This window comes from Coregonus clupeaformis, unplaced genomic scaffold (genome assembly GCF_020615455.1).
Source record: "Coregonus clupeaformis isolate EN_2021a unplaced genomic scaffold, ASM2061545v1 scaf0398, whole genome shotgun sequence".
Classification (NCBI taxonomy): Eukaryota; Metazoa; Chordata; class Actinopteri; order Salmoniformes; family Salmonidae; genus Coregonus; species Coregonus clupeaformis.
Genome location: NW_025533853.1, coordinates 138,718 through 259,101, shown reverse-complemented (window position 1 = coordinate 259,101; position 120,384 = coordinate 138,718). Strand labels below are relative to the sequence as shown.

Below are 120,384 nucleotides of genomic sequence, written 5' to 3'. Positions count from 1 at the left end.
AATAAAAGGACATAACTTGATGTAGTGTAGAAACGGGTCAGTCTAGATGCAGTGTAGAAACGGGTCAGTCTAGATGTAGTGTAGAAACGGGTCAGTCTAGATGTAGTGTAGAAACGGGTCAGTCTAGATGTAGTGTAGAAACGGGTCAGTCTAGATGTGGTGTAGAAACGGGTCAGTCTAGATGTGGTGTAGAAACGGGTCAGTCTAGATGTAGTCCAGAAACGGGTCAGTCTAGATGTAGTGTAGAAACGGGTCAGTCTAGATGTAGTCCAGAAACGGGTCAGTCTAGATGTAGTGTAGAAACGGGTCAGTCTAGATGTAGTGTAGAAACGGGTCAGTCTAGATGCAGTGTAGAAACGGGTCAGTCTAGATGTAGTGTAGATACGGGTCAGTCTAGATGCAGAGTAGAAACGGGTCAGTCTAGATGCAGAGTAGAAACGGGTCAGTCTAGATGTAGTGTAGATACGGGTCAGTCTAGATGCAGAGTAGAAACGGGTCAGTCTAGATGTAGTGTAGATACGGGTCAGTCTAGATGCAGAGTAGAAACGGGTCAGTCTAGATGTAGTGTAGATACGGGTCAGTCTAGATGTAGTCCAGAAACGGGTCAGTCTTGATGTAGTGTAGAAACGGGTCAGTCTAGATGTAGTCCAGAAACGGGTCAGTCTTGATGTAGTGTAGAAACGGGTCAGTCTAGATGTAGTCCAGAAACGGGTCAGTCCAGATGTAGTCCAGAAACGGGTCAGTCTCGATGTAGTCCAGAAACGGGTCAGTCCAGATGTAGTCCAGAAACGGGTCAGTCTAGATGTAGTGTAGAAACGGGTCAGTCTAGATGTAGTCCAGAAACGGGTCAGTCTAGATGTAGTCCAGAAACGGGTCAGTCTAGATGTAGTCCAGAAACGGGTCAGTCTAGATGTAGTGTAGAAACGGGTCAGTCTAGATGTAGTCCAGAAACGGGTCAGTCTAGATGTAGTCCAGAAACGGGTCAGTCTAGATGTAGTCCAGAAACGGGTCAGTCCAGATGTAGTCCAGAAACGGGTCAGTCTAGATGTAGTGTAGAAACGGGTCAGTCTAGATGTAGTCCAGAAACGGGTCAGTCTAGATGTAGTCCAGAAACGGGTCAGTCTAGATGTAGTCCAGAAACGGGTCAGTCCAGATGTAGTCCAGAAACGGGTCAGTCTAGATGGTAAAAATATTATATATAACACAGAAGAGTAGCTCTGGTCCAGGGCGTTACAGCATGCTCCTCTACTAGGGGACTGAGTACCAACACCCTGGACCAAACCTAGACAAAGATTACATTTCCACACCAATATAACAGTGTACAGTTAAAACACGTCTTTGCAAAATAAATATATTTGTCAAGGTCCATGAGGTCTACGTAATTCATATAAACTCAGCAAAAAAAAAAAGAAACGTCTTCTCACTGTCAACTGCATTTATTTTCAGCAAACATAACGTGTAAATATTTGTATGAACATAAGATTCAACAACAGACATAAACTGAACAAGTTCCACAGACATGACTAACAGAAATTGAATAATGTGTCCCTGAACAAAGGGGGGGGTCAAAATCAAAAGTAACAGTCAGTATCTGGAGTGGCCACCAGCTGCATTAAGTACTGCTGTGCATCTCCTCCTCATGGACTGCACCAGATTTGCCAGATCTTGCTGTGAGATGTTACCCTACTCTTCCACCAAGGCAACTGCAAGTTCCCGGGACATTTCTGGGGGGAATGGCCCTAGCCCTCACTCTCCGATCCAACAGGTCCCAGACGTGCTCAATGGGATTGAGATCCGGGCTCTTCGCTGGCCATGGCAGACGGTGACATTCCTGTCTTGCAGGAAATCACACACAGAACGAGCAGTATGGCTGCTGGCATTGTCATGCTGGAGGATCATGTCAGGATGAGCCTGCAGGAAGGGTACCACATGAGGGAGGAGGATGTCTTCCCTGTAACGCACAGCGTTGAGATTGCCTGCAATGACAACAAGCTCAGTCCGATGATGCTGTGACACACCGCCCCAGACCATGACGGACCCTCCACCTCCAAATCGATCCCGCTCCAGAGTACAGGCCTCGGTGTAACGCTCATTCCTTCGACGATAAACACGAATCTGACCATCACCCCTGGTGAGACAAAACCGCGACTCGTCAGTGAAGAGCACTTTTTGCCAATCCTGTCTGGTCCAGCGACTGTGGGTTTGTGCCCATAGGCGACGTTGTTGCCGGTGATGTCTGGTGAGGACCTGCCTTACAAGCCCTCAGTCCAGCCTCTCTCAGCCTATTGCGGACAGTCTGAGCACTGATGGAGGGATTGTGCGTTCCTGGTGTAACTCGAGCAGTTGTTGTTGCCATCCTGTACCTGTCCCGCAGGTGGGATGTTCGGATGTACCGATCCTGTGCAGGTGTTGTTACACGTGGTCTGCCACTGCGAGGACGATCAGCTGTCCGTCCTGTCTCCCTGTAGTGCTGTCTTAGGCGTCTCACAGTACAGACATTGCAACATATTGCCCTGGCCACATCTGCAGTCCTCATGTCTCCTTGCAGCATGCCTAAGGCACGTTCACGCAGATGAGCAGGGACCCTGGGCATCTTTCTTTTGGTGTTTTTCAGAGTCAGTAGAAAGGCCTCTTTAGTGTCCTTAGTTTTCATAACTGTGATCTTAGTGTCTTAACGACCGTTCCACTGGTGCATGTTCATTCATTGTTCATGGTTCATTGAACCAGCATGGGAAACAGTGTTTAAACCCTTTACAATGAAGATCTGTGAAGTTATTTGGATATTTATGAATGATCTTTGAAAGACAGGGTCTTGAAAAAGGGACGTTTCTTTTTTTTGCTGAGTTTATATGGTCCTTGATAGCAAGCAATTCATTCGCTTTTATAGCTCGCTCCCAGAATACAAAGTGAATTTCCCTCATTAAGAAAACACATTTTTAAGTTCGCATCCCAAATGGCACCCTATTCCCCATTTAGTGCACTACTTTTGACCGGGGCCCATAGGACTCTGGTGAAAGATAGTGCACTATACAGGGGATAGACCGCCGTTTGGGACGCAAGGCCCGGAGTGTTCTACACATTCCTTTCTCTTCCGAATGGCACAAGACTAGCCTGGTGCCAGATTGGTTTGTGCTGTACAGCCAACCCCCTATGGTCACTCACAGACACTTCCGATCGCAACAGCACGGGGGGACGAGCTAGTTTTGCATAACCAAAATCGACCATTAATCCCATCTACTATCTGGCTCGGTAGCAATTGAGACCGGGGACCGAGGTTAACCAACCTTAGGAGTTGGCTAACCAGCACAAAACAGATCTGGGACCAGGCTAATATGTGACAGTACTATAATCTTATGTGCGGTAAGTAACATTGTCCACAGTAACGCTAAGCAGACTGAAAAAGAAGCAGACAAGCGTACTGCCTGATATTATGCAAGGGTACACTGTCAACAGCCCTGTGTGTGAAAATTATATACGTAATATCAAATGTATAAAGCCAGGTGGTTGAACAACGACGTACAAGTTGATGTACATCAACGAAACAGTTCCCAAAATATCATTCAAGTGTCATTATTGAAAAGCTATGTTATGAGAAGACATTTTTAAAAAAATGACTGCAGAGTACAGTGTGTGGTGAATATAAACATTAGATTGGTCAGATATTGAGATACTACAAACACATTCGTTCGAGTTAACACACATTGTTGTTCATCTTGTTGTAAAACACATCTTATACAACAAGTATGTGAGAATAAAGTCTGACTTCCAAATGCAGTGCACTCCTTTATAATGCAGTGCACTGGGATGCATTGAAAGAGTCCTTTATCAGACAGCACACCACTATAATACTGATATTAGCAGCAACAACAACAACAACAAAACATGGACTAAGAATAAAGGTGGACAGGTTTCAGCATCGAGGGAGGATGCTTTAGTCAAATTAAAAAACAGGATGAGACCAATGAAATAACTGCAATGCAAAGATATATACACACAAACACAGAGTACACCAAACAATAGGAACACCTTCCTAATATTGAGTCGCACCCCCCCCCTCCTCAGAACAGCATCAATTAGTCGGGGCGTGGACTCTACAAGGTGTCGAGAGCGTTCCACAGGGATGCTGGTCCATGTTGACTCCAATGCTTCCCATAGTTGTGTCAAGTTGGCTGGATGTCCTTTGGGTGGTGGGACCATTCTTGATAAACACGGGAAACTGTTGAGTATGAAGAAAACCCAGCGGCGTTGCAGTTTTTGACAGAAACCGGTGCGCCTGGCACCTACTACCATACCCCCCGTTCAAAAGGCACTTAAATATTTTGTCTTGCCCATTCACACTCTGAATGGCACACATCCACAATCTATGTCTCAGCTGTCTCAAGGCTTTAAAAAAATCCTTCTTTAACCCCGTCCTGTCCCAAACATCTACACTGATTGAAGTGGATTTAACAAGTGATATCGATAAGGGATCGTAGATTTCACCTGGATTCACCTGGTTAGTTTGTCATGGAAAAAGCAGGTGTTCTTAATGTTTTGTACACTCAATGTGTATATATACACACTACATGACCAAAAGTATGTGGACACCTACTGGTCCAACATCTCATTCCAAAATCATGGGCATTAATATGGAGTTGGTCCCCCCTTTGCTGCTATAACAGCCTCCACTCTTCTGGGAAGTCTTTCCACTAGATGTTGGAACATTGCTGCGGGGACTTGCTTCCATTCAGCCACAAGAGCATTAGTGAGGTGGGGCACTGATGTTGGGCGATTAGGCCTGGCTCGCCGTTGGCTTTCCAATTCATCCCAAAGGTGTTCGATGGGGTTGAGGTTAGGGCTCTGTGCAGGCCAGTCAAGTTCTTCCACACCGATCTCGACAAACCATTTCTGTATGGACCTCATTTTGTGCACGGGGGCATTGTCATGCTGAAACAGGAAAGGGCCTTCCCCAAACTGTTGCCACAAAGTTGGAAGCACAGAATCGTCTAGAATGTCATTGTATGCTGTAGCGTTAAGATTTCCCTTCACTGGAACTAAGGAACCATAAAAAAACAGCCCCAGACCATTATTCCTCCTCCACCAAACTTTACAGTTGTTTGGGGCAGGTAGCGTTCTCCTGGCATCCACCAAACCCAGATTAGTCTGTCAGACTGCCAGATGGTGAAGCGTGATTCATCACTCCAGAGAATGTGTTTCCACTGCTCCAGAGTCCAATGGCGGTGAGCTTTACACCACTCCAGCCGACGCTTGGCATTGCGCATGGTGATCTTAGGCTTGTGTGCGGCTGCTCGGCCATGGAAACCCATTTCATGAAGCTCCCGACGAACAGTTATTGTGCTGATGTTGCTTCCAGAGGCAGTTTGGAACTCGGTAGTGAGTGTTGCAACCGAGGACAGACGATTTTTACACGCTTCAGCACTCGGCGGTCCTGTTCTATGAGCTTGTGTGGCCTACCACTTCGCGGCTGAGCCGTTGTTGCTCCTAGACGTTTCCACTTCACAATAACAACACTTACAGTTGACCGAGGCAGCTCTAGCAGGGCAGAAATTTAACGAACTGACTTGTTGGAAAGGTGGCATCCTATGACGGTGCCACGTTGAAAGTCACTGAGCTGTTCAGTAAGGCCATTCTACTGCCAATGTTTGTCTATGGAGATTGCATGGCTGTGTGCTCGATTTTATACACCTGTCAGCAACGGGTGTGACTGAAATAACCAAATCCACTCATTTGAAGGGGTGTCCACATACTTGTGTGTGTATGCATACACACAAACACAAACAACCAGTCAAAAGTTTGGACACACCTACTCATTCAAAGGTTTTTCTTTATTTTTACTATTTTCTACATTGTAGAATAATAGTGAAGACATCAAAACTATGAAATAACACATATGGAATCATGTAGTAACCAAAAAAGTGTTAAACAAATCAAAATATATTTTATATTTGAGATTCTTCAAATAGCCACCCTTTGCCTTGATGACAGCTTTGCACTCTTGGCATTCTCTCAACCAGCTTCATGAGGCACCTGGAATACATTTCAATTAACAGGTGTGGCTTCTTAAAAGTTAATTTGTGGAATTTCTTTCCTTCTTAATGCATTTTAGCCAATCAGTTGTTATGTGACAAGGTGGGTGGGTATACAGAAGATAGCCCTATTTGGTAAAAGACCAAGTCCATATTATGGCAAGAACAGCTCAAATAAGCAAAGAGAAACGAAATCATTTAAGACATGAAGGTCAGCCAATTCGGAAAAAGTGCAGTCGCAAAAACCATCAAGCGCTATGATGAAACTGGCTCTCATGAGGACCGCGACAGGAGTGGAAGACCCAGAGTTACCTCTGCTGCAGAGTATAAGTTCATTAGAGTTACCAGCATCAGAAATTGCAGCCCAAATAAATTCTTCACAGATTTCAAGTCACAGACACATCTCAACATCAACTGTTCAGAGGAGACTATGTGAATCAGGCCTTCATGGTCGAATTGCTGCAAAGAAACCACTACTAAAGGACACCAATAAGAAGAAGAGACCTGCTTGGGCCAAGAAACATGAGCAATGGACATTAGACTGGTGGAAATGTGTCCTTTGGTCTGGAGTCCAAATTTGAGACTTTTGGTTCCAACCACCGTTTCTTTGTGAGACGCTGTGTGGGTGAACGGATGATCTCTGCATGTGTAGTTCCCACCGTAAAGCATGGAGGAGGTGGTGTTATGGTGTGGGGGTGCTTTGCTGTGATTTATTTAGAATTCAAGGCACACTTAACCAGCATGGCTACCACAGCATTCTGCAGCGATACGCCATCCCATCTGGTTTGGGCTTAGTGGGACTATCATTTGTTTTTCAACAGGACAATGACCCAACACACCTCCAGGCTGTGTAAGGGCTATTTGACCAAGGAGAGTGATAGAGTGCTGCGTCAGATGACCTGGCCTCCACAATCCCCCGACCTCAACCCAATTGAGATGGTTTGGGATGAGTCAGACGGCAGAGTGAAGGAAAAGCAGCCAACAAGTGCTCAGCATATGTGGGAACTCCTTCAAGACTGTTGGAAAAGCATTCCAGGTGAAGCTGGTTGAGAAAATGCCAAGAGTGGCTATTTGAAGAATCTCAAAGGGTGGCTATTTGAAGAATCTCAAATATAAAACATATTTTGATTTGTTTAACACATTTTTGGTTACTACGTGACTCCATATGTGTTATTTCATAGTTTTGATGTCTTCACTATTATTCTACAATGTAGAAAATAGTAAAAATAAAGAAAAACTCTGGAATGAGAAGGTTTTGACTGGTACTGTCTATGCACACATACATACATATAAATATCCATAAAAAGTCCATATCAATATGCATTGATTTCTCAGTCTGTGTTTAAAACAATGCTGTGTTCTTCATCGTCAACACGGTCCTATTCATTAGGACACACCGTACCCAAAGTGTTTTGCAACACATACCGGAAACAAGTGTTTATCATTGGTCACTTTTCCTGTTTGTCACTTTTCCTCTGTTTGGTTCCTAATGAATATGACTCATCTCTCTCCAGTGCCCACCCAGTCATCCTGTCTGTCTCAGGGCCCACCCAGTCATCCTCCGTCTGTCTCAGGGCCCACCCAGTCATCCTCCGTCTGTCTCAGGGCCCACCCAGACATCCTCCGTCTGTCTCAGGGCCCACCCAGTCATCCTCCGTCTGTCTCAGGGCCCACCCAGTCATCCTGTCTGTCTGTCTCAGGGTTGGGACAGTCCGCTCCACCATCGTAGTCCTGGGGGTGGTTCCTTGGTCTTGGCAGCATCTTCTCTGCTAGTGGTGGTGACGGTGGGGTCTGTATATCTCTATACAGCACGCACTTTAAAGAGAAACCAAAGAAGAGAGCTGTGATTTGGGGGTCAGGGGTCAGGTCAAAGCCCTAATAAAAGGTCAGGGGTCAGGTCAAAGCCCTAATAAAAGGTCAGGGGTCAGGTCAAAGCCCTAATAAAAGGTCAGGGGTGAGTTCAAAGCCCTACTAAAAGGTAAAGGGTCAGGTCAAAGTCCTAATAGAATTGCCTTAAGAGGACAAATAACGTTGTTTGAATTGAAGGTGGGGCTGGGGTTGGAAAACCAATCAGGTAGGAAGGAGTAGCCGGGTGGAGGGGAGGGGCTAGGATATGACATCATGAGTGTCGCTGTTAGGTCGTTGTTGACGGTTGGCCACAGGAGGGAGGGGCTTGCCGAAGAACTCTGAAAGAGAGAGAGGAGGAGGGAGAGGAAGAGGGAGACAGGACTAAATTAGCTCCATCTATGTAAGGCCGGCTACTGGTTTCTGTTACCTGAAATCAAACCAAAGCATGTCAGAAATCTGTTATGTGTACTTCCTAAACAATATTAACATGATCAACTGTACACAGCACATACATCAAGACGACTTCAACGACGTAAGATCCCTTGAATAAAGGGACACAGGTGGCAGGTAGGATGCATGTAGGAAATGGAGTCAGTGTTGTTAAACATGCTCTGTAGACATAGAGAGAGGAAATGGAGTCAGTGTTGTTAAACATGCTCTGTAGACAGAGAGAGGAAATGGAGTCAGTGTTGTTAAACATGCTCTGTAGACAGAGAGAGGAAATGGAGTCAGTGTTGTTAAACATGCTCTGTAGACAGAGAGAGGAAATGTAGTCAGTGTTGTTAAATATGCTCTGTAGACATAGAGAGAGGAAATGGAGTCAGTGTTGTTAAACATGCTCTGTAGACATAGAGAGAGGAAATGGAGTCAGTGTTGTTAAACATGCTCTGTAGACAGAGAGAGGAAATGGAGTCAGTGTTGTTAAACATGCTCTGTAGACAGAGAGAGGAAATGGAGTCAGTGTTGTTAAACATGCTCTGTAGACAGAGAGAGGAAATGGAGTCAGTGTTATTAAACATGCTCTGTAGACAGAGAGAGGAAATTGAGTCAGTGTTGTTAAACATGCTCTGTAGACAGAGAGAGGAAATGGAGTCAGTGTTGTTAAACATGCTCTGTAGACATAGAGAGAGGAAATGGAGTCAGTGTTCTTAAACATGCTCTGTAGACAGAGAGAGGAAATGGAGTCAGTGTTGTTAAACATGCTCTGTAGACAGAGAGAGGAAATGGAGTCAGTGTTGTTAAACATGCTCTGTAGACATAGAGAGAGGAAATGGAGTCAGTGTTGTTAAACATGCTCTGTAGACAGAGAGAGAGGAAATGGAGTCAGTGTTGTTAAACATGCTCTGTAGACAGAGAGAGGAAATGGAGTCAGTGTTGTTAAACATGCTCTGTAGACAGAGAGAGGAAATGGAGTCAGTGTTGTTAAACATGCTCTGTAGACAGAGAGAGAGGAAATGGAGTCAGTGTTGTTAAACATGCTCTGTAGACAGAGAGAGAGGAAATGGAGTCAGTGTTGTTAAACATGCTCTGTAGACAAAGAGAGGAAATGGAGTCAGTGTTGTTAAACATGCTCTGTAGACAGAGAGAGGAAATGGAGTCAGTGTTGTTAAACATGCTCTGTAGACAGAGAGGAAATGGAGTCAGTGTTGTTAAACATGCTCTGTAGACATAGAGAGATGAAATGGAGTCAGTGTTGTTAAACATGCTCTGTAGACAGAGAGATGAAATGGAGTCAGTGTTGTTAAACATGCTCTGTAGACAGAGAGAGGAAATGGAGTCAGTGTTGTTAAACATGCTCTGTAGACAGAGAGAGGAAATGGAGTCAGTGTTGTTAAACATGCTCTGTAGACAGAGAGAGGAAATGGAGTCAGTGTTGTTAAATATGCTCTGTAGACATAGAGAGAGGAAATTGAGTCAGTGTTGTTAAACATGCTCTGTAGACATAGAGAGAGGAAATGGAGTCAGTGTTGTTAAACATGCTCTGTAGACAGAGAGAGGAAATGGAGTCAGTGTTGTTTAACAAACTCTGTAAACAGAGGAAATGGAGTCAGTGTTGTTAAACATGCTCTGTAGACAGAGAGAGGGAATGGAGTCAGTGTTGTTAAACATGCTCTGTAGACAGAGAGAGAGGAAATGGAGTCAGTGTTGTTAAATATGCTCTGTAGACAGAGAGAGGAAATGGAGTCAGTGTTGTTAAACATGTTCTGTAGACAGAGAGATGAAATGGAGTCAGTGTTGTTAAACATGCTCTGTAGACAGAGAGAGGAAATGGAGTCAGTGTTGTTAAACATGCTCTGTAGACAGAGAGATGAAATGGAGTCAGTGTTGTTAAACATGCTCTGTAGACAGAGAGAGGAAATGGAGTCAGTGTTGTTAAACATGCTCTGTAGACAGAGAGAGGAAATGGAGTCAGTGTTGTTAAACATGCTCTGTAGACAGAGAGAGGAAATGGAGTCAGTGTTGTTAAACATGCTCTGTAGACAGAGAGAGGAAATGGAGTCAGTGTTGTTAAACATGCTCTGTAGACAGAGAGATGAAATGGAGTCAGTGTTGTTAAACATGCTCTATAGACAGAGAGAGGAAATGGAGTCAGTGTTGTTAAACATGCTCTGTAGACAGAGAGAGGAAATGGAGTCAGTGTTGTTAAACATGCTCTGTAGACAGAGAGATGAAATGGAGTCAGTGTTGTTAAACATGCTCTGTAGACAGAGAGATGAAATGGAGTCAGTGTTGTTAAACATGCTCTATAGACAGAGAGGAAATGGAGTCAGTGTTGTTAAACATGCTCTGTAGACAGAGAGAGGAAATGGAGTCAGTGTTGTTAAACATGCTCTGTAGACAGAGAGAGGAAATGGAGTCAGTGTTGTTAAACATGCTCTGTAGACAGAGAGATTAAATGGAGTCAGTGTTCTTAAACATGCTCTGTAGACAGAGAGAGGAAATGGAGTCAGTGTTGTTAAAAATGCTCTGTAGACAGAGAGAGGAAATGGAGTCAGTGTTGTTAAACATGCTCTGTAGACAGAGAGAGAGGAAATGGAGTCAGTGTTGTTAAACATGCTCTGTAGACAGAGAGAGGAAATGGAGTCAGTGTTGTTAAACATGCTCTGTAGACAGAGAGAGGAAATGGAGTCAGTGTTGTTAAACATGCTCTGTAGACAGAGAGAGGAAATGGAGTCAGGAATGGCTGAAGGATTAAGTACAGACAGATGGGTTAGTTAGTAGTTAGTTAGTGGTTAACATACAGGAGTGGAGTGGTGTTGGAGTCACTTTAAACATCATTACCAGATCGGCTCCTATCCCCAAGAGGCTCCAGCTTGGGAAGCCTAGACATTTTGGGAGTAGCCCATCCCACTAAAACAACAACAACAAAATAGATTATTAGGAGAAGCCCATCCCACTAAAACAACAACTAAATAGATTATTGGGAGAAGCCCATCCCACTAAAACAACAACAACAAAATAGATTATTAGGAGAAGCCCATCCCACTAAAACAACAACTAAATAGATTATTAGGAGAAGCCCATCCCACTAAAACAACAACTAAATAGATTATTAGGAGAAGCCCATCCCACTAAAACAACAACAACTAAATAGATTATTAGGAGAAGCCCATCCCACTAAAACAACAACTAAATAGATTATTAGGAGAAGCCCATCCCACTAAAACAACAACAACTAAATAGATTATTAGGAGAAGCCCATCCCACTAAAACAACAACAACTAAATAGATTATTAGGAGAAGCCCATCCCACTAAAACAACAACAACTAAATAGATTATTAGGAGTAGCCCATCCCACTAAAACAACAACAACAAAATAGATTATTAGGAGAAGCCCATCCCACTAAAACAACAACAACTAAATAGATTATTAGGAGAAGCCCATCCCACTAAAACAACAACAACTAAATAGATTATTAGGAGAAGCCCATCCCACTAAAACAACAACAACTAAATAGATTATTAGGAGTAGCCCATCCCACTAAAACAACAACAACAAAATAGATTATTAGGAGAAGCCCATCCCACTAAAACAACAACAACTAAATAGATTATTAGGAGAAGCCCATCCCACTAAAACAACAACAACTAAATAGATTATTAGGAGAAGCCCATCCCACTAAAACAACAACTAAATATATTATTAGGAGAAGCCCATCCCACTAAAACAACAACAAAAAAGATTATTAGGAGAAGCCCATCCCACTAAAACAACAACTAAATAGATTATTAGGAGAAGCCCATCCCACTAAAACAACAACTAAATATATTATTAGGAGAAGCCCATCCCACTAAAACAACAACTAAATAGATTATTAGGAGAAGCCCATCCCACTAAAACAACAACTAAATAGATTATTAGGAGAAGCCCATCCCACTAAAACAACAACAACAAAATAGATTATTAGGAGAAGCCCATCCCACTAAAACAACAACAACTAAATAGATTATTAGGAGAAGCCCATCCCACTAAAACAACAACAACTAAATAGATTATTAGGAGAAGCCCATCCCACTAAAACAACAACAACTAAATAGATTATTAGGAGAAGCCCATCCCACTAAAACAACAACAACTAAATAGATTATTAGGAGAAGCCCATCCCACTAAAACAACAACAACTAAATAGATTATTAGGAGAAGCCCATCCCACTAAAACAACAACAACTAAATAGATTATTAGGAGAAGCCCATCCCACTAAAACAACAACTAAATAGATTATTAGGAGAAGCCCATCCCACTAAAACAACAACAACTAAATAGATTATTAGGAGAAGCCCATCCCACTAAAACAACAACTAAATAGATTATTAGGAGAAGCCTATCCCACTAAAACAACAACAACTAAATAGATTATTAGGAGAAGCCCATCCCACTAAAACAACAACAACAACTAAATAGATTATTAGGAGAAGCCCATCCCACTAAAACAACAACAACAACTAAATAGATTATTAGGAGAAGCCCATCCCACTAAAACAACAACAACTAAATAGATTATTAGGAGAAGCCCATCCCACTAAAACAACAACAACTAAATAGATTATTAGGAGAAGCCTATCCCACTAAAACAACAACAACTAAATAGATTATTAGGAGAAGCCCATCCCACTAAAACAACAACAACTAAATAGATTATTAGGAGAAGCCCATCCCACTAAAACAACAACAACTAAATAGATTATTAGGAGAAGCCCATCCCACTAAAACAACAACAACAACTAAATAGATTATTAGGAGAAGCCCATCCAACTAAAACAACAACAACTAAATAGATTATTAGGAGAAGCCCATCCCACTAAAACAACAACAACTAAATAGATTATTAGGAGAAGCCCATCCCACTAAAACAACAACTAAATAGATTATTAGGAGAAGCCCATCCCACTAAAACAACAACTAAATAGATTATTAGGAGAAGCCCATCCCACTAAAACAACAACAACTAAATAGATTATTAGGAGAAGCCCATCCCACTAAAACAACAACAACTAAATAGATTATTAGGAGAAGCCCATCCCACTAAAACAACAACAACTAAATAGATTATTAGGAGAAGCCCATCCCACTAAAACAACAACAACTAAATAGATTATTAGGAGAAGCCCATCCCACTAAAACAACAACAACTAAATAGATTATTAGGAGAAGCCCATCCCACTAAAACAACAACAACTAAATAGATTATTAGGAGAAGCCCATCCCACTAAAACAACAACCTAAATAGATTATTAGGAGAAGCCCATCCCACTAAAACAACAACTAAATAGATTATTAGGAGAAGCCCATCCCACTAAAACAACAACAACTAAATAGATTATTAGGAGAAGCCCATCCCACTAAAACAACAACAACTAAATAGATTATTAGGAGAAGCCCATCCCACTAAAACAACAACAACTAAATAGATTATTAGGAGAAGCCCATCCCACTAAAACAACAACTAAATAGATTATTAGGAGAAGCCCATCCCACTAAAACAACAACTAAATAGATTATTAGGAGAAGCCCATCCCACTAAAACAACAACTAAATAGATTATTAGGAGAAGCCCATCCCACTAAAACAACAACAACTAAATAGATTATTAGGAGAAGCCCATCCCACTAAAACAACAACAACTAAATAGATTATTAGGAGAAGCCCATCCCACTAAAACAACAACATAAATAGATTATTAGGAGAAGCCCATCCCACTAAAACAACAACTAAATAGATTATTAGGAGAAGCCCACCCCACTAAAACAACAACAACTAAATAGATTATTAGGAGAAGCCCATCCCACTAAAACAACAACAACTAAATAGATTATTAGGAGAAGCCCATCCCACTAAAACAACAACAACTAAATAGATTATTAGGAGAAGCCCATCCCACTAAAACAACAACAACTAAATAGATTATTAGGAGAAGCCCATCCCACTAAAACAACAACTAAATAGATTATTAGGAGAAGCCCATCCCACTAAAACAACAACAACTAAATAGATTATTAGGAGAAGCCCATCCCACTAAAACAACAACAACTAAATAGATTATTAGGAGAAGCCCATCCCACTAAAACAACAACTAAATAGATTATTAGGAGAAGCCCATCCCACTAAAACAACAACAACTAAATAGATTATTAGGAGAAGCCCATCCCACTAAAACAACAACAACTAAATAGATTATTAGGAGAAGCCCATCCCACTAAAACAACAACTAAATAGATTATTAGGAGAAGCCCATCCCACTAAAACAACAACAACTAAATAGATTATTAGGAGAAGCCCATCCCACTAAAACAACAACAACTAAATAGATTATTAGGAGAAGCCCATCCCACTAAAACAACAACAACTAAATAGATTATTAGGAGAAGCCCATCCACTAAAACAACAACAACTAAATAGATTATTAGGAGAAGCCCATCCCACTAAAACAACAACTAAATAGATTATTAGGAGAAGCCCATCCCACTAAAACAACAACTAAATAGATTATTAGGAGAAGCCCATCCCACTAAAGCAACAACAACTAAATAGATTATTAGGAGAAGCCCATCCCACTAAAACAACAACAACTAAATAGATTATTAGGAGAAGCCCATCCCACTAAAACAACAACAACTAAATAGATTATTAGGAGAAGCCCATCCCACTAAAACAACAACAACTAAATAGATTATTAGGAGAAGCCCATCCCACTAAAACAACAACTAAATAGATTATTAGGAGAAGCCCATCCCACTAAAACAACAACAACTAAATAGATTATTAGGAGAAGCCCATCCCACTAAAACAACAACAACTAAATAGATTATTAGGAGAAGCCCATCCCACTAAAACAACAACAACTAAATAGATTATTAGGAGAAGCCCATCCCACTAAAACAACAACAACTAAATAGATTATTAGGAGAAGCCCATCCCACTAAAACAACAACAACTAAATAGATTATTAGGAGAAGCCCATCCCAAAAAAACAACAACTAAATAGATTATTAGGAGAAGCCCATCCCACTAAAACAACAACTAAATAGATTATTAGGAGAAGCCCATCCCACTAAAACAACAACAACTAAATAGATTATTAGGAGAAGCCCATCCCACTAAAACAACAACAACTAAATAGATTATTAGGAGAAGCCCATCCCACTAAAACAACAACAACTAAATAGATTATTAGGAGAAGCCCATCCCACTAAAACAACAACAACTAAATAGATTATTAGGAGAAGCCCATCCCACTAAAACAACAACAACTAAATAGATTATTAGGAGAAGCCCATCCCACTAAAACAACAACAACTAAATAGATTATTAGGAGAAGCCCATCCCACTAAAACAACAACAACTAAATAGATTATTAGGAGAAGCCCATCCCACTAAAACAACAACAACTAAATAGATTATTAGGAGAAGCCCATCCCACTAAAACAACAACAACTAAATAGATTATTAGGAGAAGCCCATCCCACTAAAACAACAACAACTAAATAGATTATTAGGAGAAGCCCATCCCACTAAAACAACAACAACTAAATAGATTATTAGGAGAAGCCCATCCCACTAAAACAACAACTAAATAGATTATTAGGAGAAGCCCATCCCACTAAAACAACAACTAAATAGATTATTAGGAGAAGCCCACCCCACTAAAACAACAACAACTAAATAGATTATTAGGAGAAGCCCATCCCACTAAAACAACAACAACTAAATAGATTATTAGGAGAAGCCCATCCCACTAAAACAACAACAACTAAATAGATTATTAGGAGAAGCCCATCCCACTAAAACAACAACAACTAAATAGATTATTAGGAGAAGCCCATCCCACTAAAACAACAACACTAAATAGATTATTAGGAGAAGCCCATCCCACTAAAACAACAACAACTAAATAGATTATTAGGAGAAGCCCACCCCACTAAAACAACAACAACTAAATAGATTATTAGGAGAAGCCCATCCCACTAAAACAACAACAACTAAATAGATTATTAGGAGAAGCCCATCCCACTAAAACAACAACAACTAAATAGATTATTAGGAGAAGCCCATCCCACTAAAACAACAACAACTAAATAGATTATTAGGAGAAGCCCATCCCACTAAAACAACAACACTAAATAGATTATTAGGAGAAGCCCATCCCACTAAAACAACAACAACTAAATAGATTATTAGGAGAAGCCCATCCCACTAAAACAACAACAACTAAATAGATTATTAGGAGAAGCCCATCCCACTAAAACAACAACAACTAAATAGATTATTAGGAGAAGCCCATCCCACTAAAACAACAACAACTAAATAGATTATTAGGAGAAGCCCATCCCACTAAAACAACAACAACTAAATAGATTATTAGGAGAAGCCCATCCCACTAAAACAACAACAACTAAATAGATTATTAGGAGAAGCCCATCCCACTAAAACAACAACAACTAAATAGATTATTAGGAGAAGCCCATCCCACTAAAACAACAACAACTAAATAGATTATTAGGAGAAGCCCATCCCACTAAAACAACAACAACTAAATAGATTATTAGAGAAGCCCATCCCACTAAAACAACAACAACTAAATAGATTATTAGAGAAGCCCATCCCACTAAAACAACAACAACTAAATAGATTATTAGGAGAAGCCCATCCCACTAAAACAACAACAACTAAATAGATTATTAGGAGAAGCCCATCCCACTAAAACAACAACAACTAAATAGATTATTAGGAGAAGCCCATCCCACTAAAACAACAACAACTAAATAGATTATTAGGAGAAGCCCATCCCACTAAAACAACAACAACTAAATAGATTATTAGGAGAAGCCCATCCCACTAAAACAACAACAACTAAATAGATTATTAGGAGAAGCCCATCCCACTAAAACAACAACAACTAAATAGATTATTAGGAGAAGCCCATCCCACTAAAACAACAACAACTAAATAGATTATTAGGAGAAGCCCATCCCACTAAAACAACAACAACTAAATAGATTATTAGGAGAAGCCCATCCCACTAAAACAACAACAACTAAATAGATTATTAGGAGAAGCCCATCCCACTAAAACAACAACAACTAAATAGATTATTAGGAGAAGCCCATCCCACTAAAACAACAACCTAAATAGATTATTAGGAGAAGCCCATCCCACTAAAACAACAACAACTAAATAGATTATTAGGAGAAGCCCATCCCACTAAAACAACAACAACTAAATAGATTATTAGGAGAAGCCCATCCCACTAAAACAACAACAACTAAATAGATTATTAGGAGAAGCCCATCCCACTAAAACAACAACAACTAAATAGATTATTAGGAGAAGCCCATCCCACTAAAACAACAACAACTAAATAGATTATTAGGAGAAGCCCATCCCACTAAAACAACAACAACTAAATAGATTATTAGGAGAAGCCCATCCCACTAAAACAACAACAACTAAATAGATTATTAGGAGAAGCCCATCCCACTAAAACAACAACAACTAAATAGATTATTAGGAGAAGCCCATCCCACTAAAACAACAACAACTAAATAGATTATTAGGAGAAGCCCATCCCACTAAAACAACAACAACTAAATAGATTATTAGGAGAAGCCCATCCCACTAAAACAACAACAACTAAATAGATTATTAGGAGAAGCCCATCCCACTAAAACAACAACAACTAAATAGATTATTAGGAGAAGCCCATCCCACTAAAACAACAACCTAAATAGATTATTAGGAGAAGCCCATCCCACTAAAACAACAACAACTAAATAGATTATTAGGAGAAGCCCATCCCACTAAAACAACAACCTAAATAGATTATTAGGAGAAGCCCATCCCACTAAAACAACAACAACTAAATAGATTATTAGGAGAAGCCCATCCCACTAAAACAACAACAACTAAATAGATTATTAGGAGAAGCCCATCCCACTAAAACAACAACAACTAAATAGATTATTAGGAGAAGCCCATCCCACTAAAACAACAACAACTAAATAGATTATTAGGAGAAGCCCATCCCACTAAAACAACAACAACTAAATAGATTATTAGGAGAAGCCCATCCCACTAAAACAACAACAACTAAATAGATTATTAGGAGAAGCCCATCCCACTAAAACAACAACAACTAAATAGATTATTAGGAGAAGCCCATCCCACTAAAACAACAACAACTAAATAGATTATTAGGAGAAGCCCATCCCACTAAAACAACAACAACTAAATAGATTATTAGGAGAAGCCCATCCCACTAAAACAACAACAACTAAATAGATTATTAGGAGAAGCCCATCCCACTAAAACAACAACAACTAAATAGATTATTAGGAGAAGCCCATCCCACTAAAACAACAACAACTAAATAGATTATTAGGAGAAGCCCATCCCACTAAAACAACAACAACTAAATAGATTATTAGGAGAAGCCCATCCCACTAAAACAACAACAACTAAATAGATTATTAGGAGAAGCCCATCCCACTAAAACAACAACAACTAAATAGATTATTAGGAGAAGCCCATCCCACTAAAACAACAACAACTAAATAGATTATTAGGAGAAGCCCATCCCACTAAAACAACAACAACTAAATAGATTATTAGGAGAAGCCCATCCCACTAAAACAACAACCTAAATAGATTATTAGGAGAAGCCCATCCCACTAAAACAACAACAACTAAATAGATTATTAGGAGAAGCCCATCCCACTAAAACAACAACAACTAAATAGATTATTAGGAGAAGCCCATCCCACTAAAACAACAACAACTAAATAGATTATTAGGAGAAGCCCATCCCACTAAAACAACAACAACTAAATAGATTATTAGGAGAAGCCCATCCCACTAAAACAACAACAACTAAATAGATTATTAGGAGAAGCCCATCCCACTAAAACAACAACAACTAAATAGATTATTAGGAGAAGCCCATCCCACTAAAACAACAACAACTAAATAGATTATTAGGAGAAGCCCATCCCACTAAAACAACAACAACTAAATAGATTATTAGGAGAAGCCCATCCCACTAAAACAACAACAACTAAATAGATTATTAGGAGAAGCCCATCCCACTAAAACAACAACAACTAAATAGATTATTAGGAGAAGCCCATCCCACTAAAACAACAACAACTAAATAGATTATTAGGAGAAGCCCATCCCACTAAAACAACAACAACTAAATAGATTATTAGGAGAAGCCCATCCCACTAAAACAACAACAACTAAATAGATTATTAGGAGAAGCCCATCCCACTAAAACAACAACAACTAAATAGATTATTAGGAGAAGCCCATCCCACTAAAACAACAACAACTAAATAGATTATTAGGAGAAGCCCATCCCACTAAAACAACAACAACTAAATAGATTATTAGGAGAAGCCCATCCCACTAAAACAACAACAACTAAATAGATTATTAGGAGAAGCCCATCCCACTAAAACAACAACAACTAAATAGATTATTAGGAGAAGCCCATCCCACTAAAACAACAACAACTAAATAGATTATTAGGAGAAGCCCATCCCACTAAAACAACAACAACTAAATAGATTATTAGGAGAAGCCCATCCCACTAAAACAACAACAACTAAATAGATTATTAGGAGAAGCCCATCCCACTAAAACAACAACAACTAAATAGATTATTAGGAGAAGCCCATCCCACTAAAACAACAACAACTAAATAGATTATTAGGAGAAGCCCATCCCACTAAAACAACAACAACTAAATAGATTATTAGGAGAAGCCCATCCCACTAAAACAACAACAACTAAATAGATTATTAGGAGAAGCCCATCCCACTAAAACAACAACAACTAAATAGATTATTAGGAGAAGCCCATCCCACTAAAACAACAACAACTAAATAGATTATTAGGAGAAGCCCATCCCACTAAAACAACAACAACTAAATAGATTATTAGGAGAAGCCCATCCCACTAAAACAACAACAACTAAATAGATTATTAGGAGAAGCCCATCCCACTAAAACAACAACAACTAAATAGATTATTAGGAGAAGCCCATCCCACTAAAACAACAACAACTAAATAGATTATTAGGAGAAGCCCATCCCACTAAAACAACAACAACTAAATAGATTATTAGGAGAAGCCCATCCCACTAAAACAACAACAACTAAATAGATTATTAGGAGAAGCCCATCCCACTAAAACAACAACAACTAAATAGATTATTAGGAGAAGCCCATCCCACTAAAACAACAACAACTAAATAGATTATTAGGAGAAGCCCATCCCACTAAAACAACAACAACTAAATAGATTATTAGGAGAAGCCCATCCCACTAAAACAACAACAACTAAATAGATTATTAGGAGAAGCCCATCCCACTAAAACAACAACAACTAAATAGATTATTAGGAGAAGCCCATCCCACTAAAACAACAACAACTAAATAGATTATTAGGAGAAGCCCATCCCACTAAAACAACAACAACTAAATAGATTATTAGGAGAAGCCCATCCCACTAAAACAACAACAACTAAATAGATTATTAGGAGAAGCCCATCCCACTAAAACAACAACAACTAAATAGATTATTAGGAGAAGCCCATCCCACTAAAACAACAACAACTAAATAGATTATTAGGAGAAGCCCATCCCACTAAAACAACAACAACTAAATAGATTATTAGGAGAAGCCCATCCCACTAAAACAACAACAACTAAATAGATTATTAGGAGAAGCCCATCCCACTAAAACAACAACAACTAAATAGATTATTAGGAGAAGCCCATCCCACTAAAACAACAACAACTAAATAGATTATTAGGAGAAGCCCATCCCACTAAAACAACAACAACTAAATAGATTATTAGGAGAAGCCCATCCCACTAAAACAACAACAACTAAATAGATTATTAGGAGAAGCCCATCCCACTAAAACAACAACAACTAAATAGATTATTAGGAGAAGCCCATCCCACTAAAACAACAACAACTAAATAGATTATTAGGAGAAGCCCATCCCACTAAAACAACAACAACTAAATAGATTATTAGGAGAAGCCCATCCCACTAAAACAACAACAACTAAATAGATTATTAGGAGAAGCCCATCCCACTAAAACAACAACAACTAAATAGATTATTAGGAGAAGCCCATCCCACTAAAACAACAACAACTAAATAGATTATTAGGAGAAGCCCATCCCACTAAAACAACAACAACTAAATAGATTATTAGGAGAAGCCCATCCCACTAAAACAACAACAACTAAATAGATTATTAGGAGAAGCCCATCCCACTAAAACAACAACCTAAATAGATTATTAGGAGAAGCCCATCCCACTAAAACAACAACAACTAAATAGATTATTAGGAGAAGCCCATCCCACTAAAACAACAACAACTAAATAGATTATTAGGAGAAGCCCATCCCACTAAAACAACAACAACTAAATAGATTATTAGGAGAAGCCCATCCCACTAAAACAACAACAACTAAATAGATTATTAGGAGAAGCCCATCCCACTAAAACAACAACAACTAAATAGATTATTAGGAGAAGCCCATCCCACTAAAAACAACAACTAAATAGATTATTAGGAGAAGCCCATCCCACTAAAACAACAACAACTAAATAGATTATTAGGAGAAGCCCATCCCACTAAAACAACAACAACTAAATAGATTATTAGGAGAAGCCCATCCCACTAAAACAACAACAACTAAATAGATTATTAGGAGAAGCCCATCCCACTAAAACAACAACAACTAAATAGATTATTAGGAGAAGCCCATCCCACTAAAACAACAACAACTAAATAGATTATTAGGAGAAGCCCATCCCACTAAAACAACAACAACTAAATAGATTATTAGGAGAAGCCCATCCCACTAAAACAACAACAACTAAATAGATTATTAGGAGAAGCCCATCCCACTAAAACAACAACAACTAAATAGATTATTAGGAGAAGCCCATCCCACTAAAACAACAACAACTAAATAGATTATTAGGAGAAGCCCATCCCACTAAAACAACAACAACTAAATAGATTATTAGGAGAAGCCCATCCCACTAAAACAACAACAACTAAATAGATTATTAGGAGAAGCCCATCCCACTAAAACAACAACAACTAAATAGATTATTAGGAGAAGCCCATCCCACTAAAACAACAACACTAAATAGATTATTAGGAGAAGCCCATCCCACTAAAACAACAACAACTAAATAGATTATTAGGAGAAGCCCATCCCACTAAAACAACAACAACTAAATAGATTATTAGGAGAAGCCCATCCCACTAAAACAACAACAACTAAATAGATTATTAGGAGAAGCCCATCCCACTAAAACAACAACAACTAAATAGATTATTAGGAGAAGCCCATCCCACTAAAACAACAACCTAAATAGATTATTAGGAGAAGCCCATCCCACTAAAACAACAACAACTAAATAGATTATTAGGAGAAGCCCATCCCACTAAAACAACAACAACTAAATAGATTATTAGGAGAAGCCCATCCCACTAAAACAACAACAACTAAATAGATTATTAGGAGAAGCCCATCCCACTAAAACAACAACAACTAAATAGATTATTAGGAGAAGCCCATCCCACTAAAACAACAACAACTAAATAGATTATTAGGAGAAGCCCATCCCACTAAAACAACAACAATAAATAGATTATTAGGAGAAGCCCATCCCACTAAAACAACAACAACTAAATAGATTATTAGGAGAAGCCCATCCCACTAAAACAACAACAACTAAATAGATTATTAGGAGAAGCCCATCCCACTAAAACAACAACAACTAAATAGATTATTAGGAGAAGCCCATCCCACTAAAACAACAACAACTAAATAGATTATTAGGAGAAGCCCATCCCACTAAAACAACAACAACTAAATAGATTATTAGGAGAAGCCCATCCCACTAAAACAACAACCTAAATAGATTATTAGGAGAAGCCCATCCCACTAAAACAACAACAACTAAATAGATTATTAGGAGAAGCCCATCCCACTAAAACAACAACAACTAAATAGATTATTAGGAGAAGCCCATCCCACTAAAACAACAACAACTAAATAGATTATTAGGAGAAGCCCATCCCACTAAAACAACAACAACTAAATAGATTATTAGGAGAAGCCCATCCCACTAAAACAACAACAACTAAATAGATTATTAGGAGAAGCCCATCCCACTAAAACAACAACAACTAAATAGATTATTAGGAGAAGCCCATCCCACTAAAACAACAACAACTAAATAGATTATTAGGAGAAGCCCATCCCACTAAAACAACAACAACTAAATAGATTATTAGGAGAAGCCCATCCCACTAAAACAACAACAACTAAATAGATTATTAGGAGAAGCCCATCCCACTAAAAAAACAACAACTAAATAGATTATTAGGAGAAGCCCATCCCACTAAAACAACAACAACTAAATAGATTATTAGGAGAAGCCCATCCCACTAAAACAACAACAACTAAATAGATTATTAGGAGAAGCCCATCCCACTAAAACAACAACAACTAAATAGATTATTAGGAGAAGCCCATCCCACTAAAACAACAACCTAAATAGATTATTAGGAGAAGCCCATCCCACTAAAACAACAACAACTAAATAGATTATTAGGAGAAGCCCATCCCACTAAAACAACAACAACTAAATAGATTATTAGGAGAAGCCCATCCCACTAAAACAACAACAACTAAATAGATTATTAGGAGAAGCCCATCCCACTAAAACAACAACAACTAAATAGATTATTAGGAGAAGCCCATCCCACTAAAACAACAACAACTAAATAGATTATTAGGAGAAGCCCATCCCACTAAAACAACAACAACTAAATAGATTATTAGGAGAAGCCCATCCCACTAAAACAACAACAACTAAATAGATTATTAGGAGAAGCCCATCCCACTAAAACAACAACTAAATAGATTATTAGGAGAAGCCCATCCCACTAAAACAACAACAACTAAATAGATTATTAGGAGAAGCCCATCCCACTAAAACAACAACAACTAAATAGATTATTAGGAGAAGCCCATCCCACTAAAACAACAACAACTAAATAGATTATTAGGAGAAGCCCATCCCACTAAAACAACAACAACTAAATAGATTATTAGGAGAAGCCCATCCCACTAAAACAACAACAACTAAATAGATTATTAGGAGAAGCCCATCCCACTAAAACAACAACAACTAAATAGATTATTAGGAGAAGCCCATCCCACTAAAACAACAACAACTAAATAGATTATTAGGAGAAGCCCATCCCACTAAAACAACAACAACTAAATAGATTATTAGGAGAAGCCCATCCCACTAAAACAACAACAACTAAATAGATTATTAGGAGAAGCCCATCCCACTAAAACAACAACAACTAAATAGATTATTAGGAGAAGCCCATCCCACTAAAACAACAACAACTAAATAGATTATTAGGAGAAGCCCATCCCACTAAAACAACAACAACTAAATAGATTATTAGGAGAAGCCCATCCCACTAAAACAACAACAACTAAATAGATTATTAGGAGAAGCCCATCCCACTAAAACAACAACAACTAAATAGATTATTAGGAGAAGCCCATCCCACTAAAACAACAACAACTAAATAGATTATTAGGAGAAGCCCATCCCACTAAAACAACAACAACTAAATAGATTATTAGGAGAAGCCCATCCCACTAAAACAACAACAACTAAATAGATTATTAGGAGAAGCCCATCCCACTAAAACAACAACACTAAATAGATTATTAGGAGAAGCCCATCCCACTAAAACAACAACAACTAAATAGATTATTAGGAGAAGCCCATCCCACTAAAACAACAACAACTAAATAGATTATTAGGAGAAGCCCATCCCACTAAAACAACAACAACTAAATAGATTATTAGGAGAAGCCCATCCCACTAAAACAACAACAACTAAATAGATTATTAGGAGAAGCCCATCCCACTAAAACAACAACAACTAAATAGATTATTAGGAGAAGCCCATCCCACTAAAACAACAACAACTAAATAGATTATTAGGAGAAGCCCATCCCACTAAAACAACAACAACTAAATAGATTATTAGGAGAAGCCCATCCCACTAAAACAACAACAACTAAATAGATTATTAGGAGAAGCCCATCCCACTAAAACAACAACAACTAAATAGATTATTAGGAGAAGCCCATCCCACTAAAACAACAACAACTAAATAGATTATTAGGAGAAGCCCATCCCACTAAAACAACAACAACTAAATAGATTATTAGGAGAAGCCCATCCCACTAAAACAACAACAACTAAATAGATTATTAGGAGAAGCCCATCCCACTAAAACAACAACAACTAAATAGATTATTAGGAGAAGCCCATCCCACTAAAACAACAACAACTAAATAGATTATTAGGAGAAGCCCATCCCACTAAAACAACAACAACTAAATAGATTATTAGGAGAAGCCCATCCCACTAAAACAACAACAACTAAATAGATTATTAGGAGAAGCCCATCCCACTAAAACAACAACAACTAAATAGATTATTAGGAGAAGCCCATCCCACTAAAACAACAACAACTAAATAGATTATTAGGAGAAGCCCATCCCACTAAAACAACAACAACTAAATAGATTATTAGGAGAAGCCCATCCCACTAAAACAACAACAACTAAATAGATTATTAGGAGAAGCCCATCCCACTAAAAACAACAACAACTAAATAGATTATTAGGAGAAGCCCATCCCACTAAAACAACAACAACTAAATAGATTATTAGGAGAAGCCCATCCCACTAAAACAACAACAACTAAATAGATTATTAGGAGAAGCCCATCCCACTAAAACAACAACAACTAAATAGATTATTAGGAGAAGCCCATCCCACTAAAACAACAACAACTAAATAGATTATTAGGAGAAGCCCATCCCACTAAAACAACAACAACTAAATAGATTATTAGGAGAAGCCCATCCCACTAAAACAACAACAACTAAATAGATTATTAGGAGAAGCCCATCCCACTAAAACAACAACAACTAAATAGATTATTAGGAGAAGCCCATCCCACTAAAACAACAACCTAAATAGATTATTAGGAGAAGCCCATCCCACTAAAACAACAACAACTAAATAGATTATTAGGAGAAGCCCATCCCACTAAAACAACAACAACTAAATAGATTATTAGGAGAAGCCCATCCCACTAAAACACAACAACTAAATAGATTATTAGGAGAAGCCCATCCCACTAAAACAACAACAACTAAATAGATTATTAGGAGAAGCCCATCCCACTAAAACAACAACAACTAAATAGATTATTAGGAGAAGCCCATCCCACTAAAACAACAACAACTAAATAGATTATTAGGAGAAGCCCATCCCACTAAAACAACAACAACTAAATAGATTATTAGGAGAAGCCCATCCCACTAAAACAACAACAACTAAATAGATTATTAGGAGAAGCCCATCCCACTAAAACAACAACTAAATAGATTATTAGGAGAAGCCCATCCCACTAAAACAACAACAACTAAATAGATTATTAGGAGAAGCCCATCCCACTAAAACAACAACAACTAAATAGATTATTAGGAGAAGCCCATCCCACTAAAACAACAACACTAAATAGATTATTAGGAGAAGCCCATCCCACTAAAACAACAACAACTAAATAGATTATTAGGAGAAGCCCATCCCACTAAAACAACAACAACTAAATAGATTATTAGGAGAAGCCCATCCCACTAAAAACAACAACTAAATAGATTATTAGGAGAAGCCCATCCCACTAAAACAACAACAACTAAATAGATTATTAGGAGAAGCCCATCCCACTAAAACAACAACAACTAAATAGATTATTAGGAGAAGCCCATCCCACTAAAACAACAACCTAAATAGATTATTAGGAGAAGCCCATCCCACTAAAACCCAACAACTAAATAGATTATTAGGAGAAGCCCATCCCACTAAAACAACAACAACTAAATAGATTATTAGGAGAAGCCCATCCCACTAAAACAACAACAACTAAATAGATTATTAGGAGAAGCCCATCCCACTAAAACAACAACAACTAAATAGATTATTAGGAGAAGCCCATCCCACTAAAACAACAACAACTAAATAGATTATTAGGAGAAGCCCATCCCACTAAAACAACAACAACTAAATAGATTATTAGGAGAAGCCCATCCCACTAAAACAACAACAACTAAATAGATTATTAGGAGAAGCCCATCCCACTAAAACAACAACAACTAAATAGATTATTAGGAGAAGCCCATCCCACTAAAACAACAACAACTAAATAGATTATTAGGAGAAGCCCATCCCACTAAAACAACAACAACTAAATAGATTATTAGGAGAAGCCCATCCCACTAAAACAACAACAACTAAATAGATTATTAGGAGAAGCCCATCCCACTAAAACAACAACAACTAAATAGATTATTAGGAGAAGCCCATCCCACTAAAACAACAACATAAATAGATTATTAGGAGAAGCCCATCCCACTAAAACAACAACAACTAAATAGATTATTAGGAGAAGCCCATCCCACTAAAACAACAACAACTAAATAGATTATTAGGAGAAGCCCATCCCACTAAAACAACAACAACTAAATAGATTATTAGGAGAAGCCCATCCCACTAAAACAACAACAACTAAATAGATTATTAGGAGAAGCCCATCCCACTAAAACAACAACCTAAATAGATTATTAGGAGAAGCCCATCCCACTAAAACAACAACAACTAAATAGATTATTAGGAGAAGCCCATCCCACTAAAAAACAACAACTAAATAGATTATTAGGAGAAGCCCATCCCACTAAAAACAACAACTAAATAGATTATTAGGAGAAGCCCATCCCACTAAAACAACAACAACTAAATAGATTATTAGGAGAAGCCCATCCCACTAAAACAACAACAACTAAATAGATTATTAGGAGAAGCCCATCCCACTAAAACAACAACCTAAATAGATTATTAGGAGAAGCCCATCCCACTAAAACAACAACAACTAAATAGATTATTAGGAGAAGCCCATCCCACTAAAACAACAACAACTAAATAGATTATTAGGAGAAGCCCATCCCACTAAAACAACAACAACTAAATAGATTATTAGGAGAAGCCCATCCCACTAAAACAACAACAACTAAATAGATTATTAGGAGAAGCCCATCCCACTAAAACAACAACAACTAAATAGATTATTAGGAGAAGCCCATCCCACTAAAACAACAACAACTAAATAGATTATTAGGAGAAGCCCATCCCACTAAAACAACAACAACTAAATAGATTATTAGGAGAAGCCCATCCCACTAAAACAACAACAACTAAATAGATTATTAGAGAAGCCCATCCCACTAAAACAACAACAACTAAATAGATTATTAGGAGAAGCCCATCCCACTAAAACAACAACAACTAAATAGATTATTAGGAGAAGCCCATCCCACTAAAAACAACAACTAAATAGATTATTAGGAGAAGCCCATCCCACTAAAACAACAACAACTAAATAGATTATTAGGAGAAGCCCATCCCACTAAAACAACAACAACTAAATAGATTATTAGGAGAAGCCCATCCCACTAAAACAACAACAACTAAATAGATTATTAGGAGAAGCCCATCCCACTAAAACAACAACAACTAAATAGATTATTAGGAGAAGCCCATCCCACTAAAACAACAACTAAATAGATTATTAGGAGAAGCCCATCCCACAAAAACAACAACTAAATAGATTATTAGGAGAAGCCCATCCCACTAAAACAACAACAACTAAATAGATTATTAGGAGAAGCCCATCCCACTAAAACAACAACAACTAAATAGATTATTAGGAGAAGCCCATCCCACTAAAACAACAACAACTAAATAGATTATTAGGAGAAGCCCATCCCACTAAAACAACAACAACTAAATAGATTATTAGGAGAAGCCCATCCCACTAAAACAACAACACTAAATAGATTATTAGGAGAAGCCCATCCCACTAAAACAACAACAACTAAATAGATTATTAGGAGAAGCCCATCCCACTAAAACAACAACAACTAAATAGATTATTAGGAGAAGCCCATCCCACTAAAACAACAACAACTAAATAGATTATTAGGAGAAGCCCATCCCACTAAAACAACAACAACTAAATAGATTATTAGGAGAAGCCCATCCCACTAAAACAACAACAACTAAATAGATTATTAGGAGAAGCCCATCCCACTAAAACAACAACAACTAAATAGATTATTAGGAGAAGCCCATCCCACTAAAACAACAACAACTAAATAGATTATTAGGAGAAGCCCATCCCACTAAAACAACAACAACTAAATAGATTATTAGGAGAAGCCCATCCCACTAAAACAACAACAACTAAATAGATTATTAGGAGAAGCCCATCCCACTAAAACAACAACAACTAAATAGATTATTAGGAGAAGCCCATCCCACTAAAACAACAACCTAAATAGATTATTAGGAGAAGCCCATCCCACTAAAACAACAACAACTAAATAGATTATTAGGAGAAGCCCATCCCACTAAAACAACAACAACTAAATAGATTATTAGGAGAAGCCCATCCCACTAAAACAACAACAACTAAATAGATTATTAGGAGAAGCCCATCCCACTAAAACAACAACAACTAAATAGATTATTAGGAGAAGCCCATCCCACTAAAACAACAACAACTAAATAGATTATTAGGAGAAGCCCATCCCACTAAAACAACAACAACTAAATAGATTATTAGGAGAAGCCCATCCCACTAAAACAACAACAACTAAATAGATTATTAGGAGAAGCCCATCCCACTAAAACAACAACAACTAAATAGATTATTAGGAGAAGCCCATCCCACTAAAACAACAACAACTAAATAGATTATTAGGAGAAGCCCATCCCACTAAAACAACAACAACTAAATAGATTATTAGGAGAAGCCCATCCCACTAAAACAACAACAACTAAATAGATTATTAGGAGAAGCCCATCCCACTAAAACAACAACAACTAAATAGATTATTAGGAGAAGCCCATCCCACTAAAACAACAACAACTAAATAGATTATTAGGAGAAGCCCATCCCACTAAAACAACAACAACTAAATAGATTATTAGGAGAAGCCCATCCCACTAAAACAACAACAACTAAATAGATTATTAGGAGAAGCCCATCCCACTAAAACAACAACAACTAAATAGATTATTAGGAGAAGCCCATCCCACTAAAACAACAACAACTAAATAGATTATTAGGAGAAGCCCATCCCACTAAAACAACAACAACTAAATAGATTATTAGGAGAAGCCCATCCCACTAAAACAACAACAACTAAATAGATTATTAGGAGAAGCCCATCCCACTAAAACAACAACAACTAAATAGATTATTAGGAGAAGCCCATCCCACTAAAACAACAACAACTAAATAGATTATTAGGAGAAGCCCATCCCACTAAAACAACAACAACTAAATAGATTATTAGGAGAAGCCCATCCCACTAAAACAACAACAACTAAATAGATTATTAGGAGAAGCCCATCCCACTAAAACCAACAACTAAATAGATTATTAGGAGAAGCCCATCCCACTAAAACAACAACAACTAAATAGATTATTAGGAGAAGCCCATCCCACTAAAACAACAACAACTAAATAGATTATTAGGAGAAGCCCATCCCACTAAAACAACAACAACTAAATAGATTATTAGGAGAAGCCCATCCCACTAAAACAACAACAACTAAATAGATTATTAGGAGAAGCCCATCCCACTAAAACAACAACAACTAAATAGATTATTAGGAGAAGCCCATCCCACTAAAAAACAACAACTAAATAGATTATTAGGAGAAGCCCATCCCACTAAAACAACAACAACTAAATAGATTATTAGGAGAAGCCCATCCCACTAAAACAACAACAACTAAATAGATTATTAGGAGAAGCCCATCCCACTAAAACAACAACAACTAAATAGATTATTAGGAGAAGCCCATCCCACTAAAACAACAACAACTAAATAGATTATTAGGAGAAGCCCATCCCACTAAAACAACAACAACTAAATAGATTATTAGGAGAAGCCCATCCCACTAAAACAACAACAACTAAATAGATTATTAGGAGAAGCCCATCCCACTAAAACAACAACAACTAAATAGATTATTAGGAGAAGCCCATCCCACTAAAACAACAACAACTAAATAGATTATTAGGAGAAGCCCATCCCACTAAAACAACAACAACTAAATAGATTATTAGGAGAAGCCCATCCCACTAAAACAACAACAACTAAATAGATTATTAGGAGAAGCCCATCCCACTAAAACAACAACAACTAAATAGATTATTAGGAGAAGCCCATCCCACTAAAACAACAACAACTAAATAGATTATTAGGAGAAGCCCATCCCACTAAAACAACAACAACTAAATAGATTATTAGGAGAAGCCCATCCCACTAAAACAACAACAACTAAATAGATTATTAGGAGAAGCCCATCCCACTAAAACAACAACAACTAAATAGATTATTAGGAGAAGCCCATCCCACTAAAACAACAACAACTAAATAGATTATTAGGAGAAGCCCATCCCACTAAAACAACAACAACTAAATAGATTATTAGGAGAAGCCCATCCCACTAAAACAACAACAACTAAATAGATTATTAGGAGAAGCCCATCCCACTAAAACAACAACCTAAATAGATTATTAGGAGAAGCCCATCCCACTAAAACAACAACAACTAAATAGATTATTAGGAGAAGCCCATCCCACTAAAACAACAACAACTAAATAGATTATTAGGAGAAGCCCATCCCACTAAAACAACAACTAAATAGATTATTAGGAGAAGCCCATCCCACTAAAACAACAACAACTAAATAGATTATTAGGAGAAGCCCATCCCACTAAAACAACAACAACTAAATAGATTATTAGGAGAAGCCCATCCCACTAAAACAACAACCTAAATAGATTATTAGGAGAAGCCCATCCCACTAAAACAACAACAACTAAATAGATTATTAGGAGAAGCCCATCCCACTAAAACAACAACAACTAAATAGATTATTAGGAGAAGCCCATCCCACTAAAACAACAACAACTAAATAGATTATTAGGAGAAGCCCATCCCACTAAAACAACAACAACTAAATAGATTATTAGGAGAAGCCCATCCCACTAAAACAACAACAACTAAATAGATTATTAGGAGAAGCCCATCCCACTAAAACAACAACAACTAAATAGATTATTAGGAGAAGCCCATCCCACTAAAACAACAACAACTAAATAGATTATTAGGAGAAGCCCATCCCACTAAAACAACAACAACTAAATAGATTATTAGGAGAAGCCCATCCCACTAAAACAACAACAACTAAATAGATTATTAGGAGAAGCCCATCCCACTAAAACAACAACAACTAAATAGATTATTAGGAGAAGCCCATCCCACTAAAACAACAACAACTAAATAGATTATTAGGAGAAGCCCATCCCACTAAAACAACAACAACTAAATAGATTATTAGGAGAAGCCCATCCCACTAAAACAACAACAACTAAATAGATTATTAGGAGAAGCCCATCCCACTAAAACAACAACAACTAAATAGATTATTAGGAGAAGCCCATCCCACTAAAACAACAACAACTAAATAGATTATTAGGAGAAGCCCATCCCACTAAAACAACAACAACTAAATAGATTATTAGGAGAAGCCCATCCCACTAAAACAACAACTAAATAGATTATTAGGAGAAGCCCATCCCACTAAAACAACAACAACTAAATAGATTATTAGGAGAAGCCCACCCCACTAAAACAACAACAACTAAATAGATTATTAGGAGAAGCCCATCCCACTAAAACAACAACAACTAAATAGATTATTAGGAGAAGCCCATCCCACTAAAACAACAACAACTAAATAGATTATTAGGAGAAGCCCATCCCACTAAAACAACAACAACTAAATAGATTATTAGGAGAAGCCCATCCCACTAAAACAACAACTAAATAGATTATTAGGAGAAGCCCATCCCACTAAAACAACAACAACTAAATAGATTATTAGGAGAAGCCCATCCCACTAAAACAACAACTAAATAGATTATTAGGAGAAGCCCATCCCACTAAAACAACAACAACTAAATAGATTATTAGGAGAAGCCCATCCCACTAAAACAACAACAACTAAATAGATTATTAGGAGAAGCCCATCCCACTAAAAACAACAACAACTAAATAGATTATTAGGAGAAGCCCATCCCACTAAAACAACAACAACTAAATAGATTATTAGGAGAAGCCCATCCCACTAAAACAACAACAACTAAATAGATTATTAGGAGAAGCCCATCCCACTAAAACAACAACAACTAAATAGATTATTAGGAGAAGCCCATCCCACTAAAACAACAACAACTAAATAGATTATTAGGAGAAGCCCATCCCACTAAAACAACAACAACTAAATAGATTATTAGGAGAAGCCCATCCCACTAAAACAACAACAACTAAATAGATTATTAGGAGAAGCCCATCCCACTAAAACAACAACAACTAAATAGATTATTAGGAGAAGCCCATCCCACTAAAACAACAACAACTAAATAGATTATTAGGAGAAGCCCATCCCACTAAAACAACAACAACTAAATAGATTATTAGGAGAAGCCCATCCCACTAAAACAACAACAACTAAATAGATTATTAGGAGAAGCCCATCCCACTAAAACAACAACAACTAAATAGATTATTAGGAGAAGCCCATCCCACTAAAACAACAACAACTAAATAGATTATTAGGAGAAGCCCATCCCACTAAAACAACAACAACTAAATAGATTATTAGGAGAAGCCCATCCCACTAAAACAACAACAACTAAATAGATTATTAGGAGAAGCCCATCCCACTAAAACAACAACAACTAAATAGATTATTAGGAGAAGCCCATCCCACTAAAACAACAACAACTAAATAGATTATTAGGAGAAGCCCATCCCACTAAAACACAACAACTAAATAGATTATTAGGAGAAGCCCATCCCACTAAAACAACAACAACTAAATAGATTATTAGGAGAAGCCCATCCCACTAAAACAACAACAACTAAATAGATTATTAGGAGAAGCCCATCCCACTAAAACAACAACACTAAATAGATTATTAGGAGAAGCCCATCCCACTAAAACAACAACAACTAAATAGATTATTAGGAGAAGCCCATCCCACTAAAACAACAACAACTAAATAGATTATTAGGAGAAGCCCATCCCACTAAAACAACAACAACTAAATAGATTATTAGGAGAAGCCCATCCCACTAAAACAACAACAACTAAATAGATTATTAGGAGAAGCCCATCCCACTAAAACAACAACAACTAAATAGATTATTAGGAGAAGCCCATCCCACTAAAACAACAACAACTAAATAGATTATTAGGAGAAGCCCATCCCACTAAAACAACAACAACTAAATAGATTATTAGGAGAAGCCCATCCCACTAAAACAACAACAACTAAATAGATTATTAGGAGAAGCCCATCCCACTAAAACAACAACAACTAAATAGATTATTAGGAGAAGCCCATCCCACTAAAACAACAACAACTAAATAGATTATTAGGAGAAGCCCATCCCACTAAAACAACAACAACTAAATAGATTATTAGGAGAAGCCCATCCCACTAAAACAACAACAACTAAATAGATTATTAGGAGAAGCCCATCCCACTAAAACAACAACAACTAAATAGATTATTAGGAGAAGCCCATCCCACTAAAACAACAACAACTAAATAGATTATTAGGAGAAGCCCATCCCACTAAAACAACAACAACTAAATAGATTATTAGGAGAAGCCCATCCCACTAAAACAACAACAACTAAATAGATTATTAGGAGAAGCCCATCCCACTAAAACAACAACAACTAAATAGATTATTAGGAGAAGCCCATCCCACTAAAACAACAACAACTAAATAGATTATTAGGAGAAGCCCATCCCACTAAAACAACAACAACTAAATAGATTATTAGGAGAAGCCCATCCCACTAAAACAACAACAACTAAATAGATTATTAGGAGAAGCCCATCCCACTAAAAACAACAACAACTAAATAGATTATTAGGAGAAGCCCATCCCACTAAAACAACAACAACTAAATAGATTATTAGGAGAAGCCCATCCCACTAAAACAACAACAACTAAATAGATTATTAGGAGAAGCCCATCCCACTAAAACAACAACAACTAAATAGATTATTAGGAGAAGCCCATCCCACTAAAACAACAACAACTAAATAGATTATTAGGAGAAGCCCATCCCACTAAAACAACAACAACTAAATAGATTATTAGGAGAAGCCCATCCCACTAAAACAACAACAACTAAATAGATTATTAGGAGAAGCCCATCCCACTAAAACAACAACAACTAAATAGATTATTAGGAGAAGCCCATCCCACTAAAACAACAACAACTAAATAGATTATTAGGAGAAGCCCATCCCACTAAAACAACAACAACTAAATAGATTATTAGGAGAAGCCCATCCCACTAAAACAACAACAACTAAATAGATTATTAGGAGAAGCCCATCCCACTAAAACAACAACAACTAAATAGATTATTAGGAGAAGCCCATCCCACTAAAACAACAACCTAAATAGATTATTAGGAGAAGCCCATCCCACTAAAACAACAACAACTAAATAGATTATTAGGAGAAGCCCATCCCACTAAAACAACAACAACTAAATAGATTATTAGGAGAAGCCCATCCCACTAAAACAACAACAACTAAATAGATTATTAGGAGAAGCCCATCCCACTAAAACAACAACAACTAAATAGATTATTAGGAGAAGCCCATCCCACTAAAACAACAACAACTAAATAGATTATTAGGAGAAGCCCATCCCACTAAAACAACAACAACTAAATAGATTATTAGGAGAAGCCCATCCCACTAAAACAACAACAACTAAATAGATTATTAGGAGAAGCCCATCCCACTAAAACAACAACAACTAAATAGATTATTAGGAGAAGCCCATCCCACTAAAACAACAACAACTAAATAGATTATTAGGAGAAGCCCATCCCACTAAAACAACAACACTAAATAGATTATTAGGAGAAGCCCATCCCACTAAAACAACAACAACTAAATAGATTATTAGGAGAAGCCCATCCCACTAAAACAACAACAACTAAATAGATTATTAGGAGAAGCCCATCCCACTAAAACAACAACAACTAAATAGATTATTAGGAGAAGCCCATCCCACTAAAACAACAACAACTAAATAGATTATTAGGAGAAGCCCATCCCACTAAAACAACAACAACTAAATAGATTATTAGGAGAAGCCCATCCCACTAAAACAACAACAACTAAATAGATTATTAGGAGAAGCCCATCCCACTAAAACAACAACAACTAAATAGATTATTAGGAGAAGCCCATCCCACTAAAACAACAACAACTAAATAGATTATTAGGAGAAGCCCATCCCACTAAAACAACAACAACTAAATAGATTATTAGGAGAAGCCCATCCCACTAAAACAACAACAACTAAATAGATTATTAGGAGAAGCCCATCCCACTAAAACAACAACAACTAAATAGATTATTAGGAGAAGCCCATCCCACTAAAACAACAACAACTAAATAGATTATTAGGAGAAGCCCATCCCACTAAAACAACAACAACTAAATAGATTATTAGGAGAAGCCCATCCCACTAAAAACAACAACTAAATAGATTATTAGGAGAAGCCCATCCCACTAAAACAACAACAACTAAATAGATTATTAGGAGAAGCCCATCCCACTAAAACAACAACCTAAATAGATTATTAGGAGAAGCCCATCCCACTAAAACAACAACAACTAAATAGATTATTAGGAGAAGCCCATCCCACTAAAACAACAACAACTAAATAGATTATTAGGAGAAGCCCATCCCACTAAAACAACAACAACTAAATAGATTATTAGGAGAAGCCCATCCCACTAAAACAACAACAACTAAATAGATTATTAGGAGAAGCCCATCCCACTAAAACAACAACAACTAAATAGATTATTAGGAGAAGCCCATCCCACTAAAACAACAACAACTAAATAGATTATTAGGAGAAGCCCATCCCACTAAAACAACAACAACTAAATAGATTATTAGGAGAAGCCCATCCCACTAAAACAACAACAACTAAATAGATTATTAGGAGAAGCCCATCCCACTAAAACAACAACAACTAAATAGATTATTAGGAGAAGCCCATCCCACTAAAACAACAACAACTAAATAGATTATTAGGAGAAGCCCATCCCACTAAAACAACAACAACTAAATAGATTATTAGGAGAAGCCCATCCCACTAAAACAACAACAACTAAATAGATTATTAGGAGAAGCCCATCCCACTAAAACAACAACAACTAAATAGATTATTAGGAGAAGCCCATCCCACTAAAACAACAACAACTAAATAGATTATTAGGAGAAGCCCATCCCACTAAAACAACAACAACTAAATAGATTATTAGGAGAAGCCCATCCCACTAAAACAACAACAACTAAATAGATTATTAGGAGAAGCCCATCCCACTAAAACAACAACAACTAAATAGATTATTAGGAGAAGCCCATCCCACTAAAACAACAACAACTAAATAGATTATTAGGAGAAGCCCATCCCACTAAAACAACAACAACTAAATAGATTATTAGGAGAAGCCCATCCCACTAAAACAACAACAACTAAATAGATTATTAGGAGAAGCCCATCCCACTAAAACAACAACAACTAAATAGATTATTAGGAGAAGCCCATCCCACTAAAACAACAACAACTAAATAGATTATTAGGAGAAGCCCATCCCACTAAAACAACAACAACTAAATAGATTATTAGGAGAAGCCCATCCCACTAAAACAACAACAACTAAATAGATTATTAGGAGAAGCCCATCCCACTAAAACAACAACAACTAAATAGATTATTAGGAGAAGCCCATCCCACTAAAACAACAACAACTAAATAGATTATTAGGAGAAGCCCATCCCACTAAAACAACAACAACTAAATAGATTATTAGGAGAAGCCCATCCCACTAAAACAACAACAACTAAATAGATTATTAGGAGAAGCCCATCCCACTAAAACAACAACAACTAAATAGATTATTAGGAGAAGCCCATCCCACTAAAACAACAACAACTAAATAGATTATTAGGAGAAGCCCATCCCACTAAAACAACAACACTAAATAGATTATTAGGAGAAGCCCATCCCACTAAAACAACAACTAAATAGATTATTAGGAGAAGCCCATCCCACTAAAACAACAACAACTAAATAGATTATTAGGAGAAGCCCATCCCACTAAAACAACAACTAAATAGATTATTAGGAGAAGCCCATCCCACTAAAACAACAACAACTAAATAGATTATTAGGAGAAGCCCATCCCACTAAAACAACAACAACTAAATAGATTATTAGGAGAAGCCCATCCCACTAAAACAACAACAACTAAATAGATTATTAGGAGAAGCCCATCCCACTAAAACAACAACAACTAAATAGATTATTAGGAGAAGCCCATCCCACTAAAACAACAACAACTAAATAGATTATTAGGAGAAGCCCATCCCACTAAAACAACAACAACTAAATAGATTATTAGGAGAAGCCCATCCCACTAAAACAACAACAACTAAATAGATTATTAGGAGAAGCCCATCCCACTAAAACAACAACAACTAAATAGATTATTAGGAGAAGCCCATCCCACTAAAACAACAACAACTAAATAGATTATTAGGAGAAGCCCATCCCACTAAAACAACAACACTAAATAGATTATTAGGAGAAGCCCATCCCACTAAAACAACAACAACTAAATAGATTATTAGGAGAAGCCCATCCCACTAAAACAACAACAACTAAATAGATTATTAGGAGAAGCCCATCCCACTAAAACAACAACAACTAAATAGATTATTAGGAGAAGCCCATCCCACTAAAACAACAACAACTAAATAGATTATTAGGAGAAGCCCATCCCACTAAAACAACAACAACTAAATAGATTATTAGGAGAAGCCCATCCCACTAAAACAACAACAACTAAATAGATTATTAGGAGAAGCCCATCCCACTAAAACAACAACAACTAAATAGATTATTAGGAGAAGCCCATCCCACTAAAACAACAACAACTAAATAGATTATTAGGAGAAGCCCATCCCACTAAAACAACAACAACTAAATAGATTATTAGGAGAAGCCCATCCCACTAAAACAACAACAACTAAATAGATTATTAGGAGAAGCCCATCCCACTAAAACAACAACAACTAAATAGATTATTAGGAGAAGCCCATCCCACTAAAACAACAACAACTAAATAGATTATTAGGAGAAGCCCATCCCACTAAAACAACAACAACTAAATAGATTATTAGGAGAAGCCCATCCCACTAAAACAACAACAACTAAATAGATTATTAGGAGAAGCCCATCCCACTAAAACAACAACAACTAAATAGATTATTAGGAGAAGCCCATCCCACTAAAACAACAACAACTAAATAGATTATTAGGAGAAGCCCATCCCACTAAAACAACAACAACTAAATAGATTATTAGGAGAAGCCCATCCCACTAAAACAACAACACTAAATAGATTATTAGGAGAAGCCCATCCCACTAAAACAACAACCTAAATAGATTATTAGGAGAAGCCCATCCCACTAAAACAACAACAACTAAATAGATTATTAGGAGAAGCCCATCCCACTAAAACAACAACAACTAAATAGATTATTAGGAGAAGCCCATCCCACTAAAACAACAACAACTAAATAGATTATTAGGAGAAGCCCATCCCACTAAAACAACAACAACTAAATAGATTATTAGGAGAAGCCCATCCCACTAAAACAACAACAACTAAATAGATTATTAGGAGAAGCCCAACCCACTAAAACAACAACAACTAAATAGATTATTAGGAGAAGCCCATCCCACTAAAACAACAACAACTAAATAGATTATTAGGAGAAGCCCATCCCACTAAAACAACAACAACTAAATAGATTATTAGGAGAAGCCCATCCCACTAAAACAACAACAACTAAATAGATTATTAGGAGAAGCCCATCCCACTAAAACAACAACAACTAAATAGATTATTAGGAGAAGCCCATCCCACTAAAACAACAACAACTAAATAGATTATTAGGAGAAGCCCATCCCACTAAAACAACAACTAAATAGATTATTAGGAGAAGCCCATCCCACTAAAACAACAACAACTAAATAGATTATTAGGAGAAGCCCATCCCACTAAAACAACAACAACTAAATAGATTATTAGGAGAAGCCCAACCCACTAAAACAACAACAACTAAATAGATTATTAGGAGAAGCCCATCCCACTAAAACAACAACAACTAAATAGATTATTAGGAGAAGCCTATCCCACTAAAACAAACAAACAACAACTAAATAAAGATTTTCAACATGTTCATTAATACTGATGAAACTGTGTTCCAGCCCAGTCATTGGTCTGCCACGCCTATGGAGGGCTTAAAAGGGAAAAGGTCAGGTCTCATTGAAATGCTAAAAGACAATGTGTGTGTGTGTGTGGCTGTGTGTGTGTGTGTTGTGTGTGTGGCTGTGTGTGTGTGTGGCTGTGTGTGTGTGTGGCTGTGTGTGTGTGTGTGTGTGTGTGTGTGGCTGTGTGTGTGTGTGTGTGTGTGTGTGTGTGTGTGTGTGTGTGTGTGTGTGTGTGTGTGTGTGGCTGTGTGTGTGTGTGGCTGTGTGTGTGTGTGGCTGTGTGTGTGTGTGGCTGTGTGTGTGTGTGGCTGTGTGTGTGTGTGGCTGTGTGTGTGTGTGGCTGTGTGTGTGTGTGTGGCTGTGTGTGTGTGTGTGGCTGTGTGTGTGTGTGTGGCTGTGTGTGTGTGTGTGCTGTGTGTGTGTGCTGTGTGTGCTGTGTGTGTGTGGCTGTGTGTGTGTGTGTGTGGCTGTGTGTGTGTGTGGCTGTGTGTGTGTGTGGCTATGTGTGTGTGTGTATGTGTGGCTGTGTGTGTGTGGCTGTGTGTGTGTGTGTGGCTGTGTGTGTGTGTGTATGTGTGTGGCTGTGTGTGTGTCTGTGTGGCTGTGTGTGTGTCTGTGTGGCTGTGTGTGTGTGTGTGTGTGTGTCTGTGTGTGTGTGTCTGTGTGTCTGGCTTTGTGTGTGGCTGTGTGTGTGTGTGTATGTGTGTGGCTGTGTGTGTGTCTGTGTGTGTGTCTGTGTGTGTGTCTGTGTGTGTGTGTGTGTGTGTCTGTGTGTGTGTGTGTGTGTGTCTCTCACCAGGTAGGGGTGGAGGTTTGGAGCTCTCGGGGGCTGCCGTCTCGTCCGTCCTCAGCGGGTCCACTTTGTGTTTCCTCTTTAATCTCAGTTTACCAGTCTTCTTCTTAGTCTGGTCCACTGAGGCTGACGCTGCACCGCTCTCCGGAGTCTGTCTCTCACCCTCCTCTTCCTCCTCTTCCTCCTCCTGACCTCCTTCGCCAGCATCGTTGGCAGCACCCTCCTGTCCTCCTCTCTGTGTATTCTTCAGCCGTTCTTCATTCTGCATGGATGGAACCCCCATGGTATACACACACATTAATACAGCTAGAACACACAACCCATTTACTGACCACCGTGCAGCTCAAATGGTACCCTATTCCCTAAAGGGTACACTACAACTACACAGAGCTCTGGTCAAAACTAGTGCACTATATAGGGAATAGGGTGCCATTTCAGACGCATTGGTCCGAGCTCAAACAAATCAAAATCAACAAAAAGTGATGCTGATTGGCCCAGTGTATTCCACACCTCGTTGATGACGTTGCCTATTGGCTGGAAGGGGCTGGGTATGGCGTCATCGTCTGTCTCCTCCTCCTGTAGAGTCCGGCCCTCCCTCTCCGCCTCCTCCTTCTCCTGACGGTCTCTGGGACCAGGGAGACGAGGGACATTCAGCAGTTCACTTCACAATCAAAACACTGACCCCCTATATCTCACACCCTGTGTCCTGGTGGAGATCAAACACTGACCCCCTATATCTCACACCCTGTGTCCTGGGGGAGATCAAACACTGACCCCCTATATCTTACACCCTGTGTCCTGGTGGAGATCAAACACTGACCCCCTATATCTTACACCCTGTGTCCTGGTGGAGATCAAACACTGACCCCCTATATCTTACATCCTGTGTCCTGGTGGAGATCAAACACGGAGCCCCTATATCTTACACCCTGTGTCCTGGGGGAGATCAAACACGGAGCCCCTATATCTTACACCCTGTGTCCTGGGGGAGATCAAACACGGAGCCCCTATATCTTACACCCTGTGTCCTGGGGGAGATCAAACACTGACCCCCTATATCTTACACCCTGTGTCCTGGGGGAGATCAAACACTGACCCCCTATATCTTACACCCTGTGTCCTGGGGGAGATCAAACACTGACCCCCTATATCTTACACCCTGTGTCCTGGTGGAGATCAAACACTGACCCCCTATATCTTACACCCTGTGTCCTGGGGGAGATCTCTCGAGGAGAATTGCTTTTGCTGAGACAATGACAGTAACTCCTGACCTCCAGATTTGAGTTAAAATTAGGACTGTCCAAAAAAGATTAAAATAATTAAAATCGAGTTAACGGCATTTGTTAATCGCAATTTTTGAATTTGCTCAAATGTAGCCCTGAATAAATATTTTTTCATTTAAAAAGCAGTGCATTGAGTTACAGGCATACTTTGCAAGGGAAGGAATCTCTCATTTTAGAAGGCATTGTTTTGAGTTATAATGACCCAGCCGAAGCCAGGCGAGTGGGTTGTCCGCTTCGACACCTTGCTCAACTACACCCTGTCTGCTTCTGCATTCTATCGTCACACAAAACAAATCCACACGTTGTCATTATCCACTTTTCTTTTGGAGCTCCGACGGCATCTGGTGAGTTCCTTCTCTTTCCTCCCGCTCTAGCACATGCAGCCTACCTGGGAAGAATGTTTGAGTAGCCGATTCCCTTTTCAGTTCTTCCTGTGTCATCCAAATGTGTGCATCGCCTGGTCAGTGGTCAAGTTATCATGTTGCTAGCTAGGTAACATGACTAGCTAGACAATGGCGTTTGTTAAGAAAACAAAAAACAGCGTCTCGCGAGTAGTTCAAAACGGCCAACCCGCGGCAGAAAGAGAAAACACATAGCTCCGGTAATTAGGGGGCATTTCGTTGACATGATTTTGTAGAGAGGCACACGGTCTCCAGCGATGTAAATGGTGTAAGCATTGACTTTTGCTATTTCAGTGTTGTGTTCTGCTCTTAAAAAAAGGGTCCGTGCGGAAACACGTGCGCTTAAAATGTTCCGTGCAGAAATGGAGACGTGATTAACGGCGTCAAACCTTTTTACAGCAGTAAACATGTGGAGCGTTATTCCACGTTATCTTTGACAGCCCTAGTTGGAATACATTCTCTGATTAGTGGAGCGTTATTCCACGTTATCTTTGACAGCCCTAGTTGGAATACATTCTCTGATTAGTGGAGCGTTATTACACGTTATCTTTGACAGCCCTAGTTGGAATACATTCTCTGATTAGTGGAGCGTTATTCCACGTTATCTTTGACAGCCCTAGTTGGAATACATTCTCTGATTAGTGGAGCGTTATTACACGTTATCTTTGACAGCCCTAGTTGGAATACATTCTCTGATTAGTGGAGCGTTATTACACGTTATCTTTGACAGCCCTAGTTGGAATACATTCTCTGATTAGTGGAGCGTTATTCCACGTTATCTTTGACAGCCCTAGTTGGAATACATTCTCTGATTAGTGGAGCGTTATTACACGTTATCTTTGACAGCCCTAGTTGGAATACATTCTCTGATTAGTGGAGCGTTATTCCACGTTATCTTTGACAGCCCTAGTTGGAATACATTCTCTGATTAGTGGAGCGTTATTCCACGTTATCTTTGACAGCCCTAGTTGGAATACATTCTCTGATTAGTGGAGCGTTATTCCACGTTATCTTTGACAGCCCTAGTTGGAATACATTCTCTGATTAGTGGAGCGTTATTCCACGTTATCTTTGACAGCCCTAGTTGGAATACATTCTCTGATTAGTGGAGCGTTATTACACGTTATCTTTGACAGCCCTAGTTGGAATACATTCTCTGATTAGTGGAGCGTTATTACACGTTATCTTTGACAGCCCTAGTTGGAATACATTCTCTGATTAGTGGAGCGTTATTACACGTTATCTTTGACAGCCCTAGTTGAAATACATTCTCTGATTAGTGGAGCATTATTACACGTTATCTTTGACAGCCCTAGTTGAAATACATTCTCTGATTAGTGGAGCGTTATTCCACGTTATCTTTGACAGCCCTAGTTGGAATACATTCTCTGATTAGTGGAGCATTATTCCACGTTATCTTTGACAGCCCTAGTTGGAATACATTCTCTGATTAGTGGAGCGTTATTCCACGTTATCTTTGACAGCCCTAGTTGGAATACATTCTCTGATTAGTGGAGCATTATTCCACGTTATCTTTGACAGCCCTAGTTGGAATACATTCTCTGATTAGTGGAGCGTTATTCCACGTTATCTTTGACAGCCCTAGTTGGAATACATTCTCTGATTAGTGGAGTGTTATTCCACGTTATCTTTGACAGCCCTAGTTGGAATACATTCTCTGATTAGTGGAGCGTTATTCCACGTTATCTTTGACAGCCCTAGTTGGAATACATTCTCTGATTAGTGGAGCGTTATTCCACGTTATCTTTGACAGCCCTAGTTGGAATACATTCTCTGATTAGTGGAGCATTATTCCACGTTATCTTTGACAGCCCTAGTTGGAATACATTCTCTGATTAGTGGAGCGTTATTACACGTTATCTTTGACAGCCCTAGTTGGAATACATTCTCTGATTAGTGGAGCGTTATTACACGTTATCTTTGACAGCCCTAGTTGGAATACATTCTCTGATTAGTGGAGCATTATTCCACGTTATCTTTGACAGCCCTAGTTGGAATACATTCTCTGATTAGTGGAGCGTTATTCCACGTTATCTTTGACAGCCCTAGTTGGAATACATTCTCTGATTAGTGGAGCGTTATTCCACGTTATCTTTGACAGCCCTAGTTGGAATACATCCTCTGATTAGTGGAGCGTTATTCCACGTTATCTTTGACAGCCCTAGTTGAAATACATTCTCTGATTAGTGGAGCGTTATTCCACGTTATCTTTGACAGCCCTAGTTGGAATACATTCTCTGATTAGTGGAGCGTTATTACACGTTATCTTTGACAGCCCTAGTTGAAATACATTCTCTGATTAGTGGAGCGTTATTACACGTTATCTTTGACAGCCCTAGTTGGAATACATTCTCTGATTAGTGGAGCGTTATTACACGTTATCTTTGACAGCCCTAGTTGGAATACATTCTCTGATTAGTGGAGCGTTATTACACGTTATCTTTGACAGCCCTAGTTGGAATACATTCTCTGATTAGTGGAGCGTTATTACACGTTATCTTTGACAGCCCTAGTTGAAATACATTCTCTGATTAGTGGAGCGTTATTACACGTTATCTTTGACAGCCCTAGTTGGAATACATTCTCTGATTAGTGGAGCGTTATTACACGTTATCTTTGACAGCCCTAGTTGGAATACATTCTCTGATTAGTGGAGCGTTATTACACGTTATCTTTGACAGCCCTAGTTGGAATACATTCTCTGATTAGTGGAGCGTTATTCCACGTTATCTTTGACAGCCCTAGTTGGAATACATTCTCTGATTAGTGGAGCGTTATTCCACGTTATCTTTGACAGCCCTAGTTGGAATACATTCTCTGATTAGTGGAGCGTTATTACACGTTATCTTTGACAGCCCTAGTTGGAATACATTCTCTGATTAGTGGAGCGTTATTACACGTTATCTTTGACAGCCCTAGTTGGAATACATTCTCTGATTAGTGGAGCGTTATTACACGTTATCTTTGACAGCCCTAGTTGGAATACATTCTCTGATTAGTGGAGCGTTATTCCACGTTATCTTTGACAGCCCTAGTTGGAATACATTCTCTGATTAGTGGAGCGTTATTACACGTTATCTTTGACAGCCCTAGTTGAAATACATTCTCTGATTAGTGGAGCGTTATTACACGTTATCTTTGACAGCCCTAGTTGAAATACATTCTCTGATTAGTGGAGCGTTATTCCACGTTATCTTTGACAGCCCTAGTTGGAATACATTCTCTGATTAGTGGAGCGTTATTACACGTTATCTTTGACAGCCCTAGTTGGAATACATTCTCTGATTAGTGGAGCGTTATTACACGTTATCTTTGACAGCCCTAGTTGGAATACATTCTCTGATTAGTGGAGCGTTATTACACGTTATCTTTGACAGCCCTAGTTGGAATACATTCTCTGATTAGTGGAGCGTTATTACACGTTATCTTTGACAGCCCTAGTTGGAATACATTCTCTGATTAGTGGAGCGTTATTACACGTTATCTTTGACAGCCCTAGTTGGAATACATTCTCTGATTAGTGGAGCGTTATTCCACGCTATCTTTGACAGCCCTAGTTGGAATACATTCTCTGATTAGTGGAGCGTTATTACACGTTATCTTTGACAGCCCTAGTTGAAATACATTCTCTGATTAGTGGAGCGTTATTCCACGTTATCTTTGACAGCCCTAGTTGAAATACATTCTCTGATTAGTGGAGCGTTATTCCACGTTATCTTTGACAGCCCTAGTTGGAATACATTCTCTGATTAGTGGAGCGTTATTCCACGTTATCTTTGACAGCCCTAGTTGGAATACATTCTCTGATTAGTGGAGCGTTATTCCACGTTATCTTTGACAGCCCTAGTTGGAATACATTCTCTGATTAGTGGAGCGTTATTCCACGTTATCTTTGACAGCCCTAGTTGAAATACATTCTCTGATTAGTGGAGCGTTATTCCACGTTATCTTTGACAGCCCTAGTTGGAATACATTCTCTGATTAGTGGAGCGTTATTCCACGTTATCTTTGACAGCCCTAGTTGGAATACATTCTCTGATTAGTGGAGCGTTATTACACGTTATCTTTGACAGCCCTAGTTGAAATACATTCTCTGATTAGTGTCTTAAACCTTTTGTGGTTTCTGCATATCCTCTTTACCCCCTCCCCCCTCCTCCTCCTCCTCCTCCTCCTCCCCCCTCCTCCTCCTCCTCCTCTTCCTCCCCCTCCTCCTCCTCCTCCTCCTCCTCTCTTCCCTCCAGCCTCCTCTACAGCCAGCAAGGTACTTGGACTCAGACACGCTTGAGGAGATCTTTAAGGTCAGGTCAGACCCAAGCCACCCCCTGTACCTGGACTTTGAACTACTCCCCATTGGGTATTGGGTATAGGGTATAGGGCGGGCAGCCCCCCCCCACAGGAAAATCAGGAGGAGATCATCAGCTGGTTAATGTTCCTATCACTAAGGAGTGATATCTCTCCTAATCAGCTGGTTAATGTTCCTATCACTAAGGAGTGATATCTCTCCTAATCAGCTGGTTAATGTTCCTATCACTAAGGAGTGATATCTCTCCTAATCAGCTGGTTAATGTTCCTATCACTAAGGAGTGATATCTCTCCTAATCAGCTGGTTAATGTTCCTATCACTAAGGAGTGATATCTCTCCTAATCAGCTGGTTAATGTTCCTATCACTAAGGAGTGATATCTCTCCTAATCAGCTGGTTAATGTTCCTATCACTAAGGAGTGATATCTCTCCTAATCAGCTGGTTAATGTTCCTATCACTAAGGAGTGATATCTCTCCTAATCAGCTGGTTAATGTTCCTATCACTAAGGAGGGATATATCTCCTAACCAGCTAGTTAATGTTCCTATCACTAAGGAGTGATATATCTCCTAATCAGCTGGTTAATGTTCCCATCACTAAGGAGTGATATCTCTCCTAATCAGCTGGTTAATGTTCCTATCACTAAGGAGTGATATCTCTCCTAATCAGCTAGTTAATGTTCCTATCACTAAGGAGTGATATCTCTCCTAATCAGCTGGTTAATGTTCCTATCACTAAAGAGTGATCTCTCCTAATCAGCTGGTTAATGTTCCTATCACTAAGGAGTGATATCTCTCCTAATCAGCTGGTTAATGTTCCTATCACTAAGGAGTGATATCTCTCCTAATCAGCTGGTTAATGTTCCTATCACTAAGGAGTGATATCTCTCCTAATCAGCTGGTTAATGTTCCTATCACTAAGGAGTGATATCTCTCCTAATCAGCTGGTTAATGTTCCATTGACTTTGTTCTTCAAACAAAGTCAACACAGTGGCCATTGCTAGCTGGATTAGCTACTACCAGCTTAACTGTACGGTAGTAGCTAAATACAATATACTTGTCCTAGCTAGCCAATGTCTAATCATTGCTGTGTCATGAAAGGAACTTGACACAGACACGAATGATCTGTTTAGTGTGTTATCACACTATTGGTGGTTTGTTGTGACCAAGTGTTGGTGCTATACGGTGTGTTATTGTTATTGGATGCTAGCTTGCTAGTTAGCTATGGTGTCATAGTTGAATAAAGTGGGTTGAGTCTATTCCTTTAAACATTGAACCGCTGTGGTTCACAACAATTCTGATTTCTAAAGGTGGAAGTTGGGAGAGTTTTTGTTCGGGTGGTTCAGTGAAACAATTTTAGTTTCTGAGGTAGAAGTTTTGGTGAGGGAGGTCCTGCTCTCTCCGCTCCCAGATGCTCAGCTCATTTCATTCCGATCTCCTCTGCATTTTTGTAGCCATTTGCTACAGCCTGTCAACTATGCCTCTGCCTATCCCTGTTCTCTCCTCTCTGCACAGGCTACACAAACGCACCACACCGCGTGGCTGCTGCCTCTCTAACCTGGTGGTCCCTGCACGCACCACCCACGTGGAGTTCCAGGTCGCAGGCAGCCTCTGGAACTGCCGTTCTGCTGCCAACAAAGCTGACTTCATCCCAGCCTATGCCAACCTCCAGTCCCTCGACTTCCTGGCGCTGACGGAAACATGGATCACCACTGAAAACACTGCTACTCCTACTGCTCTCTCCTCGTCTGACCATGTGTTCTCACATACCCCGAGAGCATCTGGTCAGAGGGGTGGTGGTACAGGAATCCTCATCTCTCCCAAGTGGACATTCTCAATTTTTCCCCCTAACCCATCTGTCTATCTCCTCATTTGAATTCCATGCTGTCACAGTCACTAGCCCATTTAAGCTTAATATCCTTGTCATCTATCGCCCTCCAGGTTCCCTTGGAGAGTTCATCAATGAGCTTGACGCCTTGATAAGTTCCTTCCCTGAGGATGGCTCACCCCTCACAGTTTTGGGGGATTTCAACCTCCCCTATGTCCACATTTGACTCATTTCTCTCTGCCTCCTTCTTTCCACTCCTCTCCTCTTTTGACCTCACCCTCTCACCGTCCCCCCTACTCACAAGGCAGGCAATAAGCTTGACCTCATCTTCACTAGATGCTGCTCCTCTACTAATCTCACTGCAACTCCCTCCAAGTCTCTGACCACTACTTTGTTTCCTTTTCTCTCTCGCTCTCCTCCCACACTACTCACTCTGCCCCTACACAGATGGTAATGCGCCGCCGCAACCTTCGCTCTCTCTCTCCCACTACTCTCTCCTCTTCCATCCTATCATCTCTTCCCTCTGCTCAATCCTTCTCCCTCCAATCTCCTGATTCTGCCTCCTCAACCCTCCTCTCCTCCCTTTCTGCATCCTTTGACTCTCTGTGTCCCCTATCCTCCCGGCCGGCTCGGCCCCTCCCCTCCAGCTCCGTGGCTTGATGACTCATTGCGAGCTCACAGAACAGAGCTCCGGGCAGCGGAGCGGAAATGGAAGAAAACTAAACTCCCTGCCGACCTGGCTTCTTTTCACTCCCTCCTCTCTACATTTTCTTCATCTGTTTCTGCTGCTAAGGCCACCTTCTACCACTCTAAATTCCAAGCATCTGCCTCTAACCCTAGGAAGCTCTTTGCCACATTTTCCTCCCTCCTGAATCCTCCTCCCCCCTCCTCTCTCTCTGTGGATGACTTCGTCAACCACTTTGAAAAGAAGGTTGACGACATCCGATCCTCGTTTGTTAAGTCTAATGACACTGTTGGTCCTGCTCACACTGCCCTACCCTATGCTCTGACTTCTTTCTCCCCTCTCTCTCCAGATAAAATCCTGCGACTTGTGACTGCAGGCCGCCCAACAACCTGCCCGCTTGACCCCATCCCCTCCTCTCTTCTCCAGACCATCTCCGGTGACCTTCTCCCCCTACCTCACCTCGCTGATCAACTCATCCTTGACCGCTGGTCATGTCCCTTCCGTCTTCAAGAGAGCGAGAGTTGCTCCCCTTCTCAAAAAACCAACACTCGACCCCACTGATGTCAACAACTACAGACCAGTATCCCTTCTTTCTTTTCTTTCCAAAACTATTGAGCGTGCCGTCTTTAGCCAACTCTCTTGCTATCTCTCTCAGAATGACCTTCTTGATCCAAACCAATCAGGTTTCAGGACTGGTCATTCAACTGAGACTGCTCTTCTCTGTGTCACGGAGACTCTCCGCACTGCTAAAGCTAACTCTCTCTCCTCTGCTCTTGTCCTTCTAGACCTGTCTGCTGCCTTTGATACTGTGAACCATCAGATCCTCCTCTCCACCCTCTCCGAGCTGGGCATCTCCGGCGCGGCTCACTCCTGGATTGCGTCCTACCTGACCGGTCGCTCCTACCAAGTGGCGTGGCGAGAAGCTGTCTCCGCACCACGCGCTCTCACCACTGGTGTCCCCCAGGGCTCAGTTCTAGGCCCTCTCCTTTTCTCCCTATACACCAAGTCACTTGGCTCTGTCATATCCTCACATGGCCTTTCATATCATTGCTACGCTGACGATACACAACTAATCTTCTCCTTTCCCCCTTCTGATAACCAGGTGGCGAATCGCATCTCTGCATGTCTGGCAGACATATCAGTATGGATGACGGATCACCACCTCAAGCTGAACCCTGGCAAGACGGAGCTGCTCTTCCTCCCGGGGAAGGACTGCCCGTTCCATGATCTCGCCATCACGGTTGACAACTCCGCTGTGTCCTCCTCCCAGAGTGCGAAGAGCCTAGGCGTGACCCTGGACAACACCCTGTCGTTCTCCGCCAACATCAAGGCGGTGACCCGCTCCTGCAGGTTCATGCTCTACAACATTCGGAGAGTACGACCCTGCCTTACACAAGAAGCGGCACAGGTCCTAATCCAGGCACTTGTCATCTCCCGTCTGGACTACTGCAACTCGCTGTTGGCTGGCCTCCCTGCCTGTGCCATTAAACCCCTACAACTCATCCAGAATGCCGCAGCCCGTCTGGTGTTCAACCTTCCCAAGTTCTCTCACGTCACCCCCCTCCTCCGCACACTCCACTGGCTTCCAGTTGAAGCTCGCATCCGCTACAAGACCATGGTGCTTGCCTATGGAGCAGTGAGGGGAACGGCACCTCTGTACCTTCAGGCTCTGATCAGTCCCTACACCCAAACGAGGGCATTGCGTTCATCCACCTCTGGCCTGCTGGCTCCCTTCCTCTGCGGAAGCATAGCTCCCCCTCAGCCCAGTCAAAACTGTTCGCTGCTCTGGCACCCCAATGGTGGAACAAGCTCCCTCACGACGCCAGGACAGCGGAGTCACTCACCACCTTCCGGAGACATTTGAAACCCCACCTCTTTAAGGAATACCTGGGATAGGATAAAGTAATCCTTCTAACCCCCCCCAAATTGTAAAGTGGTTATCCCACTGGCTATAGGGTGAACGTACCAATTTGTGAGTCGCTCTGGCTAAGAGCGTCTGCTAAATGACGTTAATGTGCCCTTGAGCAAGGCACTTGACCCTAATTGCTCCTGTAAGTCGCTCTGGTTAAGAGCGTCTGCTAAATGACTAAAATGTAAATGTAAAAATGAGTGATATCTCTCCTAATCAGCAGGTTAATGTTCCTATCACTAAGGAGTGATATCTCTCCTAATCAGCAGGTTAATGTTCCTATCACTAAGGAGTGATATCTCTCCTAATCAGCTGGTTAATGTTCCTATCACTAAGGAGTGATATCTCTCCTACTCAGCTGGTTAATGTTCCTATCACTAAGGAGTGATATCTCTCCTAATCAGCTGGTTAATGTTCCTATCACTAAGGAGTGATATCTCTCCTAATCAGCTGGTTAATGTTCCTATCACTAAGGAGTGATATCTCTCCTAATCAGCTGGTTAATGTTCCTATCACTAAGGAGTGATATCTCTCCTAATCAGCTGGTTAATGTTCCTATCACTAAGGAGTGATATCTCTCCTAATCAGCTGGTTAATGTTCCTATCACTAAGGAGTGATATCTCTCCTAATCAGCTGGTTAATGTTCCTATCACTAAGGAGTGATATCTCTCCTAATCAGCTGGTTAATGTTCCTATCACTAAGGAGTGATATCTCTGCTAATCAGCTGGTTAATGTTCCTATCACTAAGGAGTGATATCTCTCCTAATCAGCTGGTTAATGTTCCTATCACTAAGGAGTGATATCTCTCCTACTCAGCTGGTTAATGTTCCCATCACTAAGGAGTGATATCTCTCTTAATCAGCTGGTTAATGTTCCTATCACTAAGGAGTGATATCTCTCCTAATCAGCTAGTTAATGTTCCTATCACTAAGGAGTGATATCTCTCCTAATCAGCTGGTTAATGTTCCTATCACTAAGGAGTGATATCTCTCCTAATCAGCTGGTTAATGTTCCTATCACTAAGGAGTGATATCTCTCCTAATCAGCTGGTTAATGTTCCTATCACTAAGGAGTAATATCTCTCCTAATCAGCTGGTTAATGTTCCTATCACTAAGGAGTGATATCTCTCCTAATCAGCTGGTTAATGTTCCTATCACTAAGGAGTGATATCTCTCCTAATCAGCTGGTTAATGTTCCTATCACTAAGGAGTGATATCTCTCCTAATCAGCTGGTTAATGTTCCTATCACTAAGGAGTGATATCTCTCCTACTCAGCTGGTTAATGTTCCCATCACTAAGGAGTGATATCTCTCTTAATCAGCTGGTTAATGTTCCTATCACTAAGGTGTGATATCTCTCCTAATCAGCTGGTTAATGTTCCTATCACTAAGGAGTGATATCTCTCCTAATCAGCTGGTTAATGTTCCTATCACTAAGGAGTGATATCTCTCCTAATCAGCTGGTTAATGTTCCTATCACTAAGGAGTGATATCTCTCCTAATCAGCTGGTTAATGTTCCTATCACTAAGGAGTGATATCTCTCCTAATCAGCTGGTTAATGTTCCTATCACTAAGGAGTGATATCTCTCCTAATCAGCTGGTTAATGTTCCTATCACTAAGGAGTGATATCTCTCCTAATCAGCTGGTTAATGTTCCTATCACTAAGGAGTGATATCTCTCCTAATCAGCTGGTTAATGTTCCCTATCACTAAGGAGTGATATCTCTCCTAATCAGCTGGTTAATGTTCCTATCACTAAGGAGTGATATCTCTCCTAATCAGCAGGTTAATGTTCCTATCACTAAGGAGTGATATCTCTCCTAATCAGCTGGTTAAATGTTCCTATCACTAAGGAGTGATATCTCTCCTAATCAGCTGGTTAATGTTCCTATCACTAAGGAGTGATATCTCTCCTAATCAGCTGGTTAATGTTCCTATCACTAAGGAGTGATATCTCTCCTAATCAGCTGGTTAATGTTCCCATCACTAAGGAGTGATATCTCTCATAATCAGCTGGTTAATGTTCCTATCACTAAGGAGTGATATCTCTCCTAATCAGCTGGTTAAATGTTCCTATCACTAAGGAGTGATATCCCTCCTAATCAGCTGGTTAATGTTCCTATCACTAAGGAGTGATATCTCTCCTATTCAGCTGGTTAATGTTCCTATCACTAAGGAGTGATATCTCTCCTAATCAGCTGGTTAATGTTCCTATCACTAAGGAGTGATATCTCTCCTAATCAGCTGGTTAATGTTCCTATCACTAAGGAGTGATATCTCTCCTAATCAGCTGGTTAATGTTCCTATCACTAAGGAGTGATATCTCTCCTAATCAGCTGGTTAATGTTCCTATCACTAAGGAGTGATATATCTCCTAATCAGCTGGTTAATGTTCCTATCACTAAGGTGTGATATCTCTCATAATCAGCTGGTTAACATTCCTATCACTAAGGAGTGATATCTCTCCTAATCAGCTGGTTCACGTGCCTATCACTAAGGAGTGATATCTCTCCTAATCAGCTGGTTAATGTTAATATCACTAAGGAGTGATATCTCTCCTAATCAGCTGGTTAACGTTCCTATCACTAAGGAGTGATATCTCTCCTAATCAGCTGGTTAATGTTCCTATCACTAAGGAGTGATATCTCTCCTAATCAGCTGGTTAATGTTCCTATCACTAAGGAGTGATATCTCTCCTAATCAGCTGGTTAATGTTCCTATCACTAAGGAGTGATATCTCTCCTAATCAGCTGGTTAATGTTCCTATCACTAAGGAGTGATATCTCTCCTAATCAGCAGGTTAATGTTCCTATCACTAAGGAGTGATATCTCTCCTAATCAGCTGGTTAATGTTCCTATCACTAAGGAGTGATATCTCTCCTAATCAGCTGGTTAATGTTCCTATCACTAAGGAGTGATATCTCTCCTAATCAGCTGGTTAATGTTCCTATCACTAAGGAGTGATATCTCTCCTAATCAGCTGGTTAATGTTCCTATCACTAAGGAGGGATATCTCTCCTAATCAGCTGGTTAATGTTCCTATCACTAAGGAGTGATATCTCTCCTAATCTGCTGGTTAATGTTCCTATCACTAAGGAGTGATATCTCTCCTAATCAGCTGGTTAATGTTCCTATCACTAAGGAGTGATATCTCTCCTAATCAGCTGGTTAATGTTCCTATCACTAAGGAGTGATATCTCTCCTAATCAGCTGGTTAATGTTCCTATCACTAAGGAGGGATATCTCTCCTAATCAGCTGGTTAATGTTCCTATCACTAAGGAGTGATATCTCTCCTAATCAGCTGGTTAATGTTCCTATCACTAAGGAGTGATATCTCTCCTAATCAGCTGGTTAATGTTCCTATCACTAAGGAGTGATATCTCTCCTAATCAGCTGGTTAATGTTCCTATCACTAAGGAGTGATATCTCTCCTAATCAGCTGGTTAATGTTCCTATCACTAAGGAGTGATATCTCTCCTAATCAGCTGGTTAATGTTCCTATCACTAAGGAGTGATATCTCTCCTATTATCTACTGTATTGTTCCTGCTATGTTTCTTAACCACCATTTTAAACATGTACATAATACTGCAACAAAATGAGTCAGTAAAGTCCCTCTCTTCCTCCTCCTCCTCCTCCTCCTCACCTCTCCTCCCGTATCCTCCGTACTCTCTCCTGTCTGGCTTTCTTCTCCTGTTCCTCCTGAACCCTCTGTTCGGCCGTGTCCTTCTGGACGCGTTCAGAGATGGCTTCGTAGTCTTTAGCTATGTTGTTCAGCAGCCAGTTGAGCCCGTTCTTGATGGACTTGTCCCCCTTCTTACCATAGCCCAGGACAGCAGAACACGGCTCCTGGAAACACACAGGGAGTCAGACCGCTACAGAGACACAGAGGCCTTGAGGGTTTTATTTCTTAACTCATATTTTATAGACAGCTATTCTCACAAAAGAGAGAACAATATGGGTGTCATCTTTGAAACCAAGAAAATGTTAACTCTTTGCTACTAGAATTGACCAGCTGCAACAAGGTACAGCCTCACACCCACAGTACTGCAGGTGAAGTATGGAGAGACAAACCACAGCATCACTCACGATCTGACAGAGACACTTGTTCTCGTTCACCAGCTTCTCCAGTGACAGGTTCTCGATGATGTCTGCCTCGGCCAATGCCCCGTCCCGATCCTGCTTGTTAGCCAATCTGTGGAGCCGAAAGGGATTAGTCAGAAAGAGGTGTCAGACAGCAGGCGGTGGGGTGATGTGTGTCTGTCTGCTGGTTCTTCTATCCTTGTGGGGACCTAAAATCCCCCAAAGTCCCCATATAGTAAAACAAGGACAACTCTCCCTCGCGAGGACATTTCCCACGTCCCAATGAGGACAAAGGTTATTTTAATCTTAGAAGTTTAGGGTTACAATTGGGCTTATAATTAGGGTAAGGGGTTAGTGGTTACGGGAAAATAGAATTGAGAAGATAAATGTATTTTAGGTCCCTACGAGGATGAGGATGTGTGTGTGGTGACAGAAACATGTGGCATGGGAGGAGGATCCTTCATGATCAAATGCTGCCAGTCAGGGTTCTGCCATTCTAATTCTGTTAACATGGATTCCCTTTCCCTTTCCCAATAGGTTGTGCAGAATATAATACGCTACTTTAAAAGAAGCAGGCAGACAGGCAGTAACTCATTAGGACAGGTTTAGAGCTCAGGCAGTAACTCATTAGGCCAGGTTAGGGCTCAGACAGTGACTCACACTAGGACAGGTTTAGAGCTCAGGCAGTAACTTGGACTAGGACAGGTTTAAAGCTCAGACTAAGTCACACTAGGACAGGTTTAAAGCTCAGACTAAGTCACACTAGGACAGGTTTAAAGCTCAGACTAACTCACACTAGGACAGGTTTAGAGTTCAGACAGAGTGACTCACACTAGGACAGGTTTAAAGCTCAGACTAAGTCACACTAGGACAGGTTTAAAGCTCAGACTAACTCACACTAGGACAGGTTTAAAGCTCAGACTAACTCACACTAGGACAGGTTTAGAGTTCAGACAGAGTGACTCACACTAGGACAGGTTTAAAGCTCAGACTAAGTCACACTAGGACAGGTTTAAAGCTCAGACTAACTCACACTAGGACAGGTTTAAAGCTCAGACTAACTCACACTAGGACAGGTTTAGAGCTCAGACAGAGTGACTCACACTAGGACAGGTTTAGAGTTCAGACAGAGTGACTCACACTAGGACAGGTTTAGAGTTCAGACAGAGTGACTCACACTAGGACAGGTTTAGAGTTCAGACAGTGACTCACACTAGGACAGGTTTAGAGTTCAGACAGAGTGACTCACACTAGGACAGGTTTAAAGCTCAGACAGTGACTCACACTAGGACAGGTTTAGAGTTCAGACAGAGTGACTCACACTAGGACAGGTTTCCCAGCGATGCGAGGGTGTCGGAGGACCTCAGCCATGGTTTCCCTGGTCTCCTGGATCCTCTGGACATCACTGGAGTCCACCACGAACACCACCCCGTACGACTCACTGTAGTAGTTCTTCCAGATACCCCTGATTACATTTACATTACAGTCTTTTAGCAGACTCTTATCCAGAGACACTTACAGTCAGTGCATTACACTATGTTTAGTAGGGGGAACAACCACACATCACAGTCATTTCAAGTAGACCTTTCTTTAAAATAGACCTATCAGCAGGATCAGGGGAGAAAGATCAGGTGTGAGTGAAAGAAAGACAACAAGTTGAAAAATACCTGATCCTCTTCCCTCCGCCCAGGTCAAAGATGGTGACCTCAAACTTCCCCTGCTTCAGATCCACCTTGGAGAACCCTACCGTAGGGGCCACGTCCTCTGGGCTCTCTGTGACGCAACAGAACACACGTTCAGTGGTGAGGAGAAGGCCAACGTCATACATTTCTAAAAGGAGTATAAAAATAAACAGTGATTCAACTCACCTCCCTGGATCCCGCGTACTGTGGCAGTCTTCCCAGCGTTGTCGAGTCCTACCATCACCAGTGTCACTTTCCTAAAGCACCAAAAGAGAAGCTGGATTACTAGTAGAGATGACACTGGGATTCAAAATGAGGTGTGGTAGGAGAAAGAGATACAGAAACATTGTATGACAATATTCACATGGGGTGTACTCGAAAATATGGCATGTGACTCATGACGTGTCAACTGTATAAGGATAGAGAGCCACATTAGTAAGCAAGACGTACATCATTTTAAAGCTTGAGCCACTTCCAAAGCAAGCATTGAGCAAGCATTGACAGAGCAGCTTACCGATCACTGCACCTGTACACAGCCCATCTGAAATTAGCCCACCCAACTACCTCATCCCTATATTGTTATTTATTTTGCTAATTTGCACCCCAGTATCTCTATTTGCACATCATCTCTTGCACATCTAGCATTCCAGTGTTAATACTAATTGTAATTATTTTGCACTATGGCCTATTTATTGCCCTACCTCCATAACTTGCTACATTTGCACACACTGTATATATATTTTCTGTTTGTATTTTTGACTTTATTTTTTTTACCCCATACAGTGGGGAAAAAAAGTATTTAGTCAGCCACCAATTGTGCAAATTCTCCCACTTAAAAAGATGAGAGAGGCCTGTAATTTTCATCATAGGTACACGTCAACTATGACAGACAAATGTAGATTTTTTTTTCCAGAAAATCACATTGTAGGATTTTTAATGAATTTATTTGCAAATTATGGTGGAAAATAAGTATTTGGTCACCTACAAACAAGCAAGATTTCTGGCTCTCACAGACCTGTAACTTCCTCTTTAAGAGGCTCCTCTGTCCTCCACTGTTACCTGTATTAATGGCACCTGTTTGAACTTGTTATCAGTATAAAAGACACCTGTCCACAACCTCAAACAGTCACACTCCAAACTCCACTATGGCCAAGACCAAAGAGCTGTCAAAGGACACCAGAAACAAAATTGTAGACCTGCACCAGGCTGGGAAGACTGAATCTGCAATAGGTAAGCAGCTTGGTTTGAAGAAATCAACTGTGGGAGCAATTATTAGGAAATGGAAGACATACAAGACCACTGATAATCTCCCTCGATCTGGGGCTCCACGCAAGATCTCACACCGTGGGGTCAAAATGATCACAAGAACGGTGAGCAAAAATCCCAGAACCACACGGGGGGACCTAGTGAATGACCTGCAGAGAGCTGGGACCAAAGTAACAAAGCCTACCATCAGTAACACACTACGCCGCCAGGGACTCAAATCCTGAGCGTCCCCTGCTTAAGCCAGTACATGTCCAGGCCCGTCTGAAGTTTGCTAGAGTGCATTTGGATGATCCAGAAGAGGATTGGGAGAATGTCATATGGTCAGATGAAACCAAACTAGAACTTTTTGGTAAAAACTCAACTCGTCGTGTTTGGAGGACAAAGAATGCTGAGTTGCATCCAAAGAACACCATACCTACTGTGAAGCATGGGGGTGGAAACATCATGCTTTGGGGCTGTTTTTCTGCAAAGGGACCAGGACGACTGATCCGTGTAAAGGAAAGAATGAATGGGGCCATGTATCGTGAGATTTTGAGTGAAAACCTCCTTCCATCAGCAAGGGCATTGAAGATGAAACGTGGCTGGGTCTTTCAGCATGACAATGATCCCAAACACACCGCCCGGGCAACGAAGGAGTGGCTTCGTAAGAAGCATTTCAAGGTCCTGGAGTGGCCTAGCCAGTCTCCAGATCTCAACCCCATAGAAAATCTTTGGAGGGAGTTGAAAGTCTGTGTTGCCCAGCTACAGCCCCAAAACATCACTGCTCTAGAGGAGATCTGCATGGAGGAATGGGCCAAAATACCAGCAACAGCGTGTGAAAACCTTGTGAAGACTTACAGAAAACGTTTGACCTGTGTCATTGCCAACAAAGGGTATATAACAAAGTATTGAGAAACTTTTGTTATTGACCAAATACTTATTTTCCACCATAATTTGCAAATAAATTCATAAAAAATCCTACAATGTGATTTTCTGGATTTTTTTTCCTCATTTTGTCTGTCATAGTTGACGTGTACCTATGATGAGAATTACAGGCCTCTCTCATCTTTTTAAGTGGGAGAACATGCACAATTGGTGGCTGACTAAATACTTTTTTTCCCCACTGTATGTAACTCTGTGTTGTTGTTTTTATCGCACTGCTTTGCTTTATCTTGGCCAGGTCGCAGTTGTAAATGAGAACTTGTTCTCAACTGGCTTACCTGGTTAAATAAAGGTGAAATAAAACAAATAAATAAATTAAAAAGCATTGAACATTCAAAACGACAGTCTCCACACAGACATGACGAATCGTCTGATATTAGCCTAACGCATTGTCAGGCAGGCAGACAGGCACTGTGGGTAGGTACCACTCAAACCCCCACCTCACCCTGTCACTTCAGATGCTGCTGGTTGTGGTGTTTAGCCAGCAGGCCAGGTCACTAATGCAGCCCCCCCGTCCCCCAGTCTACCTCGGGGCTGCTCAGGGCTAACGCTACAGGGATATTACCACAGATTAGGTGAGTCAGCACTCTCTGTCCATAATCCAGTTGAGCAGCCGGGTAACTCTATGATGTACACAGACAGGGAGGGGGTGTAAACAACAGACCTATCAGCTACCAATGACATCTATCTCTGTAGCTCAGCTGGTAGAGCGCGGCGCTTGTAACGCCAAGGTAGTGGGTTCCATCCCCGGGACCACCCCATACGTAAAAATGTATGCGCACATGACTGTAAGTCGCTTTGGATAAAAGCGTCTGCTAAATGGCATCTAATTATTATTATTATTATATTATAACACCTTGAGTCATTCCTTAAGTGAGGTTGATAGTAGAACTGTCCGCCATCATTCTATCATTAATTGCCTTCCAATGAATAGGCCTAGATCCTAAATTCACCCTTTCTACTCAGAAAGAGCTTCCCTGTGTCACCTTATAAAAATAGCCAAATTGCATAAAAGTCACCCAGTCATCATTCTTAAAAAACACACCCAGCCTCTATCAAAAGTGCCTCTGCTATGGAAAACACACACACACACACACAGCCCCTATCAAAAGTGCCTCTGCTATGGAAAACACACACACAGACACAGACACAGACACACACACACACACACACACACACACACACACACACAGACACAGACACACACACACACACACACACACACACACACACACACACGCCAGCTGACCAAATAAACACAGGCCTACCCTCCACATGGAATTGACCAATGACAACAAGCTGACAGAACCAAACAAACACACACTCACACACACACACACACACCCCACATCAACGTCTATTAATACTTGCCTACGGCTCTTCCGCCGTATGGACATCAAGCGGACTATCCAGCGGACAGTCCTCTGGAGCCAGGAGGCCTTCATGTGGGAGCTGGGCTTCAACCGGACCAGACCCAGAGACCACTGGGAGCTAAGGCTTCAACCGGACCAGACCCAGAGACCACTGGGAGCTAAGGCTTCAACCGGACCAGACCCAGAGACCACTGGGAGCTGGGCTTCAACCGGACCAGACCCAGAGACCACTGGGAGCTGGGCTTCAACCGGACCAGACCCAGAGACCACTGGGAGCTGGGCTTCAACCGGACCAGACCCAGAGACCACTGGGAGCTGGGCTTCAACCGGACCAGACCCAGAGACCACTGGGAGCTGGGCTTCAACCGGACCAGACCCAGAGACCACTGGGAGCTGGGCTTCAACCAGACCAGACCCAAAGACCACTGGGAGCTGGGCTTCAACCAGACCAGACCCAGAGACCACTGGGAGCTGGGCTTCAACCGGACCAGACCCAGAGACCACTGGGAGCTAAGGCTTCAACCGGACCAGACCCAGAGACCAATGGGAGCTAAGGCTTCAACCAGACCAGACCCAGAGACCACTGGGAGCTAAGGCTTCAACCAGACCAGACCCAGAGACTACTGACCGACAGACGTGAGGGACAGTAAATAGTAGCCACACCACGTCCAGTCAATATACAGTAGGCCACTCCCCCTGACGGCAGACGTGTAACACACCCCGCCCCCACTCGACAGGCCCAGAGAGCAGCAGGATTAGCTCGGGATTTCCAATGAAGTCGTCTGAGGAACCTTAAGTCTCTCTACAGCACGTGGTCTCTCACCCTACTCTGCCTGTTTAGGGTCACTGTGTCTCTCTACAGTGGGACACGTGGTCTCTCACCCTACTCTGCCTGTTTAGGGTCACTGTGTCACTGTCTCCGCTCCCTGAGGTTCTTTCTTTAAGGGTTATTTTTCCAATTCATATTTTCCTTGATTCCTCTCATCCTCTCTCCTCTCCTCCTTCTCAAAACTTGTTGAAAGAAAAGGTCAGAGGGGAGAGGACCGGGACCTTGGATCTTTTTTTCAATGCATTTTGAGGAGACGAAGAGTCGGGACATGAGGAATGGAGGAAAGAGGAACTGGGAGAGAGCCTAGGTCTAATCATAAAAGGCCACCTCTGATACAACACCTAGAGTCCTGTCATTAAACCTGGGAGAGAGCCTAGGTCTAATCATAAAAGGCCACCTCTGATACAACACCTAGAGTCCTGTCATTAAACCTGGGAGAGAGCCTAGGTCTAATCATAAAGGCCACCTCTGATACAACACCTAGAGTCCTGTCATTAAACCTGGGAGAGAGCCTAGGTCTAATCATAAAAGGCCACCTCTGATACAACACCTAGAGTCCTGTCATTAAACCTGGGAGAGAGCCTAGGTCTAATCATAAAAGGCCACCTCTGATACAACAACTAGAGTCCTGTCATTAAACCTGGGAGAGAGCCTAGGTCTAATCATAAAGGCCACCTCTGATACAACACCTAGAGTCCTGTCATTAAACCTGGGAGAGAGCCTAGGTCTAATCATAAAGGCCACCTCTGATACAACACCTAGAGTCCTGTCATTAAACCTGGGAGAGAGCCTAGGTCTAATCATAAAGGCCACCTCTGATACAACACCTAGAGTCCTGTCATTAAACCTGGGAGAGAGCCTAGGTCTAATCATAAAGGCCACCTCTGATACAACACCTAGAGTCCTGTCATTAAACCTGGGAGAGAGCCTAGGTCTAATCATAAAGGCCACCTCTGATACAACACCTAGAGTCCTGTCATTAAACCTGGGAGAGAGCCTAGGTCTAATCATAAAGGCCACCTCTGATACAACACCTAGAGTCCTGTCATTAAACCTGGGAGAGAGCCTAGGTCTAATCATAAAGGCCACCTCTGATACAACACCTAGAGTCCTGTCATTAAACCTGGGAGAGAGCCTAGGTCTAATCATAAAGGCCACCTCTGATACAACACCTAGAGTCCTGTCATTAAACCTGGGAGAGAGCCTAGGTCTAATCATAAAGGCCACCTCTGATACAACACCTAGAGTCCTGTCACTAAACATGTCCTATACCATTTATCTCCAGGCCTGCGTCCCAAATGGCACCCTATTCCCTATATAGTGCACTACTTTAGACCAGAGCCCTATGACACCCTATTCCCTATATAGTGCACTACTTTAGACCAGAGCCCTATGACACCCTATTCCCTATATAGTTCACTACTTTAGACCAGAGCCCTATGACACCCTATTCCCTATATAGTTCACTACTTTAGACCAGGGCCCTATGACACCCTATTCCCTATATAGTGCACTACTTTAGACCAGAGCCCTATGACACCCTATTCCCTATATAGTACACTACTTTAGACCAGAGCCCTATGGCACCCTATTCCCTATATAGTGCACTACTTTAGACCAGAGCCCTATGACACCCTATTCCCTATATAGTACACTACTTTAGACCAGAGCCCTATGACACCCTATTCCCTATATAGTGCACTACTTTAGACCAGAGCCCTATGACACCCTATTCCCTATATAGTACACTACTTTAGACCAGAGCCCTATGACACCCTATTCCCTATATAGTACACTACTTTAGACCAGAGCCCTATGACACCCTATTCCCTATATAGTGCACTACTTCTGAACAGAGCCCTATGACACCCTATTCCCTATATAGTGCACTACTTCTGAACAGAGCCCTATGACACCCTATTCCCTATATAGTGCACTACTTCTGAACAGAGCCCTATGACACCCTATTCCCTATATAGTGCACTACTTCTGAACAGAGCCCTATGGCACCCTATTCCCTATATAGTGCACTACTTCTGAACAGAGCCCTATGACACCCTATTCCCTATATAGTGCACTACTTTAGACCAGAGCCCTATGACACCCTATTCCCTATATAGTACACTACTTTAGACCAGAGCCCTATGACACCCTATTCCCTATATAGTACACTACTTTAGACCAGAGCCCTATGACACCCTATTCCCTATATAGTGCACTACTTTAGACCAGAGCCCTATGACACCCTATTCCCTATATAGTGCACTACTTTAGACCAGAGCCCTATGACACCCTATTCCCTATATAGTGCACTACTTTAGACCAGAGCCCTATGACACCCTATTCCCTATATAGTACACTACTTTAGACCAGAGCCCTATGGCACCCTATTCCCTATATAGTGCACTACTTCTGAACAGAGCCCTACGGGACCAAAGTCCTGAACAGGGAATAGGGGTGCCAATTGGGACGCAAGCCTAGGCCACTGAGGCCAGGCCGACTCACAGCACTAGTCAGCAGGTGGTAACTAACAGGGAGGTACCGTACCGGCCTCTCCTTCGCCTCAACACAGTGGAGCCTGGAGATAAATGGGCCACTGAGGCCAGGCCGACTCACAGCACTAGTCAGCAGGTGGTAACTAACAGGGAAGTACCGTACCGGCCTCTCCTTCGCCTCAACACAGTGGAGCCTGGAGATGGTCCAGCCGGGAACAACATGGCTGCCGTGCCCGTGTAGCCTCCCACAAAGTCACATACTGCAGGTAAGACAAGGTGATTTAGGCCTTTCTGAGAATTAGAGGAATTCAATGTCTACTGTCTGTGTGTGTGTGTGTGTGATAGACAGACATAATACACTATATACACACACAAAAGTATGTGGACACCCCATCTATCTATCCTAAAATGTAATGTAAATATATACATACACACACACATATATATACACAGTTGAAGTCGGAAGTTTACATACACCTTAGCCAAATACATTTAAACTCAGTTTTTCACAATTCCTGACATTTAGTCCTAGTAAATATTCCCTGTCTTTGGTCAGTTAGGATCACCACTTTATTTTAAGAATGTGAAATGTCAGAATATAGTAGAGAGAATGATTTATTTCAGCTTTTATTTCTTTCATCACATTCCCAGTGGGTCAGAAGTTTACATACACTCAATTAGTATTTGGTAGCATTGCCTTTAAATTGTTTAACTTGGGTCAAACGTTTCGGGTAGCCTTCCATCTATTTTGTGAAGTGCACCAGTCCCTCCTGCAGCAAAGCACCCCCACAGCATGATGCTGCCACCCCCGGCTATATAGCCTTTACATTTTGTTTAAATATAATTTACCATCATATTAAAGCTCACTATGCTTGGTTTTCTGGCTCTATGTTAAGGGTGTCAGAAATAACTGACACCCCTTAACGTAGCGCTCCAGTCAGTTTTAGAATAAATATCTCAACAAAAAAAGCATCATTTTTGGGACAAATCACTCGCTCAACGCTAAACCTCGTTTAGATCTATTATTTAATAATGTGGCTATTGAGCAAGTTGAGGAGACTAAACTGCTGGGTGTAACCCTAGATAGCAAGCTGCCATGGTCAAAACATATAGACTCCATGGTTGCTAAAATGGGAAGAGGTCTGTCCATGATAGGACGTTGCTCTGCCTTCTTGACATCTCAGTCGACCAGACAGGTCCTATAGGCCCTAGTTTTGTCGCACCTGGACTACTTCCCAGCTGTGTGGTCGTGTGCAGCAAAGAAGGAGACAGGTAAAATGCAGTTGGTCCAGAACAAAGCAGCAAGTGTCAGTAACACGCATGTCAGTCTCTCCTGGCTCAAAGTTGAGGAGAGATTGACTGCATCACTATTGGTCTTCGTGCGAGGTATCGATGTGTTGAAGTTACCGAACTGTCTGTTCAAGCTGTTGGCACATAGTTCCGACGCTCATCGGTACAACACAAGACATGCCACCAGAGGTCTCTTCACAGTCCCCAGGTCCTGGGAAACACAAAGTATTAAATAGAGCCATGACTACATGGAACTCTGCCACCCCAATAAAACCAGTTAAAAACCAGATAAAATAACACCTTACTTCAAAGGGGACTGTGAAGAGACACAGCCATTTTATATAGTGTGTATTGTAATTTGCACTGTACTATTTATTAGACCTAGATAGTGTGTGATGTTTTACATTGACGTATTTCAGTCCTTGACTAATAAATGTTCTGTACTATGTCATGTTTAACGTGGACCCCAGGAAGAGTATCTGATGCTTTTACAGAGGCTAATGGGGATCCTAATAAATACCAACTTTAATCTTATTTTTGTTTTGTTTTTTAAATAAAATGTTTACTCAAAATCTCATTACTGTAATGATTCCAGGTAAATTTTGTAGCACTTTACATGGATTTAATTTATAAAAAAATAACTAACATATTTAATTAAAAGCAATGAAATACTGTTTAAAGTGGTACATATTCCAAAACAGTTATAATTTCTGGGTATTCACATTACAAATTAGTCATATTCTAGAAGAAAAAAAACGTGTGTCCGAGCTTGTGTTTCTCATTACCGTAGCATTTCTTCAAGTTCTTCAACAAAATACTGTTTTTTAAATAACGTTTTTTTCAACCCATAATGCATTACTAAGAAGAGAAGATCAAAGATGGCTGCAAGGTAAGCTAGTCTTTCCTCTTTTATTATGTTTAAAAATGTGATCATTTTCCTCGTACACCCCATTTACCCATTTTAAGATTATTATTACCGTAACTGTGTAATAATACTTCATGTTGTTCTGTTGAGTCAAAATGGGTTCTGTCATTGTTAGCTAAAAGGGCTTCTAATTACCGTAATGACCCATCCTCATTACCATGCCATATTGGTTGTCTGTTTACGGTAATTAGAAGTTCAGTTACGGTAATAATAAAAACGGTTTCTTATGCAGGTCCAATGCAACTCCATCACACTATGTTTACAACAGATACGCCGCTAACCAAACAGTGCTAGGTGCATGCACACTTAATTAAAGGGCGACTAGTATGAACTAGTATAGGGGCGGCAGGTAGCTTTAGTGGGTAAGAGCGTTGTGCCAGTAACCGAAAGGTCGCTGGTTCTAATCCCCGAGCCGACTAGGTGAAAAATCTGACGATGTGCCCTTGAGCAAGGCACTTAACCCTAATTGGTCCTGTAAGTCGCTCTGGATAAGAGCGTCTGCTAAAATGACTCAAATGTAAAATGTACCCTCTGGGAGTTTCCCAGACCTAAAAAAAATGGTCTCCTGATGTGGTTTAAGCATTGGTAGCACATCCAATGTAGTTGTTTTTCTTTAAGAAAAGGTGTGATTTTAAGACTAAAAACATGGAGAAAAAATCTGGACAACCACCACTCCACCCTTCCATGAACCTTTCACGTCCCACCACTGCTAATTATATATATGGGAAACACTGAGTTACCATTTATAATTTACAGGCTTTTTAAAAAGGCACATTACACTTAGAAATCTCAAGTTTGTCTGATGTTTTCAGAACTCAAAAGTGGTGTTCTGTCAACAAACGTCCCCATCCTAGACCATCTGTTGTATAGATCCAGCTGTATGCAAACAATCCTAAATGAATTAAAAGATGAGCACCAAATCATTTCCTGGTTTGTGGTGCTTATCTTTTCTGTTAAGACTAGACTCCTTGGTGTTCTATTAGATTGTGAACTGTCATGGTCAAAGCATTTTGATTCTACTGTTGTACTGACTGGGAGAGGTTTGTCTGCGATAAAAAATAGATGCTTTTTTAACATCCCATGCAACCAAACAAGTCTCGCAAGATCTGGTTGTCACATGACTATTGCCTAAGTTGTATGGTCAGGTGCGGCAAAAAAAGGACCTAGAAAAGCTGCAGCTGGCCCAGAACAGAGCAGCACGTCTGGCTCTCAAATGTACACAGCAGGCCTATGTCAATAACATTCAGGTCAGACTCTCCTGGTTCAGAGTGGAGGAGAGATTGACTGCATCACTGCTGGTCTTTGTAAGAAGTATTGAGGTGCTGAAAGTACTGAATTGTCTCTTCACAGTCCCCAAGTTCAGAACAGAGGCTGGGAGACACACAATTAGGGGTCTCCTCAGTCCCCAAGTCCAGAACAGAGGCTGGGAGACACAGTAACCAGGGGTCTCTTCACAGTCCCCAAGTCCAGCGCAGACGCTGGGAGACACAGTAAACAGGGGTCTCTTCACAGTCCCCAAGTCCAGAACAGAGGCTGGGAGACACACAATTAGGGGTCTCCTCAGTCCCCAAGTCCAGAACAGAGGCTGGGAGACACAGTAACCAGGGGTCTCTTCACAGTCCCCAAGTCCAGCGCAGACGCTGGGAGACACAGTAACCAGGGGTCTCTTCACAGTCCCCAAGTCCAGCGCAGACGCTGGGAGACACAGTAAACAGGGGTCTCTTCACAGTCCCCAAGTCCAGAACAGAGACTGGGAGACACAGTAACCAGGGGTCTCTTCACAGTCCCCAAGTCCAGAACAGAGACTGGGAGACACAGTAACCAGGGGTCTCTTCACAGTCCCCAAGTCCAGTACAGAGGCTGGGAGACACAGTAACCAGGGGTCTCTTCACAGTCCCCAAGTCCAGTACAGAGACACAGTAAACAGGGGTCTCTTCACAGTCCCCAAGTCCAGAACAGACGCTGGGAGACACACAGTACCGTAAAAGCTTCTTTTAAAAAAATAAAGTGGATTGTTTTAAATCGCAATGCCTACAGTTGGGATGAAAGGTAGGGCGCGCAATATGGGCAGATTAATGTTGAGTTGTGGCTGTCTGAAAAGTAGAGAAGAGATTCTGCAAATGCCTCCAGTCATATAAAGTGTAGTAGAATTGCATGAAATGCGTTTATAAAAACAAAAACGTAGGCTCTCTCATATAGCCTACAGCACGGATCATCAACAACATTCCTCTCATATAGCCTACAGCACGGATCATCAACAATCTCTTCTCTACTTTCCCCCTTCTGATAACCAGGTGGCGAATCGCATCTCTGCATGTCTGGCAGACATATCAGTATGGATAACGGATCACCACCTCAAGCTGAACCCTGGCAAGACGGAGCTGCTCTTCCTCCCGGGGAAGGACTGCCCGTTCCATGATCTCGCCATCACGGTTGACAACTCCGTTGTGTCCTCCTCCCAGAGTGCGAAGAGCCTTGGCATGACCCTGGACAACACCCTGTCGTTCTCCGCTAACATCAAGGCGGTGACCCGATCCTGCAGGTTCATGCTCTACAACATTCGGAGAGTACGACCCTGCCTTACACAGGAAGCGGCACAGGTCCTAATCTAGGCACTTGTCATCTCCCGTCTGGATTACTGCAACTCGCTGTTGGCTGGGCTCCCTGCCTGTGCCATTAAACCCCTACAACTCATCCAGAATGCCGCAGCCCGTCTGGTGTTCAACCTTCCCAAGTTCTCTCACGTCACCCCTCCTCCGCACACTCCACTGGCTTCCAGTTGAAGCTCGCATCCGTTACAAGACCATGGTGCTTGCCTATGGAGCAGTGAGGGGAACGGCACCTCCGTACCTTCAGGCTCTGATCAGTCCCTACACCCAAACGAGGGCATTGCGTTCATCCACCTCTGGCCTGCTGGCTCCCCTTCCTCTGCGGAAGCATAGCTCCCGCTCAGCCCAGTCAAAACTGTTCGCTGCTCTGGCACCCCAATGGTGGAACAAGCTCCCTCACGACGCCAGGACAGCGGAGTCACTCACCACCTTCCGGAGACATTTGAAACCCCACCTCTTTAAGGAATACCTGGGATAGGATAAAGTAATCCTTCTACCCCCCCCAAAAAAAATAAAATAAAAAAAATAAAAATATTGTAAAGTGGTTATCCCACTGGCTATAGGGTGAATGCACCAATTTGTAAGTCGCTCTGGATAAGAGCTTCTGCTAAATGACGCAAATGTGCCCTTGAGCAAGGCACTGTGGTCCTCTGTAGCTCAGCTGGTAGAGCACGGCGCTCGTAACGCCAAGGTAGTGGGTTCGATCCCCGGGACCACCCATACACAAAAAAAAAATGTATGCACGCATGACTGTAAGTCGCTTTGGATAAAAGCGTCTGCTAAATGGCATATAAAATAAAATAAATAATAAAATATAAATTAACCCTAATTGCTCCTGTAAGTCGCTCTGGATAAGAGCGTCTGCTAAATGACTAAAATATAAATGTAATTCCTCTCATATAGCCTACAGCACGGATCATCAACAACATTCCTCTCATATAGCCTACAGCACGGATCATCAACAACATTCCTCTCATATAGCCTACAGCACGGATCATCAACAACATTCCTCTCATATAGCCTACAGCACGGATCATCAACAACATTCAGCCGCGGGCCAATTTTTGTCTGGAGCGGATGGTCGGGGGGCTGGAACATAATTACAAATAATTTGCAGACTGCAAATTGACTGCAGGAAGCCCAAACAGATATGTTTGACTAAAACAATCATTTCAAACCTTGCTTACAATCAATTACGATCATGTGAGTCTATTATGCGTGGAAATACTTGGGAACATATTTCTTAAATAAAAATTACTTGGAGCTGATTTCCTGGTGTTTTTACAGTCTTATGTCCAACAATTAAACTTCCACAATTTTTGTTTAAAAAAAATCTCAGAACTTGGGGGGACCCACCTGCAAGCTGTCAGCTGGGGAACCCTGGACCCACCTGCAAGCTGTCAGCTGGGGAACCCTGGACCCACCTGCAAGCTGTCAGCTGGGGAACCCTGGACCCACCTGCAAGCTGTCAGCTGGGGAACCCTGGACCCACCTGCAAGCTGTCAGCTGGGGAACCCTGGACCCACCTGCAAGCTGTCAGCTGGGGAACCCTGGACCCACCTGCAAGCTGTCAGCTGGGGAACCCTGGACCCACCTGCAAGCTGTCAGCTGGGGAACCCTGGACCCACCTGCAAGCTGTCAGCTGGGGAACCCTGGCCCCACCTGCAAGCTGTCAGCTGGGGAACCCTGGCCCCACCTGCAAGCTGTCAGCTGGGGAACCCTGGCCCCACCTGCAAGCTGTCAGCTGGGGAACCCTGGCCCCACCTGCAAGCTGTCAGCTGGGGAACCCTGGACCCACCTGCAAGCTGTCAGCTGGGGAACCCTGGACCCACCTGCAAGCTGTCAGCTGGGGAACCCTGGACCCACCTGCAAGCTGTCAGCTGGGGAACCCTGGACCCACCTGCAAGCTGTCAGCTGGGGAACCCTGGACCCACCTGCAAGCTGTCAGCTGGGGAACCCTGGACCCACCTGCAAGCTGTCAGCTGGGGAACCCTGGACCCACCTGCAAGCTGTCAGCTGGGGAACCCTGGACCCACCTGCAAGCTGTCAGCTGGGGAACCCTGGACCCACCTGCAAGCTGTCAGCTGGGGAACCCTGGACCCACCTGCAAGCTGTCAGCTGGGGAACCCTGGACCCACCTGCAAGCTGTCAGCTGGGGAACCCTGGACCCACCTGCAAGCTGTCAGCTGGGGAACCCTGGACCCACCTGCAAGCTGTCAGCTAGGGAACCCTGGACCCACCTGCAAGCTGTCAGCTGGGGAACCCTGGACCCACCTGCAAGCTGTCAGCTGGGGAACCCTGGCCTATAGCCCTACTCTACGCTATACGCTGTCAGCCATGCATTGAACTTGTTTTTTTGCCAACAGTGATTGGGTTATATTATTAGCCTAAATTATGACTATAATCTACTCATTACATTAAGAATAGTAGGCTTCTCTACCATCCGTATGCAAATGAGATGATGCATGGAATGCTTTATTTTTTTTTTCAATTTAAAGTTTTATTAAGTTTTCAATCAACCAACCAAACACATTCCACATTCACAGATGTGAATAAAAAAAATAAAAAAAATAATAATAATAAAAAATTGTTTTATATATGTATATATATATATACATACATACATACATACATACACACACAAATAATAATTATAACAAAATTTAAATTATAGAACTTGCAGCAGCACTATCAAGGTTCTTATTAGCTATTTCCAGCCTTAGCTGAGATGACGAGCCAATAATTAGTTTTTAGGTTTTACAGCACCTTACACAACACGCATCTGCCCATCTCCCTGATTCCCCCATTCACTCTGTCCAATTTGAAATATAGTTGAGTAGTGGAGACCAGAGTCTATCAAACTTGGGCTGTCTCTTGTGGAGGTCATAAGTGAGCTTTTCAAGAGGGGAGAAAGTCAACAATCTGGTCAATCCACATTTTAAATGTAGGAGAAGTATTAGAGGCCCACAATAGAAGAATACATTTCTTAGCAAAGTATGTAATGGTCATGAGCAAATTTTCTCTGTCAGGATCAAGAACAAAGTCCTGCTGGGCATTAAGAAGATAGAGACACGGGGTCATATCAAACTGTACATCTAGTATTTTCTGTGCAGCAGTATGTATAGATTGCCAAAATCTGGCAATCTCTCTGCAGCTCCAAAATACATGCATATAGGTTCCACTTTCAGAGGTACATCTATTACAATTAGGAGAAATGTCTGTTTTCATTTTATGGAGTCTCAGGGGGAGTGTAATAAAATTTGTACAAAAATTTGTAATTAGATTCTTTCATTTTTACATTAGTAGAGGAGCAGTATACCCTGTCGCAAACCTCCGCCCATAACTCATCACTGATAGTCAGACCAAGGTCCTTTTCCCATATTATTTTCAAAGGAGTAAAGGAGGATCCTCCTTTCTCAGAAAGGAGTCTATAGATATAGGATATTTTGCCTTTAATGGATTGTGCTGTGACAAGAAGGGTTTCAACTTCATTCAACTGAGTTCTAAACCTCCTCTTGGAAGTAAATGAGGAGATGACATGTCTAATTTGTAGATATTTAAAAAAATGGGATCTTGGCACATTGAATTCATTGCAGAGCTCTTGAAAGGATTTCAGTGTAGTGGTCTTCTGATGAAATAGGTCTGAAAAGGTCCTGATTCCTAGAGTATGCCAAAGATTAAAGTTGGCATCTCTCAGGGCTTTGGCAAGTCTGGGTTGCCTACTATAGGCGAGTGAGAACATATTTGGGAGGAGATGCCCAAGTATTTCTTACAGTCCCTCCACGCTCGTAGGGTACTGTAAATCACAAATGTTTTGGCTATGTTGCCCACTTCACTAAAGTTATCAATGAATATAGTTGAGCTTAGTGGCAATGAACCACAAGATTGGGCTTCTATCTGGCTCCACGTTGACTCTTGTCTGTTTGTGATCCATGTTAGCATGTTGCGGATTTGGGCAGACCAGTATTACAATTGAAGGGAGGGAAGGGCAAGACCACCCTTAGATTCAGGTTTCGATAGAGTGGAAAGCTTGATCCTAGGTTTTTTATTGCCCCATATAAATTTGGTGATGCTTTGGTTAATTGTTTTGAAAAAGGAGGCTGGGAGATAGCATGGGAGCATCTGAAATAAATAGTTCAGTCTAGGGAGGATGTTCATACGGATTACATTAATTCTTCCTACTAAGCTAATTGGGAGGGAGATCCAGGTTTGGAGGTTGTTCTTGATTTGATCCAGGAGTGGAAGATAATTCTCTTTGAAAAGCCTATTCAGATCTGGTGTTATGAATATCCCAAGGTATTGAAACCCCTGTGTCTTCCATTGGAATGGGCATAGTGTCTTCATAGAACTGGTGAGTATAATATTGAGAGGGCAGACAGTGGATTTGTTAAAATTAATCTTATAACCTGAAAACGTGCCATACTGAGCAATTGTATCTAAGATGGGAGGAAGGGATTTCTCAGGGTTGGATATGTAGAGCAAGACATCATCCGCGTAAAGCGAAATCTTGTGCTGCAGGCCGCCTGCAGGAACACCCATAATACTTGGATTGCTCCTTATCAACTCTGCCAGAGGCTCCGCCCCCAACAAGTAGAGCAGGGGGACAGCGAGCACCCTTGTCTTGTGCCCCGTCCCAAAGGGAATCTGTCAGAGTTCAGTCCGTTAGTAGTCACCATGGCATTTGGATGAGAGTATAGTGATTTGATCCATTTAATAAAGTTTGGGCCCATGTTGAACTTCTCTAAGACTGAGAACAGAAAGCTCCACTCCATCCTGTCGAACGCCTTCTCAGCATCCAGTGAAGCCAGCAGGACAGGGGTCTTCTGTGCGTTTACTTGATCAATAATATCAAAAAGACGGCGAATGTTATCAGAAGAGTATCTGTCTCTAATAAATCCCCGTCTGGTCCGCTTTTATTATTTTGGGAAGAAGAGTGTTTAGTCTTTTTGGCGAGCAATTTGGTGATTATTTTGTAGTCGAGATCCAACAAGCTTATGGGCCGGAAGGAGGAGCAGGATAGGGGATCCTTGTCTTTTTTGAGCAACACTGTAATGCGAGCTGTGTGCATTGAGTCTGGGAGAACTCAGTTTTTGCAAAAATCCTCCAGCATTGGCATGAAAATAGGGCTAAGCTGGGGCCAAAAAGCTTTGTAGAACTCTCTGGGGAATCCATCTGGGCCTGGGGACTTGTTAGGTGGCATGGAGGTAATTGCCTCCAGAATCTCCTCAGGAGTGAAGGGGGAGTTGAGATCTTCTTGGTCGGTCTCTGATAGTTTAGGTAGCGAGATTCCCTCTAGGAAGGAGTGGAGTTCTGCCTCCGTGTGTTTTCTCTCAGAGGTATATAGTTTGCAGTAAAAATCATGAAAAGTTAAATTGATCTTTTTGGATCATATGTGACCTCATCCTCTGCTGTTCGGATAGCCATAATTGTACGCTCTGACTGCTCTTTTTTTTAATTGATAAGCAAGCAATCTACTAGGCCTATTGCTATACTCATGGTATTTCTGTTTAGTAAAGAAAACTTTTTTTTAATCTCCCAGTATAGTCCAAATTCAGTTTGGCTTTGGCTGCTTTAAGTTGACTCCAGGAGGTGCTGTCTGGGGATTGTTTATGTACTTTTTTCACAGCGTTCCAGCTCCCTCTCCAGATCTAGCCTGTGTGCTTCCATTGCTTTTTTCTTAGAGGAAGCATATGCAATTAGATGACCTCTTAGTGTGGCTTTAGCAGCGTCCCACATTGTGGCCGGAGAAACAGGAGAATCTTTGTTGTCTTGTGTGTAGTTGTCTATCCATGTAGTTACCAATGTATGGAATGCTTCGTTTGATAGCATGGAGGTGTTGAATTTCCAGCTCTTTGATCTCGGGATGTTTTTGCAGAGGTCAAAGCGGAGGTGGACAAAGGCGTGATCCGAAAGCGCTATGGGTCCGATTGTACACGTGGCTGAATTTATGAAACTCTTTGGGATAAAAATGTAATCTATACGGGAGTAGGTGTTATGGACATTAGAGTAGTATGTATAGTCCATAGCTGAGCTATTAGTCTCTCTCCAGATATCTATCAGTCCCATCTCTTTAGTAAGAGAGTTCAACATCTTTGCAGATCTAGGATTTGTGGTGGTGATTTGAGATGATTTGTCTAGGGTTGGGTTCAGGGTACAATTAAAATCTCCGGCCAACACTCCAAAGGAAACACAATGCTCATTGAACAGAGTTATCATTTTCGACATAAAAGCAGGAGTATCTGTGTTAGGGGCGTATATGTTTAAGATAGTAATTGGTTGCCCATACAGTGACCCAGTTATCAAGATAAATCTCCCCTCCGGATCAGATATGTTTTTGTCAATTATGAATGGAACATTCTTATGGATAAGTATTGCTGTACCTCTACTGTTGGATTTGAAAGATGAGAAATACACCTGTCCCACCCAAGCTCTGCGGAGTTTGGCATGTTCAGCATCACAGAGGTGTGTCTCTTGCAATAGCGCGATGTCTGCTTTTTCCTTTTTAGAGCACATAGTATCTTTTTCCGTTTTATTGCATGGCCTAGACCGTGGCAGTTCCATGTCAATAGATTTAAGGTACTAGTCATCGTCATCGAACAGTAATCGAACTTTAGTGCAAGTCATCTCTGGGTAAAGGTGGATCGTAGTTACAGCTGCGTTCACATAAAAGGAAAATAAATGGTTTACATAAAATAACAATCTCTGAACACCCCAGCCAAGTTCCCAAACAACTCGACATATCCCGTTGGATCTGTTACCTCCCCGCTCAGTCACAATTCTGTGTTCCAACAAAAAAAAGACCGGGAACAGTTAGCAACGCACAACGTCTCCCCCTCCCCACCAAAGAAATGCCTCATCCTCTCCGCCCGCATTGAGTAACTGACAACGTAGCCCTCGTCCAGACCACATTAAGAAAGGGAGAAAATAAAATCAATAGCCCAGCCTACATACAGTAGGCCTAAGTTATAATATGGGGCCTATCCCTCTCAGCTAAAGGAACATAAATATAGATTGGACGGCTATAATGAAATTTAGCAGGGCGGTGGGTCTTTGGATATCGGCTATATGTTGTCTTACCTCCTTTAGTAATAACAGTAATCGCATTAATCGCATTTAGTCAATTTCTCATTGACCGGGGTTGTCTTTCAAAAAACGTTTTGCCTCTTCGGGAGTTTTGAAGTGTCGCAGGGCTCCTTGGTGAAGAATCCTGAGCTCGTTTGGGTATTTGAATCCCCTAAAGATGCCTCGGTCAATGGAGCATTTCTTCACCTCGTCAAACTCTCGGCGCTTTCGGCGTATTCCAGCTGACAGGTCCTGGAGTAAGGTGAGTTTGGCGTTTCCCACTGTAATGGTGTTGGTTTTCGCCGCCTGTAGGACTCGTTCCTTGTCGGTGAATCTCAGGAAACGTATGGTGATTGGGCGCGGTGGTTGTCTGGCTGCTGGTGGGGGCCTCAGTGCTCGGTGAGCTCTCTCGAGTTCTATGGGCCTGTCGGTGGACAGGTGGAGCCACTCGGGAAGTTTGTCTTGCAGGTAGCGGATCAGTGGCATGTTTCCCTCTTCTTTTTCGCCCAGATTTAATAGAACACAATTATTCCTTCGCCCCCTGTTTTCCAGGTCCTCTGTTTTCTCTTCCAGCTGCTCTATTTTTTTTTTTAGCATATGCTATTGTTTCCATGGCGTCTGTCAATAAGTTTTCCGTGGATAGGATTCGCCCCTCTGCCTCGTCCAGGCGCCCCGCGTTTATGGTTATCTTGTTGTTTATGTCAGGCAAGGCATTTTCCAGGATTGTCACCTTGCCCCCTATCGCACTGAGCTGAGCGTTAATGGCATCTAGTTTAGTGTTGAGTTCTGTACGTTGGGATCTCAGCTCAGAAAAGATGTCTTCGACAGAGTGCGAGGTTGGCATTCGTTGGGCCTCGGGGGGGGACGGGTCCTCTTTCTCCTGGCTAATGGCGCTAGCTTTTTCTGAAGCTAGCTGCTTCTTGGAGGCTTTTTCCGTCGCAAGTACTCGAGTCCGGGTAAAAATGTCACCTGTAGTGTTGCCTTTTGAAGCCGCCATGACTTTTTGACTAAAGCTAAATGAGTTTAAACTTGAAGTGGAGGTAAGATTAGGAATTGGAAACTACTTGTGCGGAGCTCCTAGTTCATGCGGCCATCTCGTTCAAGGGTCACGTGATCTCCCATGGAATGCTTTATAATAAAGGTGCATTTTTGTAGTGAAAATAAGCTTCCCCAAACTTGAAACTCACGCACTGCCTTTATCACAGTCAACAACACACATATATTTTATACTAAGAATAGGCATATAATGGAATCAAACAGAATGAAAGAGAACATATAAAATCAAATAAAAGCCCTGGGGCTTATGACTTTTTAATCCGGCCCTGGAGAGAAGGGGCACTTCTGCAGTTTTAAGGAGTGACAGCTGCTAAAAGTGGCTGTGGTTTACTGGTTACACGGTAACCAATCAGCAGCATGTTATATACCACTCGCACACTTCTGTTGGGTGATATATAGTTAACAAGACATCCTATGAAATCACAGATGCTGGCATGGGGTGAACTGGGTGGGTGGCTGGCTGCACTGGTACCCCCCATTCACAAATCAAATGGCCAATAAATCATAATAGTGTGAATATTTAAATACATAGCTAGCTTAATTTAACTTACGTTAACTAGCTAGTGGTCAGGTATTTCATGCACTCACCTTGCGGGCTGCCTCCAGCGTTTCAACCAGTTGCAGCAATTCGCCATCAGACTAAACATTGCAGTCCAAACTCAAGATGATTGGCGGAAAAGAGTCATGTAGCAGCGATTCTGAATGGATCAAACGCCTTTATTCGGAATTTCAGCTCATTATTATCATACAGCTGTATGAGTTAGGCCTAGGGGCCAATAAAAGTGCCATTCTTAGACATCGTTGGATTGTCAAACTAAAACTACTAGCTACAGTACTGTCAGTGTACTTGTTGCTCCTCTCAAAAGAATCGTTGGCCTACTTGTAACGTTAGCTAGAACTAGCTAGTAACATTAGCAGGTAAGTTAGCTAGCTAAATTACATTAGCAAACAAATATAATTTATGTTTAGCATTTTCACAAACTGCAAAAGATAGCGGATAGCCACGGTTAACTAGCTAGCGTTAGCTAGCTAACCTAGGTAGTAAGCTAGCGTTCAGTGCAGCTAGCTAGCGTTTAGGCGCTGCTAGCGACCTTAGCTAGTTTTACGTACAGCTAGCTTTGTAGGGTACAAGTGTCAGGTAAAACCAACCCTATTCCAAAAGGAAAGCTAATATTCCTTCATGAAGATATCTTCAGTGAGAAACATCTTTCTGATATCCGTTTTTGTTTACGCTGTTGTGTTTGGCTGCTATGGCTGCAGAGCCGTTGGTTACGTCATCATCAGTGGTCGACAAATCCCTCTTTTACGGTCGTCACTAGTTACCCCAGCCACAAAGTCATACTTATGGCTAAACCCCGACTATTTCTGATTTTTAACATAACCTTACCCACAACACTAACCTTATGCCCAACCCTAACCTTAAATGGAGACTAAAAAGCACATTTTAGTTTTGATAAATTTTTACGATCTGACTTTGTGGCTGTGGTAACTAGTGACAACTTTTACCGTAAACCTCTGCGACAGCGCCTCCTGTGGATAAAGCGTCAGACTTTATTGGTTCTAATAAATATGTGAGTTGAAGTTTTTTTGATTTTGTTGAAAAATTTGCTTTCATGGAAATCCCTAAATCTATTGACGCACCCGTGTAGTCAAAATAAATAACATAAGAAAAACAACCCCATCAAAATTCGTCAGTTTAAACTAGAAATAATGTTTTTTTTGCATGGGCTGCGTCTCAATCTGCTCTGGGCCTTCCGCATCTGTGGTGGAAGATTGCCGATATACAGCAGTGTTTGTTAGACAATGAGACGTCACAAAAACGTTTGTAGCCGTCTGAACGGTTTGGCCGTCAAAAATAATATGACCAATCTATGGCAAGGGACTTGTCTGAAGGTAAACCCATACAAATGAATGGAAGTATGGAGGTAGTTTTGTGGCAACAAAAATAAGGTGTTAAATGTGTCCAAAAAAACAAAAATATTTCCTGAGCTCTTAGATCTCCTAGATTTAGGACAGACACTTCAAAACCTTATTCCTTATGATTTATTATTATTTGACTGTCTTTTTTTTTGCCATTTATGAATGTGTTATGCAATGCGTTTCTATGGGCTATAGTAGTACAGGGCAAATGCAATACTTTATCAATGTTGCACTCACACCTGCCTGCTGCCATTCCTGAGCAAGCTCTGCACTGGTGATGCCCCGATCCCGCAGCTGAATCAACTTTAGGAGACGGTCCTGGTGATTGCTGGACTTTCTTGGGCGCCCTGACGCCTTCTTCACAACAATTGAACCTCTCTCCTTGAAGTTCTTGATGAGCCGATAAATGGTTGATTTAGGTGCAATCTTACTAGCAGCAATATCCTTGCCTGTGAAGCCCTTTTTGTGCAAAGCAATGATGACGGCACGTGTTTCCTTGCAGGTAACCATGGTTAACAGAGGAAGAACACTGATTCCAAGCACCACCCTCCTTTTAAAGCTTCCAGTCTGTTATTCTAACTCAATCAGCATGACAGAGTGATCTCCAGCCTTGTCCTCGTCAACACTCTCACCTGTGTTAACGAGAGAATCACTGACATGATGTCAGCCGGTCCTTTTGTGGCAGGGCTGAAATGCAGTGGAAATGTTTTTTTGGGGGGGGATTAAGTTCATTTTCATGGCAAAAGAGGGACTTCGCAAATTAATTGCAATTCATCTGATCACTCTTCATGACATTCTGGAGTATACGCAAGTTGCCATCATCAAAACTGAGGCAGCAGACTTTTGTGAAAATTTGTATTTGTGTCATTTCTCAAAACTTTTTGATCACGACTGTACTGGTAACTCTTGACAAATAAAGACTTGGTAGACTTATACCAGTTTAACAATGTGTTTTATTATTTTACATCAACAGCCTGATATATAAACCCATTTCCAACACCCAGTTATAATAAGCCATTCAAACTCTTCACATATTTACAGGAGTAAAATAGAAAAAAAGCACATGGATAATACATTACATACTGCTGCCACTGTTCTGTTGGGTTCAGTAGAACCGTCAGTCACCACACGGTGACGCCGTCTCCCCCCCAGTGACACCACAACAATAGTTCATTCTCTTCTCTTTTCAAAAAGTGAGGACGATGTCAGAAGCTTACAGAAGAAGCGTTTAGCCTAGTCCGTGTTTTGAGCCTAGACCGTATCAACGGACTGTTGTTTTGACCAACCAGACGCAGCGTTGTCGGTTCGGGGGGGGACAGATGGGTCAATTAATACGTGTAACAAAAGTTCCTAACCTCTATAAAAATGCATCCCAAGTAGCACCCACTGGCCTATACCCTATAGCGTACCCTATGGCCTATACCCTATAGCGTACCCACTGGCCTACACCCTATAGCGTACCCTATGGGCCCAAGTAGTACACAGGGAATACGGTGCCATTTGGGACAGAGACATACTACGAACAGCAGCTGACAACATAGTTCTGGTTGTGTGGAGACTGACCGACATCACGTCAACTCATCCCAGATAGATATACAAAAAAAAAAGTGTGAAACTTTAAAAAAAAGTGCAATAAACTATTAGTATTGATTACAAGTCATGTTCATCGCACAAAAAAAATTAAAGTGAATAAAAGTACATTTAAAATATGGAATGTTGTTTATGGCTAACATGTTCAAACATGTTGTTGTTGCTGTTGTTGTTTGCATTACAGTAAATCTAATAAAGTATTATAGAATGAAAAAAGGCCCTTTTGCACATTGCAGACACTTGGACATAATTGTCTCAAATGGCAACCTATTCCCTACATACAGGGCCAGATTAATGCAGGGGCTTACCGGGGGCTGAAGCCCCTGGGCCCAGGCCCGTGGGGGGCCCAAGAGGCAAAAAGAAGAAAAAAAATTAGTTCGATCTTATACAGTATATATTAGATATATATATATATATTTTTTTTTTTACTGCAACCGCCAACCACAGGAGGATTCAGGAGCCCTCTGTCAATGAGTCTAGGCAGCCTGCTGCCGCTCTGCTAATCGTCAGAAGGAGGGAGGAGAGGAGGATAGGGGCCCACATGGGTAACTGGGTGGGGGGGGGGCCCTGCCTTGATTGGGTAACTGATCAATAAAACAAACAGCATAATAAATTAAAATGTGACATGTCAATTGTGTGAGTCAAGGGCTGGGCCCAAGCCCATTGGGGGCCCAAGAGGCACATCAAAATAATAATAATAAGTCGTCATAAAAAAAAGTACAAATATATCCAAAACACTGGAGCCCGCTCTCAATGTTCAAAATACACCAGTAGAACATACATTTCGCCAACAATAGTAAAAAAAAAACTAAAAAAAAAACAGTGGATTAAATTTGATCAAATACAGGTAACCGCCAAAATAAAGGAACCCCCCAACGTAAAGCGTCTTTAAAAAGGTGTTGTGCCACCACGAGCTGCCAGAACTGTCCCAATGAGCCTTGGCATAGATTCTACAAGTGGACCTAAACCATGCTGGGAAAACACTCCCCAACACATCACATACACTTTGTATCCCTCATTTACTCGGGTGTTTCCTTTATTTTGGCAGTTACATTTTAACATTTACATTTTATATAGTCATTTTAGCAGACGCTCTTATACAGAGCGACTTACAGGAGCAATTAGGGTTAAGTGCCTTGCTCAAGGGCACGTCGACAGATTTTCACCCACCTAGGTCGGCTCGGGGGATTAGAACCAGCGACCTTTCGGTTACTGGGCACAACGCTAAAAAAAAAAGGTTGGAAAGCAAAAATGCCTACTGCTGAAAAGAGAAGACTAATCTGGTCTGTAGCCAATAGAAACAATGTTTTCTCAACTCCCAATTTTTTTGCGAACAGCAGCAGTGTTTTTTTAAAGTAGCTCATCTTGAGATAGGTTACTGCCAAGAGGAGCACCCCAATGGTGACTCCGCCAGGACAGCGGAGTCACTCACCACCTTCCGGAGACATTTGAAACCCCACCTCTTTAAGGAATACCTGGGATAGGATAAAGTAATCCTTCTACCCCCCCCCCCCTTTTACTCCAACCCACCCACCCCAAAAAAAAGAATTTGTAAAGTGGTTATCCCACTGCCTATAAGGTGAATGCACCTATTTGTAAGTCGCTCTGGATAAGAGCGTCTGCTAAATGACGTAAATGTAAGGAGCGCGTCGGCCATCACTATGGCTTCATCGTTCAGTGTGCCACTGGAAATTGTATTTAGTAGCCTATTATTATATATATATATATATATATATATATATATATATATATATATATATACACACACACACACACACTCCTAATATTGTACAATCTGTGTGTCGCTTCATTGGCCTGGGCAATCGTTTGTTTGAATTCAATACCAGACTGATCCCAGTTTGTCAGAGTAGCCACTCGTTTCGGTCATTTGTGTGGTATTAAAAAGATTCAGCTAATATCTCCTGTCATGTAAATGACGTAGAATTGCATGAAATTAGTTTAAACAAATTAAATACTGCCAATGTTATGGCTCTATTATAAAGGGTATTTTTCTTCAGCTAATAAAAATGTACCATGCATCGAATTGCATCTTGGTGCACGGATTGGTTTACAGAAAATTATGGTGTGCCGGTAAGGGGGGTCCTATAAAAAAGAAAGAAAAAAAAAGCCCAGGGGGCTGATTTCTAAACCCGGCACTGCCTACATAGTGTACTACTTCTCCCTTTATACTACAAAAGCAGTGCACTATAAAGGGAACAGGTTGCCATTTGGGACGAATCCTCAGACGGTTCAGTGTGTCATCATCCATTGCAATGACAATCGTTTAAAAAAAAAGCCAAATGGGATCAGCAGAACATTGCAGCAGGAGGGGAAACAGGGATATCGAACTGCTGGGTTAGGGGAGAAGTGCAAAAGCAAAAAAAAAAGATGAGCTATATTTTTAGTGTGTTAAATATCTGAACATGTTGTATAGTTCACATCCCTGCATAAAAATCAGTTCTCACAGCTTCAAGAGTCATTCCTTGACGCAGCCGTAACTCTCGGCGTCCCAAATTACACCCTATTCCCTTTGTAGTGCACTACTTTAGACCAGAGTGTCCACATAGGGTAGTGCACTATAGAGGGAATAGGGTGCCATTTTGGGGATGCAGTCCATGGACCACTGACCAATAGAAGAGAAGCAGGAAGTGGCAGGTTGGGTCCAGGCACTTCTTCAGTCCAAAGTAAAATACTGTGAAAACAAATAAACTAAATAATACATTGACTGTCCGACGGCCCTACCGTTCTCATAGTGTCCACCTCACAAGGCCTCTAGGCTTTAGTTCACCCACACTTCCTGGTCCATCAACCAATCGGACAGCCCAAAAGACCCCTAAACTTTGGATTTGAGGTCGGGGTTCAAAAAGGTTATAGGTTACTCCTATGACCAAGGGAGACGGAACGTGGGAAGAATGGTCACAACCCTTAAAAATGTTCTCCCAGTCTTCCTGCTGTAGCCGTCGGCCAGCATCAGTCACAAAGGAAGGCCTGGCTGTCCCCAGGCTAGCCGGCATGTCATGTAAGAGTTAACTCTGTAAGAATCCTCTTCAATAAAAGGTAGCAGGGTTGAGAGGGGTCTTCCTGCTGTAGCCGTCGGCCAGCTTCAGTCACAAAGGAAGGCCTGGCTGTCCCCAGGCTAGCCAGCATATCATGTTAAGAGTCCTGTAACCCTGGTCATCCTCAGTAAGGTAGCAGGGTCAAAAAGGGGTTCAACAACACCCCTAGCAGGTTTTGGAGGGGTTTCAACATCCCCCCCCAGCAGCAGCACATCCAAACATGTCCTCTTGTCCATCAGCTTCAGCATTTACCTGGAACAACGGTAAAACCCAATAAGCATACAGTCTCTGGAGCTTTCAGCATAAACAATATGGAGGAAAATCACATTTAAAAAGATCATTTCTATAATCTACTACACTTTGGGGTGGTTTCCCAGACATAGACTAGTCTTTTATTTTCTTCATTCAATCAAACAACGAGAAATCGAATCCCTGAAGTAGACAAATATATGTTTAATAACAAGTCATTTTCATGGGTCCTCAGATCCTCAGAGTTCTACAGCTGCACCATCGAGAGCATCCTGACCGGTTGCATCACCGCCTGGTATGGCAACTGCTCGGCATCCGACCGTAAGGCGCTACAGAGGGTAGTGCGTACGGCCCAGTACATCACTGGGGCCAAGCTTCCTGCCATCCAGGACCTCAGTATATGTCAGAGGAAGGCCCAAAAAAATGGTCAAAGACTCCAGTCACCCAAGTCATAGACTGTTCTCTCTGCTACCGCACGGCCAAGTCTAGATCCAAAAGGCTCCTTAACAGCTTCTACCCCCAAGCCATAAGACTGCTGAACAATTAATCAAAATGGCTACCCGGACCATTAACATATATACCCCCCTTTGTTTTTACACTGCTGCTACTCACTGTTTATTATTATCTATGCATAGTCACTTTACCCCTACCTACATGTACAAATTACCTCGACTAACCTGTACCCTGCACATTGACTCGGTACCGTTTTTTTTTAACTTTATTTTGGTAAATATTTTCTTAACCAACAATGCAGTTCAAGAAATAGAGTTAAGGGTTTGTAAGTAAGCATTTCACTGTAAAATCTACACCTGTTGTATTCGGCGCATGTGACAAATACAATCTGATTTGATTTTTTTGGACAAAATCTTGTACTTACTCTCCTCGTCTGAGTCGAAGCCGAAAAGGTTTGCGCACTTCTTCAGCGAGAGGTGCGTCTGTAACTCCTCTCCACTGTCGAAGGACAAGAAACACTTGGCACAGCGCTGCCTATGGACCAACCGTGTGCCCGTCTCCCCCGCGGCCTCCACCAGGGTTGGGCAGATCGGAGAGCGATCCAGGGTCCAGGACATCTCTTTCCTGCGTTTCGGCATGGTGGTGTACCTCTCGTCTAGGTAGGCTGTGGGCGGAGGCCGAATGTACGGCCTGTTGCTAATCTTCCCAAAGAAAGTGGGGGGTTTCGCCGCTTCCTTCTTGATAGGGGTTTTGGGAGTAGTTGTAGGGGTTTTGGGAGTAGTGGGTTTATGGTTCCGTGGTTTGCATTTCTTGGATTTGGTGTCTGTGCTTGTTTTAATACTTTTCTGGTATTTTGGTGATTCTTTAGTGATCTCCTTTAAGTGTCCGTTAACCATCTTCTGGTCACAGACACTGCTAGCTGTTGAGTCTGATGTTCCCACCAATGGTTTATCATCTTCTTCCTCTGATTGACCTCCTACCACCTCTGTGTCTTCACTTCCTGGCACTTCTGTAACTTCATTAACGCGTTTCTCTGGACCAGAGGTCTTTGACTTGGCAGGCTTTTTGGAGGTCTTCTTGTGTTCTTCGCCCGCAGGCCTCTTGGGTTCTTTGACTCTTTGTTTCTTCAGAACTAGTGTCGTTTTCTTTAACTTATCCGTCACCTTGGGTAACTTCTTGGGGTCCTTTGGAGCGGCGGTGGGAGGAACAGTTGGGGTATCCTTGTCGGTGCTAACACTTGAGATCTTCCTGGGGTCTTTGTTAACGCTCTGTTTCTTTACAGGTGGTGTTCTCTTTAACTTATCAGCCACCTTTGATTTTTCTGCCACCTCTTCGTCGGTGGCTGGACCAGTTTCCTTTTCTTCGGCAACATTCGGTTTCTTAACAACCCGTATTTTCTCCGACTTATTTATAATATTTTGCTTTTTGGTAACTTCTTCAGTGGTGGTAATTGTGGTGGAGGTGAGCGGTCCGGTTGGAGTATAATTTTCTTTGCTGACGTTCTGTCTCTTCACAGCCCACGCTTTCTTTACCTTTTTATGCATCATCTTTAACTTCTTGGTCACTTGTTCAGCGGCGGTGGTGATGGGAGCCGTTGGGGCGTTCATTTTCTTACCAACACACGGTTTCCTCTTAACCTGCAATTTCTTCAACTTACTCGTTACCTTTACAGAGACGGTAGGGGGAGCAGAAGCAGGGGGATCACTGTCTTTATGAACACGCCGTTTCTTTATGACCTGTGTTTTCTTTAACGTCTTGGTGAAGTCACACTTCCTGGTTACCTTTGCTGTAGTAGTGGGATCAGCAGCTGACGCCTCCTTTTCTCCAGGAGCCCATCGTCTCTTCACACCCTTCATCTTCTTCGGCTTCTTCGTCACCTTGCACTTTTTTATCACCTTTACGGAGGCGGCGTTGGCGACAAGGGTATCAAAAACAGGCGCATCCTCCCCTTCCTCTGGGAGACGATAGTGTTCTCGTTCGTGACGGTTCAGCTCCAGAAGACAAGCCGAGCGCTCCTGACAGCCCGGGAAGCAGCACACCGCCCGGAGGGGCTGGTGGGTCTTGGCGTGGTTTCTCATTTCTGGCGCTGCACTGAACCGGGCTTTACACCCATGATGTAGACAGGGATGCCTGGGGATTCCTCTGTGCCATGCAATGTGGTGCTGGTAATGCTGCAAAGTCATCCCAGGCTTCTGGCAAATACTGCATTTTCCATTCCCGTGGCGGAATGTCGTTTCCAAGGGTTTGGCGTCGCCGCGGTGATCATCCAGAATATGTCCGAGGAGAGAACGCCGTTTTCCAATGAATATCTCTGCGCATCCCTCCACAGGGCAGCTGCTGGGAGTCTCCTTGCCCTGAACGGAGGTCTCTAGAGGGGAAACTGAAAGCCTGTCCTGTGTTACCAACACAGACTGAGATTCTGTTTTGTCCTCCATGGTCTTCGCTGAGGAGCATGGTTGCTCTTCTTCTTCCAAAGTCTTTGTCAGAGGAGAGTAAGACGTTCCCCCTTGTTCACCTGTTGATGTAGAGATCTCCACGGGTTCTTCCCTCTGTTCCAGAGCCGAGTGCTCCTCCTCTTGTCGCCTACTGATCTTCTCTTGTTCCTCTGCCCGAGTATCACCGTCACGCTCAGTTCCTTCAACCTCAACCCGTCTTCTGCCCACGTGTCCATTGACCCTCTGTATCGACTGCTTGTCTTCAGACTCTTCTGTTGTGAGTCTAGTCTCTGGGGAAGGTCGAGAGTCAGTTGAGAGCCTAGTGCTCGACCGTAGCTTAGGTTTAGACCGTAAGATCCTGCGATCCGGTGGAGTTGACTCTGTGCTATCTGTGGAGTTTACAGAGATCCTATTGCTCGTCGACCGTAGCTTCCTGTAATCCGGTGGAGCTGGCTCTGCGGTATCTGTGGAGTTTACGGAGATCCTCTTGCGCCCCCGTCTCCCCCTCTGCGTTGAGCGTTCAGGCGTGTCAGGTGTCCAGTTCTCGTGGACCTCCTCAAAATCAGCCGGTACGGTTCCTTTTTTCAACTTCTCGATGTGTTGGGATAGATGCATCATGGCGAGGAGGTCATTTTTGAACAGCATCCTACAGAACATACATTGGTCCCTGCGGAAGTGGTACATGGCGTGGGTTATGACACGTTTGCCTCTGAAAACCTTGTTGCAGAGACTACAGCGATATGCCAGTTGGCTGTCCTCATTCTCCTGTGGGGTGCCTTCTTCAGGATTTTGTGCGATATCCCCAGAGACCATTGGGGTGTCCTTAGTGATTTTTGGGGTGTCCTGTGTTTTATGTGGAGAGTCTTCAGTGACTTTGGGGTCCTGTGACGTGTTTTCAGGGACTCTTGGGGTGACCTTAGGAATGTGAGCACTTTCAGTGACTTTCAGAGTGACCAGTGAGTTGTACTGTGTGTTCTGTGGGGTAACTTCAGAGACTTTCGGGGTGTCTTCAGCGATCATTGAGAGGTCTTCAGTGACCTCCGAAGTATCAATGGTTACTTTTAGGGTGTCCTCAGAGACGATTGGGGTATCTCCGGTGACCTTTGAGGTGTCTTTGGGTTCACGTGACGCGTCTTCAGGGACTCTTGGGGTGTCCTCAGTGACCTGTTGGGTGTCCCCATTGTTATGTGTGGCGTCCCGTGTGTCCTTGGTGGGCTTTTCATCAACCATTGGGGCTTTTGGGGTGTCCTGTAGGGTGTCGGCAGTGTTTTGTATTTGTAGGTTGTCCTCAATGTGCTTGGAGGCATCTACAGTGACGCACAGGCCGTCTTCAGTGACTTTCTGGGGGGTTTCAGTGACTTTCAGGGTATCCTCAATTGCCTCCGAGCTGTCCTCCTGTGTGTTCTGTGATAGTGTGTCCACAGCCTTTGGAGTATCCACAGTGACTTCTGTGAAAGTGACTTCCGGGGTGTCCTCCGTGAGCTGTCCGATGTCCTGTGTAATCTGTGGGGGGTCTTCGGTGATCTGAGGGGTGTCACTGTCCTGCGGCGAGTCCACAGGGACCTCTGGAGTATCCACAGTGCCTTTCAGGGGTTTCTCAAGCTGTCGGGTCTCACCAGTGAGCTGTGGGAAGTTCTCAATGGCCACTGGGGTATCCTCCGGCGCCGTGTTTTGTGAAGTACCCTTAATGTCCAGTTGGGTGTCTGCAGTGTGCATTGACGTGTTCTCGTGGTACTGTGGGGTATCATGTGTATTCTGTGGGATCTCCTCTGTAAGCTGTTGGGTGTGTGGAGTGTCCATGTTTTGCAGGGTGTCTTCGGTTACTTTTGAAGTGTCCTCAGGGACCACTGGGTCTGTGATGTCCTCAGGGATGACTTTTGGGGATGTTGACAATGTCGTCTCCAAGGTTTTGTGCGAGACGTTATCTGTGGTCTGTGGTGTCACCGGCTCCTGGTTTTTCTCTACATCAGAATCCGGACCCTTGGCAAACTTTTCAAACTCTCTGGCAAACGCTTCCATTGAGCTATTAGCCAACCAGCAGAAAGGTGTAGGAGCAACAAGCTCTGGAGTTTCCTTTTCAGGGACGCTGCCAGTGTCACCCATCATTGCTTCTTCCACACCAATGTTTGCTATATCCATAGCCTCTTTCAGAATATCAGTAACTTCTGTATTCCTTGACGATTCTAAAACATCCCTGACTTCAGAAGCCATTAGCTTTTTTGGAACATTGGTAACTTCCATTGGTTCTCTTGGAAAATTAGTTACTTCTGTATTTATTGTTCTTCTTCTACCTGTATTGTTAGGAACAATGGCATTCACTGAGGGAACGGATAGAGGACATTTTTGCCCAGGATCAGTAGAGAATCCTTCCTCATTCTTGGGAATTTCAACGCGTTCAACAGCTCCACCTCGTGGTGTGAAAGTAACGTCAGTTGGAGTGACAGTTTGCGAGGAGACCTCAACTTCCATTTCCGTTGCGGACGTCTGGTAAAATAACCCTGAAGCGTCGCCCGGCACCGGCAGACAACTTTGGTTTAGGGAGGGACGGAAATCCGTCGCTTTCAACAAACAGGTCTCAGCGTTCAACGTGACACCTTCCGCATTGGGCGTCTGGGCGTAGCTGTGCAACCGCTGTATGAAGAGACTGGCGTTCCGAGTGGAAAGGATAAACTCCTCTCCGAGTCGATGCTTCACCTGATACTGTGCCTGGATCGGCGCCTTAGACTCGTCACGGTTTGGAGTCACCAGTCCTCGCCTACTGGGAGAGTCCTCAGGGAAGACCCCGATCACTTCGTTGTCAGGTAAGGAGACCTCCAGCTTCAAGTCAGAAGCAGGAGCCGCTGCCGGTAGGCGGTTGGTAGCAGGAGTCTCCTCCCGGCGTTTACCTTCCTGTTCCCTCGGCGCTGTCAGACGAGCGGCCGCAGTTTTATTTCGCGACGTCGCGGCGTCCTTTTGTCCGGCTGCGCTTTCGTTGACAGCGGCACCAGTCTTCTCCGCTGGCGTCTGCTGGGTCTTCTGCCGCGGGGGTTTCCTGCCCGGTTGGCGACCCGTCCGGGGAGCGCTGTTCTCAGCCTGGAACGTGCCTTCCAGTAGCCAACGGGGTTTCCTGCCCCGCCGTTTCGGAGGTTTCTTCTCTGAGAGTCTGGTCATGTGCCTGTGTTGTCCGTGACCGACTTGCCTGGCCAGGTTCTCCTGCGCCATGTCCAGTTGTCTGAAGGACCGTCTGACAGAGGCGGTCTCGGCTGAGGACTCCGTCGCTCTCGCAGGCGACCGCGGTCCCGGCTTCGGCCCAGGCTTCCTTCCTCTTCTTTTTAATACGGGTTGTTCCTCAACTTCAGGGGGTTCAGCCGGCTTCTCCTTCTTAGCTTTCGCCGTCACATGATTAACAGGCGGCTGCCGCGGCTCGACAGAGGTATTTTCTACGGTCTTTTCCAACCTTTGAGCTTTGACACGTTTGGCCGCCACCGGCGCCGTCGAAATGTGATTCTTCTCTTCTTTTTGGAACCGCCTTTTGGGCGCCGTTACCTGGTGAAAGGGTTTAATCTGAACGTGTTTCTGTGCTGGTTTAGCCGGTTTAATCTCTACGTGTTTAGTCTGCACGCGCTCAGACAGGTCAGCGCTCCGGCCGCGACAGGGCTCTTTGGTGGTGGTGGTGCAGTAGTTGGACACCCACCCATCCTCCTCCTCCACCATCCTTGCCAACGCCGCCTTCTTCTCGCTCATCAGCTTCAGGCAGTTGGTCCGGAGATTCAAAAGGTTCCAGAACTCCGGGTCAAAGTAGAGGCCTCTCTTCAGGGTCTGGAGGATCTCAAAGCGGATGTGGTTTCCGATGGGGCCGGCCTCGGCGTTGTACTCCTGGTCGGGGTGGGTGTAGAGGAGGAGCACAGTTTTGTAGGCCTCCACGGTGCGCTCCAGGAAGAAGACGAGGAGGGCGCAGGCCCGGCAGACCTCCAGGTCGTTGGGGAGGAGGTAGGCCACCGTCTTGTAGATGAGGGACTTGGTGGCGGAGTCGCAGGGGTTCGTCTGGAGGGCGTGGGTGCAGAGCTCCACACAGAACTGGAGACCATCCTTCCCCAGCTGGGGAGAGCAAGAGAGAAATACAACAGAAAGGGTCAATTAATTACCCCTGCTACACACACACACACAGACATATATAGATACACACAGTCAGGTCCAAAATTATTGCCACCCTTGATAAAAAAAAAGAGCAAAGAATACCATCAAACTAATACAAATACTGAGCTATATTGTATGCAACCACAAAAAAAAGTAAAATATTATTTTATACTAATACAATAATATTTTTTGGGGTCTCAAAAAGATAGGGTCCAAATGATTGGCCGGTTGTCAATACCTCACCTTGCGAGGATAACGGCACTGATCCTTTAAAAAAAATAAAAAGGTTTGATAAGATTGCAGGAACACATTGGGAAGAATCTTAGATCACTCCTCCATACAGAATCTTTCCAGATCCTTTTTCCAATGGGGGTTCAAGGTCCGGAGACTGAGATGGCCTTTGCTAAAATGTAGATTGTGGTCAATTAACCATTTCTTTGTGAATTATGGATGTGTGCTTGGGGTTATTGTCTTGCTGGAAGATCCACTTGCAGCAAAAGTTTTAGCCTCCTGGCGGAGGCAACCATATTTTGGGCTAAAATGTCCTGGTTCAAGATGCCGTTGACCTTAACAAGGGCCCCTTAGGACCAGTGGAAGGAAAACAGCCCCGTAACATCAAAAGATCCACCACCATCCTTTACAGTTATTTCCTGCTCGTGCATCCTTATTTAGACTCCAAACCCACCACTGCTGTGCCTGGCCAAAGACCTCTATTTTCATTGTCATCTGACCAAAGCACCGGTTCCAATCCAAGTGCCGTTTAGCAGGCAGTTGGTCCGGAGATTCAAAAGGTTCTTCTAGGTTCTAAAGGTCTTACGGCGTTTATATTTGTTGGATGACATGAAAATAGAGGTGCACAACAGGGGTGGGTTTGGTGTCGAAAAAAAATAAGGATGCATAAGCAGAAAATAACCCCTACATAGAAAAAGACTCAGTGCCGTTATATTATATTCGCAAGTTGAGGTATTGAAAGATAGAGAAAAAAAAAACAGGGGTGCCAATAATTTTGACCCCCCCATCTATGAGAAGAAAATAAATAGTACTTGTTAAACTCAATCTTTCCCTGAGCAATTGTATTAGTATAAAATAATATCAAAATGGTTTTGGAGCGTACAATATAGCTCAGTATTTGCATCATGTATATATATATATATCCAGTCTTTGTCGCTCATCTTTAAATCAAGGGCGTCCATTTTTTGACTGTACATAGAAAACGATCACACTAAAAAGAGGAGGCCTAATCATGATCAGGGCTGTGTCCCAAACGGAACACTATTCCCTATACACATACATGTGCACTATCTTTTACCAGGGCCCATAAATAGGGGGCCCATTTGAGACGCACCCCGGGATCATGTAAGCTGACGGTATGTTTGTCAGTTCAGCACAAAAAGAAGCCTGACTTCTATTCATCTCTAGTATGCAGTTATCAGATGAAACACAATGGAAAAAAACCATGGCTCTGACGTGTAAAAAAACAGGAAGCAAACACGTCAAATATTCTCCTCAACAAACATTTTTTAAAAACTCTGAACTAAGCCAAGCCACCTTAGCTAGCTAAAAACCCAAATCAAAGCAACTTGACATAATCCTCTACACTACAACGACTCCATTACATCTAAAAAATAAAATAAAAAATAATGTCCGCAGTAATTTGAGCAACAAATAAATAAAGCCAATCAACAGTCCCACGAGTTCCCCCGGCTCACCTCTGCAAGGATCACTCTCATGAAAGGGAATATTGATTTGATGTTGGTGGCGGACAGCATCAGCCGATGGCTCTCTTCCAGGAAGACCTGTTTGGAAGGGTTGACCCGCAGATGGAGTTTACTCCATATGAACACCAGATCCCTGTAGAGGAAGAGAAAGTGATTAAATACAATTATAAAATCACTTCATTAATAAAGTTAGTTATTACTGTGTCAAAAAGGTCGCAGTTTGTTCATTAGCCGGCTGAAATAAAAACCTGTTACTAAATCAGATCCCCATGGGGGAGAAGAAAGTGGTTAAAGATCAAATCAATCCAAGGTCGTCTATAAAGCCATTTTATGTGACCAGTTATCACAAGGTGCTGAACAGTAACCTGGTAACCCATAACCCCAAAGAACAAGCAGAATAAATAAAATATCTGCACTTCAATTGTAAAGCCTGTGTCACACGAAGCAATTTGGACGCAATTCCTGTTCAGACGCAAGCGACATCTCAAGCAACTTCGCTGACACACAAAGAAATTCAAAAAAACGCAATTGAAATTGCACGTAACATCCAATCCTGTCATCCATCAAATCATGGTTTCATGAATGCGATGAGCTAAGCTAGCTAGCGCCGTTCATGTTGAAACTGGACGGAGAAAAGGTCTGCCTTCACTTCTAAACGTGACAGACTGCCAAGACCAATGTTCCCCATGACTAGCCATGCTGCCTGCCAGACCAATGTTCCCCATGACTAGCCATGCTGCCTGCCTGCCAGACCAATGTTCCCCATGACTAGCCATGCTGCCTGCCAGACCAATGTTCCCCATGACTAGCCATGCTGCCTGCCTGCCAGACCAATGTTCCCCATGACTAGCCATGCTGCCTGCCTGCCAGACCAATGTTCCCCATGACTAGCCATGCTGCCTGCCTGCCAGACCAATGTTCCCCATGACTAGCCATGCTGCCTGCCTGCCAGACCAATGTTCCCCATGACTAGCCATGCTGCCTGCCTGCCAGACCAATGTTCCCCATGACTAGCCATGCTGCCTGCCTGCCAGACCAATGTTCCCCATGACTAGCCATGCTGCCTGCCTGCCAGACCAATGTTCCCCATGACTAGCCATGCTGCCTGCCTGCCAGACCAATGTTCCCCATGACTAGCCATGCTGCCTGCCAGACCAATGTTCCCCATGACTAGCCATGCTGCCTGCCTGCCAGACCAATGTTCCCCATGACTAGCCATGCTGCCTGCCTGCCAGACCAATGTTCCCCATGACTAGCCATGCTGCCTGCCTGCCAGACCAATGTTCCCCATGACTAGCCATGCTGCCTGCCTGCCAGACCAATGTTCCCCATGACTAGCCATGCTGCCTGCCTGCCAGACCAATGTTCCCCATGACTAGCCATGCTGCCTGCCTGCCAGACCAATGTTCCCCATGACTAGCCATGCTGCCTGCCTGCCAGACCAATGTTCCCCATGACTAGCCATGCTGCCTGCCGCCAGACCAATGTTCCCCATGACTAGCCATGCTGCCTGCCAGACCAATGTTCCCCATGACTAGCCATGCTGCCTGCCAGACCAATGTTCCCCATGACTAGCCATGCTGCCTGCCAGACCAATGTTCCCCATGACTAGCCATGCTGCCTGCCAGACCAATGTTCCCCATGACTAGCCATGCTGCCTGCCAGACCAATGTTCCCCATGACTAGCCATGCTGCCTGCCAGACCAATGTTCCCCATGACTAGCCATGCTGCCTGCCAGACCAATGTTCCCCATGACTAGCCATGCTGCCTGCCAGACCAATGTTCCCCATGACTAGCCATGCTGCCTGCCTGCCAGACCAATGTTCCCCATGACTAGCCATGCTGCCTGCCAGACCAATGTTCCCCATGACTAGCCATGCTGCCTGCCTGACCAATGTTCCCCATGACTAGCCATGCTGCCTGCCAGACCAATGTTCCCCATGACTAGCCATGCTGCCTGCCAGACCAATGTTCCCCATGACTAGCCATGCTGCCTGCCAGACCAATGTTCCCCATGACTAGCCATGCTGCCTGCCAGACCAATGTTCCCCATGACTAGCCATGCTGCCTGCCTGCCAGACCAATGTTCCCCATGACTAGCCATGCTGCCTGCCAGACCAATGTTCCCCATGACTAGCCATGCTGCCTGCCAGACCAATGTTCCCCATGACTAGCCATGCTGCCTGCCTGCCAGACCAATGTTCCCCATGACTAGCCATGCTGCCTGCCAGACCAATGTTCCCCATGACTAGCCATGCTGCCTGCCTGCCAGACCAATGTTCCCCATGACTAGCCATGCTGCCTGCCTGCCAGACCAATGTTCCCCATGACTAGCCATGCTGCCTGCCAGACCAATGTTCCCCATGACTAGCCATGCTGCCTGCCTGCCAGACCAATGTTCCCCATGACTAGCCATGCTGCCTGCCAGACCAATGTTCCCCATGACTAGCCATGCTGCCTGCCAGACCAATGTTCCCCATGACTAGCCATGCTGCCTGCCAGACCAATGTTCCCCATGACTAGCCATGCTGCCTGCCCCAGACCAATGTTCCCCATGACTAGCCATGCTGCCTGCCTGCCAGACCAATGTTCCCCATGACTAGCCATGCTGCCTGCCTGCCAGACCAATGTTCCCCATGACTAGCCATGCTGCCTGCCTGCCAGACCAATGTTCCCCATGACTAGCCATGCTGCCTGCCTGCCAGACCAATGTTCCCCATGACTAGCCATGCTGCCTGCCAGACCAATGTTCCCCATGACTAGCCATGCTGCCTGCCAGACCAATGTTCCCCATGACTAGCCATGCTGCCTGCCAGACCAATGTTCCCCATGACTAGCCATGCTGCCTGCCAGACCAATGTTCCCCATGACTAGCCATGCTGCCTGCCAGACCAATGTTCCCCATGACTAGCCATGCTGCCTGCCAGACCAATGTTCCCCATGACTAGCCATGCTGCCTGCCAGACCAATGTTCCCCATGACTAGCCATGCTGCCTGCCTGCCAGACCAATGTTCCCCATGACTAGCCATGCTGCCTGCCTGCCAGACCAATGTTCCCCATGACTAGCCATGCTGCCTGCCTGCCAGACCAATGTTCCCCATGACTAGCCATGCTGCCTGCCAGACCAATGTTCCCCATGACTAGCCATGCTGCCTGCCAGACCAATGTTCCCCATGACTAGCCATGCTGCCTGCCAGACCAATGTTCCCCATGACTAGCCATGCTGCCTGCCAGACCAATGTTCCCCATGACTAGCCATGCTGCCTGCCAGACCAATGTTCCCCATGACTAGCCATGCTGCCTGCCTGCCAGACCAATGTTCCCCATGACTAGCCATGCTGCCTGCCAGACCAATGTTCCCCATGACTAGCCATGCTGCCTGCCAGACCAATGTTCCCCATGACTAGCCATGCTGCCTGCCTGCCAGACCAATGTTCCCCATGACTAGCCATGCTGCCTGCCGCCAGACCAATGTTCCCCATGACTAGCCATGCTGCCTGCCTCCAGACCAATGTTCCCCATGACTAGCCATGCTGCCTGCCTGCCAGACCAATGTTCCCCATGACTAGCCATGCTGCCTGCCAGACCAATGTTCCCCATGACTAGCCATGCTGCCTGCCAGACCAATGTTCCCCATGACTAGCCATGCTGCCTGCCAGACCAATGTTCCCCATGACTAGCCATGCTGCCTGCCTAGACCAATGTTCCCCATGACTAGCCATGCTGCCTGCCAGACCAATGTTCCCCATGACTAGCCATGCTGCCTGCCAGACCAATGTTCCCCATGACTAGCCATGCTGCCTGCCAGACCAATGTTCCCCATGACTAGCCATGCTGCCTGCCAGACCAATGTTCCCCATGACTAGCCATGCTGCCTGCCAGACCAATGTTCCCCATGACTAGCCATGCTGCCTGCCAGACCAATGTTCCCCATGACTAGCCATGCTGCCTGCCAGACCAATGTTCCCCATGACTAGCCATGCTGCCTGCCAGACCAATGTTCCCCATGACTAGCCATGCTGCCTGCCAGACCAATGTTCCCCATGACTAGCCATGCTGCCTGCCTGCCAGACCAATGTTCCCCATGACTAGCCATGCTGCCTGCCCAGACCAATGTTCCCCATGACTAGCCATGCTGCCTGCCAGACCAATGTTCCCCATGACTAGCCATGCTGCCTGCCTGCCAGACCAATGTTCCCCATGACTAGCCATGCTGCCTGCCTGCCAGACCAATGTTCCCCATGACTAGCCATGCTGCCTGCCAGACCAATGTTCCCCATGACTAGCCATGCTGCCTGCCTGCCAGACCAATGTTCCCCATGACTAGCCATGCTGCCTGCCAGACCAATGTTCCCCATGACTAGCCATGCTGCCTGCCAGACCAATGTTCCCCATGACTAGCCATGCTGCCTGCCTGCCAGACCAATGTTCCCCATGACTAGCCATGCTGCCTGCCTCCAGACCAATGTTCCCCATGACTAGCCATGCTGCCTGCCTGCCAGACCAATGTTCCCCATGACTAGCCATGCTGCCTGCCTGCCAGACCAATGTTCCCCATGACTAGCCATGCTGCCTGCCAGACCAATGTTCCCCATGACTAGCCATGCTGCCTGCCAGACCAATGTTCCCCATGACTAGCCATGCTGCCTGCCAGACCAATGTTCCCCATGACTAGCCATGCTGCCTGCCAGACCAATGTTCCCCATGACTAGCCATGCTGCCTGCCAGACCAATGTTCCCCATGACTAGCCATGCTGCCTGCCAGACCAATGTTCCCCATGACTAGCCATGCTGCCTGCCAGACCAATGTTCCCCATGACTAGCCATGCTGCCTGCCAGACCAATGTTCCCCATGACTAGCCATGCTGCCTGCCAGACCAATGTTCCCCATGACTAGCCATGCTGCCTGCCAGACCAATGTTCCCCATGACTAGCCATGCTGCCTGCCAGACCAATGTTCCCCATGACTAGCCATGCTGCCTGCCAGACCAATGTTCCCCATGACTAGCCATGCTGCCTGCCAGACCAATGTTCCCCATGACTAGCCATGCTGCCTGCCTCCAGACCAATGTTCCCCATGACTAGCCATGCTGCCTGCCTGCCAGACCAATGTTCCCCATGACTAGCCATGCTGCCTGCCAGACCAATGTTCCCCATGACTAGCCATGCTGCCTGCCTGCCAGACCAATGTTCCCCATGACTAGCCATGCTGCCTGCCTGCCAGACCAATGTTCCCCATGACTAGCCATGCTGCCTGCCAGACCAATGTTCCCCATGACTAGCCATGCTGCCTGCCTAGACCAATGTTCCCCATGACTAGCCATGCTGCCTGCCAGACCAATGTTCCCCATGACTAGCCATGCTGCCTGCCAGACCAATGTTCCCCATGACTAGCCATGCTGCCTGCCCAGACCAATGTTCCCCATGACTAGCCATGCTGCCTGCCAGACCAATGTTCCCCATGACTAGCCATGCTGCCTGCCCAGACCAATGTTCCCCATGACTAGCCATGCTGCCTGCCAGACCAATGTTCCCCATGACTAGCCATGCTGCCTGCCAGACCAATGTTCCCCATGACTAGCCATGCTGCCTGCCAGACCAATGTTCCCCATGACTAGCCATGCTGCCTGCCAGACCAATGTTCCCCATGACTAGCCATGCTGCCTGCCTGCCAGACCAATGTTCCCCATGACTAGCCATGCTGCCTGCCTGCCAGACCAATGTTCCCCATGACTAGCCATGCTGCCTGCCAGACCAATGTTCCCCATGACTAGCCATGCTGCCTGCCAGACCAATGTTCCCCATGACTAGCCATGCTGCCTGCCAGACCAATGTTCCCCATGACTAGCCATGCTGCCTGCCAGACCAATGTTCCCCATGACTAGCCATGCTGCCTGCCTGCCAGACCAATGTTCCCCATGACTAGCCATGCTGCCTGCCAGACCAATGTTCCCCATGACTAGCCATGCTGCCTGCCTGCCAGACCAATGTTCCCCATGACTAGCCATGCTGCCTGCCAGACCAATGTTCCCCATGACTAGCCATGCTGCCTGCCCAGACCAATGTTCCCCATGACTAGCCATGCTGCCTGCCAGACCAATGTTCCCCATGACTAGCCATGCTGCCTGCCAGACCAATGTTCCCCATGACTAGCCATGCTGCCTGCCAGACCAATGTTCCCCATGACTAGCCATGCTGCCTGCCAGACCAATGTTCCCCATGACTAGCCATGCTGCCTGCCAGACCAATGTTCCCCATGACTAGCCATGCTGCCTGCCTGCCAGACCAATGTTCCCCATGACTAGCCATGCTGCCTGCCTGCCAGACCAATGTTCCCCATGACTAGCCATGCTGCCTGCCAGACCAATGTTCCCCATGACTAGCCATGCTGCCTGCCTGCCAGACCAATGTTCCCCATGACTAGCCATGCTGCCTGCCAGACCAATGTTCCCCATGACTAGCCATGCTGCCTGCCAGACCAATGTTCCCCATGACTAGCCATGCTGCCTGCCAGACCAATGTTCCCCATGACTAGCCATGCTGCCTGCCAGACCAATGTTCCCCATGACTAGCCATGCTGCCTGCCAGACCAATGTTCCCCATGACTAGCCATGCTGCCTGCCAGACCAATGTTCCCCATGACTAGCCATGCTGCCTGCCAGACCAATGTTCCCCATGACTAGCCATGCTGCCTGCCAGACCAATGTTCCCCATGACTAGCCATGCTGCCTGCCCAGACCAATGTTCCCCATGACTAGCCATGCTGCCTGCCAGACCAATGTTCCCCATGACTAGCCATGCTGCCTGCCTGCCAGACCAATGTTCCCCATGACTAGCCATGCTGCCTGCCAGACCAATGTTCCCCATGACTAGCCATGCTGCCTGCCAGACCAATGTTCCCCATGACTAGCCATGCTGCCTGCCAGACCAATGTTCCCCATGACTAGCCATGCTGCCTGCCAGACCAATGTTCCCCATGACTAGCCATGCTGCCTGCCAGACCAATGTTCCCCATGACTAGCCATGCTGCCTGCCAGACCAATGTTCCCCATGACTAGCCATGCTGCCTGCCAGACCAATGTTCCCCATGACTAGCCATGCTGCCTGCCCAGACCAATGTTCCCCATGACTAGCCATGCTGCCTGCCTGCCAGACCAATGTTCCCCATGACTAGCCATGCTGCCTGCCAGACCAATGTTCCCCATGACTAGCCATGCTGCCTGCCAGACCAATGTTCCCCATGACTAGCCATGCTGCCTGCCAGACCAATGTTCCCCATGACTAGCCATGCTGCCTGCCAGACCAATGTTCCCCATGACTAGCCATGCTGCCTGCCAGACCAATGTTCCCCATGACTAGCCATGCTGCCTGCCCAGACCAATGTTCCCCATGACTAGCCATGCTGCCTGCCAGACCAATGTTCCCCATGACTAGCCATGCTGCCTGCCTGCCAGACCAATGTTCCCCATGACTAGCCATGCTGCCTGCCTGCCAGACCAATGTTCCCCATGACTAGCCATGCTGCCTGCCAGACCAATGTTCCCCATGACTAGCCATGCTGCCTGCCGCCAGACCAATGTTCCCCATGACTAGCCATGCTGCCTGCCCAGACCAATGTTCCCCATGACTAGCCATGCTGCCTGCCAGACCAATGTTCCCCATGACTAGCCATGCTGCCTGCCAGCCAGACCAATGTTCCCCATGACTAGCCATGCTGCCTGCCAGACCAATGTTCCCCATGACTAGCCATGCTGCCTGCCTGCCAGACCAATGTTCCCCATGACTAGCCATGCTGCCTGCCAGACCAATGTTCCCCATGACTAGCCATGCTGCCTGCCAGACCAATGTTCCCCATGACTAGCCATGCTGCCTGCCTGCCAGACCAATGTTCCCCATGACTAGCCATGCTGCCTGCCTGCCAGACCAATGTTCCCCATGACTAGCCATGCTGCCTGCCGCCAGACCAATGTTCCCCATGACTAGCCATGCTGCCTGCCAGACCAATGTTCCCCATGACTAGCCATGCTGCCTGCCAGACCAATGTTCCCCATGACTAGCCATGCTGCCTGCCAGACCAATGTTCCCCATGACTAGCCATGCTGCCTGCCAGACCAATGTTCCCCATGACTAGCCATGCTGCCTGCCAGACCAATGTTCCCCATGACTAGCCATGCTGCCTGCCAGACCAATGTTCCCCATGACTAGCCATGCTGCCTGCCAGACCAATGTTCCCCATGACTAGCCATGCTGCCTGCCAGACCAATGTTCCCCATGACTAGCCATGCTGCCTGCCAGACCAATGTTCCCCATGACTAGCCATGCTGCCTGCCAGACCAATGTTCCCCATGACTAGCCATGCTGCCTGCCCAGACCAATGTTCCCCATGACTAGCCATGCTGCCTGCCTGCCAGACCAATGTTCCCCATGACTAGCCATGCTGCCTGCCAGACCAATGTTCCCCATGACTAGCCATGCTGCCTGCCTGCCAGACCAATGTTCCCCATGACTAGCCATGCTGCCTGCCCAGACCAATGTTCCCCATGACTAGCCATGCTGCCTGCCAGACCAATGTTCCCCATGACTAGCCATGCTGCCTGCCAGACCAATGTTCCCCATGACTAGCCATGCTGCCTGCCAGCCAGACCAATGTTCCCCATGACTAGCCATGCTGCCTGCCAGACCAATGTTCCCCATGACTAGCCATGCTGCCTGCCAGACCAATGTTCCCCATGACTAGCCATGCTGCCTGCCAGACCAATGTTCCCCATGACTAGCCATGCTGCCTGCCAGACCAATGTTCCCCATGACTAGCCATGCTGCCTGCCAGACCAATGTTCCCCATGACTAGCCATGCTGCCTGCCAGACCAATGTTCCCCATGACTAGCCATGCTGCCTGCCTGCCAGACCAATGTTCCCCATGACTAGCCATGCTGCCTGCCAGACCAATGTTCCCCATGACTAGCCATGCTGCCTGCCAGACCAATGTTCCCCATGACTAGCCATGCTGCCTGCCAGACCAATGTTCCCCATGACTAGCCATGCTGCCTGCCAGACCAATGTTCCCCATGACTAGCCATGCTGCCTGCCAGACCAATGTTCCCCATGACTAGCCATGCTGCCTGCCAGACCAATGTTCCCCATGACTAGCCATGCTGCCTGCCTGCCAGACCAATGTTCCCCATGACTAGCCATGCTGCCTGCCTGCCAGACCAATGTTCCCCATGACTAGCCATGCTGCCTGCCTGCCAGACCAATGTTCCCCATGACTAGCCATGCTGCCTGCCTGCCAGACCAATGTTCCCCATGACTAGCCATGCTGCCTGCCTGCCAGACCAATGTTCCCCATGACTAGCCATGCTGCCTGCCTGCCAGACCAATGTTCCCCATGACTAGCCATGCTGCCTGCCCGACCAATGTTCCCCATGACTAGCCATGCTGCCTGCCAGACCAATGTTCCCCATGACTAGCCATGCTGCCTGCCCAGACCAATGTTCCCCATGACTAGCCATGCTGCCTGCCAGACCAATGTTCCCCATGACTAGCCATGCTGCCTGCCAGACCAATGTTCCCCATGACTAGCCATGCTGCCTGCCGACCAATGTTCCCCATGACTAGCCATGCTGCCTGCCAGACCAATGTTCCCCATGACTAGCCATGCTGCCTGCCAGACCAATGTTCCCCATGACTAGCCATGCTGCCTGCCTGCCAGACCAATGTTCCCCATGACTAGCCATGCTGCCTGCCTGCCAGACCAATGTTCCCCATGACTAGCCATGCTGCCTGCCAGACCAATGTTCCCCATGACTAGCCATGCTGCCTGCCAGACCAATGTTCCCCATGACTAGCCATGCTGCCTGCCAGACCAATGTTCCCCATGACTAGCCATGCTGCCTGCCTGACCAATGTTCCCCATGACTAGCCATGCTGCCTGCCAGACCAATGTTCCCCATGACTAGCCATGCTGCCTGCCGCCAGACCAATGTTCCCCATGACTAGCCATGCTGCCTGCCAGACCAATGTTCCCCATGACTAGCCATGCTGCCTGCCAGACCAATGTTCCCCATGACTAGCCATGCTGCCTGCCAGACCAATGTTCCCCATGACTAGCCATGCTGCCTGCCAGACCAATGTTCCCCATGACTAGCCATGCTGCCTGCCTGCCAGACCAATGTTCCCCATGACTAGCCATGCTGCCTGCCTGCCAGACCAATGTTCCCCATGACTAGCCATGCTGCCTGCCCAGACCAATGTTCCCCATGACTAGCCATGCTGCCTGCCTGCCAGACCAATGTTCCCCATGACTAGCCATGCTGCCTGCCAGACCAATGTTCCCCATGACTAGCCATGCTGCCTGCCCAGACCAATGTTCCCCATGACTAGCCATGCTGCCTGCCAGACCAATGTTCCCCATGACTAGCCATGCTGCCTGCCAGACCAATGTTCCCCATGACTAGCCATGCTGCCTGCCAGACCAATGTTCCCCATGACTAGCCATGCTGCCTGCCAGACCAATGTTCCCCATGACTAGCCATGCTGCCTGCCTGCCAGACCAATGTTCCCCATGACTAGCCATGCTGCCTGCCTGCCAGACCAATGTTCCCCATGACTAGCCATGCTGCCTGCCTGCCAGACCAATGTTCCCCATGACTAGCCATGCTGCCTGCCTGCCAGACCAATGTTCCCCATGACTAGCCATGCTGCCTGCCAGACCAATGTTCCCCATGACTAGCCATGCTGCCTGCCAGACCAATGTTCCCCATGACTAGCCATGCTGCCTGCCAGACCAATGTTCCCCATGACTAGCCATGCTGCCTGCCAGACCAATGTTCCCCATGACTAGCCATGCTGCCTGCCAGACCAATGTTCCCCATGACTAGCCATGCTGCCTGCCAGACCAATGTTCCCCATGACTAGCCATGCTGCCTGCCAGACCAATGTTCCCCATGACTAGCCATGCTGCCTGCCAGACCAATGTTCCCCATGACTAGCCATGCTGCCTGCCAGACCAATGTTCCCCATGACTAGCCATGCTGCCTGCCAGACCAATGTTCCCCATGACTAGCCATGCTGCCTGCCAGACCAATGTTCCCCATGACTAGCCATGCTGCCTGCCAGACCAATGTTCCCCATGACTAGCCATGCTGCCTGCCAGACCAATGTTCCCCATGACTAGCCATGCTGCCTGCCTGCCAGACCAATGTTCCCCATGACTAGCCATGCTGCCTGCCAGACCAATGTTCCCCATGACTAGCCATGCTGCCTGCCAGACCAATGTTCCCCATGACTAGCCATGCTGCCTGCCAGACCAATGTTCCCCATGACTAGCCATGCTGCCTGCCAGACCAATGTTCCCCATGACTAGCCATGCTGCCTGCCAGACCAATGTTCCCCATGACTAGCCATGCTGCCTGCCAGACCAATGTTCCCCATGACTAGCCATGCTGCCTGCCCAGACCAATGTTCCCCATGACTAGCCATGCTGCCTGCCTGCCAGACCAATGTTCCCCATGACTAGCCATGCTGCCTGCCCCAGACCAATGTTCCCCATGACTAGCCATGCTGCCTGCCCAGACCAATGTTCCCCATGACTAGCCATGCTGCCTGCCAGACCAATGTTCCCCATGACTAGCCATGCTGCCTGCCTGCCAGACCAATGTTCCCCATGACTAGCCATGCTGCCTGCCAGACCAATGTTCCCCATGACTAGCCATGCTGCCTGCCAGACCAATGTTCCCCATGACTAGCCATGCTGCCTGCCAGACCAATGTTCCCCATGACTAGCCATGCTGCCTGCCAGACCAATGTTCCCCATGACTAGCCATGCTGCCTGCCAGACCAATGTTCCCCATGACTAGCCATGCTGCCTGCCAGACCAATGTTCCCCATGACTAGCCATGCTGCCTGCCAGACCAATGTTCCCCATGACTAGCCATGCTGCCTGCCCAGACCAATGTTCCCCATGACTAGCCATGCTGCCTGCCTGCCAGACCAATGTTCCCCATGACTAGCCATGCTGCCTGCCTGCCAGACCAATGTTCCCCATGACTAGCCATGCTGCCTGCCAGACCAATGTTCCCCATGACTAGCCATGCTGCCTGCCAGACCAATGTTCCCCATGACTAGCCATGCTGCCTGCCAGACCAATGTTCCCCATGACTAGCCATGCTGCCTGCCAGACCAATGTTCCCCATGACTAGCCATGCTGCCTGCCCAGACCAATGTTCCCCATGACTAGCCATGCTGCCTGCCAGACCAATGTTCCCCATGACTAGCCATGCTGCCTGCCAGACCAATGTTCCCCATGACTAGCCATGCTGCCTGCCTGCCAGACCAATGTTCCCCATGACTAGCCATGCTGCCTGCCAGACCAATGTTCCCCATGACTAGCCATGCTGCCTGCCTGCCAGACCAATGTTCCCCATGACTAGCCATGCTGCCTGCCCAGACCAATGTTCCCCATGACTAGCCATGCTGCCTGCCAGACCAATGTTCCCCATGACTAGCCATGCTGCCTGCCAGCCAGACCAATGTTCCCCATGACTAGCCATGCTGCCTGCCAGACCAATGTTCCCCATGACTAGCCATGCTGCCTGCCAGACCAATGTTCCCCATGACTAGCCATGCTGCCTGCCAGACCAATGTTCCCCATGACTAGCCATGCTGCCTGCCAGACCAATGTTCCCCATGACTAGCCATGCTGCCTGCCTGCCAGACCAATGTTCCCCATGACTAGCCATGCTGCCTGCCTGCCAGACCAATGTTCCCCATGACTAGCCATGCTGCCTGCCAGACCAATGTTCCCCATGACTAGCCATGCTGCCTGCCAGACCAATGTTCCCCATGACTAGCCATGCTGCCTGCCAGACCAATGTTCCCCATGACTAGCCATGCTGCCTGCCAGACCAATGTTCCCCATGACTAGCCATGCTGCCTGCCAGACCAATGTTCCCCATGACTAGCCATGCTGCCTGCCAGACCAATGTTCCCCATGACTAGCCATGCTGCCTGCCAGACCAATGTTCCCCATGACTAGCCATGCTGCCTGCCAGACCAATGTTCCCCATGACTAGCCATGCTGCCTGCCAGACCAATGTTCCCCATGACTAGCCATGCTGCCTGCCAGACCAATGTTCCCCATGACTAGCCATGCTGCCTGCCAGACCAATGTTCCCCATGACTAGCCATGCTGCCTGCCTGCCAGACCAATGTTCCCCATGACTAGCCATGCTGCCTGCCAGACCAATGTTCCCCATGACTAGCCATGCTGCCTGCCTGCCAGACCAATGTTCCCCATGACTAGCCATGCTGCCTGCCCAGACCAATGTTCCCCATGACTAGCCATGCTGCCTGCCAGACCAATGTTCCCCATGACTAGCCATGCTGCCTGCCAGACCAATGTTCCCCATGACTAGCCATGCTGCCTGCCTGCCAGACCAATGTTCCCCATGACTAGCCATGCTGCCTGCCAGACCAATGTTCCCCATGACTAGCCATGCTGCCTGCCAGACCAATGTTCCCCATGACTAGCCATGCTGCCTGCCAGACCAATGTTCCCCATGACTAGCCATGCTGCCTGCCAGACCAATGTTCCCCATGACTAGCCATGCTGCCTGCCAGACCAATGTTCCCCATGACTAGCCATGCTGCCTGCCAGACCAATGTTCCCCATGACTAGCCATGCTGCCTGCCTGCCAGACCAATGTTCCCCATGACTAGCCATGCTGCCTGCCAGACCAATGTTCCCCATGACTAGCCATGCTGCCTGCCAGACCAATGTTCCCCATGACTAGCCATGCTGCCTGCCAGACCAATGTTCCCCATGACTAGCCATGCTGCCTGCCAGACCAATGTTCCCCATGACTAGCCATGCTGCCTGCCAGACCAATGTTCCCCATGACTAGCCATGCTGCCTGCCAGACCAATGTTCCCCATGACTAGCCATGCTGCCTGCCTGCCAGACCAATGTTCCCCATGACTAGCCATGCTGCCTGCCGCCAGACCAATGTTCCCCATGACTAGCCATGCTGCCTGCCTGCCAGACCAATGTTCCCCATGACTAGCCATGCTGCCTGCCAGACCAATGTTCCCCATGACTAGCCATGCTGCCTGCCTGCCAGACCAATGTTCCCCATGACTAGCCATGCTGCCTGCCGCCAGACCAATGTTCCCCATGACTAGCCATGCTGCCTGCCAGACCAATGTTCCCCATGACTAGCCATGCTGCCTGCCAGACCAATGTTCCCCATGACTAGCCATGCTGCCTGCCTGCAGACCAATGTTCCCCATGACTAGCCATGCTGCCTGCCAGACCAATGTTCCCCATGACTAGCCATGCTGCCTGCCAGACCAATGTTCCCCATGACTAGCCATGCTGCCTGCCGACCAATGTTCCCCATGACTAGCCATGCTGCCTGCCTGACCAATGTTCCCCATGACTAGCCATGCTGCCTGCCAGACCAATGTTCCCCATGACTAGCCATGCTGCCTGCCTGCCAGACCAATGTTCCCCATGACTAGCCATGCTGCCTGCCAGACCAATGTTCCCCATGACTAGCCATGCTGCCTGCCAGACCAATGTTCCCCATGACTAGCCATGCTGCCTGCCAGACCAATGTTCCCCATGACTAGCCATGCTGCCTGCCAGACCAATGTTCCCCATGACTAGCCATGCTGCCTGCCAGACCAATGTTCCCCATGACTAGCCATGCTGCCTGCCTGCCAGACCAATGTTCCCCATGACTAGCCATGCTGCCTGCCTGCCAGACCAATGTTCCCCATGACTAGCCATGCTGCCTGCCAGACCAATGTTCCCCATGACTAGCCATGCTGCCTGCCAGACCAATGTTCCCCATGACTAGCCATGCTGCCTGCCAGACCAATGTTCCCCATGACTAGCCATGCTGCCTGCCAGACCAATGTTCCCCATGACTAGCCATGCTGCCTGCCAGACCAATGTTCCCCATGACTAGCCATGCTGCCTGCCAGACCAATGTTCCCCATGACTAGCCATGCTGCCTGCCCAGACCAATGTTCCCCATGACTAGCCATGCTGCCTGCCTGCCAGACCAATGTTCCCCATGACTAGCCATGCTGCCTGCCTGCCAGACCAATGTTCCCCATGACTAGCCATGCTGCCTGCCGCCAGACCAATGTTCCCCATGACTAGCCATGCTGCCTGCCAGACCAATGTTCCCCATGACTAGCCATGCTGCCTGCCAGACCAATGTTCCCCATGACTAGCCATGCTGCCTGCCAGACCAATGTTCCCCATGACTAGCCATGCTGCCTGCCAGACCAATGTTCCCCATGACTAGCCATGCTGCCTGCCAGACCAATGTTCCCCATGACTAGCCATGCTGCCTGCCCAGACCAATGTTCCCCATGACTAGCCATGCTGCCTGCCTGCCAGACCAATGTTCCCCATGACTAGCCATGCTGCCTGCCAGACCAATGTTCCCCATGACTAGCCATGCTGCCTGCCAGACCAATGTTCCCCATGACTAGCCATGCTGCCTGCCAGACCAATGTTCCCCATGACTAGCCATGCTGCCTGCCAGACCAATGTTCCCCATGACTAGCCATGCTGCCTGCCAGACCAATGTTCCCCATGACTAGCCATGCTGCCTGCCCAGACCAATGTTCCCCATGACTAGCCATGCTGCCTGCCAGACCAATGTTCCCCATGACTAGCCATGCTGCCTGCCAGACCAATGTTCCCCATGACTAGCCATGCTGCCTGCCTGCCAGACCAATGTTCCCCATGACTAGCCATGCTGCCTGCCAGACCAATGTTCCCCATGACTAGCCATGCTGCCTGCCCCAGACCAATGTTCCCCATGACTAGCCATGCTGCCTGCCAGACCAATGTTCCCCATGACTAGCCATGCTGCCTGCCAGACCAATGTTCCCCATGACTAGCCATGCTGCCTGCCAGCCAGACCAATGTTCCCCATGACTAGCCATGCTGCCTGCCAGACCAATGTTCCCCATGACTAGCCATGCTGCCTGCCTGCCAGACCAATGTTCCCCATGACTAGCCATGCTGCCTGCCAGACCAATGTTCCCCATGACTAGCCATGCTGCCTGCCAGACCAATGTTCCCCATGACTAGCCATGCTGCCTGCCTGCCAGACCAATGTTCCCCATGACTAGCCATGCTGCCTGCCGCAGACCAATGTTCCCCATGACTAGCCATGCTGCCTGCCAGACCAATGTTCCCCATGACTAGCCATGCTGCCTGCCAGACCAATGTTCCCCATGACTAGCCATGCTGCCTGCCAGACCAATGTTCCCCATGACTAGCCATGCTGCCTGCCAGACCAATGTTCCCCATGACTAGCCATGCTGCCTGCCAGACCAATGTTCCCCATGACTAGCCATGCTGCCTGCCAGACCAATGTTCCCCATGACTAGCCATGCTGCCTGCCAGACCAATGTTCCCCATGACTAGCCATGCTGCCTGCCAGACCAATGTTCCCCATGACTAGCCATGCTGCCTGCCAGACCAATGTTCCCCATGACTAGCCATGCTGCCTGCCAGACCAATGTTCCCCATGACTAGCCATGCTGCCTGCCAGACCAATGTTCCCCATGACTAGCCATGCTGCCTGCCTGCCAGACCAATGTTCCCCATGACTAGCCATGCTGCCTGCCAGACCAATGTTCCCCATGACTAGCCATGCTGCCTGCCTGCCAGACCAATGTTCCCCATGACTAGCCATGCTGCCTGCCCAGACCAATGTTCCCCATGACTAGCCATGCTGCCTGCCAGACCAATGTTCCCCATGACTAGCCATGCTGCCTGCCAGACCAATGTTCCCCATGACTAGCCATGCTGCCTGCCCGCCAGACCAATGTTCCCCATGACTAGCCATGCTGCCTGCCAGACCAATGTTCCCCATGACTAGCCATGCTGCCTGCCAGACCAATGTTCCCCATGACTAGCCATGCTGCCTGCCAGACCAATGTTCCCCATGACTAGCCATGCTGCCTGCCAGACCAATGTTCCCCATGACTAGCCATGCTGCCTGCCAGACCAATGTTCCCCATGACTAGCCATGCTGCCTGCCAGACCAATGTTCCCCATGACTAGCCATGCTGCCTGCCAGACCAATGTTCCCCATGACTAGCCATGCTGCCTGCCAGACCAATGTTCCCCATGACTAGCCATGCTGCCTGCCAGACCAATGTTCCCCATGACTAGCCATGCTGCCTGCCAGACCAATGTTCCCCATGACTAGCCATGCTGCCTGCCAGACCAATGTTCCCCATGACTAGCCATGCTGCCTGCCAGACCAATGTTCCCCATGACTAGCCATGCTGCCTGCCAGACCAATGTTCCCCATGACTAGCCATGCTGCCTGCCAGACCAATGTTCCCCATGACTAGCCATGCTGCCTGCCCAGACCAATGTTCCCCATGACTAGCCATGCTGCCTGCCTGCCAGACCAATGTTCCCCATGACTAGCCATGCTGCCTGCCAGACCAATGTTCCCCATGACTAGCCATGCTGCCTGCCTGCCAGACCAATGTTCCCCATGACTAGCCATGCTGCCTGCCTGCCAGACCAATGTTCCCCATGACTAGCCATGCTGCCTGCCAGACCAATGTTCCCCATGACTAGCCATGCTGCCTGCCAGACCAATGTTCCCCATGACTAGCCATGCTGCCTGCCCAGACCAATGTTCCCCATGACTAGCCATGCTGCCTGCCAGACCAATGTTCCCCATGACTAGCCATGCTGCCTGCCAGACCAATGTTCCCCATGACTAGCCATGCTGCCTGCCAGACCAATGTTCCCCATGACTAGCCATGCTGCCTGCCAGACCAATGTTCCCCATGACTAGCCATGCTGCCTGCCAGACCAATGTTCCCCATGACTAGCCATGCTGCCTGCCTGCCAGACCAATGTTCCCCATGACTAGCCATGCTGCCTGCCAGACCAATGTTCCCCATGACTAGCCATGCTGCCTGCCAGACCAATGTTCCCCATGACTAGCCATGCTGCCTGCCAGACCAATGTTCCCCATGACTAGCCATGCTGCCTGCCAGACCAATGTTCCCCATGACTAGCCATGCTGCCTGCCAGACCAATGTTCCCCATGACTAGCCATGCTGCCTGCCTGCCAGACCAATGTTCCCCATGACTAGCCATGCTGCCTGCCAGACCAATGTTCCCCATGACTAGCCATGCTGCCTGCCAGACCAATGTTCCCCATGACTAGCCATGCTGCCTGCCAGACCAATGTTCCCCATGACTAGCCATGCTGCCTGCCAGACCAATGTTCCCCATGACTAGCCATGCTGCCTGCCAGACCAATGTTCCCCATGACTAGCCATGCTGCCTGCCTGCCAGACCAATGTTCCCCATGACTAGCCATGCTGCCTGCCAGACCAATGTTCCCCCTGACTAGCCATGCCCCCTGCCAGACCAATGTTCCCCATGACTAGCCATGCTGCCTGCCAGACCAATGTTCCCCATGACTAGCCATGCTGCCTGCCAGACCAATGTTCCCATGACTAGCCATGCTGCCTGCCAGACCAATGTTCCCCATGACTAGCCATGCTGCCTGCCTGCCAGACCAATGTTCCCCATGACTAGCCATGCTGCCTGCCAGACCAATGTTCCCCATGACTAGCCATGCTGCCTGCCTGCCAGACCAATGTTCCCCATGACTAGCCATGCCTGCCCATGCCTGCCAGCCGACCAATGTTCCCCATGACTAGCCATGCTGCCTGCCTGCCAGACCAATGTTCCCCATGACTAGCCATGCTGCCTGCCAGACCAATGTTCCCCATGACTAGCCATGCCTGCCTGCCAGACCAATGTTCCCCATGACTAGCCATGCTGCCTGCCAGACCAATGTTCCCCATGACTAGCCATGCTGCCTGCCAGACCAATGTTCCCCATGACTAGCCATGCTGCCTGCCAGACCAATGTTCCCCATGACTAGCCATGCTGCCTGCCTGACCAATGTTCCCCATGACTAGCCATGCTGCCTGCCAGACCAATGTTCCCCATGACTAGCCATGCTGCCTGCCTGCCAGACCAATGTTCCCCATGACTAGCCATGCTGCCTGCCTGCCAGACCAATGTTCCCCATGACTAGCCATGCTGCCTGCCAGACCAATGTTCCCCATGACTAGCCATGCTGCCTGCCAGACCAATGTTCCCCATGACTAGCCATGCTGCCTGCCAGACCAATGTTCCCCATGACTAGCCATGCTGCCTGCCAGACCAATGTTCCCCATGACTAGCCATGCTGCCTGCCCAGACCAATGTTCCCCATGACTAGCCATGCTGCCTGCCAGACCAATGTTCCCCATGACTAGCCATGCTGCCTGCCAGACCAATGTTCCCCATGACTAGCCATGCTGCCTGCCAGACCAATGTTCCCCATGACTAGCCATGCTGCCTGCCAGACCAATGTTCCCCATGACTAGCCATGCTGCCTGCCAGACCAATGTTCCCCATGACTAGCCATGCTGCCTGCCAGACCAATGTTCCCCATGACTAGCCATGCTGCCTGCCAGACCAATGTTCCCCATGACTAGCCATGCTGCCTGCCCAGACCAATGTTCCCCATGACTAGCCATGCTGCCTGCCAGACCAATGTTCCCCATGACTAGCCATGCTGCCTGCCTGCCAGACCAATGTTCCCCATGACTAGCCATGCTGCCTGCCAGACCAATGTTCCCCATGACTAGCCATGCTGCCTGCCAGACCAATGTTCCCCATGACTAGCCATGCTGCCTGCCAGACCAATGTTCCCCATGACTAGCCATGCTGCCTGCCAGACCAATGTTCCCCATGACTAGCCATGCTGCCTGCCAGACCAATGTTCCCCATGACTAGCCATGCTGCCTGCCAGACCAATGTTCCCCATGACTAGCCATGCTGCCTGCCCAGACCAATGTTCCCCATGACTAGCCATGCTGCCTGCCTGCCAGACCAATGTTCCCCATGACTAGCCATGCTGCCTGCCTGCCAGACCAATGTTCCCCATGACTAGCCATGCTGCCTGCCAGACCAATGTTCCCCATGACTAGCCATGCTGCCTGCCAGACCAATGTTCCCCATGACTAGCCATGCTGCCTGCCGACCAATGTTCCCCATGACTAGCCATGCTGCCTGCCAGACCAATGTTCCCCATGACTAGCCATGCTGCCTGCCCAGACCAATGTTCCCCATGACTAGCCATGCTGCCTGCCAGACCAATGTTCCCCATGACTAGCCATGCTGCCTGCCCAGACCAATGTTCCCCATGACTAGCCATGCTGCCTGCCTGCCAGACCAATGTTCCCCATGACTAGCCATGCTGCCTGCCCAGACCAATGTTCCCCATGACTAGCCATGCTGCCTGCCTGCCAGACCAATGTTCCCCATGACTAGCCATGCTGCCTGCCCAGACCAATGTTCCCCATGACTAGCCATGCTGCCTGCCAGACCAATGTTCCCCATGACTAGCCATGCTGCCTGCCAGCCAGACCAATGTTCCCCATGACTAGCCATGCTGCCTGCCTGACCAATGTTCCCCATGACTAGCCATGCTGCCTGCCTGCCAGACCAATGTTCCCCATGACTAGCCATGCTGCCTGCCAGACCAATGTTCCCCATGACTAGCCATGCTGCCTGCCAGACCAATGTTCCCCATGACTAGCCATGCTGCCTGCCAGACCAATGTTCCCCATGACTAGCCATGCTGCCTGCCTGCCAGACCAATGTTCCCCATGACTAGCCATGCTGCCTGCCTGCCAGACCAATGTTCCCCATGACTAGCCATGCTGCCTGCCAGACCAATGTTCCCCATGACTAGCCATGCTGCCTGCCAGACCAATGTTCCCCATGACTAGCCATGCTGCCTGCCAGACCAATGTTCCCCATGACTAGCCATGCTGCCTGCCAGACCAATGTTCCCCATGACTAGCCATGCTGCCTGCCAGACCAATGTTCCCCATGACTAGCCATGCTGCCTGCCAGACCAATGTTCCCCATGACTAGCCATGCTGCCTGCCAGACCAATGTTCCCCATGACTAGCCATGCTGCCTGCCAGACCAATGTTCCCCATGACTAGCCATGCTGCCTGCCAGACCAATGTTCCCCATGACTAGCCATGCTGCCTGCCAGACCAATGTTCCCCATGACTAGCCATGCTGCCTGCCAGACCAATGTTCCCCATGACTAGCCATGCTGCCTGCCTGCCAGACCAATGTTCCCCATGACTAGCCATGCTGCCTGCCAGACCAATGTTCCCCATGACTAGCCATGCTGCCTGCCTGCCAGACCAATGTTCCCCATGACTAGCCATGCTGCCTGCCCAGACCAATGTTCCCCATGACTAGCCATGCTGCCTGCCAGACCAATGTTCCCCATGACTAGCCATGCTGCCTGCCAGACCAATGTTCCCCATGACTAGCCATGCTGCCTGCCAGCCAGACCAATGTTCCCCATGACTAGCCATGCTGCCTGCCAGACCAATGTTCCCCATGACTAGCCATGCTGCCTGCCAGACCAATGTTCCCCATGACTAGCCATGCTGCCTGCCTGACCAATGTTCCCCATGACTAGCCATGCTGCCTGCCAGACCAATGTTCCCCATGACTAGCCATGCTGCCTGCCAGACCAATGTTCCCCATGACTAGCCATGCTGCCTGCCAGACCAATGTTCCCCATGACTAGCCATGCTGCCTGCCAGACCAATGTTCCCCATGACTAGCCATGCTGCCTGCCTGCCAGACCAATGTTCCCCATGACTAGCCATGCTGCCTGCCAGACCAATGTTCCCCATGACTAGCCATGCTGCCTGCCAGACCAATGTTCCCCATGACTAGCCATGCTGCCTGCCAGACCAATGTTCCCCATGACTAGCCATGCTGCCTGCCAGACCAATGTCCCCATGACTAGCCATGCTGCCTGCCAGACCAATGTTCCCCATGACTAGCCATGCTGCCTGCCAGACCAATGTTCCCCATGACTAGCCATGCTGCCTGCCTGCCAGACCAATGTTCCCCATGACTAGCCATGCTGCCTGCCTGCCAGACCAATGTTCCCCATGACTAGCCATGCTGCCTGCCAGACCAATGTTCCCCATGACTAGCCATGCTGCCTGCCTGCCAGACCAATGTTCCCCATGACTAGCCATGCTGCCTGCCTGCCAGACCAATGTTCCCCATGACTAGCCATGCTGCCTGCCTGACCAATGTTCCCCATGACTAGCCATGCTGCCTGCCAGACCAATGTTCCCCATGACTAGCCATGCTGCCTGCCCAGACCAATGTTCCCCATGACTAGCCATGCTGCCTGCCAGACCAATGTTCCCCATGACTAGCCATGCTGCCTGCCAGACCAATGTTCCCCATGACTAGCCATGCTGCCTGCCTGACCAATGTTCCCCATGACTAGCCATGCTGCCTGCCTGACCAATGTTCCCCATGACTAGCCATGCTGCCTGCCTGCCAGACCAATGTTCCCCATGACTAGCCATGCTGCCTGCCTGCCAGACCAATGTTCCCCATGACTAGCCATGCTGCCTGCCAGACCAATGTTCCCCATGACTAGCCATGCTGCCTGCCCAGACCAATGTTCCCCATGACTAGCCATGCTGCCTGCCAGACCAATGTTCCCCATGACTAGCCATGCTGCCTGCCAGACCAATGTTCCCCATGACTAGCCATGCTGCCTGCCAGACCAATGTTCCCCATGACTAGCCATGCTGCCTGCCTGCCAGACCAATGTTCCCCATGACTAGCCATGCTGCCTGCCAGACCAATGTTCCCCATGACTAGCCATGCTGCCTGCCTGCCAGACCAATGTTCCCCATGACTAGCCATGCTGCCTGCCAGACCAATGTTCCCCATGACTAGCCATGCTGCCTGCCAGACCAATGTTCCCCATGACTAGCCATGCTGCCTGCCTGCCAGACCAATGTTCCCCATGACTAGCCATGCTGCCTGCCTGACCAATGTTCCCCATGACTAGCCATGCTGCCTGCCAGACCAATGTTCCCCATGACTAGCCATGCTGCCTGCCAGACCAATGTTCCCCATGACTAGCCATGCTGCCTGCCTGCCAGACCAATGTTCCCCATGACTAGCCATGCTGCCTGCCAGCCAGACCAATGTTCCCCATGACTAGCCATGCTGCCTGCCAGACCAATGTTCCCCATGACTAGCCATGCTGCCTGCCTGCCAGACCAATGTTCCCCATGACTAGCCATGCTGCCTGCCCAGACCAATGTTCCCCATGACTAGCCATGCTGCCTGCCAGACCAATGTTCCCCATGACTAGCCATGCTGCCTGCCAGACCAATGTTCCCCATGACTAGCCATGCTGCCTGCCAGCCAGACCAATGTTCCCCATGACTAGCCATGCTGCCTGCCAGACCAATGTTCCCCATGACTAGCCATGCTGCCTGCCAGACCAATGTTCCCCATGACTAGCCATGCTGCCTGCCAGACCAATGTTCCCCATGACTAGCCATGCTGCCTGCCAGACCAATGTTCCCCATGACTAGCCATGCTGCCTGCCAGACCAATGTTCCCCATGACTAGCCATGCTGCCTGCCTGCCAGACCAATGTTCCCCATGACTAGCCATGCTGCCTGCCTGCCAGACCAATGTTCCCCATGACTAGCCATGCTGCCTGCCTGCCAGACCAATGTTCCCCATGACTAGCCATGCTGCCTGCCAGACCAATGTTCCCCATGACTAGCCATGCTGCCTGCCAGACCAATGTTCCCCATGACTAGCCATGCTGCCTGCCAGACCAATGTTCCCCATGACTAGCCATGCTGCCTGCCAGACCAATGTTCCCCATGACTAGCCATGCTGCCTGCCAGACCAATGTTCCCCATGACTAGCCATGCTGCCTGCCAGACCAATGTTCCCCATGACTAGCCATGCTGCCTGCCAGACCAATGTTCCCCATGACTAGCCATGCTGCCTGCCTGCAGACCAATGTTCCCCATGACTAGCCATGCTGCCTGCCAGACCAATGTTCCCCATGACTAGCCATGCTGCCTGCCTGCCAGACCAATGTTCCCCATGACTAGCCATGCTGCCTGCCTGCCAGACCAATGTTCCCCATGACTAGCCATGCTGCCTGCCTGACCAATGTTCCCCATGACTAGCCATGCTGCCTGCCAGACCAATGTTCCCCATGACTAGCCATGCTGCCTGCCCAGACCAATGTTCCCCATGACTAGCCATGCTGCCTGCCAGACCAATGTTCCCCATGACTAGCCATGCTGCCTGCCAGACCAATGTTCCCCATGACTAGCCATGCTGCCTGCCTGACCAATGTTCCCCATGACTAGCCATGCTGCCTGCCTGACCAATGTTCCCCATGACTAGCCATGCTGCCTGCCTGCCAGACCAATGTTCCCCATGACTAGCCATGCTGCCTGCCTGCCAGACCAATGTTCCCCATGACTAGCCATGCTGCCTGCCTGCCAGACCAATGTTCCCCATGACTAGCCATGCTGCCTGCCAGACCAATGTTCCCCATGACTAGCCATGCTGCCTGCCAGACCAATGTTCCCCATGACTAGCCATGCTGCCTGCCAGACCAATGTTCCCCATGACTAGCCATGCTGCCTGCCAGACCAATGTTCCCCATGACTAGCCATGCTGCCTGCCAGACCAATGTTCCCCATGACTAGCCATGCTGCCTGCCAGACCAATGTTCCCCATGACTAGCCATGCTGCCTGCCAGACCAATGTTCCCCATGACTAGCCATGCTGCCTGCCTGCCAGACCAATGTTCCCCATGACTAGCCATGCTGCCTGCCAGACCAATGTTCCCCATGACTAGCCATGCTGCCTGCCAGACCAATGTTCCCCATGACTAGCCATGCTGCCTGCCTGCCAGACCAATGTTCCCCATGACTAGCCATGCTGCCTGCCAGACCAATGTTCCCCATGACTAGCCATGCTGCCTGCCTGCCAGACCAATGTTCCCCATGACTAGCCATGCTGCCTGCCTGACCAATGTTCCCCATGACTAGCCATGCTGCCTGCCAGACCAATGTTCCCCATGACTAGCCATGCTGCCTGCCTGCCAGACCAATGTTCCCCATGACTAGCCATGCTGCCTGCCAGACCAATGTTCCCCATGACTAGCCATGCTGCCTGCCCAGACCAATGTTCCCCATGACTAGCCATGCTGCCTGCCAGACCAATGTTCCCCATGACTAGCCATGCTGCCTGCCAGACCAATGTTCCCCATGACTAGCCATGCTGCCTGCCTGACCAATGTTCCCCATGACTAGCCATGCTGCCTGCCAGACCAATGTTCCCCATGACTAGCCATGCTGCCTGCCAGACCAATGTTCCCCATGACTAGCCATGCTGCCTGCCTGCCAGACCAATGTTCCCCATGACTAGCCATGCTGCCTGCCAGACCAATGTTCCCCATGACTAGCCATGCTGCCTGCCCAGACCAATGTTCCCCATGACTAGCCATGCTGCCTGCCAGACCAATGTTCCCCATGACTAGCCATGCTGCCTGCCCAGACCAATGTTCCCCATGACTAGCCATGCTGCCTGCCAGACCAATGTTCCCCATGACTAGCCATGCTGCCTGCCAGACCAATGTTCCCCATGACTAGCCATGCTGCCTGCCTGACCAATGTTCCCCATGACTAGCCATGCTGCCTGCCAGACCAATGTTCCCCATGACTAGCCATGCTGCCTGCCAGACCAATGTTCCCCATGACTAGCCATGCTGCCTGCCTGCCAGACCAATGTTCCCCATGACTAGCCATGCTGCCTGCCTGCCAGACCAATGTTCCCCATGACTAGCCATGCTGCCTGCCTGCCAGACCAATGTTCCCCATGACTAGCCATGCTGCCTGCCTGCCAGACCAATGTTCCCCATGACTAGCCATGCTGCCTGCCTGCCAGACCAATGTTCCCCATGACTAGCCATGCTGCCTGCCTGCCAGACCAATGTTCCCCATGACTAGCCATGCTGCCTGCCTGCCAGACCAATGTTCCCCATGACTAGCCATGCTGCCTGCCAGACCAATGTTCCCCATGACTAGCCATGCTGCCTGCCAGACCAATGTTCCCCATGACTAGCCATGCTGCCTGCCAGACCAATGTTCCCCATGACTAGCCATGCTGCCTGCCAGACCAATGTTCCCCATGACTAGCCATGCTGCCTGCCAGACCAATGTTCCCCATGACTAGCCATGCTGCCTGCCAGACCAATGTTCCCCATGACTAGCCATGCTGCCTGCCAGACCAATGTTCCCCATGACTAGCCATGCTGCCTGCCAGACCAATGTTCCCCATGACTAGCCATGCTGCCTGCCTGACCAATGTTCCCCATGACTAGCCATGCTGCCTGCCAGACCAATGTTCCCCATGACTAGCCATGCTGCCTGCCAGACCAATGTTCCCCATGACTAGCCATGCTGCCTGCCAGACCAATGTTCCCCATGACTAGCCATGCTGCTGTCTACGATGTTTTCTAGATTACCCATGTGGCATGACTCTTCTGTCGCAGTTTGCAGCAGCACCGACAGCTACGACAACTGGGTCAGAGTTCCCAAACGGAACAATATGACCAGTCAAGCCAACCTGTTTCTGCTCACTGATCCGACACATTGCATAAAGTCAGCTGCGTGAAATAGGATTGATTTCTATCTCTTGCGATGCAACGCAACCAAGTTGCAGGCCCAAAAAAAAAAATGTTTTGGGGGGGGTGACAGAGCGCAACCCAGATGCAACTATGTGCAAGCAACATAAATTGCGTCCACATCATGTGACATCAGCTTAAGCCTAGCAATTACTGAATCCAAATATCCCTGTTTGTTAATTCATCCTAAAAACATCTGTTTGTAAATCCAGGAACAAGAGGTCTGAAATGACAGAGCAGAGAGAGTATCTGGGGCGACATGGGTCGGCTATTATCTCTACCTCTGGTACCGTCAGCAGAGAGAGTATCTGGGGAGACATGGGTC

General features: G+C 45.3%; 2 protein-coding genes across 6 annotated transcripts in view; both read right to left on the bottom strand.

Annotated features, from left to right (window-relative positions):
• Positions 1-7,255: 7,255 nt before the first annotated feature.
• Positions 7,256-79,145, bottom strand: arl13b (ADP-ribosylation factor-like 13b). 4 transcript variants are annotated; one of them, XR_006658626.1, is made up of 11 exons: positions 78,466-79,145; positions 58,238-58,308; positions 58,037-58,142; positions 57,691-57,834; positions 56,376-56,481; positions 55,933-56,135; positions 42,367-42,481; positions 41,860-42,118; positions 11,157-11,225; positions 8,387-8,485; positions 8,126-8,212 (listed from the first exon to the last, which is right to left on the bottom strand). XR_006658626.1 is itself a non-coding variant. In XM_045215225.1 (10 exons), the coding sequence occupies exons 1-10, from the start codon at positions 78,522-78,524 to the stop codon at positions 8,133-8,135; spliced, it is 1,212 nt and encodes a 403-aa protein (XP_045071160.1). In that variant the 5' UTR covers positions 78,525-79,145; the 3' UTR covers positions 7,874-8,132. The 4 variants fall into 4 exon arrangements, 3 of the variants coding, with proteins under 3 accessions (XP_045071162.1, XP_045071160.1, XP_045071161.1); XM_045215225.1 differs by lacking the exon at positions 8,387-8,485 and having other exon boundaries at positions 7,874-8,212; XM_045215227.1 differs by lacking the exons at positions 8,126-8,212; positions 8,387-8,485; positions 11,157-11,225 and adding an exon at positions 7,256-7,841.
• Positions 79,146-82,956: 3,811 nt separating this feature from the next.
• Positions 82,957-120,384, bottom strand: part of LOC121562535 — a 49,969-nt gene continuing 12,541 nt past the window's right edge. Inside the window, exons 3-5 of one of the 2 annotated variants that reach the window (XM_045215224.1) lie at positions 93,406-93,547; positions 85,566-91,657; positions 82,957-84,695 (exon numbers count right to left, since the gene is read on the bottom strand). In XM_045215224.1, coding sequence (XP_045071159.1) covers positions 84,692-84,695; positions 85,566-91,657; positions 93,406-93,547 — 6,238 coding nt within the window. In that variant the 3' untranslated portion in view covers positions 82,957-84,691. The remainder of the gene's footprint in view (positions 84,696-85,565; positions 91,658-93,405; positions 93,548-120,384) is intronic. The other variant, XM_045215223.1, reaches the window with a different exon arrangement.

Bases quoted from the DNA above. Each gene is read 5' to 3' on its own strand.
- arl13b (XM_045215225.1), bottom strand. From the start codon at position 78,524: ATGTTTAGTCTGATGGCGAATTGCTGCAACTGGTTGAAACGCTGGAGG. The intron at 57,835-58,036 runs GTATTTTTCAAC...AAATGTAATCAG, and splicing joins GGCGGAGGGAAGAGGATCAG to GGGTATCTGGAAGAACTACT. The intron at 8,213-11,156 runs GTAATGATGTTT...TCTCTCTTTCAG, and splicing joins TGGGGATAGGAGCCGATCTG to AGTTCTTCGGCAAGCCCCTC.